The sequence below is a fragment of the Lynx canadensis genome, chromosome X, assembly GCF_007474595.2.
Source record: "Lynx canadensis isolate LIC74 chromosome X, mLynCan4.pri.v2, whole genome shotgun sequence".
Taxonomy (NCBI): Eukaryota; Metazoa; Chordata; class Mammalia; order Carnivora; family Felidae; genus Lynx; species Lynx canadensis.
The window spans coordinates 107324533-107468711 of NC_044321.2; the positions used below are offsets into that span (position 1 = coordinate 107324533).

Sequence of the window (144179 nt, forward strand, 5' to 3'; positions counted from 1 at the left end):
TACACCATCATTACAAAATGTTCTAGCCTCAGTTACTTATTGCTGTATAACAAACAACAAATTTCATGGCTTAAAACAACATCAATTTAGTATTTGTTATGTGGATGGTTTGGATGGTTCTGCTACTTCCTGGGGGGTGTTTTCTGGGTCTCTGGGATGGCTGGAAGGTCCAAAATGGCCTTATTCACAAAGCTGACAATTGGTGCTGGATCCCAGCTAAGAGCTCAGCTGAAGCTATCGGTTGGGGACCTTGATGTTCCTCTGTGCGAGCCTCCCTGTGAGCCTTCTTGGGCTATCTCACAATATGATGGCTGGGTTCCAACAAGAAGAATCCAGAAGCTAAAAGAAGGCACAAGCTAAAGATCTCTTAAGTTTCAGTTGTTACTCTTGCCACATTCTGTTGGTCAAAACAGGTCACGGGGCTTGTCCAAATTTGTCTGTTAAGAGGAGGAACGGTGGGGCACCTGGGTGGCTCAGTCACTTAAGCGTCCAACTTCAGCTCAGGTCATGATCTCACAGTTCATGGGTTCAAGTCCTGCCTTGGGCTGCTTGCTGACACTTCGAAGCCTGGAGATTGCTTTGGATTCTGTGTCTCCCTCTCTCTCTCTGCCCCTCCCCTGCTCACATTCTGTCTCTCTCTCTCTCTCTCTCTCTCTCCCTCTCTCTCTGTCTGTCTCTGTGTGTGTGTGTGTGTCTCTCTCTCAAAAATAAATAAACTTTAAAAAAAAAAAAAAGAGGAGGAATGGTAAGACCACAGTGCAAATGGGCATGTGGGATGGGAAATGATGTTACAGCCAGCTTTGGAAACATACTCTACCACAGTCAAGAAATGTATCATTTTCCCCCCTTTGCTGCTTTCCTTCTCGTTTTCCTCACATATTGGATTTTGAATCAGATCACATAGATGTACCAGACTAGACTGTGCTAAATACACAGGATGTTCTGATCTTAATTTATAAACTATGCCAGTGTAGTTCAATCAAGGGGAACGGGACCAGGCAATAGCCATCTGAGGATTTTAAGGAAATCAAGAGAGAAATTGGAGTGATGTTTGTCACAATGCATAGTCTGTGATTCTGGAAGGTTATTATGCAAAAAGGAGTTCAAGTTTTCTGAAGTGTCTCAGTACCAGGTACCATTCTGAATATTTTCCATTCATTAGCTTCTTTAATTTTCACAACACTCTGAGGTCTGTCTTATTGTCTTCACTCCTCAGTTGGAGAAATATAAGTCCAGAAAGATTAGGTGAACATGCCCGATGATCACAGCTATTCAGTCAGTGGACAGGGGCTTAAAGTCCAGGTATGTCCGACTCCAAAATCCCTATATCCACTATACTCTTGCTATGCAAAGAGTGGCCCCGCAGAACCCTTATCCCATTAGGAGAGATGGCACCTGAGGGTGGTCAGGGAGGGGGTTCCCTGAAGTGCGAGGCCTAGAGTAGGGGTCTTAGTTGCTAAGATTTGGAAGGGAAGTATGGATTCAGAGGTCTACAAGGAAAGGGAGGAATAGCAGCTGGGATTATATAGGTTGCGGAACGCAAAGCCGGCGGGCAAAATTCGGAAAAGCTATAATGAGCTGGTAATGAAATGTAACCTGATTGAGGAGGACAGCGTGGTTTCTCTGAGAAGTCAGGCCAGACACAACTATCCAAATTCATTTAGGGAATGAGAGAAGATACAGTCAATTCATTCATGTGTGCCTACTCTGAGAACTCAGAGCTTTCCAGAAGCGTGCTCCTAAAATGAGAAGTAACAAAACCAGAGAAAACCCATACTTAGCTATGTGGCAGCCAGAGGCCCCTGCGGCCACTGCTCCAGAGGAGCTAGAAAAGCTGGTGTCAGAAGTTCGTTCAAGGTCCACATCTTTCAAGAAGGTGGGCAGCAAAACCTCATGGAGCTACAAAGTGAAAGTTATCCGTGTGTGACAGGAGCCTTCACTTTTCAAAGAGGCACATTTGATTTTGAACCTTGGTCTGAAACATACGACCTGTGTGAAGTCCCGTAACCTGTCTGAGGCTCAATTTCCATATCAATAAATGAAGAATAACGATGCTTACGTTTCAGTGTAGTCAAGTAAAACAAAAGAGAAAAATCTACATCATAAGACCTAGCAGGCAGTGACTAGATAATTATTAGTTTATTCATTTTATACTTACATAATGCTTACTGTGCAGGTACTATTCTAAACACTTTACAAATATTAACTCACTCAATCCTCATAACAATCCCATGGGTATAGACATTACAATTACCTTTGCAGTACAGATGAGAAAACTGAGGCACAGAGAGGTTGAGTAACTTGCCCATGGTCACACAGCCAGTGAATGTGAGCATCCAGACTTGAACCCAGATAGTCTAGCTTGGCCGTCCACATTCCTAAACGTTATGTTACTTAACCACCCTGCTGGGTTGGAATTTCTGAATTGTCTATCATTAAAATCTTCTAATGATTCATCTGAAAAGAAGGACTTTCCATTGCACTTTATTTTAATTTTTTTTCAACGTTTATTTATTTTTGGGACAGAGAGAGACAGAGCATGAACGGGGGAGGGGCAGAGAGAGAGGGAGACACAGAATCGGAAACAGGCTCCAGGCTCTGAGCCGTCAGCCCAGAGCCTGACGCCGGGCTCGGACTCACGGACCGCGAGATCGTGACCTGGCTGAAGTCGGACGCTTAACCGACTGCGCCACCCAGGCGCCCCATTGCACTTTATTTTAAACCTTTGCAAGTTATTTTGATGCGAAAAGAAAATGCAGACGGCATGCTTGTAGACACTGCACCAAGTTACATGGACTCCCAGGAAAAATTTGCCCAGGCGCCATCGCTAACTCAGTGGAAATGGGGCCCCAGAGCCCACTTTCTGCTCCCCCACACCACACCCCAGAGTGTGGTCTGAAAGCACCGTCAGCCTACACGTCCCTTTTTGTGTCTGCAGGCTGGGTCAAGGAGGTTGACAGAGTTTTCATTCTCTCCAAGGTGATCATTAAGGACATAAATTTTTATTTCTCCCCATTAAATTGTTGACTCTGTTCCATAAAAGCTAAAATGTAGTCTCCAAGTGTGGAACAAAGTAGGCAGCTTGCCATGATTCTGACTTTCCATTTAATTTAGATGGAAAGGGGTTGAGAGATCACAATGCGTGATTTAGCCCTGTATCTTTCCCTGCACCAGAAACCACCACTTCACAGGAAGCAACAAAAAATCAGAATATACCTTGCTCTTTGATATAGTATTATACCTGGTAGAGAAATAAAGGAATGACTTATAGAGCAAAGTGGCAGGACTAAGCCAGTCCAGCTCAGGCCTAATAAGGATTTACTTCGACTCGGTCTGTTCTGTCAGGGAGTTGATGATTTAATGAATAAGAAACTGTCACTCTTGGGTATGTTCAGCTCCACTGCCTTTTTCACTCAACTCCCTCCCACCATCCACACCAGCATGACCCCTACCTACTTGTCTTTCTACTTGGGAATTCCAAACATGGAAGGGGCATTGTTCAGCCAAGGCGGATAAAGAAAGGACCTAAGGGAGACGGGTGCCTGCCTGTCACTGCCTGGGGCAGGGAGGGAAGAGGGATTCCACGTTGAGTCTTCTAATTCCCTGTTACAACTTTTCAGTATTCTCTCTCCCAATGCTCCTTGCTGGCTATGCAGAGCTTTGGTTCTGCCAATGTGCCTTTCATGCTCTGGGGAGATGGCGGGTTTCAGAAAGAGCTGCAATTATTGTCTGGTCTCTCCCTTTCCCTCCTTTATTGCTTAAACCTCAAAGGCGAACCTTGAGAGAAAAGGAAATTCTAAATACGACCTGCCATGCCTTGAAAATGCTTCCTCTCCTTCACTCCCTCATCTGCCTGTGTCTTTTAGAAACACAGTACTGTGTGAAAATTGACAGAAGGAAACCCCATTTAAAAATGGAGTCTGGAGGGGCGCCTGGGCGGCGCAGTCAGTTAAGTGTCTGACCTCGGCTCAGGTCATGATCTCACGGTTTGTGAGTTCAAGCCTCGCAATGGGCTCAGTGCTGACAGCTCAGAGCCTGGAGCCTGCTTCGGATTCTGTGTCTCCCTCTCTCTCTGTCCCTCCCCTGCTCACTCACTCGCGTGCTCTCTCGCTCTCTCTTTCTGTCTCTGTCTCTGTCTCTGTCTCTGTCTCTCTCTCTCAAAAATAAACATTAAAATAAAGTCTGGAGACCAGAAGGGGGTACTCTCACACCCTACCACTTGTCATCAATTGCAGACCCAACAGGAAGAGAGGTACCCTGCAAGTCTTACCACTTAGCTACTGCTTTGCTACCACAGCTAGAAGAAGAAAGATTTTCCTCCTTCCCTGGCAACAGTCCAGCCAATGAGAGACAATCACAACTCAGCTGATGAAAAGCCAGTTTATACTTCCAGCTTCCAGTTTACTCGAATGGACTTCTTGCTTATAACAGCCCTCCCACCTCCCACCTTTCCTCTATAAAGAAGCCTTCCTCTGTACTTTGTTCTCCAGTCTTACCTGTGCTTTTTGCAATAACTTGCTTGTCCCAAATTGCAATTCTCTGCTATTCCCAAACACACCCATTTTTGCTGGTGAAATAACTGTACATTTTATTTCTAAGGTTAACAGCTGCCTCATCCATATATAATGGAGAAAATAACAGGACCCACCCCATAATGTTGTTGTGAGAATCTAAAACGTATAAATCATTTAGAACCATATCTGGCACAAGTAAATACTATGCAGGCATTCGCTATTACTATGTCATGAAGAAATTTGGGATGATAAAGGTGGAAAAAATAGGATGATCTAGAATTTCAGACTTGTAAAGATGAAAAGGACCTTAGAGATCAGCTGGCTCATGCCCTCATTTTACAGATACAGAAACTGAGACCCAGGCAAATGAAACTCTGGATTCCCATGTTAAAACTCTTTCTATAATGCTCTACCTCAATTGATTTTGTTACTAAACTGGTCTAGCTCTCATTTATTTGTCCCTTCAGCCAGCAAATAATAAACCGAGCAATTAGTAAAGTGTTTTCCTAGTGTACAACTCGGGGAAGTTGTGCAATATGGTAGCCCGAAATCTAGATGGTGAGATATTGTGCTCCCTATTACCCCCCTTCCTGGTGTTCACACCATTGTGTGATCTCCTCCTCTCAAGTGTTGCCAGGACCTGTGACTACTTCTAACCAATAGAATACAGCAAAGGTGACACAATGTGTGTGATTATGTACCCAGGATTACATTATATAAGCTATTAATGCCCATGTTTTTGTTTTTTATTTTTTATTTTTTTATTTTTTTTTTAACGTTTATTTATTTTTGAGACAGAGAGAGACAGAGCATGAACAGGGGAGGGGCAGAGAGAGAGGGAGACACAGAATCTGAAACAGGTTCCAGGCTCTGAGCTGTCAGCACAGAGCCCAACGCAGGGCTCGAACTCACAGACTGCGAGATCATGACCGGAGCCGAAGTCGGACGCTTAACCGACCAAGCCACCCAGGCGCCCCATAATGCCCATGTTTTTAAAAGGGGTGCTCTCCCTTGCTGGCTTTGAAGAAGAGAGCTGTGGTGTTGTTAGCTGCCCTATGGAGAAGGAGCCGAGGGTCACCTCTGGCTGACAACCAACAACAAACTGAGGCCCTCAGTCTGGCAGCCTACAAGGAACTGAATCCTGTCAACAACCACATGAGCTTAGAGGTAAATCCTTTCTCAGTAAAACCTCAGGTAAAACAGAAGTCCCAGCTAACAACATGATTACAGTCTTGTGAGACGTTAAGCAGAGGACCAAGCTAAGCTGTGGCCAGACTCCTGGCTCACAGAAAGTGTGAGGGAACGTGTGTGTGTTCCTTTAAGCTGCTGTGTTTGTGCTAATGCTGTTATGTGGCAATAGATAACCAGTATAGATTTAAAGATGAATAAAACAATGGTTTCTGATTGCAAAAATGTCACAGTCAAGTGGGAAGACAAAAATCTCATATGACAGTGTGAATAAAGAAATGAAGCATAGGGTATGGGCAAGAACAAGGCAGTTGGTGAAATGAGGGTGGACACAGCCTGAAATGAAGCTGGAGACAAGAAGGATAGATATGGGGGGGTCATGACAATAGGCTTTGGGATTGGGGAGATCTGGGTTCAAATTTCAACTCTGTTACTTCCTAGTGTTGTGACATCGGGCAAGGAGATTAAGGATTCTATGGCTTAGTTTCCCCATCTGCAAAACAGCAGTGATACTCATATTCACTTCTTAGGCTTGTTATGAAGTTAAAACAAAATGCTGCTCATAAAGCAGTTAGTATGCTACTAGCACATAGTACGTGCTCAATACAAATGTGAGCTGTGGGTAGAGGTCAAAACACGGACGTCCTGGTAAGACAGATCAAGGAACTTTATCCTGTAGACAATCGGGATTTAGGGATGGGAGTGACGTCAGCAAGTTTGTGCTATAGCAACATTTATCTGGGGCTACGGTGAGAAAAGATTCAAAGGGTATGAGAGCAATGACAGGAAAAGCAATTCGGAGACTGTTATAGTGGTCCAGGGGAAGGCTGAGAAACCGTTGAGCTGGTAGGATGGGCATCATAAATGGCTAAGTAGGTATGTTATGTTCTTGATTGGAATGGTGACAACTAACCAAGGCACAAACATATCCTTTCTGCTACCTGTACATACCCCCCATCAGGGGACAGGCAGTAGGGCCACTCGATCATTTGGTATTAAAACACATGGTGGTCTCCCAGCCCTCTCTGTAATCCAGTGAGAACTTATCATCTTGGCTATTTTCCTTCTGATGTGCAATTTCAAGAAAGCATATGAAGACACCCATTTGTCCACAAGAGTACTCACATTGCTCTCTTCAGAGTTGTAGGGTGATTATTCATTTACGAAAATACAAACAAACGCAACCCAAGGTAAATGACTCATTATGATGGCATTCGAGTCAGGGACAACGTGCTGTACTTACAACTCACTCAGGTCTTCAGGCCAAGAATCCTAGTACAGAGGGTATGAATCTCCTTGCCACCAGATTGCTCAGTAAACAAAACCTCATCTCCCACAGGGCCCCTGACAGGGCTGCAGATTGGTGTTTCTTCACCCATCAAGGCTAGAGCTTTGTGACAGCCCAGCTCATTAGCACACAGCGCTGATAGAGTCTGACACCGCAACAGAACAAAAAGTTGCCAAGTTTGCCAAGCTTTTCTCGTGTACTTTCTGTCCACCATCTTCTCTATTGCTTCCTCTTTCTTTATCTTCACCTCTACTTTGAGTATCCACTTCCATCGATCTTAAATTCAGCGTTTCCACGTTCTTCAGAATCACGCTACTAGGGAGAGGAATGCTGTAACTAAATTAACTCACATTAAGGGGCTGAAGACTTTGTGTTTTGCTCCTTCCAGTGCAAAAAGCAGCTAAGCGTTCCAAGACTTAAATGATAAGACTAGCAGATCTGCAGGGAAGGTTGAATCTTCATCCCCAGGAGGTCTGGTATGGAGATGTTGGGATCCTGATTAGGAAGGGACCCTAAGACTTGGGCTGGTGAATGTGAGTTGATGCACTCAAAACATCTTGACTCTCCAGAGTCCTCTGACCCTTCTAGGCCTGCAGAAGTACCCCCACTTCTCCCTGTGAAAAGCTCATGCCCCCCAACCCTGGCTTACAGACAATAAAAAGGGCTCTGTCTTGTAAGACAACATGCATTACTGAAGTGCCCCCTCCCCGCCAGAAGCATGGTAAATTACAATTCTCTGGGTGAATGGCAGAGATCACTGCCACCCTTAGACACCCAAATGATGTAGGGGTAGTTGTTGCCATCATGTCCCCATGTAATTCACCAGACTCGACACTACAAAACCCAGGCAGACCCTAAAGAGTGCCAGTAGGCTGCAAACTCAACCAAGTAGTAGTCTTAATTGTAGCCGCGGTGCCAGATATGGTATCTTTTGTAGAGTAAGTTAACACAGCCTCAGGTTCATGATATGTGGGCTCTGAAATCTGGAAAGGGAGCTCTTTTCCATCCTATCAGGAAAGATTACCAGAGACAGTTCCCTTTCACATGGAACTAACAAGACAATAAAATGTGTTTATGATCTTGCCCCCAGGCTCTATTAACTTTCCAGCCCTCGGTCTCATTATAGTCCAAAGAGATCTGAACATTCCTCAGAACATCACACCAGTCTGCTCTAGTGATGACATCATGTTAATTGGACCAGATAAGCAAGAAGTAGCAAGCACATTAGAGGCCCTGGTAAAACACAGGGGAATCCAGAGGGCAAGAGAAAAACACAAGGAAGATTCAGAGAACATGCCACTTCAATTAATTTTTTATATGCCCAGTGGTTTGTGGCATGCCGGAGTATCCCCTCCAAAGTAAAGGACAGTTTTGGGGGGGGTACCTGCTGCCACTAAGAAGGAAGCACAACACCTGGGCAACCCATCTCCCTCCAGCGGGTACAGTGGGACAAGGCGGGAACAGAGGGGAAAAGGGGAAGGAGAGAAGAGAACTGGAGAGGGCAACGAGAGGGCCATGGAAACGACAGAAGGAGAGAGAAAGGAGGGAAAAGGAGAGAGAATCAAGACAAAAAGGAAAGAGAATGAAATGAGACAAACCAAACGACAACAAAAACGACACCACAAAAATGGAGGAAACAATCATATGGGGAGCAAAAAAGGAAAGGGAAAAACAAATTTTAAAAAAGGCATCAGGGGCACCTGGGGGCTCAGTCGGTTAAGTGTCTGACTCTTGGTTTTGGCTCAGGCCATGATCTCACGGTTCGTGGGTTCAAACCCTGTGTCGGGCTCTGTGCTGCCAGTGCGGAGCTTGCTTGGGATTCTCTCTCTCTTCCTCTCTGTCTGCCCCTTGCCTGCTCGTGCTCTATCTCTCTCAAAAGTAAATAAGTAAACATGGGGAAAAAAATTAAAGGCAAAAGGGGGTAAATTGAAGAAAAGGAGAGACAGAAGTGATTGCTGGATTCCCAGGTTGGGGTTCAAGATCCACTGGAGGAAAGGAGTAGTATTTTAAATCATTTTAAAGCCTGGGTGGCTCAGTCAGTTGAGCTTCAGACTCTTGATTTTGGCTCAGGTCATCATCTCACAGTTTCGTGACTCGAAACCCCATGACAGCGCGGAGCCTGTTTGAGATTCTCCCTCTCTCTCTGCCCCTCCCTTGCTGACACTCCCTGTCTCTCTCAAAAATAAATAAACTTAAAAGAACCAATATCATGATGAGAAAAAACACAAAGACTCGACTCGTATTCAACATTATTTACCACATTTTCCCCTAGATGTGTACCTACGCCTCTTTCAGGCAAATAATTGAAAAGCAGAAATAGAAGAAACCTCCATTCCCTCCTCCAGAGCAAAACACATTAAGGAGAAGAGAGCGGTGTGGAGAGACGCTTTAAGTGCACATGAGGAGAGAAGGGGGAAAGGCTATTCATGGTGTCATATGCCACTGTTGGAAATCAGAACACTTTGGCCAGATTTGGGGGAATTTCCATGCACGCCTTTTTCCTGAATTGTCTTTTTTTTTAAATTTTTTTTAACGTTTATTTATTTTTGAGACAGAGAGAGACAGAGAGAGACAGAGCATGAACGGGGGAGGGGCAGAGAGAGAGGGAGACAGAATCTGAAACAGGCCCCGGGCTCTGAGCTGTCAGCACAGAGCCCGACACGGGGCTCGAACTCACAGACTGCGAGATCGTGACCTGAGCCGAAGTCGGACGCTTAACCGACTGAGCCACCCAGGCGCCCCACTTTCCTGAATTTTCTGAAAGCCAGGTCTTCAGAAGGCAGGCGGGGGAGCTGTCTGCCAGGCCACTCCTGACCCAGACACAGAGCTGGACAGAGTGCATATACTTTAAGGAGCTACCCCCATCAACACAATTAGCACATTGGAAGAAGCCCACCTCCTGATGTTCTTACTAACACAATGAGAGCACACTGGAGGAGTCTTTAAAACAAAACTAACCCTAAGGCTCATACAAAAACATAAGCTTTAGAGTACAGCTTTGTTTTTATTTATTTTTAGCACTTTGTAAAATTTAATTGTAGTAAAAACCATATGGCATAGAATTTACCATCTTAACCATTTCAAGTATTCAGCTGAGTAATGTTAAGTATATTCACACTGTTGTGCAACAGATCTCCGGAATTTTTCATCTTCCAACTGAAACTCAATACCCATTTAACATCTCCCTGTTTCCCCTTCCCCTCGGTCTCTGGAAACCACCATTCTCTATGAGTTTGACTACTTTAGATACCTCCTGTAAAAGGAATCATGCAGCATTATCCCACGTAATAGGATTTCTCTCTTTTTTTAACGTTTCTTTATTTATCTTTGAGAGAAACAGAGAGCACAAATAAGGAGGGGCAGAGAGCGAGACAGGGAGACACGGAATCCAAAGCAGGCTGCAGGCTCTGAGCTGTCAGCACCAGACCCTGAGGCGGGTCTCGAACCCGTGAGCTGTGAGATCATGACCTGAGCCAAAGTCGGACGCTCAACCGACTGAGCCACCCAGGCACCCTGGATTTCCCTTTTTTTAAAGCTGAATAATACACTTGGGTTGTTGCTTCACCTCTTGGCTCTTGTGAATAGTGCTACAATGAACATGGGTGTGCAAATGTCTCTGAGACCCTGCTTTCAATTCTATTCGATATATACTCAGAAACGGGATTGCTGGATCATACGGAAATTCTATTTTTAATGTTTTTAAGGAGTCTTCACGTTGTTTTTAATGGTGGCTATACCATTTGATGTGCCCATGACAGTCACCATGTAGCTCTATGAGATGAAAACAAGCACTGGAAGAAAGTGTGCAGGTGGTCAGGGATAAACGTAGTCACAGTGAGCTTGCCGGGGTTCTCCAAAAAGTTTCTTTCTTAACAACTGCTAGCAGGGGAGCACTTAAAAGTTTCTTTTCTTTGTTAACAATTGCTAGCAGGGGAGCACTCAGTCAGCAAACCAAGGACACACAAAATCCCAAGGAGGAGGTCACCTGGTATTTACACAACCGTTAGTGCTTTTGATCCGTTTTCCGTAAGCACAGACCCTGGGAATTAAAGAAACCACATAAAACAAGACGTTTTAATAAAAGCCCATTAAAGGGGGCTTCTGGGGACAAAAGTTCTCATTTTGGCATTGTTCCGTATGCTTCGGAGAACAAGAAGAAATCAAAATCTGCTTTTAAAACCACTGGCATATTCTTTTAATGTTTATGAGAGACAGAGAGAGTGCGGGGGGAGGGGAGGGGCAGAGAGAGAGAGAGGGAGACACAGAATCTGAAGCAGGCTCCAGGCTCTGAGCTGTCAGCACAGAGCCCGATGCGGGGCTCGTCCTCACGAACCACGAGATCATGACCTGAGCCAAAGTCAGACGACCAACTGACTGAGCCACCCAGACGCCCCTGGTATATTCTAATATACATTTCTAAACTCCTTGCCAGCCAGAAAAGTAGTTTACAGTATTTCTCTCCTGTTGATGGCAGAGACAAATTCCAGACAGAATTTGTACTCTAGCTATGTTGCTGCTGTTTCTGCTGTAGCTGCTGCTACTTCAGACCCTTTAGTATTCCCAGGCATGGATTTGGCCTTGCGTGTTGGTATTTTCTCTGCAGGCTTCCAAAGCCCACAGAGAACGGCGAATGGCTCTCTGAAGCCAGCCCTCTGCTGTTTTGCAGGGTGTCACAGCCTGAGGACTCATTGCTTCCAGCAGGCTACTGGAGCCACATGGGCAGTAGCGATAAACTGCAAAGAAAACTTGTCTGAACACTTCTCCCGCCACAACTCACTCCCCTATCCCAAAGGTAAGGAGAGTAAGTAGGTGTGGATAGTATCGCCTGGCTGCCTGCAAGGTAAATACACACTGGAAATCCAGGCCCAGGCAACAATGTCGGCCGGAGGGGAAGAGAAGGAGGGAGAAAAGGAAGGAGGGAACAGTGGCAGGGGAAGACAGACAGACAGGAGTAGAGAGAAACAGCCTCCAATTTGGAGAGTTTTTGAGAAGAAAACCATCCAATTCTCCAAAGACCCTTGGAAGCCGGGGAAAGGGATGCTGGTCCTGTCTGGGGACAGATGTGCAATGCCCCATTGTCCCTCTTTTCTTTGACATCTGTCACAGTCATGACCCTTGCCTGGTTTCTGTGAATAAATGATAGCAGGAAAATTAGCATTTTGCTTCTATTCTGTTTCTATTCCTTCCCCAGCACAGGTATTGCTTAGGTACAATGAATCTCATTAAGGCCTCCTGGGAACCAAGTGACATTATCCCCTGCTAAATTGAAATAATGAGTGCTATGAAAAATTTGAAGGGCAAGCGTGCTCCATATTATCAAGTTATTTGTTTCATGAGTATAGATGTCACTAATTGTTTCCAGCAGCTTTGCTGTTTGTTTCCAATAACCCCAGACAGCGGTGACAAAGGCCACTCTGGTTTTCTCTCCTTTTCCACCTGGTAATTCTCTACTATGGCTGTGGGATTTTCCTGTCTAGAAATCTTGCTTTGAGAATTCCCACCCAGGGAATCTTAAAAGTTCTTTAAAAGGGTGTTTCTCCATATAGTGTTTTGGTTTTTCCTTTATGTGAGGATACTTACAAAGGGCAGGTTTACGTGGCACCTGGGTGGCTCGGTCAGTCAAGCGTCTGCCTCTTGATTTCGGCTCAGATCAGGATCTCACGGTTCATGGATTTGAGCCCCGCATCGGGCTCTGTGCTGATAGTGTGGAGCCTGCCTGGGATTCTCTGTCTCTCCCTCTCTCTCTGCCGGTCACCCCCCTCAAAATAAATAAACGTAAAAAAAAAAAAAAAGGGAAGGAAGGAAGGGCAGGTTTGGGCATTTCAAATAGTTGGCTTCTGCTACTCCTGCTTCTTTCATGAAAGAATAAGACACACATGGAAAGAGAAAAGAGAGAGAGAGAGAAAGAGACAGAGAGGCAAACTGATTGTCAATGTCTGAAGCCTTACTATTGGAGGTAAAGGGAGAAGGGTGAAATGTAAGGTTCAAGAGTGAAAATCACTTCCCTAATTCTTTCCACAGGGAGAAGCCTGGCACTGAGAGTGTCTAGGACACAGAGAAGTATATATTGGTGGGGGTGGGGTGGCAGTGGGATATGGGGGGCGTTTGGGTAAGGACACGAGGAAAGGGACAGTGAGAGAGAAATCTGACAGAGAAACGTTTTGATTCTTTCTACAAAAACAGGCCATGAAGGGCTGTAATTACAGTGGTGGTGCCGGCCATGAACAAGGTGGGCATCTTCGAGAAGGAAGAGCCTGGGGTCGGCAGTTTCGATGTGCCAGGGAGCTTTGAGGGGGATCGACAAGTTGCCTTCATAGACTACTGGGTGCCCTGCCACCACCCAGGTCCTCCAAATAGCCCCCCTGGCCGGCAGAGGGCTGTAGCTACATCATCATGGCTTTGTCTCGCGTGTGGCACAACGTGTGTGCTAACGTATTCCATCCTCGCAACTACTCCATGAGGTAAGTCCTGTTATTACCTCATTAAAAAATGCAGAGGGGCGCCTGAGTGGCTCAGTCGGTTGAGCGTCCAACTTCGGTTCAGGTCATGATCTCGCGGTTCGTGAGTTCGAGCCCTGCGTCGGGCCCTGTGCTGACGGCTCGGACCCCGGAGGCCGCTTCGGATTCTGTGTCTCCCTCTCTCCCTCTGCCCCTCCCCTGCTGGCGCTCTGTCTGTGTCTCTCAAAAATGAATAAACCTTAAACCAGAATTTTTAATGCACAAACAGAAGCTCAGAGGTCAAATAAAGTCTTCTGAGGATGCACAGCTGATACCAGCCGGAGTCAGGAGAAGGCCCTGGCCTGGTTCATTCTGAGACTAGCGGATGTTGGCTACTTCATCCAACTTCAGCCAACTTGAGCTACTGCTGCTCAAACACTCAAATGTAACTTCAGCGATTGTTTCTCCCCCTTTCTCGTTTTTATTAGAAGGTGCCTGAAAGGTTTTAGAAAGCTGTTCAACAGAGCAGAGGCAGCGCAGTATAGATGAGACCTGGGTGGTTGTTCCCACTCGGTGTTATAAACTAAGTGCCCACTCCGTTCTGGACTTTGGTTTCCTTGACTGTCAAATGAGGGGCTGGAGATGATCTCTAGGAAGACCTCTGGCTCTCTGAGGCAGACAATTCACGGTTACTTGAATGGTAGGAAAACAAAAACGACTCGACTGGTCTTAGACCCATCTCCACGATTCACGATTATGGCACAACCTGCCGCATCCATGAGTTCTGGACACAGACACCATCTAACCACTGGCCCCGTCCTCCTCATGTGGCCCAGGGCAGCAGAACAACAGAGCTCCTGTCACCACTTTCCCCTGTTGGGTAACTTCTCTGGAAGATAAAAGGAGCGGAACCAAAGCTAAAGATATGCTGGCATCGAGCCAGAGGAGGCCAAAGCTTGATAACACGAAAGATTGAAACAGAGTGGAGATGAGACTGGGGTGAGTGAGGCACGCCCCCCTCGCCCCCCTCGGGCACAGAATTCGAGGGGACGACAAAACCCCAGGAGTCAAGATAATTGCTCTTTGGATACAATATTGCTGAAATAACAATATTCACGCAAAAGAACATCGTGAACAAAATATCAAAATGCTAACTGAATATAGGATCCGACCTTGCAAGGCTGACCTTCGTTTACATCTTGTTCTGGCCATCTTGAAACCTGGTCCAGCCCACACTGGGATAAGCTGACACACACGTGATTTTGTATTTGGAAGACGTGCTTTCTATGGGTATTTGGACACAAGATGATTTCCTTTCACCTGTGCATTTTGTTTTACTATGCTTACTGCAACTAGATGCAAAGTGTATACATATCCTTTACACATATCTATTACATGTACACACGCACAATCATTGGCTCTTTGAAATAAGATTGTGCAAATCAGCTGTTCACTTGCACTTCTGACATTGAACTTTTTGTCGCTGTTACCTGAACTTTTAAAAAAATTTCGAGGTAAATCTGTCCATTTTTGTTTTCCCCATTCCATAATCTATGCTAGAGTTTGGACCCAAACTCTCAGCGGTGAACTTTCTGTAACAGTGCTGCAGTCTATGTGAAATTGCTTCCCACAGAAAGTGGGAATGTAACGTTATTAACTCTGGATACTGAATTGTACTTTTTTTCTAGTTTTTTTTTTTTTTTTTAACAATATTGCCTGTCACTGATTTATAACAGCTTTATTGAGACCTAGTGGACATGCCATAGAATTCACCCATTTAAAGTCTACTGTGTTTTTTAGCATATTACCAAATTGTGAAACACTCATCACTATTTAATTTTAAGACATTTCCATCACCCTCAAAACAAGCCTTTTACCTATAAGCAGTCATTCCCCATCTCCCTTTCCACCCAGGAACTGGCAAGCACTAGGTTACTTTGTAACTCTAATATTTGCCTGCGCTGGAAATTACATATAAACAGAATCATATAATATGCAGTCTTTTCTGACTAGCTTCTTTTACTTAACATAATGTTTTCAAGGTTCATCCATATTGTAGATGGATCAGTACTCTTCCTTTTTATGGCCAAATAATAATCCACAGTGTACATGTACCACATTTTGATGATCCATTTATCAGCTGATGGGCATTTAGATAGCTTCTATTTTTTTTTTCCTTTTGGCTATTAGGTGTAATGCTGTTGTAAAACCTTTGTGTACAAGCTGTGTGTTTATGTTTGCAGTTCTCTTGTGCATGTACTGAGGGCAGGGGCTGCTAGGTCAAATGGTAGCTACATGTTTCATTTTTGAGGAGCTGCCAGACTACTTTCTAAAGGGGCTGCAGAATTATACAATCCCAGGAGCAAAGTAGAAGGGTTCTTCTTTCTCCACATCCGTGTTGGCATTTGTTTTTGTCTGTTTCTGATGTTAACCATCCTGCTGAGTGTGAAGTGGTATCTCCTTGTGGCTTGGATTTGCATTTCCATAATGATTAATCATGTTGAGTGTCTTTTCATGTGATTTGTTGGTCATTTGTATAGTCGGTTTTTTTGTGTTTGTTATTTATTTTTAAGAGACAGAGAGACAGGGGAGGGGCAGAGAGAGAGGGAGACGCAGAATCTGAAGCAGCCTCCAGGTTCTAAGGTGTCAGCACAGAGCCCGACGTGGGGCTCGAACCCACGAACCTTGAGGTCATGACCTGAGCCAAAGTCGGACGCTTAACCGACTGAGCCACCCAGGTGCCCCATGTTGGTCACTTGTATATCTTCCTTGGAGAAATGTCTATTCAGATACAGTTTTTAAAAACACTTTTAAGTATACAATTCAGTGGCGTTGAGCATATTCACATTGCAACTATCACCACCTTCCTTCTCGAGAACATTTTTTTTTATCCTTCCAAACTGGAACTCTGTGTTCAACAAACAATAACTCATTTCCCATGCCCCCAACTTTTGGCAACTATAATTCCATATAATTTCTGTCTCTATGGATTTGACTACTCTAGGTATCTCATATAAGTGGAGTCATACAGTTTTTGACCTTTTGAGACTGGTTTATTTCATTTAGCAGGATGTCTTCAAGGTTCATCCATATGGCAACAAGTGTCAGATACCCTTCTTCACACCCACTAATGCACCTCACTCCAGGCCTTTTCCTTGACAGCAGGGGTTTCTCAACGTTGGCGCCATTGACATCTGAGGCTGGCTGATTATTTTGTTGTTGTTTTGTTTCCTAGGGGTTTTTTTTTTTTTTTTGTTATATGTATATTTTTATTCTTATTTATTTTATAATATCTTATTGTTTTTTATTTTAATTACAGTATATAGTTAACATACAGTGTTAGTTTCAGGTGTACAATATAGTGATTCAACCCCTCCATACTTCACCCAGTGCTCACCACAACAAGTGCACTCCTTGATCCTCATCAGCTATTTCATCCATCTCCGACTCACCTCCCCTCTGGTAACCATCAGTGTTTTCCCTATAGTTAAAAGTCTGTTTCTTGGTTTGCCTCTCTCTGTTTTTTCCCTATGCTCATTTGCTTTGTTTCTTAAATTCCACGTATGAGTGAAACCATATTGGTATTTGTCTTTCTCTGACTTAATTTGCTTAGCATAATACTTTCTAGCTCCATCCATGTCATTGCAAATGTTAAGATTTCATTATTTTTTATGGCTGAATAGTATGCCATTATATATATCTTACTTCTTCTCTTTAAATTAAAAAAAATTTTAAGTAAGCTCTATACCCAAATGGGACTTGAACTCATGACCCCGTGATTAAGAGTTGCATGCTCTACTGACTGAGCCAGCCAGGCGACCCTATACCACACCTTCTTTTTTTTTTTTTTCAACGTTTATTTATTTTTGGGACAGAGAGAGACAGAGCATGAACGGGGGAGGGGCAGAGAGAGAGGGAGACACACAATCGGAAACAGGCTCCAGGCTCTGAGCCATCAGCCCAGAGCCTGACGCACGGCTCGAACTCACGCGAGATCGTGACCTGGCTGAAGTCGGACGCTTAACCGACTGTGCCACCCAGGCGCCCCCCACACCTTCTTTATCCGTTTATCGATCGATGGACACTTGGGCTGCTTCCACAATTTGGCTATTGTAAATAATGTTCCAATAAAATAGGGGTGCATGTCACCCTTTGAGTTAGTGTTTTTGTATTTTGGGGGTCAACACCCAATAGTGTGATTGCTAGATCATATACTTTTAATTTTTTGAGAAATTCCATACTATTTTGTAGTTTTGATTTGCATTTCCCTGATGAGTGATATTGAGCATCTTTTCTTGTGCCTGTTGGCCATCTGAATGTCTTCTTTGGAAAAATGTCTGTTCATGTCTTCTGCCCATTTTTTATTTGGCTTATTTGATTTTTTGGTATTGAGTTGTATCACTTCTTTATATATTTTTGATACTAACCTTTTATCAGATATGTCATCTGCAAATATCATCTGCAAATATCTTCTCCAATTCAGTAGGTTGCCTTTTAGTTTTGTTGATTGTTTCCTTTGCTGTGCAGAAGGTTTTTCCAGTTTTATTAACATACAATATTGTATAAGTTTAAGGTGGGCAACACAATGACTTGATCTAATACATATTATGAAATAATCACCACAGTAAGTTTGGTTAATATCCATCATCTTGGGGCACCTGGGTGGCTCAGTCAATTAGGCTTCCGACTCTTGATATTGGCTCAGGTTGCCGTCTCCGGTTGTGGGATCAAGCCTTGCATTGAGACCTGTGCCAAGCCCTACACTGGGCTCTGGGAGCCTGCTTGGGATTCTCTCTCCCTCTTTCTCTGCCCCTCCCCCGCTTGCTCTCATGCTGTTTCTCTCTCTCTCAAAATAAATAAACTTAAAAAGAATCCATTGTTTCACACAGTTGCAATTTTTTCCTTGTGATGAGAACTTTTATGATCTACTCTCTTAGCAGCTTTTAAACATACAATATAGTATTATTAATACAATATGGTATTAACCAACATGCCATACATTGCATCCCCAAGAACTTATTAATCTTATTATGTAAAGATTTTATTTTTAAGTAATCTCTACACCCAACATGAGACCCAAACCCACAAACCTGAGATCAAGAGTCACACAATCCACCAACCGAGCCAGCCAACCACCCCTAACTTATTAATCTTATACCTCAAAGTCTGTACCTTTTGACCACTTTCACTCAAGTTCCCCCACCCTCTTATGACTCCCCATACCCACCTCTGGCAATTGCAAATCTGATCTCTGGGTCTATGATTATTATTTTTTTTTTTTAGATTCCACATATAAATAAGATCACATAGCATTTGTCTTTCTCTGTTTGACTTATTTCACTTAGCATAATGCCCTCAAGGTTGATCCATGTTTCTACAAATGGCAAGATTTCCTTCTTTCTTATGGCTGAGTAATATTCCATTGCATATATATACCATGTCTTCTTTGTCTATATGTCAGTGGTCATTTCCATGTCTTGGCTATTGTAAATAATGCTGCAGTGAAGAGGCTGGCTAATTCTTGTTGTGGGTGCTGTCCTATGCATTGTAGGATGTATGGCAGTACCTCTGCCTATACCCTGATATATGCTAGTAGCATTGACCCAACTGTGATAACCAAACATCAGTGAAAATATTGTCAAAATCCCTGAAATGGAAACTCAGCTTAGGTAACAACCATTCCCCGAGAGTCTAGCAAAGTAGGACTGAAAACAGGACTGGTCCTCAAGAAAATTGTAATTTGCAGTGGCTTGAATGCCAAAAGCCTCAAGACTTAAAGGACTGATACTCTGAGCTGAAATTCCAGGTTCCAGGTGGCCTTGAAGCATAGCAACTATATATGCTCCCTTTCCCCTCAAAGTTCTCATTTCTCATCATTTTATTCCTCTGGTGATAATGATGTGTTAAACATATAAAAAATTTCTATTTCTATTGTATGTCTAGTTCTCTTATTTTAACACAGTCACGAGTTAGAAAAATGATCCCTTAATACTGGAGTGCTGATTCGAAGGGGCACATGCACCCCAATGTTTATAGCAGCACTATCAACGATAGCCAAAGTATGGAAAGAGCCCAAATGTCCATCTACTGATGAATGAATAAAGAAAAAAAATATATATATATATATAAAATGGAATATTACTCGGAGATCAAAAACAATGAAATCTGGCCATTTGCAACAACATGGATGGAACTAGAGTGTATTATGCTAAGCAAAATAAGTCAGTCAGAGAAAGACAAATATCATGTGATTTCACTCATATATGGAATCTAAGATACAAAACAGATGAACATAGGGAAGGGAAGCAAAAATAGGATAAAACAGAGAGGGAGACAAACCATAAGACTCTTAAATACAAAGAACAAACTGAGGGTTGAAGGGAGTGGGGGGGTGAGGGAGCGGGGAGGGCTCTCGTTGGGATGAGCACTGGGTGTTATATGTAAATGATGAATCACTAAATTTTATTCCTGAAATCATTATTACACTATATGTTAACTAACTTGGTTTTAAATTTAAAAAATTTAAAAAATTTTAAAAAGAAAAATGATCCCTTGGCAGACCACAGGCCCTGATTCTTGTTTGGAAATAAGTCATCTTAGGTTTCAATATCTTTTCTAAGCCCCAAGATGCTTTAACCTCAGGTATGACAGACCATCTTGGGGAGAGAGCACCTTATCAGGACCCCTTTAAGGACGTCATCCAGGTGGTGAGTGCCCACTGGGACCTTTTTATTGATCTTCTTTGATTCCTTTCTATGCTCAGTTTGTCATGATGCCCAACCAGTCCTTCTACCCTCTTCTGAAATGCTCAATTCTCTTCCTCAATTAGATAGATTATATCACTTCCTTCTTTCATTCAATTCATTCATTAGACATATAGTCACGGAAGGCCTACTGTGTGTCAGGCACTAGGCTAAATGCTATTCATACAATGGTAAAAAAGACAAACTTATTCCCTGACCTTATAAAACTGTTGTTCTATTGATGCAATTGAGAGAAATTGATAAACCCCAATAATACAATTACAAAGTGAGATAAGTACTTGAAAGAAGAAAAGCAGGAATTTTAAATAGAGAATAACAGGACAGGCTGGTAGGAAAACCTCTCAGAAAAGATGATAATTAAGCTGATAACTGAAAGATGAGAAGGCCCAAACATGGGAAGGGTGAAGAAAGGAGAGTTCCAGAAAAAGAGACCAGCATGCTCTCGGGCCTGGGGGTGACTCTTTGCAGTTGGTTGCAAAGATGGCCACAATCTTTCTTTTCTCCCTCTGCCAAGACCCTTTGCGATGTGACTTTAGCTCATCCCACCAAGAGGTAGAATCTGTTTTTCTACCCCTTGAATCCAGGCTGCACTTGTGCCTTGCTTTGGCCAATAGAATACGGCAGAAATGAGAGTGTGTCAGTTCAGAGCCCAGGCCTCAAGGGATACTGCACACCTTCTTTTTCTCTTGGAACCTACCCAGTTGCCATGTGACCATTCCAGATGAAATTGCTGGAGGACGAGAGACCATAGAACAGAAATGACATTCCAACAGAGGTAAGCCATCTTAAAGCAAGCAGCCTGCAGCTGACCCAACAGGTGAGCACAGTTCTAAAGACAAAATCCAGCCAAGACCAGGTGAAGCACTGAGTTCTGCCCAAATGGCCAATCCAGGGAATTTTGAGCTAAAATGTTTTGTCACTTAGTTACGCAGCAAAAGATAATCAGTAAACCCTTTAATGAAAACAGAATCCAGGGGCGCCTGGGTGGCGCAGTCAGTTAAGCGTCCGACTTCAGCCAGGTCACGATCTCGCGGTCCGTGAGTTCGAGCCCCGCATCAGGCTCTGGGCTGATGGCTCAGAGCCTGGAGCCTGTTTCCGGTTCTGTGTCTCCCTCTCTCTCTGCCCCTCCCCCGTTCATGCTCTGTCTCTCTCTGTCCCAAAAATAAATAAAAACGTTGAAAAAAAAAATTAAAAAAAAAAAAAAAGAAAAAGAAAACAGAATCCTTACTAGAGTAAACCTTCACTTACCCTTCTCCAAACCTCAAAACACTCTGTGCTTTTATTTATTTTTTTATTTTTTTTAATTATTAATTTTTTTTTTTACATTTATTTATTTTTGAGAAACAGAGTGAGACAAAGCGTGAGCGGGGGAGGGGCAGAGAGAGGACACACAAGAATCTGAAGCAGGCTCCAGGCTCTGAGCAAGCGGTCAGCACAGAGCCTGATGCGGGGCTCGAACCCACAGACTGTGAGATCATGACCTGAGCCGAAGTCAGACGCTCAACCGACTGAGCCACCCAGGCGCCCCAACACTCTGTGCTTTTAGACTCACCGGACGATCAAGTTTGCCTGTAAGAACACACACCAATCATTTATAAACCTGGCCCTTTCAAAGACCACCTGGCAAAGTTATTCGCCCAGTTTCACACTGAAGGGCTTGGTTAGAATGAACTGGAACAGAGTGGTATCACCATAAGCTTCTAGTACAGTAAGGCAGAAAAGAACTCAGATAAAAGGCTCACTTCAGTAACATGTTGGGAAGGGGATGTGCTCAAGACAATTCAAAACTTTAAAATCTCACTATAGAGAGGTGCTCCCAGAGATGGGCTTGTTTCTGCAAAAAGAGTTATCTTTTCCTCCCAAAGATAAGTTTATTTCTCAGAATTCAGACAACTATAGTAAGAGAAAACCAGGGAAATCCAAAACTACAGACTTAAAAAAAGAGGGGCATTTGACCATGTGGCTTTCAGCAAGGTAATATGTAATAGAGGGCACGTTCACCTGTGATCATCAGTGGATTCAATTTAATAACTCCCTTTGAGAACACTGTATACTTAAAAACCACAACAGAAAGCCAGAGCAGGTCCCATTTGTTGAACAGACCTCAGCAAATCCCAGGCCAACGCATCAAGCCTTTCACATCCCTGGAACACAGCCACTAACAAGCCGGCCTGCCTAGCCCATCGTAGTAAAGCAAGGCCAGGCTAAATACTATGGCTGAAACATCAGCAAATTTCCTGGCAAGAGAGTTCAATTGCAGCCAGACCTTTCTCAACCCTCAGGAGGTTACCCAACCAAAGTTCTCTAGAAGATTTTTACCCGGGGCAGGTGGTTCTGGAAGTGTGGTCCCCAGACCAGCAGTACCAGCATTAACTGGAAAAAGTGTTAGAAATGCAAATTTGGGGACCCTTTCCAAGACATACTAAATTGGAAACTGCAAGTGGGGCCCAGCCATCTGTAGTCTAAGAGGCCCTCCAGGTGATTTTGATGCAGGGTCAAGTTTGAGAACCTCTGTTGTAGGTGGTTGCGATTGTCCCCATCCCTGGAGTAGAGCTCTAAGTCTTAAATGGTCAGTTAGAGCAAGCCTAGGATTCCTTAGAGGGAGCAGGGTTCTCCTCATTTCCCTGAAAAGTCTTCATTTGGTACCTATGTCTGAAAGTTGAACCATAGCCTTAGGAAACATTTTTCCAGCAACATCGACAGTTTCTAGTTAATTATCTCTGAGTAACACAGTTACCAGATGCATCAACAAGAGATCATGGGATCTTAGTTTCTCAGCGTCAGAAGAGATCTCAAAGATCATGTCATGCACTGCTTCTTGAACTTTAACGTGCATCGAATCATCTGGTAATCTTTTTAAAATTCAGATTCTGTTTCAGCAGATAAGAATAAGGCCTGAGATTCTGGGTTCCTTAAAAGCTTCCAGGTGACACCAATGCTGTTGCTGTATAGAACACACTTTGGGTTGTTAGACTACAGTCCAACCCCTATATGATGCTCAAATCCCCCACCCAGTAATCCCCAAATGTGGCTTTGCCTCAGAATCACCTGAAGAACTTTCAAGCCCAGGCTGCTAATTTCTACCCCAAACCTTAATCAGATTCTCTTGTACTGAAGCCTATATGTCTAGAGGTTTTGAAAGTTCTTCAGGTGATGCTGGTACAGCCAGATATTTAACTCTTTGATTTGGCATTTGTGAGTTGCTGGCCTATATTATATGCCCACCATGTCACATGGGCTTGCAGACTCTGCTTAAGCCATTCTAGGGGAAGGGGCAATACTCTTGAGAGGCCTGAACGCATTTGCAGACAAGAACTAATAGCTCTTAAGTATAGGTCTGTGCTCCATTTTGAGTTAATTTTTGTGTATGGTGTAAGGTAGGGGTCCAACTTCATTCATTTGTGTGTCAGTGTTCAGGGTTTTTTAGCACTATTTGTTGAAAACACAATCTTACCCATTGAAAGGTCTTGGCATTGTTGTCAAACAAAATTTGATCATATATCCAATGGCTTATCCAAAGGGCTTATTCCTGGGTGTTGTTTGTTTTAGTAATCTCTACACCACCGATGTGGGGCTCAAACTCATGACTCAAGATCAATAGTCGCATGGTCTACCAACTGAGCCAGCCAACTGTCCCGGGCTGTCTATTCAATTCCATTGATCTATATGCTTGTCGTTATGCCAGCACCACACCATTTTCATTACCATAGTTGTATAGTAAGTTTTCAATTTAGAAAGTGAGTCCTCCAAATTCATTCTTTTTTTTTTTCAAGATTTTTTTTTTTTTTTTTTTTTTTTTGGCTACTCAGGGTTCTTTGAGATTCCATATGAATTTTGGGATGGATTTTTTTCTGTTCCTGCAAAATATGTTGTTGGGATTTTGACAGAGACTGTATTGAATCTGTACATTATTTTAGGTTGTATGAACCTTTTGAAAGCATTAAGCCTTCCAACCCGTGAATAGGATGTCTTCCCATTTACTTGTGTCTTCTATAATTTTTTCAGTAATATTTTTTAGTTTTCAGTGTAGAAGTGTTTTTCCTCTTTGGTTACGTTTATTCCTATTTTATTCTTTTCAATGCTATTGTAAATGGAATTGTTTTCTTAATTTCCTTTTCAGATTGTTCATTGTATATAAATGCAACTGTTTTTCTGTATCCTGCAGCTTTGCTGAATTCATTTATTGGTTCTAAGAGATTTTGTGGTATCTTTAAGGTCTACATATAAGATCATGTCATCTGTAACCAGGTTCCACTGGTTCCACTTCCAGGTTCCTTTACAATTTAGATGCCTTTTATTTATTTTTCTTGTCTAATTCTACCAGTTAGAACTTCTGATACTACATCGAAAGAAGTGGCAAAAGGGAATATTCTTGTCTTGTTCCTGATCTTTGAGGAAAAGCTTTCAGTCTTTGACCATCGACTATGATGTTAGCTGTGTGTTTTTCATATATGGATTTTATTATGTTGAACTATGCATTCATTTTCAGCTCCAGAATTTGTTTGGCTCTTTTTAATAATTTCTCTTTGTTGCTATTCTGTTGTTCATATATCATTTTCCTGATTTACTTTAGTTTTTTGTCCATATTTTCTTCTAGCCCTTTGACCATGTTTAAGTCAGTTGATTTGACTTCTTTCTATTAAGTCTGAGGACTGTTTTTTCAGTGCCAGTTTCTGCCACTTTATTTTCTTCCCTTGAATGGATGGCGTTTTCTTGTTTGTTTGTTTGTTTGTTTGTTTTTTGTATCCTTTATGATTTTTTTTTAATTGGGCATTTGGGGAAACAGCCACCTCCCAGTCTTTGCACATTGGCTCTGTGCTGAAGTCTTTTGCTATTTAGCTGGGTGTGCCCTGAGCCTTGGGATCAGCTCAAGGAGAAAGCTTAAGGTCTTCTCAGGTCTTTTCTATTCTTCTTTTTTTTTAGTTTTTTTTTCTGTGTTTATTATTTTTGACAGAGAAACAGAGAGACAGAGACAGAGCACAGGTGGGGAAGGAGCAGAGTGGGGGACACAGAATCCAAAGCAGGCTCCAGGCTCTGAGCTGTCAGCTCAGAGCCCGATGCAGGGCTCAAACCCACAAACCATGAGATCATGACCTGAGCCAAAGTCAGACACTTAACAGACTGAGCTACCCAGGCGTCCCTTCTCAGATCTTTTCTAAGCATGCATCTTATGTGGGCTTGTGTCCGTTTTTTTTTTTTTTTTATTCTTCTGTATATACAGATGCTTTTTTAATGTTTTATTTCTTTTTGAGAGAAGGGGGGGGGTGAGAAAGGAGCAGGGGAGGGGTGGGGGGGGGTGGATAGAGGATCCAAAGCAGGCTCTGTGCTGACAGCAGCAAGCCCTATGTGGGTCTTGAACTCATGAACTGTAAGATCATGACCTGAGCTGAAGTCAGACACTCAACTGACGCCCCTAGTGCTGCTTTTTTAAATGTGTTAATTTCTTAAATAGTCTCACCCCAGGTTCTTTCTGGATCCTTAGCTGGTCTATTGTATGTCTGCACCCATAATATCTTGTCAAAGGGTCTTAGTCTCCCTGCAGCTTTCCTAAGCCCCACCCACTGCTTCTCCTCACCTGAGATCTGAGTTGAGTGAAGCAGAGACTAGTCCATCAGGTATCCCCCAGACAGGTTTGAATGTTGCAAACAAAGTCTGCTCTGCTCCTTCGGGTTCTGGGGAAGGAATTGGGAACGGGGATGCCATTTTCTCCCCCACAAAACCATGCTGCACCAGGGAGGGGACTGCCAGACGTTTTCCTACTGCTTTGAATGTAGATTTTTCTTGATTGGGCATTTACTTGGTTGCTGTAGACCTTTGACTGTTTCCCACAGCTACTATAAGATTATCTAGCAAGAGTTTTTGGTTTTGGGGTTTCCACAGGGAACAAGACCTTGGAGCTTCCCATTCCATCATTTTGCTGAAGTCGCTCAAGGCCAAATTCTATACTACACAGTGTGTACTTGTTTCTTGGGTGCATGCTAGTGGTTTGTAAAATTTATTTCAATTCCTATGGTAAGTTCCTTGAAGATCATAATCATGTTTTTTGCATCTGGAGCTCTACCTCTTCTAATCAAGCCAGCACTTAACAAAGGGTCAGGCACACAATCAGTGTCTATATAATCTTGGAGAACAAATGGTCCCTGCCTTTTTCAGAATTCATCAAGGTTAAGGACCATTTGTCATCACTCATTCAATAAATATCCATTGACCACTTACTATTTGTATTAATTCAGGGTTCTTCAGAGAAACAGAAACCAATAGAAGATAGATAGATAGATACTTATTTTAGGAATTGACTCATGTGGTTATAGAGGCTGAGAAGTGCCCTGATCTGGTGTCTGCATGTGGAGAACCAGGAAAGTCATTGGTGTAGTTTAGTCCAAGTCCAAAGGCTTGAGAATTAGGGGACCAATGGTCTAAGTCTCAGCCTGAGTTCAAAAGCCTGAGAATCAGGAGTGTTGATGCTTGAGGGCAGGAGAAGATGGATGTTTCTGCTCAAATAGAGTGAATTCACCCTTCCTCAGCCTTTTTATTTTATTCAGGCCCTCAGTGGATTGGATGACGCCCACCCACATTGGTGAGGGTAATCTTTACTTAGTCTACTGACTTAAATACTAATCTCTTCCAGCGGTAGCCTCACAGACACATCCAAAAATATCATTCTACCAGTTATGTGAGCACCCCTTAGCCCAGTCAAGTTGACACATACAATTAACCATCACACTATCTGTCAGGCATTATACTAAGTGCTGAGAGTATGGTAGTGATCTAATAGGCAATATCCTTGCCCTCACAAACCTCAGTCTTTTTTGTCCTATTTGCTTTTAATTACGTACACATTGAAACCTCTCTTCCTTTAATTTCAGTAATTATGAACTTCAGAAAAAGGAATGGTGAACCTATTAATACTGCTTCCTGACATCATCCTTCAGTATTGGATTTAGATTTCACATGGTTTGGAGAGGGCCTTAAAAATCTGAATTCCAAAGGTGCCTGGGTGGCTCAGTCAGTTGAGTGTCTGACTTCGGCTCAGGTCATGATCTTGTTTGTGAGTTCGAGCCCCGCATTGGGCTTGCTGCTGTCAGTGCAGAACCCACTCTGGATCCTCTGTCCCTCCACTCTCTCTGCCCCTCCCCTCCTTGTACTTTCTCTCTCTCTCTCTCTCTCTCAAAAATAAATAAACATTTTTTTAAATTATGAATTCCAGGGGCGCCTGGCGGACTCAGTCAGTAGAGTATGCAACTCTTGATCTCAGGGTTGTGAGTCTGAGTCCCACATTGGGCATGGAGCCTACTTAACCTACAAAAATAAATCTAAATCCCAGGCCAAATATTCCATGAAATTCAGATTTATTTTTTCTCTTTGCCAAATGAAACAAAGTTGAGTTGAATTGAGTTGAATGGAAATATTTCGGTTCAGTTAGGAGTATGATGATCAAATAACCACAGGTTATTAAGAACCAAAGTATTGGGGCACCTGGGTCACTCAGTCAATTAAGTGTCCAAATTCGGCTCAGGTCATGATCTCGTGGTTCGTGTGTTCGAGCCCCACATGGAGCTCTCTGCTGTCAGCGTGGAGCCTGCTTCACATCCTCTGTCCCCCCCTCTCTCTCCCCCTCCCTGCTCATGCACTCTCTCTCAAAAAATCAAAAACTTTTTAAAAAGGAAATAAATGTTTTTTTTTAAAGAATGAAAGTATTTATGATATAACTCAGGAAAAACCACGAGTCAAAGGAGAGTCAAGGACTGCAGCACTGATTTACTATGCTTGTCCACTATCTTTCCCTCCATAGCCTTGGTGACCTAATCTCTTGAATGAGGGTGTTGGACTCGATCAGTATTTTTTTAACTGTGTTTTGTAGTGGCGTAGGTCTCCAGGTTCCAATGCCTACTGCAAACAAACTAACATTCTGTTTCAAGAAAAGTTTCCATGGCTGTAAAAATTGAAAGCACTGAATTACATGATCTCAGTGGTCTCATCAAGCTCTGAAGATCTATGACTCTATAATTCATCATTATGACCTCTCACAAAAAATAATGCAATACCCTCTCCAACTTCATTATTCTTAATTAATCTGTCAACAAGGAAATTTCATGGATACAATTCTATTGGTCTAAGTTCCTCATAGACCCTGTGGCGGATACCAACGCAGCTCAAGATGTGGTCTTGCACTTTGTACAATGCAGATCAACTGATCATTAAAAATCCCCCCAAGGTGGGTCATTTGTAGTTGTCCCTTCAGTGAGTCCTTTAAAATTGTTTCATAAGACCTAGAATCACAGGATCTCAGGGCTGGAAAGGACCTTCGGGACTTCCACAAAGATATCATTAAAATCAACTTAAGTGTCTATTATTTGCCCTCCTTTTTAAAATGTTGTCTCCAGAGAACCCTGAACATTAAACTTGCACTGAAGCATGCTTCCTTGTTCAAGGGTTTTAAAAATATTCTAAATATATGGGGTTCTTGGCTTTGTGCCCAGGATCTTGTCTTTTAGGATAGAAGTTTAGGATAAATGACACTTCCAATTATAATTTCTCCCAGAGGAGTCCTCTCCAACTCACTTCAATAATAGAGTAGTTACCTGGGGCAAGCAGCCTGGGGTTTCATAGAAGGCTTTAGGAGCTGAAAACGTGCACAGCTGATAATTAAAGTCCTCGTCCACTTGATGTAAATCTTTCTCTGGCCTTTGTGAGATTTGCCTTTACAGGTAGAATCCTATTTTAACAAGCTTGATGAGACACCAAGATCACTGGTTTTATCCTAATCTCATAAGAAGGAAACCTACTATTGCACATAGGGAAAGAGCCAACTGGTTGTGGTTTTAATGTTTCTCACACGGGGCAAATGCTTGTTATTTTACTTTATTTGCAAAATGTACAGTGTGTAGGGGTGTTGGTGGGGTGGTATACCCATGAGGGCATGTTTTGTCTATTCCAAAGTGGAAGTATTTGAGAAAGAAGATGCAGACTTGTCTTTCTTCTGTACAACAGTACAGGAGGTCCTTGAAATTCTAAAATATCACTGTGATATGCAATTTCCCTCACCAACTGTGTTCTGCAAAAGAATCATTGCCTTCTTAGATTCCCTTCATTCCTGCTCACTTTCATTGCCGACGCTAGCAGTTGTCTTCCTTTTCAGGGCATTTATTTTACGTGGTGGGGACATCTTGGATTTCCCTTTAAGATAGAGATCTTGGATGTTCGGTCTGTGAGTGCACAAGGCACATTACATTTGAAAATATTTAAATGATTTTAGTAAGTTAGATTGATGCTTTGGGAAATTTTAGAAGAAAAAAAAAACCCTGTTCTGGTGAAGGTAGTTGCTTTGAGAATTAGAGACACGTTAGCCAAGGCTTTGTGTATCAGAGCAATAAAGCCAATAGGTCTCAGCTTTAGTCAAGAGGTGATGTGAAGATGAGGGACGTAACAGATACCGAAAGCAACCTTGTCAGAAATTATAGATGGTTTTGCTTCGTATTGGTTGAGTCTCATCTTTTCCAAAGGGCCCAAACTAGAAATTTCTGATTTAAGTTTTAGCTCTGGGATCACAGCCTCTCTAAAACTTTACGCTACCCATCGTTCTTAGTGGTTTTAATATACACAGAGATGATCCATCCTACACTCTGGCCTCTTGCTCCTTGAACTCCTCTCCATCAATGATCTTGTCTCCATGTTGCCTTGGCCTCTCACCCCATAATCTCACTGCCACTACTGCCCCCACCCCAAACTCACTTTCAAGCCTCCCACTCTGGGAACCACCTCCTAACCAGCCAGCTCCCTTGTCTTAGAACCCTAACTCCATCAACTACACAGTGCGCTTAAGTCTGATGATCTTACCATCTTTTCACTGACCCTCAGCCCCTCAAATCTTTACTTCCTTCCTGGCATTCAATTCTGCAGTCCATCATTATAGTCATTCTCTTCTATACATCTTCAACTTTCTTGCCTCCGTTTTCCTCTTTTATTCTCACCCGGCAGAACCCCAACCTGATCCAATATAACTTTCCAACAGCACTGGCCCTGCATCTGTGTGGCCCTTTATAGCTGGAGAAAAGCACCAACTTCTGCTGACTGCTCCCACTTTACCTCCAAGACCACAAAACCCCAGTGCTGCCTAGCATCGGGCTATCTTTCCCCAGGGCAGTTCTCTCCCACATACCTCAATGATGATTTCATAACTTCTCTGTTCTCAAACCTACTATTCATCCTTACTGTTTTCACTGCCAGGTGATTGATTGACGATCACGCTTCCCCCTCCACTGAGAAAATAACAGCAGTCAGAAGAGAACTTCTACGCTACCACCACCAAATCTGCAACATTGCCTATACCTGTACCGTGGTTCCTACTTTCTCTTCTGTTACTGTAGATGAGCGGTCTGTGTTCTTATGGAAGCCTGCTCCTGTGTGCCAGCATACTGGTATACTAGATCCCTTCCCATTTCCCCTATGCCACGTCAGTACGCCAGAAATTCTACTACCTGACTCATCATCTCTCCTTCTCCACTGCATTATTGCCATCAGTAGACAATCGTGCTATTGTTTCTCCCATCTAAAGTGCCAAATGATGATCGAGTGAAGGGTATATGGAGGAGGGGAGAGATGAGAAGCCAAAATATACTTTAAGAGGCCACTGCACAATTCACATAGAAGATGATGTGGGTTGAATTAAGACAATAGAAGGGAGATCTGAACAGAGAAGATGGATTCAGGAGACATTTCAGTGACTGAATAAATAGAGCTTTGGGCTCTATTATATGGGGATAGCAAGGGATTTGGAGGGGGAGGAAAAAAAGAGGGAGGATACTAAGATGAATCTTCTGGGCCAAGTAAAAATAGTGTCATCAACTAAGAAATAGGGAAATTGAGTTGTGTTTGGGGCTTGTATTTGTTTGCTGGGGGTACATAATAAAGTACCACAGACTGGGGAGTTTAAACAACAAAAACTAATTTCCTCACAGTTCTGGAAACTGGAAGTCTGAGATAGAGATGTCACCAGAGTTGGTTTCTTCTAAGGCCTCTCTCCTTGGCCTGTCAATGGCCACCTTCTCTCTATGTCTTCTCATGGTTTTTCCTCTGTGCATGTCCTAATCTCTTTTTCCTATAAGGACACCAGCCATGTTGGATTAGGGCCCACCCTAATGACCTCAAGTTACCTAATTACCTCTGTAAAGACCCTATCTCCAAATATAGTCACATTATGGGATACTGGGACTTAGGACTTCAACATACGAATTTGGGGAGGACACAAATCCACCTGTAACAGAGCTGGTAGTAGTTGAGGTGTTTGTGGGGCATTTGGTTGAGATATCTTCTAGTGGTCGACTAGGGCTGGAAATGAGTCTTCCTTATAACAGTGAGCAAGAGCTCCCAGAGAAAGATTGTAGAAGAAATGCAAAGAGCCAAGGATTGAACCTCTGGTAATGCTTGCATTTAAGTGACATTCAGAGATAAAGCACTAAGACATAGAACTTTTAATAGGCTCCCAGGGACCAGCTAATGGAACAAGAAGTAGCTTTGACTTCTAGAAGTAAGCAACAGGACATTTCAATAACTTCCATTTTGGCCCCTTCCCCGCCATCTCCCAGCCCCTGCTATTTTCATCTTAACTATTAATGCTGGCAGCACTGTTTCTTTCTTCTCTCCCCCACTACCACCCTAGCAAATTGCTGAACAGGGCTGCATTCCCAAATGGGTTTAGTTCTATTGAAAGAGCACATTCTGCAGCTAAACGAGGAACTCTCTAGGTGCCATTTGAACAGCACTGGCAGATTAATGTTCATGACCTACACGTATATACGTAAACACATACCTGCTTACAGTACCCTCACACCGTCACCAGAGGAGCCATGAAAGATGTGTGGCCTTCACTAATGGCAGGCCACCGACAAATGACCCTGCTTTTGTCTCCAGTGGGTCCACGGCAGGACTCAGAGAGCTGAAAAGTCCAGGGGCAGAAAACATTTCCACCCTCAGTATCATGTTCATTTCCATTTAATAAATATGTATATGTTGCACTTTATAATAATTTTCCCTGGACTGCCACTCAGTGGCCGCTTGGAGAAATACCCAGAAGGGAGCTGCCTGTTCTGGAAATTCTCTAGTGTCTTTAGAGAGGGTCAAATGTGAATGTTTGAACTGCATTTTATTTTGTTTGTTTGTTTGTTTGTTTAAAGAAAAAGCATGCGGAAATCCATGATAGTGGTATTCACTGTTGAACAGTAACAGTCTTCAAGGATAGGATCTTGTCACTGTCCAACTCATTGACCTATGTATTTCAAAGTTTCGTCATGGGTATTTTTCCAGAAGTTCAGAAAGGGCTTCAAGGATTCTTCTGCAAACGTTTTCTCCATCAAAGGCCCCAAGCACCCATTCCCTCTGAAGTCATTCCACTTGTGTCCTCTGTGCCCTTTCCTTGGAGGAATGTTTCCATGTCATGTCTCCCACTCTATCAGCCCATCTGTAATCTTGGTATTTTCTAAATGTGGGGTGAAGGAGGCAGACAGAGCATTAGAATCAGGAGACATAATCAAGAGAAACACTGAATTACAGCTTGAAATATTCTAAAATCATGAATTTAAAGAAAACTTCTTTATTTTTTAACTTCATCTAGAGTTTTTTAAAGTAAGTTTTTAACTCATTGCAAAAAAAAAGGAAATACACTTTATTGTTTACATTGGAAAATATTAATCCTTGTTTTATTGCAGGAGTTTCCTAAAAATCTGAGAGCCAGATTTACAACCAGCATCCATAATTTTATTGCTTCCAATGGCTTCTTGTCTTCGCGTAAAAGCCAGATATGTTACCAGATTTTACAAGGTTCTACGCGCCCTGACCTCCTGTTACCTCTCTGCTCTCATTTCCTGTTACCACCCCTCCCAGTCTGCTCCAGTCACACTGACTGGCCTACCTGGAACATTCTTCCCTCGTAGCCTCATGACTTGCCCCTTTCCTCAAATGTTACCTTCTCAGCAAGGCCTTCCCTTACCACCGTATTCAGGCATGAGTGCCCCACCCCCATATCCCTTTCCTGCATTTTCTCCAGAGAACTTAATACTTAATAATAAGTATTATTATTTATGTTCTTCTTCATATATAATTTTTTGCTCATTTCTCCATTGGCTGTCTCCTTACCTAATAAAAGGTAAGACCTAGGAGGGCAGGAATTTTTGTCCGGTTTGTTAGAGTTGTATCCTCAGTGCCTAGAATAGGGCATAGCACATACTACCTACTCAATAAATATTGAATGAGTGCCCCACGTTCATTGCAGTACCATTCACAATAGCCAAGACGTGGAAACAACCTAAGTGAGCATCACTGGATGAATGGATAAAGAAAATGTAGCATGCATGTATGCACACACACACACATAATGGAATACTATTCAGCCATGGAAATGAAGGAATTCTTCCATTTGTGATCACATAGACTTGAGGGCATTATGCTAAGTAAAATAAGTCAGAGAAAGACAAATACTGTATGATTTCACTTAAATGTGAAATCTGAAAAAAAAAAAACAAACTTGTAGAAACAAAGATCAGATTGATTGCCAAAGGCCGGGGCTGGGGAGTGGAAGGATTAGATGTAGATGGTCAATAGGTACAGACTTCCAATTATAAAATAAATAAGTTCTAGAGATGTAACATACAACATGATGACTGTAGTTAACAAAACCGTGTTATATATTTGGAAGTTGCTAAGAGAGTAGATCTTAAAAGTTCTTGTCGTAAGGGAAAAATTGGTAACTATATAAGGTGATGGATGGTAACTATACTTATTGTGGTAATCATTTTGCAATACATCCAATATATCAAATATATACATGTATACATGTATCAAATTATTATGTTGTACACCTTAAACTAATACCATGTTATAGTCAATTATATCTCAATAAAACTGGAAAAAAATTAAATATATTGAATGAATGAAGGAGTAAATGAACATGGATACAAATGAAGTTAGGAAAAATACGAACCTATTTTCTTTGTATAAGAACAATTTTCCTCTCTGGTTGCATTGACATGAAAAATGATCTGATCTCAGTAACCCAATGAATCCTTGCCATTCTTTGTTTAGTGATCTCCTATACAATCTTCAACACCGAATCTGTGGCATCCTTCCTTACCACCTACTGTTCCAAGATCAGTTATTTTATCTGTGATCCTATAGTACATGTATATGCCTTGCTTTAGCATTCATCACACTGTAATCCAATAAAAACAATAATAATAATACAATTCTAATGTAATCAGTAGTAGTAGTAGTGATTTACATGTGTGACTCTCCAGAATGGAAACTGCCTTATTGGGGCACCTGAGTGGCTCAGTCAGTTGAGCATTTGACTCTTGATTTCGGCTCAGGTCATGATATCACGGTTCGTGGGTTCAAGCCCCGCATTGGGCTCTGGGCTGACAGTGCAGAGCCTGCTTGGGATTCTCTCTCTCCCTCTCTCTCTCTGCCCCTACTCTGCTCATGCCCTCTCTCAATCTCTCTCTCTCTCTCTCTCAATAAATAAATAACCTTAAATTAAAAAAAATTGTCAATGAATTCCTTAAAAAAACAACAAAGAAACTGCCTTATTTATCTCTGTAGCCTCTAGGTCTAGTGCAATGCTTGGCACACATGAGGTGCTTAATAAATATTTGGTAAATGAATGAATGAGTGAATGAATCATTGAATAAATGAACTCATGAATCAGAAAGCAAATAAAAGGTGAAACCTTGTTAGTGCAAGGTTCCTATGCATGCTAAACTGAGCTTCCTAAAAATGCAAAGGACTATATACCACATTCGTTACTGCCTCTTCAGACTTGCAAAGACCAAGTTCCTGGGCCACCCGCTGTATTAGTTTATTACATCCTGTTATCAGTCAGAAGCGTGCATGAATTGTTTCTCCAGTATCAGGGATGGCTTATAAGCAGTAACTGGTAAGTTCAGCTGCTTAGACCATAGTTTAAAAGGAGGCCAAAGTCATGGCTTGGTTTTCACATTAAGCTACTTCACTTAATTCTGTAGTCTGCCCATAGAATGCATTTCTAACTTTAGCTAGGGAACTTGTAAGTGTGAACCAGTTGTTATAAAAGGCCATCATGGGGATCCTGGCTGGCTCAGTAGGTAGAACCTGGGACTCTTGATCTTGGGGTTATGAGTTTGAACCCCATGTTGAGTATAGAGGTTACTTAAAAATAAAATCTTAAAAAAAAAAAAGGCCATCACATACAAACCTGGAAAACTTGGTGAAGCCTGTACATAAAATTATCTGTCCTGCTAACAGTCTGTTGGGACTTTCACCCTGGAACTGGACACCAGACCCTACTCATCAGGTCTCCTGGATCCCTGTAGGTACTAAGTGTTTAAAAAAAAAAGTTGCTTCAGGGTGCCTGGGTGGCTCAGTCGGTGGAGAATGTGACTCTTGATCTTGGAGTCATGAGTTCAAGCCCCACATTAGGCACAGAGCTTACTTAAAAAAAAAAAAAGTTGCTTTGGATGACCGTGGGACCGAGCATCTTTGGAGCCACCCTCAGCACAGGGGGCTCAGTGACTTCCACTGCTCCGAAGTGAAATGCTCAATCGCTGTGGACATCGTGTAGTCCCTGGCCGCTGAGCAGTTTCTTTTGAACAAACCCACCAGTGGCTTCTCCCATTCACTTGACCTGCCATGCAAATGATAGTCTTTCCCCTGGCTATTTCAAGATGGTAGAGATGTTCGTGCCGCACTGGAATCCGTGACAGATATGAAGTGTACTATCTCAAGGTTGAATTTGGCTGAAACAGGTAGATAAGTCAAAAGGCACTGAATAGCCTTAAGTGATCATATCTAGGGGACTAGTCTACCCTCAGCAAGAGAGTATCTACTTACACCTTACTGGGAGGGAAATGAACCCGGTACCCATTCCAACTGGCAAGGGACACAAAACAAATAGATACCAAAAATGAAAAGTGCTCCCTCTTAAAGAGTACCGTGATGCCAGTAGCAGAATATGCCTGATAAACTTTAGACTAACCAGCGGCAGCATGAATAAATAAAACGCGGTGGTAGTTTGCCAGCTTGTAACACGTCCATCTCACGGCACTTGAGGTCAGTGAAGCTTGGTCAGGCCACAAGGGCCAGGAAATTAGAATGACATGAATGCTTGGAGAGGAATACGACATAGATCCAGTTCCCTGTGGTATAAACGAAAAGGATCGAAGCAGAGGCACCCAGCAGAATGTGGGCATCTCAAAGATAAATGAACGTCAAGCTCACTTAGAACCACAGTTCAAAAGAGCTCAGATTTGTTTCAAATCACATCTTCTATACTCGGCTGAGTAAATAATAACTGGAACCTGGAAACATCAGTGCCTAACCCAGGAGAGACTGGGCTACCCTGTAACAATATATACTAATTAAATTCAACTTGCTGAGTTTTATTTCCAGTGTGACTTAATCCATATTGTGTCTTGTTATTGATTTGTGGCCAGAGTTAAGCAAAGCTCTCTTTACAGCTAGCACGTTCTGAAGTGCCACCCACAAATAGAAAAAGATGCAAATCCGATGCCTTCTAAAGTGCTGAGGTTCCGTGGTGGAATTCTCTACGGTCATTAAAGATGACAAGCCTGTGGACTCTTTTGATGTACGGAGATATGTATGCACAATAACGTCAAGTGAAATAGTGTATACACATTGATTACGGCGCTGCAGGAACCCAGTCTGTGCATCAGCCACGATCATAAGTGAGCCTGGAGTGACACAAATAGAATTGAATGTGCCTTAGGTTCTGAGTCTTTTTATTTGTTTGTCTTTTAGTAGAGCTGTTTAAGCTCACAATAAAAATAATGAAAGGGGTAAAAAAAAAAAAAAAACAAAACAAAACAATAATGCCGTGGTTCCAAAGCTGTGCAGTAGTGAGCCACAGATTGAAATCCAAGTCGATCAACTCCAGAAAGGGAGCAAACAGTAGAAGGATGACACAGTGACACGGCAAACAGAGGAACTTGCCTAGAAACACGATACTGACACAGCGATGGCCTCGAGCGGAATGTTAACAATCCTGTAGATTAGCTGGACGCTTTCGAGCCGTGTGCATTCTGTTTGAACACGACTCCCTCCCCTAGAACGAGGGGATACTGTTTACTTTTCATATGCCCGTCCTTCCAATCGCGTGTGGCAGATACCAATTTTTTCAAATAGACCCAAGGAGGAATCGTAATTGTTACCGAAGCGTCAGGCCCAATCCCAAGGCCTTGACTTTTTCTCTGGAGAGGGAAACGGAGGCCCTACCAGAGATCCAGGACTCCGGAGCAACCTGGAGGGCCAGATGCTGCAGCACAAGCAGCAACGATGGGAAGGCAGCCTACCCAGACTCCCTCCCCGGGCTGGGGCAGAGGCAGGGGCTAGGAGGCTGCGGGGTCGCTACTCACACCGCCGCCACGCGTCTGGCCTCTCTGCAGACACCTCAGTCATGTGGCCTTGCTTGTGTGGAAGCCACGCAGCACTTGCTCAACTGTTTTTGCTACTGTTCTTCCCACCTTTGCGCCTTAGTCAGAAGGGGGGAAGGAGAGGAAATGCAGTTCCCTAGCCTGGCTTGCAGCTGTAGCCTCCCCTAATTCCACATTAGTGACAGCACCACATGGAACTCTAGCCTGTTTGTGTAAGTTGGTGTAGCAGTAAGTAAGGTTTGTGCGGTTTCTCCAGGGGCAGGACTCGCCAGGTTCTCTAAGCATTTTGGAGAATTTCAGAGAGATGTACGTTAGTTCGTGTCAAATTTGCATACCCTTCCCCTCGTGTGTGGCTTGGATCACCTGTACCGTCATGTTCTTCCCACGTTTCCTAATATGCCGAGGGTGCCGTGCTCTGCTTTAACAAGAAGCGACTAAAACAGACACACCGATCATAAACAAGGGGTCGCTCAGCATCGATGTGCAGCAGGTGTTCAGCGCAACGCCTCATATGTAACTATAAAATCACCCGCAGGAATTGATGTGCATCATCTCGGAGCAGTGTTCGTAGCTTCGTAAACTTACAGGATCAGAGGGACCAGTCTCCGAATGGTTGTCAGTGATGACACCCACAATGAGGGCGGGGACAGAATTGGGACTTCTGGCAGCTTTCGGGGGGAAAAGGGAAGCCAATGTAACGTCTCTGCCAAGGCTATGCATTATGGCTTTATGCAACACTGTTCTTCAAAATAAAACTCCTCTCCTCTCCTCTGATCAACGCAGCATACAAGTCCGTCCAGGGAGGTCCCCAATGAAGTGCCCCACGGTGCCACACTTGAGATCCCAGTGTTGCCACAATCACAGGTTCAGTGAATGCGAGGGAGGGAGAGGGCCTCAGCCAAGGTCTTTATTTTATAGACTGTGAGTTCAGTGAGGGGTTGACCTGCACTAATCCAAAGACAGAAACAAAAACGGAAACGGAAACATGGCCACTTGTAATGAATGTTGATACACTGCTCATTGAAGCCTCTGAACCAGGTGACAAAGTGATGGACCAAGTCCAAGGGAACAATGGCAGGCGAAATTGCCTGGAAGAATTATCTGGCTGGCATCAGAGAGCCAAGCTGTCAGGGAAGCCAGTCCCGACATTTACCCTGGCACAGCTGCTGACTTCAAATCGAGAATCCTTTGTTCTGTTTTGCTGACACAGAGGCTAGCGCGGGGCCCTGAGGCAAATCTTTGCAAAGGATGGAGAGAGACTTCCAGCAGGAGACATCACACCATCAAAGCGTTCATCTAGGCAGTGTAGTATACGGGTGAATGTTTAATGAGCACTTACTATGTGCCAAGTGCCGGCAGAAAAGAGACGGCACCTTCAAAACAGGTAAATACGGAGAACGGGCTATTTACGAACGTATGAGCAGAGCTAGGGAAACAAACAAAGGACGAGGAAGCACCCCAGTGCTAGCATTAGCCGGGTGTCCTCGCCACCCCAGGCTGGGGGAACGAGTCAGCGGTGCCCAAAGGAAGCTGTGGCTGGCCGTGGGGAGAGGGATGCGGTCAGCCTGCAGCCGTGAAACGAGGAAGCCAGGTAAGAAAATACACCGACCCACCCTCCTGATTTCTAGTCTCCTCCTAATGCCTCCAATGGGCCCAATCCAACCAGAAGCCAGGGGCATAGGAACCCACCGAGCAGTCCATTAAGATCTGCGTCCCGGTAACAGAGCAGGAGAGAGAAGGGGGGAGAATGGATTTGAAGGGGCATGCAGAGAATATCCAGCACACCCACTTCTGACGAGTCAGCAAAATGAGGAAAAATAAGTGCTCAGGGAGGGGATGCCTGGGTGGCTCAGTGGGTTAAGCTTCCTACTCTTGATCTTGACTCAGGTCATGATCTGCCCATCCACCTTATTTGTACTTCTATCAGCCCCATGATCCAACCCAGCGCTGGACAGACAGTAATGAATAAATGCTTGCTGCTTTGCTGGGATGAATTTGTCAAGACAAGGGAAACAGAAAAATCATCTCACCAAATGGAAACTAAAGTAGTTGGAAAACAAAACAAAGAAAAAAACACTGAAAAATTTAGAGGTAGGTAAATCCAAGCTCACAACATTATTTTAGGCTTTAATATTTTATTTGTACCCCAAACAGGATTTATTATAGTTTTACTTTTTTGGATTTTACTTTATTTATCTATTGATCTATTATTTATTCTTTTGAAGTAATCTCTGTGCCCAACATGAGGCTCTAACTTGCGACGCCGAGATCAAGAGGCACATGCTCTACTGAGTAAGCCAGCCAGGCGTCCCTGAATTAACTTTAATTTAACCTTCTGGATTTAAAACAAACACATCAATGATCTTTTCAAAATCTACTTCTGGGGAAAAACATATTTAAAAACACATAAAACCATGTATATAGGGGACACACATTTTTTTTTCTTTTGCCTGAGGCTCCCACTTGGCTTGGAACAGCACTGTCAGAATCTGTCCTTAAATTTATTGATATTTTGTTTACTCTAGATTGTTTTGCATTAGTTTGGATATTTAAAATACTGCATTAAAATGTGAGGGTTTGGGGCACCTGGCTGGCTCAGTCAATGGAGCGTGCGACTCTGCATTTTGGGGTTGTAGGTTCGAGTGCCATGTTGGGTGTAGAGATTACTTAAAAAATAAATCTTAAAAAAATGTGAGTTTGGCATCCCCTTAAATTTTCTAGCAGATGCAAGCACCTCACTGGCCTCATCCTAGCCCAGCCTTGAGGCCAAGGCAGTAGCTGTGGGGCTGGAGGGGAAATAACTCTAAAGGGCGAAGAAAGAGTAGAGTCTAAAAAGTGATATTCTAGGGGCGCCTGGGTGGCTTAATCGGTTAAGCGTCCGACTTCGGCTCAGGTCATGATCTCGCGGTCCGTGAGTTCGAGCCCTGCATCGGGCTCTGTGCTGACAGCTCAGAGCCTGGAGCCTGCTTCTGATTCTGTGTCTCCCTCTCTCTGACCCTCCCCCGTTCATGCTCTGTCTCTCTCTGTCTCAAAAATAAATAAATGTTAAAAAAATTTTTTTTTTAAAAAAATAAAAAGTGATATTCTAGCCTCTTGTTCTTTCACTTCAGAAGCATTCAGTGAGACGTCTTCTAAGTCAATCAGGAGCCTGTTCCACGAGATCCGGAAAATTAAAGTTTCTCCCAAACATGGGAACCAATGATGAGAGCAAGATAATTCCATCCAGGGTCTCTTGCCTTCATTTCAGGCAAATGATTTCCTTGTGGGGAAGCTTAAAACACAGTGTTGAACCAGTGCCAGAAGATCTCTTTCCCGCTTCCTTATCCAACGGGTGCCTTCTAGGCTGAGCACATGGCTGGGACACCAGGGGCCGCAGGCCCCAAAACAAATTGCCCAAAGGAAGGTTTCAGCCCCCGGCCCCACCTGAAAACCCCACAGGTACCAAGTGAGTGATTTTCATTATGGTTACTTTATTTATTTATTTAAAAAATTTTTAATGATTTTATTTATTTTTGAGAGAGTGTGAGTGGGGGAGGGGCAGAGAGTGAGGGAGACACAGAATCTGAAGCAGGCTCTAGGCTCTGAGCTGCCAGCACAGAGCCCGATGCAGGGCTCGAACCCACGGACTGCGAGATCATGACCTAGGCCGCAGGCAGATGCTTAAACAGAATAAGTCACCCGGGAGCCCCTTAAGAGACACTTTTCATTCTGGTTATTTTTAAATGTTCCTGGGGTGCTTGGCTGCTCAGTTGGAAGGCCATGCGACTAATGAACTCAATCTCGGGGTCGTGAGTTCAGGCCCCACGTGTAGAGATTACTTAAATAAAAGTTTAAAAAATTAATAAATAAAATGTTCTTAAGGTGTCTAATTGAAAAAACACCACCAAAATGGAAGTAAAAGAAATCACAGTGTAAAGAATCTATCAGTACCTTATGAAAACATGGCTAATCACAGACACACACACACACACACACACACACACACACACACAGATGTTCATCATAAAATTCCATGATGGGGCACCTGGGTGGCTCAGTCAGTTGAGTGACCGACTTCAGCTCAGGTCATGATCGCACCGTTTGTGAGTTCAAGCCCCGTGTCGGGCTGTGTGCCGACAGCTCGGAGCCTGGAGCCTGCTTCGGATTCTGTGTCTCCCTCTCTCTCTGCCCTTCCCCTGCTCGTGCTCTTTCTCTCTCTCCAAAATAAATAAACGTTATAAAAAATGATGACCGTGAGGACTAAGTAGCACCATGGACACTTGCGTTCAGTGAAGAAACACAGTGGAAGAAATTGCATATATGTTATTATTATAATTATTTAGAATTTGTTTCGGAAAACAGACTGGAAAGAAAGAAACTGACCAAACGAACACTTATTGAGTGCCGATTGTATGCCAGGTGAAGAGATATGCATTTTAAACCTTCTCATTGGATCCTCACACTGACATTATGTGATCCCCATTTTACCGATGGGGAAAACGAAGATGTGATACTGTGATTTATAAGAAGAAATAGATATTTGGTCGTCCTCTGCCCAGTTTCTAGCATAGAGCTCCTGAAACCACTGGAATTTCTGAGGTGATGAAAGGGATAAAGGTGTCCTTTTTCACGTTAATGAGTTGACTCTAAGACCACGCCTGAGTATGGGGCCGGTTGCCAGCGGAACCAACCCCATTTTCACTTCCTGGTTTCCAAGGAGAGAAGGGACTGGAGGCTGAATCAATCACCAATGGCCATTGAGTTAATCAGTGACGCCTATGTAATGAGGCTGCCATAAAACCCCAGAAAGATGGGGTTCAGAGAGTTTCTGGGTTGCTGAACACACGGAGATTCGGGGAGATTGGCACTCAGGGAGGGCATGGAAGCTCTGGTCCCTTTCCCCACACCCTGCTCTACACCTCTCTTCCTTCTAGCTGTTCCTGAGTCATATCCCTTCATGATAAATTGTGACTCTAGTCAAGAAAATGTGTTTTCTGAGTTCTGTGAGCCACTCTAGCAAATTAATGGAACCCGAGGAGGGGGCCTTTGGAACCTCCAGTTTATAGCTGATTGATCAGAAGCACCGGTGACAACCTGGGCTTGCGATTTCCTTCTGAAGTGGGGGGCTGGACGGCAGGCCTGTAGGACTGAGCCCTTAACCTGTGGAATCTGACGGTATTGCTGGGTAAATCATGTCAGAATTCAGGTGAGGTGTAGGACGCTCAGCCGGTGTCGGTGAATTGAGTAGCGTGGGGGAAAACCCTTGCCTCCACGCATCAGAAATTGGGGTCAGAACGCACTGAGAAGGTTCGGAAAGGCTAACAGAGATCATAAAGGTAGACCTGGGGGTCCAAACACATTCAGTCTGACTTTAGAGCCCAGGCTTCAACTCAGTGCTCTTTTGCCCACTGATATCAATTATTGTGCCGGGTGATAGGATTCCCCATGTCTCTTTACTTTTCCGGATTTTCCTCCTCCTACTTATATTTTTGTAATTGGGGGAAAAAATTACTTTATTCATTCAAACCAAAATAAAGATTGCTGGGTAGAACTTCACAACAGGGAAGGAAGAAAAGAGGTCTGCCTGAGGGGCCAAGAGTTTGTGCGCACAGAAACTTAAGTAAGCAGTGGTCACTGAAGCCTGGAGGGGTGGGGTGGAGTCAATGCCAACTACATGGTCTCATTGGAAGGTCATCAATACAGCAGTTTGCTTTCTAAGAACAAGTTTTAAAGTCAGACCTAGGGATGCCTGGGTGGCTCAGTCGGTTGAGCGTCCGATTTCGGCTCAGGTGATGATCTTCGGGCTCCACATCGGGCTCCACGCTGACAGCTCAGAGCCCGAAGCCTGCTTCAGACTCTGTGTCTCCCTCTTTCTCTGCCTCTCCCCCCACCTCTCAAAAATAAATAAACATTAAAATATTTTTAAGTCAGGTCTGGATTTCAACCAGGGTACAACCTCGTACCAGCTGTGTGACTTTAACCGAGTCCCTTGACTTCTCTGGGCCAATCTTCATCTGTGTCTCTCTCACAAAGTTGTCATAAGTATCTTAATAAGGTAATACATGTAAAGATTTTAGAACAGATTCTGGCACAACATAAGTGCTCAGTAAATAGTAACAGTATTATTATTTCCAAGAAGAGTATTTCCTACCTATCTGTGGAAACATAATGTGTTTCCACCATAAGAAATCCATTTCTTGGGTGTCTGGGTGGCTCGGTCGGTTAAGCATCCCACTCTTGATCTCGGCTCAGGTCGTGATCCTGCAGTTCATGAATTCAAGCCCTGAGTTGGGCTCTGTGCTTGAAGCCTGCTTGGGATTCTGTCTCCCCTTCTCTCAGACCCTCCCCTGCTTGTGCACTCTCTCTCTCACAAAAAGAAAAGAGAAGAAATCCATTCCTTTGGGCTAATGTTTGTCCTCTCCAGGTATTCTCTTTATCATCATCATCACCATCAAGCTTCAAAACCGACATGGTTGGTGAGCAATGGCCATGGAATTATAGTCTGGAGCAAGGGGGAACGATGACCCTACTTTTTCATTCCCTGTGAAATAGAAAATGTTAAATGTAAAGAAAAGAGAGGCTTCTTCTACTTGAGGTTAGTGTGGGGCACAGAAAGGCTGAATATAAGAAAAAAAATTAGCACCTTTTAGTTAGAGGAGACAGTAGGAAGATTCCAGACCTTCCCTTTCATCTCAATACTTCCGGGAAAATAAAAGTAGGCCATAATATCCACAGGAGAGGTGCATACCCAACACATGAAATCCTGCAGGGGAGCCTGAGTAATAAACCAGGAGCCTTTGTGCCTTCTCTCAAGTGAGGGCCATCTAACAGCAGAAAGTGATTAGTTACGTTTCATGGTTAAGGATGTGAACTTGGGAACGGATTGCCTACGTTTCAACCTCTCTGCCAGATACAGGCTGAAGGGTCTCGGGCAAGACATTTAATATCTGTGTCTCCATTTCCTCGCCTTTGAAATGAGAATGATAATAACAGTAACTACTTCATCTTGTGAGGATTCAATGAGTTAATAAGGTCTCAAGTGCCTAACATGATGCTCAGCACTTAGTAAGTGCTCAGTTAAAAGTAGCTTGTTAGCACTGTTAGCAAGGCACGCCGATGCCCCAAAAGCATTTTTGTTTAGTCTGAGAAACAGAAGACGTTTCATTCAACGACTTTTATTTTTTTTTAATGTTTTTTTTAAATTTATTTTTGAGACAGAAAGAGACAGAAGATGATGTGGGGAGGGGCAGAGAGAGAGAGGGGGACACAGAATCTGAAGCAGGCTCCAGGCTCTGAGCTGTCAGCACAGAGCCTGACACAGGGCTCGAACTGGTGAACCACGAGATCATGACCTGGGCCGAAGCCAGGTGTTTAACCAACTGGGCCACCCAGATGCCCCTCAACTGCGTTTAGAATTAAGAGTTTAGGGGCCCCTGGGTGACTCAGTCAGTTGAGCGTCCGACTTTGGGTCAGGTTATGATCTCACGGTTCGTGGGTTCGAGCCCCACGTCAGGCTCTGTGCTGACACCTCGGAGCCTGGAGCCCGCTTCGGATCCTCTGCCTCCCTCTCTCTCTGCCCCTCCTCCACTTGAGCTCTCTCTCAAAATTAAATCAACATTAAAAAATATATAAATAAACAAAATTAAGAGTTTATAAGTCATGGAAGTGAAAAGTATAGCATAGGGAATAAAAAATTAAAGTAAAATAAAATGAAGAATCGAAACCATGAATACTATTTACAAATGAGTAAAAGACTTTCTTCCATTTTCTGTTATGGACATATGAGGGGGAGGAGGCCAGGAAAGAGGGAGGTGGGAAGCAGGGGATGACGGGAGAAGACAGATTGAGAGGTAAGGAAGAGAAAGGAGAAGAGGAGAAAGGGACAGAGGCAGAAGTGGAGACAGAGAGGATAAAACCAGTCCAGGGGGAAAGGAGAAGACAGGAGGGGAGCTGCGGGATGTACAGGTGCTGGGGCCTGAGCCGACATTGCCTGCTGTTCTCTCAAATTCCAGCCTTCGGAGGAAGTTGTCATCACTCTTTGCAGTAACGTGGCTTTTTTGACTCTTGGAAGCAGTTTTGCTGCCTTTTTGTCAAACCTCAATGTTTATTTCTGAAATATAAAATTTAATTTTGTTTATGGAAGGATGAGGGTTTTTTACCTGTCCATGGATGGAGGGATGGCTGGGGATTTAGTCATCTGCTTTGGAAGGGAAAGAGGTCAGCAAATTGACCACCTCCATCTGGAAGTCCATTGGCCATTGGGAAGCTTCCAGAATGACTCAGGGATGTTCTTTGAGGGTGCCTGACACAAATGCGTTCAGAAAGTTATGCTTGGAGCAGTGTGGCCCCTTGGTTCTTCTGCCTCTGGGAACAAAGGCAGAGGTGAGCTCCATAGGTCAAAGGTTCCTCCCATCTGCCTATGGGTCCCAAACCAGGACATTTCAAAACAACTGGCCACCCAGGGATATGAAAGAGTTAGAGGCTTAGTGCTTGGTGCCTTGTCCCTGGTCGAGGTTTGGATCTGTGGTAGAGTAGGGGTAGGGTAGAGTGAGGTTGGATGGGTTGGGAGGGAGGGGTTGCTAGTCCCCCTCTAGGCTTGTTCTGGTAGGACAGAGGTGACCAGGACTTTGGGTCTTCATAAACTTCTTCCTAAGTCTGGGACAGTAGAGCTGCTGATCTAGCTCAGGGGCCGATAAACTCTTTCTGGAATAGGCCAGCTGGTAGGTTTGCAGACCCTTTCACGACGAATTGACTCCACTGTTTCAGTGCAAGAGTAGCCAGAGACAACACATAAAGGAAGGAGCAAGGCTGTGTTCCAATAACACTTCAGCTGTGGATACGGAAATGGTAATCGCACACAATTGTCACGTGCCACAAAATAGGATTCTTTTGATTTTCCAACCATTTAGAAAGGTAAAGATCATTCTTAGCTTGCAAAACAGTGTACAGACAAGGGCAGTGGGCCAGATTTGACCTGTGTGCCACAGTTGGCCGGTCGCTATTCTACCTAGAGAATTCTAGTCTATACAGGATTGAATATCTGGGCTTAGAAAGGACTGAGGCACATTGGAGAGTGAGGTTCCTGAAATCCCGGACCCCACTCCTATGTGAGGAAACTTTTCCTCTGGGTCCATTTCACTGTAAAAAGAGGAACCCTAATCTTTCATCAGACAACCTGAATTCCTCATTGCCTGACTCTGTCCGATGACCAAAGGGTTAACACATTACTGTCAAAGAAGTATCAATCTCGCCTTCTAATTCCAATTCCCAGCTCCATTTTTGGAGGTTAATGAATTTGGAGAATGAATAAGGTAAGTTCCATCAGCAGATAAATTAGGGACTCTTACACTAAGAAATAACTCATTGAACAGAACTGATGAAATTTGAACCAATTTAAAGAACTAACCAGAGCTGTAACAACTAACATGTTTGAAGATGCACGTAACTTTCCAAGAAAACATGTGTGCTGTTTCAGCACAGATATCAGATGAACAGGGGTCCACCCCCCATAGCATCCAGGGACCCTGAATTATGAGCCATGAACTAAGTCCAACCCTCTTATCTAATATAGGAAGCCCATTAAACAGAAATGACTTACATAGGGCCGCACACTTTGCCATGGGAGGAGGGAGCACACACTTGGACTAAGCTCCCAAAGAGAAAGGTCAAAGGTTACTATTCCTAGGCCCAGGGGCTGATGAAGGTGGGGAAGAGTATGCTCCAGATGGGCAAGGAGTTCTCCCCAGATGCCAGAATTTCCACAAGGGATTGGGAGTAAGGGCAATATCATGTATAGTATAAAGTGGGCCACTAAAAACTACCAAAAAGTACATGCTATCATTGTGGAAGCCCTATTAAGAGCACCTACTCTGAACCTTGAATAGTATCAAGGGGGTCTTGTACACCCTGCCTGAAGTTCCCACAGTTACTCTACCCTACAAGGTAGGTAAGGCAATTCCCATTTTACAGATGGGGAAATTGAGTGGTACAAGCTGTTAATGCCGGTAGGGAAAGAACCCTTTGCCACTGCAGCAGCAACAGGAAGGGCAAGGTCCATTCAAGGCGTGACAGCCAAGGACACACCCACAAGGCCTGGGAAATAGAAACCTCAGCTTCCTGGTGCCTGTGAATGAGCTCTTAGGGTCTGCTCAGGGATGTGGCTTGGGGAAGGTTTGGACTTCAGGGCTATTTTCATTCTCATTGGGACTATTACCCATGCCTCACCATACTTTACAACTCTACCTTGCCCCCTCCCTTCCTTCCACAAAGACCTAGAGCTGCAAAGGTTCAACTCCTTGTGCGTGATAGCCTCTGAAAGCATGCACGTTTAAACTGTATTCAACTATCAGTAAGTTCCTTGTTCGTTGTTTGGCCGTCTGTGGAGACACACGTGTCTCACGTCTCCTTGCCTCATGGAAGCAGCATCCTGTCGTGACTAACAGCACAGATCTGGACCCAGGTCCTGGAGCCAAACTCTCTGGGACTGAATCCCATTTCCATCACTCAGTGGTTATCTGACCTTGAGCAGGTCACTTAATCTCTCTGTGTTCTATGCCTTCATCTGCAAAATGGGGATACTCATGTACCTCTCAGGACTGTAAGGATTAAATGAGTTGTTATGTATACAGCTCGCAGTGTGGGCTGTGGGAGGGAACTGCTATTGTTAGCAACGTTAAGGTCACATCCTGAGTTGTACTGAACCAGGAAAGCAGCCAAGAGCAGTACAAAGGCTGCTTGTAAGAGAGGGTGCAGAGGAGAAGGGAGGTGGGGGAGAGAACAAGGGCGGGGGGGGGGGGCAGAAAGTTCAGGGAGGAGAGGAAGAAAGACGAAAACAAGGTGGGGAGAAGGATAGACAGGGCCAGGGGAAGACCAGAAGTGAGGCAGAGAACCTGGCAGCAGACTAAACACTGAAAGAACCTTCTAACCACTCACCATGGCAAACAAAGGTGGTTGCTCAATATTAGCCAGGCAAAATACCAACGGTGCCCATATTGCTTGAGTACCATGTCTCAGGCCCTGTGCTAGTGCCTCATTTGTGTTTGCTCTAACTGTATGAGAATTTTACCACAACCCTTTGGGCAAATGAGGAGTTATGCTTAAGGAGATCAGTTCAAAGGCCACTCATCCAGTAAGAGGCACAGAGAGCCCTAGATTCAGACTCAGGTCTGCCTAATTCTAAAGCACATACTCCAGACACACCCTGTACCTGTACCAGCTCTATGTGTTTGGAATCTGCTGGCACCAAATTATACTGAGAGATGCACTTACAATTCACGTAGAATAGTAGTCTAATAAAAATCATTAGTGTTCATAAAATGACTAAGTATACTACTACTTGTTAGGGGATTTCTTAAGAAGACAATCAAGCTAGACTAATTTAAGTCACTGGCTGGCCCAGAATGCAAATCGGTTCAACTTCTTGGTGTCTTCTCAAAGAGCTTACTTGGCAGGTAAACCTACTGCATGCTGGGAATAAAAGAAGACTAGAAGGAAGATTTAAAGAGGGTTAATCTCTCCATTTTCAAGATGAGAAAATGAAGGCCCCAGAGGGCGCAAGGTGATGCAACCTAAATGAGGGGAAGGCTGAGTCCAGAAGCTCAGTTTTCTGTCTGCCAGACAAACACACTTTCTTTTTCTGCCCCAGTGGTTTTCTTTCCTCCACACAGTTGGTCTGAGAGCAATTCCTTTTCCTGATTTGCCCAAATAAAAGACAAATGTTAACATGGAAGGAAACGTGCTTTCCCCCACCCTGATGCAGGTGTGCTTTCTAGCTGATGGGATTTGCCCCTGCATTTTTAATGAAGAAATTATGGAAGGAAAAAAAATACACATACACTTAAAATTCAAGTAGCAGATTTAGGGAAAAGCAGAAATTCTCTGGAGGCCCTTCTCATGCTTTTTTGGAATGTTTAGCCCCTTGTTTTTCTCATGCCTTTCTCCCCTCTCCCCATTTCTCACTGTGAGGGGCCCCAGGTTTTCTCTTGGCTGCAAAGTCCTGGGCGGAGACTACCTTCCTGGAGCCGCTGTGTGTTTGGAAAAGTCTAGAAGGGCCCACTCTAAAACTAGGCTCCTCCCAGATGCAAGCCAGGCCAATAATTCACAGGGCTCAGGCTTCCCCTGGCTCTGGCCAGCTCTGGGGACACCAATCCAAAGTGATTCCCTAAATCCAAGCAAGATAATTGCCCCAACAAGCTTTAACAATGTATTTTAAAGATGCCCTTCAAATTTCTTCCTTTGTTTGGCTGGAAAGTCATATGTGAGCTCTTCCAAGTTAAACACCCATTGGAATAAAGTACTTCCTCACTTTTCTGTTCTGTTCTTGCTGCAGGGCGTCTCTTACACACAGTTTAATCACATTGCTGGGAACTACAATTATTTTGCATCTCCCAGAGGCTCCTGAGAGTCAGCTGTAAATAATGGCTCGCTCTCTTCACCAAACAAGAAGGCAATTGATTCACACGATTGCCTGAAGACGAGGCCTGGGAACCCCTGTTTGGTTCCACGGGGATGCACTTAAGGGGCTGGCGGAGGGGATGGAAAACTCCCTGATGGAAGCTGGAATGGTATTTTCAAGCCATATGGTTTTTCAGGCTGAGTCCTAATTTTAATTTGTCTTTGAATACATTTAGTTCTTGCTTGAAGATTCTCTTCTCACAATGCTTCTTCTTCTTCTTCTTCTTCTTCTTCTTCTTCTTTTCTTATCAATAGGAGGGTGTTTCCAGCTGCCTGGGGTCTCTGAGGGACAGTCTTCATCTCCAAGACCCAACAAATTGACAAATGATCCTGGGAGGCCTGCTAGCTGGGAGTTTACAAAGTAGATTTAAAAAGAATGATCTTGGGTGACTTTTCTAAACACATTAATGTTAAACTTGACATTTGTTTAGCAGCCTCCCGGAGTCCATTAAAAGCTAGCTTCTCCACTCAGCTCTCTCTGGTTCTGGGCCTGGGAAAGGGAGATTAGGAGATTCTCCCCTCCGTTTGGATGCTCTTAATTCTCTGTAACTGCATTTAGAGTGTCGGGCTCTGATTGGTGCAGATTAACCACAAACAGGTGAGGCTTTGAGGGTTTTCCTGCTTGTCTGAATTCTGATCGAAGGCAGGGCAGACTATTTGGATTTCATTCAAACACAGCCTCAGCCCAAAGTATCATTGTGTATACTGAGCAGAGCAGACAGAAAGAAAGGCTAGATGTTGTTGCCAGAATCTAGAGAGGTGCATTCTGGGGGGTAGGAGAAAGCCCAGGAAACACAGTCACGGGCTCAGAGTTCCCTCTTCCCGGAATAGCCCTTCTTGGACTGTTCCTTGGGCTTCTCAAGACCAGGCCCCACCCTTCCAGGGATGCTGAGACCATCCCCACCTTGTCGTGAAATTCCTCCCTGAGAGTCAGGCCTAGTGGTGAGGCAATCTCTTCTGATTCCCCTGTCCTCTGAAAAAAGCCAAATTCCCCTGAAAAAGATGCCACTTGAAAATGTCACCCATAAATTTTGGTTTTGGGTTTTTTTAAGTCGGCTCCACACCCAATGTGGGGCTTGAACTCATGACCCTAAGATCAAGAGTCGCATGCTCTACTGACAGAGCCAGCCAAGTGCCCTTTAACCCCTAAATTTTGAATGAGGCCTTAGGTTTCTTTCCTAAGGTACCAGAGACACCTCAGAAGCATTCAACTCATAATGCTAAAAGGAGAAGGGACAGGAAAGAAGGGAAAGGGTCTTGGATGGGAACTGAAGGCAGAGGTGAAGAGAATAGCAAAGCTCAGCTCTATGTTCTTCATGATTTGGCCTCAGGCCCTTCCTGGCAGCCTAATGGCCCAAGAAGGTCTGAGCCTTAGAAACCAGGAGGGAAGCCACACAGGCCAGCTGCCTATGTTTCTCAGGAGCTAGGACAGAAAAGCGTCCCTCCCCCTAACAGTATCCCCATTTCCTTTCTTTCCTCCACCAGCTGCGAGTCAGGTAACAGTTTTTTCTTCTATACATGAAATAATACACATAAGTCAGTGGTTTCCTTGTGAACTCCACCCTTCCCCTTTGGAATTTGAACATTTGTCTTCCATTTCCTGGCACATTCCCCTCCTCATCAGCCAGCTCCTTCAAGAGGAACCCTTTTTCCCAAGAGCGAGGGGCTCCCTCTGTGCATAAGCAGCAGAGGGGCTGGAAAGGCAGGTCTGGCCTGTGAAGGGGCAGCTCCACTGCCCGGCGCCCAGCTAGACAGCCCCTTCCCACCGACCTCTGCCAGCACCATGACGCACATTCCTGGACACAAGGCCTGCTGGGGGTCTTGAACCAACACTACCACAAAGAGTAACTCTTACAAAGGCTTCCGGGGCTCCTGCTGGGACCCAAGTCTCCAGAAACTGTAGCTTTTGTGGAGCAAGTGACGTGTGGAAGGGCATTCTAACAATGCCAAGGGGACCAGGTCCAAAATGGCTGGGGGAAAATGTGAATCAGGCAGGTAAAAGCTTTCTTTCTCTGCATTCCCAACCCACCCTTCCTCCCAAAGCAACCAAAGCTTGCTTCTGAAAAGAAAGAAAAGGAAACAGGTCTGAGAAACTCATTCGTAGGGCGGAGCCAGTAGCTTAATGGGTAGCGGTACCAGGGCAATTTGTATTTGAATTGTCTTTCTTTTTTCCTACTTTATTTTCTGATTTCAACTCCAGTATAATTAACGTACAGTCTTATATTAGTTTCAGGTGTACAATATAGTAATTCAACACTTCCAGACATCACCAGGTGCTCATCGTAACAGATGTCCTCCTTAAAGATGCCAATGCTTAACCCAAGGATGCTCAGACGAAGTTTCTGGCATCAGTGGAGAGGGGGCAGTATGTAGTGAGGGGGAGACTTTTCTGCTGCCTCTCAGAGCATACCGTGCAAGTGACTACCTTCCGGGACACCCAGGCCCGGCTCTAGCCTTTCATACATCTGCTTTTCAGCTCCCATGGTCATGCCTGAGCCACAGAAAAGGCTGAAATTTCCCTCTGAGATGCCCTTCTTGAACCTCTTCCTTTGGGAACACACAATTATGGATCTCACTGCAAAACCACAACACTGGATACTCATTCTCTGTCCCCAGAAAACGTTCCTCCTAACCCACAATTGGATTCCTCACTGAAAGCTATATTTTCTCTGGGAAGTGAAAGATGTTATGCCAGAGTTACTCTCTCAAAGTTTCTGAGAACAACAAAGCATTGTTTGGTGCCACCAGCATTCAGGCTTAGGACAATTATATAACGAAGCAGCAGCATTAAAAGGTTGTCTCTCATATAACTTATGTTGCATCATTGTTTCCAAATCTCTTAATCATCCAAAAAGCTATTACATCTAGGGATTACCAAGTTAATTGAAGGGGGAAAAATCCCGGATTTCAAACTTCAATAGCACTAAACCACTTACCACACCTTTCATGATTTTTTTTTTGAGTTATGTAAAGGGTCACTGATTTTGCGGCCTTGTTTTAATAGTGGTGGTAGTGAGAGATGAGGAGAAGTTATTGACTCGTCTTCTACCAGCAATCCTAATGCCCAGGAAAGAGCTCTGGATTTAAGACTCAGAAGATCTTGGTTCTAATCTTGCTATCTACAATATCAACTATTTCCACTTTGAGATGAAGGGCCTTATCGAGCTGTCCAAAGAAAATTAAAAAAAAATTAAAGGATACCTGAAAATCTTGCCCCGCATGTTCTGGAGAAGAAAAAAATCATGAGGGAAAAATCCATACAAAACTACATGAGTCGGAACTATCATCAACAAGAATCCAACCAAATTGATGTTTCTTTTGGAAAGGAATATTTTTTAGGTTCTAGAAGAAATTAAGCAAGTTGTCAACACAGTCCAACAGGGTCGTTTCCGATTTTGATTTCATTGAATTCTCAAAGCAATCCTGTAATATATGTTTCCTATTTAATAGATGAGAAAATTGAGGTTGAGAGAGAATAGAGGACGTGGCCAAGGTCACGCACTTAGTGCATCCCTCTGGCAGAGTATTCATAATAGGAACAATATATATGGGTTGAATTCTTTTCTAAAAAGGAGAGTGATAAAGGTGCCTGGCTGGCTCAGTCAGTGGAGTGTGCAAGTCTTCATCTTGGGATCGTGGGTTCAAGTTCCACATTGGGCACAGAGCTTACTTTAAAAAAAAAAAAAAAAGGAGAGTGACAGAATGAGGTAAAAAATACATCTTATCTCCTCCAAGAGGTGTATTTATTTATTTGTTTATTTATGTGTTTGTTTGTTTGTTTGTTTGTTTGTTTTTAAGTAGGCTCCAGGCCCAACTTGGGGCTTGAACTCAGGACCCTGAGATGGAGTCACGTGTTCTACTGCCTGAGCAAGCCAGGTACCCCAAGAAATAGGTTTTAAATAAAAATGCATGAACTGATTCCAAGTTAAGAGCTGCTTTGAGATCTCTTATAGTTGATAAAAATGCCAGTAAAACTGTGATTTCTAATCATTTAAGACAATATAGATATCACAGCAAAAGAATAGGAGATTAAATAAGAAAACCACGATAAAAAGTTAATAAAACCTGGGGCACCTGGCCGGCTCAGTCAGTACAGCATATGACTCTTGATCTCGGGTCATGAGTTTGAGCCTCCGGTTAGGTGTAGGGATTACTTTAGAAAACAAAATTTAAATTTGAAAAATTTAACAAAACCTAATATCCAAATTTTTATGTCCCAAGGTACAAAGCAACAACATATATTGAAAAATAAAACTGACAAAAGTATCAGAAGAGTCTAATTAAATTTAATTAGAGATCTTAATATTTGAGATAGGATGGTTCACAGTATATTAAGGTGATGGTGGTTCCCGTAATAAAAATAAACCCCAACATTTCAGTGACCTAACACATTAGAAGTTTCTCACTGACTTAAGAGTAGTATGTGGATGTTCCTGGTTGGTGGGCAGCTTTCTTGCCTGTAATAATTCAGAAACCAAATTGCTTCCATTCTGTGTTTCTACCATTGTCATAGAATCCCAGAGACCTCTGCTCGCAGCCATCAGAAGAGGAAAGAGAGAGTGGAAAAAACCCCACCGCCTCTCAGAGGCCCCAGCCTAGAAGTGACACAGTCCATATCAGCTCACATTCCATTGGAGAGAATATGACCACGCCTACATGCAATGGTGGCTGGGAAATTTCATCCCTGGTTTTACAGCCACCTCCCAGGAACAATTCCACACTATGCAAGAGGGAACAGGATTGTTTTTGATGGACCAGCTGGCCACCTCTGTCACAGACAGGCAAAGAACAAACAAAGCGAAACATAGAAAATAAGGTGGCACTTGTCCACAAGACCATTGCAAGGCTGAAGGCCAGATGCAACTAGGAGACACATTACCTAACGTGGCCTAAAGTTCAAGTAGACTCATAAGAGCAGCTAAAGTTGTCAGAGGGAAGAAAGAAGCCTTCATTCATAAATTCCTAGGAATCAATGAAGGCACAAAAGAAGAGGACTCACAAAGTCGGTGGCTAGGAGAGTAAAAACAAACAAAAAAGCAACCCCCACCAACCCACTTCGCCACCAAAAAACAAAACAAAACAAACAAAAAAACCCAAAACCAAAAACAGGACAAGGTTTCAAGTTTGAGTTAGATTAGTTCTTTTCCCGGTCTCTCTCTATTTTTTTTTTAAAGGAAGGTATGTTCCAGGGATCTCCCTTAAATGGTGGAACCTGGTGAGGGAAGCAGGGGCTAGTATAACTTTTTGAAGGAGCCTCACAGGGCTGGACAGCACTAGCACATGGAGATCCCTTCGTGATCAAGCAATAGAAAACACTTTCTTTTTAGTTAGTACAGAAATGTCACGAAAACAGTCATATACAGAAAATGCAAGAGTTCCTTTTGGAAATATAAAACAAAATTCTACATAGCACATTTAGCACATTCTCAGGCTACAATGAAATAACATTAAAAATATACTGCAAGAGTGGAACTAAATAATAAACAGCAATGTAGAATTTTTAGGACTCTCTTAGGTTACTTTCCAAGTCAGGGAGGAAATGCAATACAAAATGACAGAATGTTTTTAAATGAAAATATAAATAAAGAATTTCATAATATATGGAATGCTGCCAATTTAGTACTTAAAGGAGAACTCGCCACTATAAATGACTGTATTAATATGTAACATAGGGTGAGAGAAACATGATGGACTGAAGTCCTTTAAAAGGGAATAAAGCAACTACCCAAAATATAAACTAGAAAAGCCAAATAAAAAATAAGCTAAATGGGAAAGATAAAAAAGAAATATCTGGTAAACAAGCTAATAGCAGTTTCTTTGAAAAATTAGCAGAATTTTTGGCCAAATGATTTACAAGAAAGAAAATAACACAACATAATAAATCAGTGATGAGAAAAGCAATTTAACAACAAATAGGAGAGAAATCCAAAACACTTGAAGTTACATGCTTCTCCTTCTCTGTTTCTATAGCATCCCGTGTATATCTCTATCAAAACATGTATTGCACTATACTTTAATTATACAGTTATTTGTCTGTCTCCTTGTATTAGCCAGGCTCCCAGCAGGAAACAGATGGCGTGCTCCAAAAGATTTTACTGGAGATTAATAAAGGAACTATTTGCAATAATGCCACAAAGTTAAGGGAACTAACAAGGGATGCTGAAGCCCTCTAGGGCTAGCAATAGCAACAAGTCATACCACCCTTGCCCTAAGGGGCAAGGAGCAGGAATGATGCTAGGGGATGTGAAAATTAAAAGGGGGGAACCTCACTAAAATGGTGTCAAGAGGTTGGCAGGGGCAGCGCTGCCTCCCTACCGCTCATAGTCAACTGCAGACCCAACAGGAAGGGAAGGACCTTGCACATGGATACTACTTTACTATCCCAGCAGAAGGAAGGCTTCCTCCTCCCCGGCAACAGCTAGCCAATGAGAGACAGTCACAGCTTAGCCAATGAGAAGCTTAGACCTCCCAGTTTACTCCAATGGACTTCTTGTTTACAACCTCCTTCCCAACTGCCCCCCTTCCTCTATAAAAGATCCTTCCTGTACTTTGTTCTCTAGACTTGCCTTTGCCATAGCTTGCTTGTTCCAGGTTGCACTTCTGTGTTATTCCCAAATGAACCTATCTTTTCCTGGCAAAACAAGAGGCCATTTTATTTTTTTAAGGTTAACAGGGTCCATGGCAAGAACTGGAGCTATAACGGTGGGGTTGCCTGACAAGAGCTGTTGGCAATAGATGGAAGAATGAAGCCGCCACCAAAATACAGCCTAGAAGGCAGGAAGCCAGGGGAATAAGCATGTCAAATTCCCATACCTCCCAAAGACGGAATCCTACTTGAAGCCAGAGGGGAGGAGAGCCTTGGTGGTTGAGTCTGTAGAGGTCAGACTCCCGGGGCATAGAGCAGGGCAGAGAATGGACTGGGGTGGGATTAAGGGGGCCACAGAGAGTAACCAGCACATTCTACAATTGAACTCTGGTCCAATTGTATCTTGCTCAATTTGTGCCACCAGAACCTAGGGCAATGATTCAAAAGTATTTGTTGAATGAGCTAATGATTGAATTGGGTGAGTTATTATCATTCTCAGCTACATGCTAATGAAAGTAATAACTGAGCAGCTATGAATGAGGACCTACACAATATATACAATACCAACTATGACACAGGAAAATTAGCATGAATAGAATATTCATAGAGGAAACGACAGAAAAAGGAATATTCAAATAATATAGTCATTATCCTTCAGTAAAGTTGAAATTTAAAAATAAATAAAAATAAAATAAAATAATGTAAAACCAGGCACCTGTATCTGATTGATTCACTGGAGAATTTTTCCAAGAAACAATTCTTCAGTAAATTAAAGAGCAAAAATAACAGGAAAAGGTATACTATCAAACTTGTTTTATGAGACAAATATGGTTTTCACTTAAATACTGAAAAACAACAATATCAAGAAAAATTACAGGTGAATTTTGTGAACATGGATCCTAAAATTCTAAACAATACCATAACACGCACACACACACACACACACACACACACAAAACAACAACACAAAACTGCTGTGAGCTAGGTACAAACATTTTATAACCTTAGAAGTACTTTTAGGGGGGCCTGGGTGGCTCAGTTGGTTAAACATCCCACTCCTGATTTTGGCTCAGGTTGCGATCTCACAGTTCATGAGTTTGAGCCCCAAACTGGGCTCTGTGCTGACAACACGGAGCCTGCTGGGGACTCTCTCTCTCCTTCTCTCTCTGTCCCTCCCCTGCTCTCTCTCTCTGTCTCTTTCAAAATAAATAAACAAATAAAGTGTTCAACATAAAATTTAAAAAGCACTTTTAACATAAAATATTACATTAATGGATAAAGTATAACATTATATCCACTTGTGCCTTTAAAAAAATATGTATCAACTGCCTGGTCTGTATGAGGCACTCTTCTAGGCGCTGGAGATATGACAGTGAAGGGGACAGGCAACAAGCCCAACTCTCGTGGAGCCTCTATTCTCGTGGGAGAAGGAAACCAGTGAGGCAAAAACTAACCAGAAGAGTTTCATACGGTGACAAGTGCTCTGATGAAAAGAATACAAGGTGACATGATAGAGTGTGGCCAGAGGTGAGTGGGCACATTAGATAAGGTTATGAAGGAAGGCCTCTCTGGGGCTGCTTGAGCGGAGGTTTGATATTCAAAAGATGGTGAGGAGACATTTCTCAAAATTCCAAACTTTCTTTGGTTAAACAAAATGAAAATAAATGGAAATTTTTCTTTTCTTTTTTTTATCCTGAAGTAAATTATTTATTCTACAGATGATGCTTGGTATGAAAAGAGAATTGAAGATTCCCTTAAATAATGTGTTTTTTTTTTATTGAAGTGTAGTTGACATACAAAAGATTAGCTTTCTTAACAGGATCATTATACACACCTAAAACCAAGAGCCAGAGGCACTGAAGATGCTCTATTAAAAAACATAAATATGACAAGGATGTCTCTCTCATCAGTCTTAATTAACTTTGTAATAAAATAAGATTGAAGAAGAAAATGAAATGAGTCATAAGTATGTGGAAGTAAGAAATAAAAATATCACTCCTCTCAAATGACAGGATTATATCAAGAAGTCCCAGGCATCAACACAAAATTCATTAAAAATTAAATACATACTTTCAGCAAAGTAGTATAATATAAGATAAATGACAAAAGTCAGCTGCATTCCTAATAAGAATGGCACCAAGCTAGACAATATAATGAAAAAAGGAGATTCACAATGACAGCAACATATTAAATACTTAGTCGTTTGCTTGATTTGAGAGGGAAAAAAAAGATATATTGAAAGAAAATGGTGAAATACCAATGGGAGAAGTAAAGGAAGACATGAATAAATTATGCTATTTACCAAGAAGAAATAATACTTGAGGGACCAAATATTGTAAAGATAGCTATATTTGCATATAAATTTAACGCCATCCAAATGAAAGCCACTGAGAGAAGTTTTATAGACTTTGACAAGTTGTTCGAAGAATTCTTCTGAAAGAGCGTAATTATTGTACACTCATTCTTTACGATTTTAAAACAAATTATCAACACGTATACTTGGATTTTTTTTTTAATTTTTTTTTCAACGTTTATTTATTTTTGGGACAGAGAGAGACAGAGCATGAACAGGGGAGGGGCAGAGAGAGAGGGAGACACAGAATCGGAAACAGGCTCCAGGCTCCGAGCCATCAGCCCAGAGCCTGACGCGGGGCTCGAACTCACGGACCGCGAGATCGTGACCTGGCTGAGGTCGGACGCTTAACCGACTGCGCCACCCAGGCGCCCCACGTATACTTGGATTTTAAATGTTCAAGGAAATATAAATATTCAGAATATAATTGATTATTTAGTAACTCAACATATGGCAAACCAGAAAGAATAATAGAAAAAGTAATCACTACTTAATTAATGGATTTCAGTATCGATAAAAGTAACTTAGATCTATAGCTTGAATCAGAGAGTAAAATAAATCCGAGGTGATTCAAAGACTTAAATATAATAAAATTAAGAAGCAAATGCGCTTTTTTTTACCCAGCTGCAAAAGAGGGAAAATGACTTATCAGATAAACAGAGGCTATCATCACATTTTAATAGATATTTTTGCAACGACATAAAATAGAACATAGTCAATAATACTTCAATTTAAATAAAAAATTTGAGAGCCCCAAGACCGAAACACAAATATGAAAACATCATCAGTAAGATTATACTATTAAAATACATTCAGAATGAAGAAAAAAATATGAAATCGACACCCAGATACTACTAGATAAGTGGCCAAAGGAGATGGGTAGCTCACACATGAGAACTACTTTACCCCATAGATACATTAACAGTCACCCTAGCAATGACAGAGTAGAAATAAAAACAGATGTGAAGTGCTATTGTGCACCTTATAACTAGAGTAGTAAAGATTAAAATGATAAAACCTAATGTTTGTGAAGCTATGGTGAGCTGGGTAGAGTTACACATAGCTAGTGGAACTAGAAATTAATTTGGATTTTCAGAAAAAGCAGTCTACCAGTATTTGACATAGTTTTGATCTATTAATCTTGCTCTGGAGAATATACTTCATAAAAATAACTTGGCTTGGGGCACCTGGGTGGTTCAGTCGGTTAAGCATCCAACTCTTGATTTTGGCTTAGGTCATGATCTCTTTATGGGATCAAGTCCCACATTGGGCTCTGCTCTGACAGAGTAGAGCTGCTTGGGATTCTTTCTCTCACACTCTCTCTCTGCCCCTTCCCTCCTTGCATTTGCCTGCATACTCTCTCTCAAAATAAATAAACACTTTTTAAAAAGAAATAACTAGGGTTATTCTATATATATTGGGCAGTAATATGTATAAAGATGATGATTGTTATTTATGATTTTGAAGAGGTGAAAACAACTCAAAAGATCCCCCCAAATAGGGAAATAGCTAAGCGAAGTGTAATACAGCACCGTGATGAACAGAATTTTTGCTATGCAAAATGACAAGTAGATGGGTGACTCTGGAAACATTCACCAAGCTGTACTTACATAATGTACATTTTTCTATGTATTATATTTGCTACACTTTGATAAAATTTTATTTTAAAATTGACAAACATATAAACTAGGTTAATACAACACATGGGAATATATATATGAGATGATGTTAAGTGAAAAAGCATGGCACATGCTGCTGGGCACTCACTGATTATAAATATACAAATAAATATATGTGTAACACTTACAAGGACTGGAAGTGAATTGGGGTGGTAAGACATTTATATTGGTTTCCTTTTTAAAATAACAGCTTTATTGAGGAATAATTCACATACTGTAAAGTTTACCCTTTTAAAGTCTACAATTCAGTGGCTTTTAGTTCACTCACAAGATTGTAAAACCACAACTACCATCTAATTTTAGAACTTCATCCCCCTAGAAAAAAACCCTTGGGGTGCCTGGGTGGCTCAGTCGTTAAGCGTCCAACTCTTGGTTTCAGCTCAGGTCGTGATCTCATGGTTTGCGGGTTCAAGCTCCACATCGGGGCTCTGTGATAACAGAGCAGAGCCTGCTTGGGCTTCTCTGTCTCTCCTTCTCTCTCTGCCCCTCCCTTGCTCACATGCATGCTTTCTCTCTCCTGTCTCTGAAAGAAAGAAAGAAAGAAAGAAAGAAAGAAAGAAAGAAAGAAAGAAAGAAAAAGAAAGAAAGAACAAAAGAAAGAAAGAAAGAAACCCATCCCCATTAGGCAGTGAGTCCTCAACTTCTAATCTACTTTCTGCATTTGTAGATTTGCCTATTCTGGATATTTCATATAAATGGAATAATACATTATATGATCTTTTTTAAGATTTTATTTTATTTTTGGCCAGATGGCTTTCAACAGGAATTCTACCAAAGATTTAAGGAAGAGTTAACACCTGTTCTCTTGAAACTGTTCCAAAAACTAGAAACAGAAGGAAAACTTCCAAACTCTTTCTATGAAGCCAGCATTACCTTGATTCCAAAATGAGACAAAGACCCCACGAAAAAGGAGAACTGTAGACCAATTTCCCTGATGAACACGGACACAATAATCCTCAACAAGATATTAGCCAACCGGATCCAACAATACATTAAAACAATTATTCACCACGACCAAGTGGGATTCATACCTGGGATGCAGGGCTGGTTCAATATCTACAAAACAATCAGTGTGATTCATCACATCAATAAAAGAAAGGACAAGAACCACACGATCCTCTCAATAGATGCAGATAAAGCATTTGACAAAATACAGCATCCTTTCTTGATAAAAACCCTCAAGAAAGTAGGAATAGAAGGATCATACCTCAAGATGATAGAAACCATATATGAGTGACCCAACACTAATATCATCCTCAATGGGGAAAAACTGAAAGCTTTCCCCCTAAGGTCAGGAACAAGGCAGGGATGTCCACTCTCGCCACTGTTATTCAACATAGTATTGGAAGTCTTAGCCTCAGCAATCAGACAACACAAAGAAGTAAAAGGCATCCAAATTGGCCAGGAGGAGGTCAAATTTTCACTCTTCACAAATGACATGATACTCTATATGGAAAACCCAAAAGATTCCACCAAAAACTGCTAGGACTGATCCACGAATTTAGCAAAGCTGCAGGATGTAAAATCAATGCACAGAAATCGGTTGCATTCTTATACACCAATAATGAAGCAACAGAAAAAGAAATCAAAGAGTAGATCCCATTTACAATTGCACCAAAAATCATAAAACACCTAGGAATAAATCTAACCAAAGAGGTGAAAAATCTATATGCTGAAAACCATAGAAAGCTTATGAAAGAAATTGAAGAAGACACAGAAAAATGGAAAAATATTCTATGCTCCTGGTTAAGAAGAGCAAATATTGTTAAAATGTCAATACTACCCAAAGCAATCTACATGTTCAATGCAATCCCTATCAAAATAACACCAGCAATCTTCACAGAGCTAGAACAAAGAATCCTAAAATTTGTATGGAACCACAAAAGACCCCGAATGGCCAAAGTGATCTCGAAAAAAGAAAACCAAAGCAGGAGACATCACAATCCCGGACTTCAAGCTATACTACAAAGCTGTAATCATCAAGACAGTGTGCTACTGGCACAAGAACAGACACTCAGATCAATGGAACAGAATAGAGAACCCAGAAATGGACCCACAAACGTATGGCCAACTCATCTTTGACAAAGCAGGAAAGAATATCCAATGGAATAGAGACAGTCTCTTCAACAAGTGGTGCTGGGAAAACTGGACAGCAACATGCAGAAAAATGAACCTGGACCACTTTCTCACACCATACACAGAAATAAACTCAAAATGGATGAAAGACCTAAACGTAAGACAGGAAGCCATCAAAATCCTCAAGGAGAAAGCAGGCAAAAACCTCTTTGACCTTGGCCGCAGCAACTTCTTATTCAACACGTCTCCGGAGGCAAGGGAAATAAAAGCAAAAATGAACTGTTGAAACCTCATCAAAATAAAAGGCTTCTGCACAGCGAAGGAAACAATCGGCAAAACTAAAAGGTAACCGACAGAATGGGAGAAGATTTGCAAACGACAAATCAGATAAAGGGTTAGTATCCAAAATCCATAAAGAACTTATCAAACTCAATACCCAAAAAACAAATAATCCAGTGAAGAAATGGGCAAAAGACATAAATAGACACTTCTCCAAAGAAGACATCCAGATGGCCAACCGACACATGAAAAAATGCTCCACATCACTCATCATCAGGGAAATACAAATCAAAACCACAATGAGATACCACCTCACACCTGTCAGAATGGCTAACATTAACAACTCAGGCAACAACAGATGTTGGCGAAGGTGCGGGGAAAGAGGATCTCTTTTGCACTGCTGGTGGGAATGCAAACTGGTGCAGCCACTCTGGAAAACAGTATGGAGGTTTCTCAAAAAATTAAAAATAGAACTACCCTACGACCCAGCCATTGCACCACTAGGCATTTATCCAAGGGATACAGGTGTGCTGTTTCGAAGGGACACATGCACCACCATGTTTATAGCAGCACTATCAACAATAGCCAAGGTATGGAAAGAACCCAAATGTCCATCGATGGATGAATGGATAAAGAAGATGTGGTTTATATATATACAATGGACTATTACTCGGCAATCAAAAAGAATGAAATCTTGCCATTTTCAACTTCGTGGATGGAACTAGAGGGTATTATGCTAAGCGAAACTAGTCAGAGAAAGAAAAATATCATATGACTTCATTCATATGAGGACTTTAAGACACCAAACAGATGAAGGGAAGGGAAGCAAAAATAATATAAAAACAGGGAGAGGGACAAAACAGAAGAGACTCATAAGTATGGAGAACAAACTGAGGGTTACTGGAGGGGTGGTGGGGGGGTGGGCTAAATGGGTGAGGGGCACGAAGGAATCTACTCCTGAAATCATTGTTGCAGTAGATGCTAACTAACTTGGATGTAAACTAAAAAAATAAATTAAACTTAAAAAGATTTTATTTCATTCTTGAAAGAGGGAGAGTGTGAGCAAGGGAGGGTAGAGGGAGAGGGAGAGAGACAGAATCCCAAGTAGGCTTCACAGCCAGTGCAGAGCCAGAGGCAGGTCTGATCCCACGACCGTGATCCCGGGACTGTGATCCCACAACCCGTGAGATCACAGCCTGAGCCAAAATCAAGGGTCAGTCACTCAACCTACTGAGCCACCCAGGTGCCCCACGTGATTTTTTTTTTTTAAGTCTAGTGAAGTGAAGCAGTAGAGCGGAGAAAGAACAAAGAAATCTGTAACTGACTGTGGTCAATGAATTGTAGACACCACTGCACTCGGGCCAGCCTACATTGATCTTTTTTGACATGCTTCTTTACCTTACCATAATGTTTGCAAGGTTCTTCCAGGCTGTAACAGGTATTAATACTTCATTTCTTTTCATGGTTTAATAATATTCCATTATGAGGATATACTGCATTTTGTTTATCCATTTACCAGTTGATGGACAATTGGTTGTTTCCACTTTTTTTGTCGTTTAATTTGTATATATATCTTTACATTTTTCTCAGTTTAATTGTTATAGTTGGCAATTAAACATTGTATATATTTAAGATGTGCAACGTATCTCACATAAATACACTGTGAACTATTCATTATAATGGAACTAATTAACACACCCATCCCATCTCATAGTTATTACTTTTTTGTGTGTGGTGCGAACACTTAAGATGTACCCCCTCAGCAATTTGCAAATACACAGTACATTATTCTTATCTATAGTCACATTGTTGTACATTAGATCTCCAGAACACATTCATTTTGCATAACTGAAACTTTGCACCCCTTAACCAACACCTCTCCAGTTTCTTTCCCCCCCACCCCCTGGTACTCTTTGTACTCTTTGTTTCTATGAATTTGATATTTTTAGATTTCACATATAAGTAAGATCATCCAGTATTTGTTTTTCTGCATCTGGCTTATTTCACTTAGCATAATGTCCTCCAGGCTCGTCCATATTGTCACAAATGACAAGATTTTCCTTGTATAAGACTGAATAATATTCCACTGTATATATATTTTTTTCTTTATCCATTCATCTGTTAATAATGGATATTTAGATTGCTTCCATATCTTGGCTGTTGTGACTAGTGCTGCTGAACACGGGAGTATGGATAACTCTTTGAGATACTGATTTCATTTCCTTTAGAAATATTCCCAGAGGTGGGATTGCTGGATCATAAGGCAGTTCTGTTTTTAATTTTTTGAGGAAACTCCGCAATATTTTCTGTAATGGCTATGTGAATTTACATTCCCACAACAGTGCACAAGGGTTTCTTTTTCTCCACATCATCACCAACACCTGTTATCTTTTGTCTTTCTGATCCTAGTAATTCTAATGGGTATGAAGTGATACCTCATTCTGGTTTTGATTTGTGTTTCCCTGATGATTAGTGATGTTGAGCACCCTTTCACATATCTGTGAGCCATATGTATATCTCCTTTTGAGAAATGTCTGTTCAGGTCCTTGGCCATTTTTTAATTGGGTTATTTGGTGTTTCGCTATTGAGTTACATGAGTTCCTTATATTTTATGGATCACTTCCACTTTATAGCTATTTTAAATAATGTCTCTATGAACATCCACCTATGAGTTTTTGTGTTAATGTTTTCACTTGTCTTGGGTACATACCTAGGGATAGAATTGCTGAGTCACATGATCTCTGTTTAATTGTTTGGGGAACTCATAGCCTATTTTTCAAAATGGCTGCACCATTTTACATTCCCACCAGCAATGTAGGGGGGGTCCAATTTCTCCACGTTTTTGCCAACATTTATTGTTGTTGTTGTTGTCATCCTAGTAGGTATGAAGTGGTGTCTCGTTGTGGTTTTGAGTTGCATTTCCCTAATGGTTAATGGTGTTGAGCATCTTCCCAAGTGCCTGTTGGTTATATGCGGGTCTTCATTGGGAAAAATGTCTATTCAGATCCTTTGCTCATGTATTAATTGGGTGGGTTGTCTTTTTATTTTTGCATTATAAGAGTTCTTTATATACTTTCGATGTTCAATCCTTAAAGGGACTTAACAATATTTTCTCCCATTCTGTGAGTTGTTATCTCACTTCCTTGATGGTGTCCTTTGCAGCATACAAGTTTTTTTTAATGTTTATTTTTGAGAGAGAGGGGGGTGGGGGGAGGGGCAGAGAGAGACAGAGACGGAATCTGAAGCAGGCTCCAGGCTCTGAGCTGTCAGCACAGAGACAGACGCCAGGCTCGAACTCACGAGCCTAGCCGTGAGATCATGACCTGAACAGAAGTTGGACGCTTAACTGACTGACTGAGCCACCCAGGCGCCCCTGAAGCACACAAGTTTTTAATTTCGATGAAGTCCAATTTATCTACGTCCGTTTCTTTTGGTGCAGTTAAGTTCCAATTAAATAAATATGGGCTCTGCAAAACATCTAGAAAGGAATGGCTACTGGTGGGAACGGGGAACAGCAGACTAGACACTGCATCCTGCATATTGCATGAGATGTTGTTTAGTTCTGGCCTAAGCCTGAGCTTCAAATGATTTTTTGCTCTCAAGATGGATCCTTGTGACTGTTGCATCCATTTATTCAACAACTATGCCCTAGACACTACTATGAGTCAAGCATTTGCTAGGAGCTTGGGCTACAAAAATGAAAGTAAACAGTCCCTGCCCTCAAGGAGCTGACAAAGTAGGAGGGCAGTAAGTTGTGTAACTTCATAATTGCAACACTAGGTATCATGATGAGAACCATGTAAGGAGTTTATGGAAGAGTTCAGATTATGGAGAGATCACACGTGGTTGGGAGTTTTCATAAATGTTACTTGGGCTGCAGGTATTTTAAACCACGGGGGAAAAACCAACCACCACTAAATCAAGGAAACCATAGCCACTGAGCAAATAACAGTCAAAGGAAGGCTTAAATACGGGGCTGGGGGGTAGGTTTCCTAGATGTTCTAAGTTCAAACAATGTAGGGTGTTTTGTTTTGGTTTTGTTTTTCCCCACCTGCAACAAACAGTCTTCATTCTGATCTGTACATCTGAATTTGTGCCACTAAGTATATACCATTACACTCACTGCTGATGAAAGGCAGCCAAGTTTTTGAAATGTTTTTTCATTATATAGTTAAATTTACCACTGGTGCCATCTGAATTCGTGTGTATAAAAGCTCTCCTCAGACGAGAACTAATGAATCTCTGCAGCTCGAGTATTCACTCAACAAACAACTACTGGGCTCTTACTATATCAAGCACTGGGGGAAGAGATAGGGCAGGGAAATAACCGTAAATGAGGCTGGCAGGCTTTCTGCCCCCCGAGACCTCCCAGTCTAGTGGAGGAGACAGAGACATAAATGCACAATTGTCATAAAGTATAATAAGGGAAATGCGGGGTGTGTGTCTGTGTGAGCGTCTAGAAGAAGCATTTAGCCTGGACTTGGGGTTGGTTTAGGACACTGGAGAATGGGATGTCCAAGCTGGGACCCGAAAAATGAATAGGAGTTATTCGGTTAAGGACAGGAGCTGGCAGGAAGAACTTTAGGCAGAAAGAAAAGTATGGATAAAAGAGAGACTATAAAGTCTTTGAGGAATGGAAAGATTAGGCAACCTGGGGTAGGGAAGGTGTGGTTGGGGAGCGAGACAAAGCTGGAATAGAAACAGATCACGAAGGCCTGGCAATGGGGTGTGTAACATGACTAATCTTCTATTTTAGATTCCATGGCAGCTGTGAGGAGCATGCACAAGAAGGAAGCAAGACAGGAGGCTGCGAAACCTTTTGAAATTGAATTTCTATGGAATTCGAAGCAAGATGACAATACCTTTTGTTTTTTAGGTAAGCTTCATGCCCCACGCAGGGTTCCAACTCACGACCTCAAGATCAAGAATTGCATGCTGTACTGACTGAGCCAGCCAGGTGTCCCAAGATAACAGTCCCTTAGAGGGGGCAGCGAAGGAAATACAGAGATGGGTAGCTTTGAGAGGTTATTTACGAGGTGGAATCAACAGGACAGGGTGATTAATTGGATATGGTGGGTGAGAAAGTATACTAGACTTCTCCAGAGAAACAGAACCAAGAGTACACATACAGACATTTAAGAGGAGATTCGAGATAGAGATTAGCTGCTGTGATTCTGGAGGGGCCACGTGGAAGCTCTCGAAGCAGGAAATCTGGTGGTATAATTCAGTCCGAGTCCCTACCAGGAGCTCCAATGCACGAGGGCAGGAGAAGATAGATGTCCCAGCTCAAGAAGTGAGCGAGAGAGACTTTGCTCTTCATCTGCCTTTTTGTTCCACTGGAGCCCTCAGTGGAGTAGGTAGTAACTGGCCACATTGTTCAGGGCAGATCTTCTACTCAGTCTACTGATTCAATTGCTAATCTCTTCCAGAAACACCCTGACAGACACACCCAGAAATAAAGTTTTACTAGCTCTCTGGGGGCATCCCTTAGCCCAGTCAAGCTGACACATAAAATTAACCACTTAGGGGGGCGCCTGGGTGGCTCAGTCGGTTAAGCGGCCAACTTCGGCTCCGGTCATGATCTCGAGGTCTGTGAGTTCGAGCCCCACGTCGGGCTCTGTGCTGACAGCTCAGAGCCTGGAGCCTGTTTCAGATTCTGTGTCTCCCTCTCTCTCTGACCCTCCCCCGTTCATGCTCTGTCTCTCTCTGTCTCAAAAATAAATAAACGTTAAACAAATATTTTTAATTAAAAAAGAAAATTAACCACTTAGGGCTGGGGGTTTGGAGGTGGGTGGGGGTTGAGGAGTGGGGAGTCTAGTTCAATGCCCACAAGGAGGCCTCCAGAGAACACCGGTCAAAGTGCTGGGGGCAGCACAAAGATTCTTATGACCTTGTCCCTGTCCTCAAGAAGCTGTCTATCAGAGTGCTTAGGTGGCTCAGTCAGTTAAGCATCTGACTTTTGATTTAGGTCATGATGATCTCACGGTTCCTGACGTCCAAGCCCCGTGCCGGCTCTGCGCTGACATCGCAGAGCCTGCTTGGGATTCTCACTCTCGCCTTCCGTCTGCCCCTCCCCCCTCTGCCTGCCCCTCCCCGGCTTGTGCGGGCGAAGTCGTCTATATATCAGGCAGAACTGCTCTATAAGGTGTCTTTGTGTAAATTAGAAAAGGTGCCTGGCTTCAGCCCCCATTTGTGCTCTCAGCCAGGCACCTTTATTCGGGGCACAACCCGAACAACTGCCTAGTAGCCCTGCTATCGGGGAAGCGCACGAGCCACTGGAGTTCACGACCGGAGACTGACACCGCACGCACAGCACAGAAGGAGCTCAGAAGAGAGGGAAGGAACCGGAAGTGGAGGTGAACTTGAACCTGGCTCTGCCAGCTGGGCGGGATTTTTCACAGGTGGAGATGGGGATGGGTGCACGGGAGTAATTGGAACACCCTAGGTGGAAGAGGGAATGAGAGCCAAAGGGTGGAGGCAAGCGAAACTGAAGCAGTTTGAAGGGATGAGGGTAGTTCCTCTGGCAGCAGCATAGACTACAGAAGTGGCTCTTTCCAGCTGCTCTTCAAAGCAGAAGTCGTAGGGGCAGAGAAGTTTTCCCTTCTGCCCTTCCAGAATCTTTGGCTGGTGTAAGAATTAAATTGGTACGAGACAGGTTGACAGGAGAAAAACAAAAGCTTAATAACGTGTATGTCGCCTGTGTACAAGGCAGAGACCCAGGAGATCTGAGTAAGTCTCCAGAATGGCTGAAGCCATTACCTGAACTAACACCTTCGGCTAAAGCCAAAAGAAGGTGTTGGGGTTGGGAGTCAGCTTTGGGAGGCAACTGGGAAAGGTACAGTAGACAAAGGCTGTTACGCAGAATTAAGTCACTTTCCTCCGAGGATAAGAGTTTCTAGAGATTTAGAGCCATCCCCCTCTCCCTGGTACAGCCAGGGAGACACTCGTACAAATAGAGATTTCCCTTATAAATGTAAATGTCCCATACAAACGGGTAAGTTCGGCTGTGTTTTCTGAACTTCAACTGTGTCTGTTTCTTAAAAACAACCAGCTGAAAACAGTCAATATACCAAGAGGCATATTTTGGAGTGGTATATTTTGCTCCCCGTCAAACTCTTCCTAAAGCAGGAGAACAGTCGGCTGGGTGATCCCTATGCACAGACACACAAACACACACATACCTACATGCACACGTACTGAAATCCCCATAGTAATTCTCCATTTTCTTCTCGGTAGGGGAGGAAACATTCCTCTTTTTTCTTTCTAGGTTCTTTGGCTGGCTCAACAATTAAATTGCCGTAAAACAGATTAAAGGAAAACAACTTAATTATGTGCACACAGGAACCCCACAAAGACGCGAGAGTCTCCCCAGCAGTTATGCAATGGTTTATGCACCACCTTGAGCTCAGGAGAAGGGAGCAGGGACCTGGGATTTCAAAGGGAAGGAAGATAAGTCATAGGAAGATGGAACAGCAAGTGTCTCGTAAACAAATGTTTGCCATGCGAAGCAGAGAACTCTTCCTTAATGTAAAAAAAAAGAAAAATTATCTTTGATAGTAGCTCTCTTCTTGGTACAGGCTCCCTACCTATAAGGGGGGAGTGTAAAAGCTCTTCTTGAGTCTGCTTGACCTTAATCCACATGCCAAAGTGGCAAATTCTGGGGCAGCACGTATCGAACTCTATCTGCTTCTATTTTTTCCCTCTCAGTTTTTTCCCTCTCTGTTTTTTCCAGGAGAGTGCTTCTAGGAAATGACACAAGGTTCACTTTGGCTGTTAGCCATCTAGCAATCCTTTAGGAAAGAGCAGTGTAGGATACAACTCTAAAGGTCCCAGACATAGCCTTGACTGCCGGGCTGGGAAGTTGTGAACTTGGTAGGCAGTGGGGAGCCACTGGACTCCAGTGAGTAGAGAAATGCTACTCTCAGCTTGGTGTTTCAGGACAATTAATCTGCTGATGTTGTTTACAATGGTTCGAAGCGGCAACCTGGGCAGAAGACGGGGAGACCAAAATGTTTTCTTAAATTATTTAAGAACTTAATGTATTTCCACCAAAAAATCTAAGTTAGCTTTGAACGTGGAGGAAAAGTGACTGCCATACAGACCCGAGTCAGACCAAGGAAGTTACTTGTCCTTCCTGTAGTATAGATGTGTTTGTTGATTAACATAAATGAGTCCGAGAGACTACCTGTCTTTCCAGTGATTTTTTTTCTTTTGAAGAGACAACCAAAATTACTTTCCTCACCCATTATTTCTGGAACATCTACTATGTGCCAGTTGCTTTACGTACAGTGTCACATTAAATCCTCACAAAGTCTTCTCTTATTTTTCAGATGAAAACTAGGGCTCAGAGGACACTCAGGTCCTTCCTCAACATCCCGCAGCTAATAAGGAGCAGAGCTGGGATTCAACCCCCAAACTATCTCACCCCAACCTCTGTGTTTGTCTTACTACAGCACCACAGCCACCCGGCGCAATTAATCAAAGGAGGGAGGAAAATTAAAAGTAATCAAGTTGAAAGGGGACAGAATTTGCCACCCCAGTTTATGTCCCTTTAGTGTAAGCATTATTTTGAGCTGATTATTTTTAAGGAACAACAGGCTCTGAAAACCAAATAGAAGTTACCCTTCTATAAGATACATTTACATTTATAACGGAAATCTCCATTTGTAAGGGTGTCCTTCTGGCTGTACCAGGAAGAGGAAGACGACCCTAAATCTCTAGAAACTGTCGTCGATGGAGAAGTCATGAACTTCAATCTGTGTAACAACCTTACCCTTGTTTTCTGTACTTTTTGCGGTCACCTCCCATAGCTGACTTCCCACCCCAGCATCTTCTTTTGTCTTTAGCTGGAGATATATTTTAAGGTGATGGCTTTAGCCATTTCAGAGAATTACTCCAATTTCCTGGGTCTCTCCCACGTGTACAGGACATATATATGTTATTAAAACTTTTTTCTCCTGTCAATCTGTCTTTTATTACAGGGGGGTCTCAGCCAACAACCTAGAAAAGTAGAGGGAAAATGATTTTTCCTGCCCCATAGGATGAAGCAGTTTATGTTGTTATGCTCAAAGCAGAAATTGATCTGCATGTCGCCATTGTATTTTTTTTCTTTTCTGAACATAGCAGAAAAATGGTTTCTGCAACAGCTTAAAATCCCATGGTGCCAGGTACTGCGGAATCATTAGATCCACTCCTCTTGGACCAAACACAAAGCACCAACCTCGTGAGTCATTCCAACAGCAATGGAGATCACCAAGTGGGTTTAAAGATGTGAAGCATTTATTTAAGGAAGAATATACCAGATAGATACACAGATATTGTAGGGGTTCGGGGCAGACCCCTCCCCTGAACGCACCACTGTGCCTTGTGGATTATGTGGGGCGACCAGATCGATCAGGTGGAGGCCAGCAGCAAAAGAATTCACCTAAGGCAGAACGAAGGAGATAGAAGCTTATTGAATACACTGCAAGGGAGTAGCAGGTGGGACAGCAGAGGAGAATCTGTCTGCCAGGAGGCAGGGGTGGGGAGTGGGGGTATTGTTAAGTGGGGGGAGTGACTGGGTGTGAGAACATACGGAATTTCCTTTTTTGGTACCTATGCCTGGTTGTGGGTAGCCCATTGGTCAGCTAGAGCCAATGGATGTTTTGAGGTTGCTCGGCTAAGGAGCCTGTCTGTACTCAGCCCCTTGGCCACTGTGGGCCATTCTACCTTAGGTTTCCATTGCTCAAGCCTGTTGCCTAAAAGAGGCCTCTACAGATTATTTTGAGCTAAAGGCAAGTCGAGAGCCTGCCGGCCCAGAGAAACTTTTGCCCTCCCTTAACCACACAGAAGAATCTAAATTGAGGATCTTTGCCAGAATAAGTGTTCTTAACAGAGATACATTTTATCTGAGTGACCCATCTGTATGGCAGGCAAACATCTAATTACCAACATCTGCTCTTCTTATGGGCCTGTGAAGTGCATTGCTTCCCTCTGAAGTCCCAGACCCCTGCCCCTTCTCGTTAGTTCAGGATCACACGTATACCTCATTTTGCCTGTCTTTGGAATTTCCATGACTATGTGGATTCCCCATACGTCTGCCTCTTAAATTTGATTTTGTTGTTAATCTGTCTCATGTCAATTTGTTTCTTAGTCCAGCTAGAAGGACCTTTGAGGGGACAGGAATTCTTGCTCTGTGACAATATATAGTTTCTTCTCTCTCTCTTTCTCTCTCTCTCTCTCTCTCTCTCTCTCTGTGTGTGTGTGTGTGTGTGTGTTTATATACTTTTCCTTTGCCCAGTAATCAAATCAACATTAGAACCCCTCTGTGCCTATCTATTCATCCACTTTTCCTTCCCATTCTCCAGATAAATCAGTTTGGTATTTCTACCACAGCTCATGGGCTAAAATAATCTGAAGAGTCTTTTGGGAGGATGAGGACAGGGGGAGAGACTTGAAAGTGCAAATAATAAAGAACACTCGAAACTTTCATTTCACTACCACACTTCCAAATTGGCTTTGATATCCTTCATTACTGCAGTAGAAGGAAAATGTGTCAGTCTTGAGAGTTCCCAATCAGTTGTCTCAATCTTAGAAACAATTTAAGCAAAGATTAGATGTGATGAAGTGCAAGTCTTTCCTAGGCCTTATCCTCTATCCCTAAATAATGGACATAATGTTTTAAATGACAAACCAATATAATAATGGTAATCTAAGTAACAGTCTGCGGTCTTTTTCTTTTCAGAGCTGCTATAGCCCTTATAGAGAATCAGGTCCACCTATCTGAAACTTACCATTTCCAGCATAGCATTGCTATTATTTAAAATGGTAACACCTCTTGGGGCTCCTGGGTGGCTCAGTCGGTTCAGTATCTGACTCTTGATTTTCGTTCAGGTTATGATCCCAGGGTCATGGGATCAAGCCCCGAGCCTGCTGAGCATGGAGCCTGCTTAAGATTCTCTCACTTTCTCCCTCTGCCCCTCCCCCCATCTCTCTCTAAAATAAAAAATATATATGCCTAGAATAATAACAATAACACCCCTTTAGTTATATCTACTGTTTCTCAGTTTGCAAAGCACATAAATTCCTAACGCTTTGTGAGGTTTTAAATTCTTCTTCTTCCCATTTTAGGGTTGAGGAAGGAGAGGCTAAGAAAGATTAACTGACATACCAAAGATCACAATAGCTAGTAAGCAGAACTGGTACTCAAGGCACAGTTTTCCAGGGGCACCCGGCTGGCTCAGTTGGTAGAGCATGGATGGGACTCTTGATTTTAGGGTCCTGAGTTCGAGACCCACGCTGGGCCTAGAGATTACTTAAAAAAAAAAAAAAAAAAGGCCTGTTTTTCTGGTTCGAAACTGAGTGCCTATTCCCTCAAAGCCCCAGATGCCTAGGAATATCTGCCTGCCCCATTCCGGCCACCAACCACAATGCCTGTAATCCCCTGAGGGGCATCTCATGCTTCCTGGTATTTGCAAAAAGCACTGCACAGTCATCAAAGTCATTCCACTGTTAAAAATAAAAATATTTTGGGGGTGCCTGTGTGGCTCAGTCAGTTGGGCGTCCGACTTCAGCTCCGGTCATGATCTCACAGTTTGTGGGTTCGAGCCCCACGTCAGGCTCTGTGGTGATGGCTCAGAGCCTGGAGCCTGCTTCCGATTCTGTGTCTCCCTCTCACTGCCCCTCCCCTGCTCGTGCTCTGTCTCTCTCTGTCTCTCAAAAGTGAATGAACATGAAAAAAAAAAATTTTAATACAAATTAATTAAAATATTTTTAATTTTCTGTATATTACAATGTTTTGACATTTTAGAAAACGTTTCTGGCTGGAGAGAGACCGCCCCCTCCTAGAGTAGCCAGTTCTTAGAAATAGCAAAGGACCTAGCCAGGAGCGTGCCTTCTGTATGCAAACTGACCAATCCAAAGCCACGTCTCCTCTGTCAGGCCCCTACACCCCAGGAGACAATATTTTTCTGTCTTGCTCATCCCAGGGCCAGGTGCCAGACATCTATGACCCCACCCCTATAGCCCAAAGCCCACAGACATCATTCAAATGACCTGTAACTTTTCACCCTGCCCCACCTTGTCTTTCCTGCAGAACCCCCAATAAAGGCCATGGCCTACACCTTCCCCCTGCTCCTGTCTTCTGCCTCCTGACCACCTGGTGTCTCCCTTGTGGCCCTTTGGGAGGAATATGTCTGTTATCTCTAGCACCTGTAAGTATAGTAAATTTTGTTTTCCTGAGCCTCTCTCCTGCCTCCTCTTGTGGCTACAGCCAACTACCCATCTCATAAAAGAACACAGAATACCCACAAATATTTCTTAAGCAACTGCTGTGTCCCAAACCATGTGCTAGGGACTGGGGCTACAATGGTGAACAAGTCACATATAGCTCCTGTACTCAAGTAATGTATAATGTAATAGAGAAAAAGGCAAGCAAAAAACCTATTACTTAGCACGGTATCTTATACATGCTAATAATAGCAATTACCATTTTTTAAAAAGATTTTATTGATCGATTGATGTTTATTGATTTCTGAGAGACAGAGCGCGAGCAGGGGAGGGGCAGAGAGAGGGGGAGACGCAGAATCCTAAGCAGGCTCCAGGCTCTGAGCCGTCAGCATGGGGCTCAAACCCACAAACTGTGAGATCATGACCTGAGCCGAAGTCAGATGCCCAACTGACTGAGCCACCCAGGTGCCCCTTACAGATTTTATTTTTCAGTAATCTCTACGCCCAATGTGGCGCTCAAGCTCACAACCCTGAGATCAAAAGTCACATGCTCCACTCACTGAGCCAGCCAGGCACCCCAGCACTTACCATTTGTTAAGCTATTACTGTCAGATACTAGACTAAGCACTATGTACTGCGTCAGTTAATACTGAAAACAAACCTATTAGGTGAGATCTATTATTGTTCCCATTTTACAGATGAGAAGACCGAGGCATAGAAAGGTAAAGTAACTTGCCCAAGGTGCCAGGATTTGAGGCTTGGTCTGTGTGACCCTTGCCCTCTGGTCATGCCGAGTCTAATAGCTGACCTTTTTTGTTGGTGAGAAATAAACCCTGTGTTGCTTATCTCAGGCTTGAGAGAGTCCCACAGTAAACGGGATTGTGCCACCAAAGCCTTACCCCATATTGCACCAAGGAGACAGCATTATTGAGGCTGTATTTGTAGTTACATCATCCCAACAACCTCAGAAAAATAAACACCTCCTTCTGTCTTCCACGTTTGCCTGTCAACAGCAGCCCATCATCAACATTAAGACTTGGATTTATATTAATGTCATCACATAAATTAAAAAGAAATACACTCAGAATCTGACTTTGGCCCCAGGAGAAAGACACTTTGAAAATGGAATGACTGTCACTCCTGAGTTCTCTTGTTCCAAATCCACAGCCTCATAAACACCAGCCAATATTTGACAGCAATGTGATTTCTGTGGCACATCACAATGAAATCGAGACCACTGAAACATGTGCAAAGAAAACAGTTCTCAACTTACTTTCGTTACCCAGAGGCCAATTCTGAGTTGGCTAAGACAAAATGGACCACACAATATTTTCCATATTCGCTCCATTTTAAAAGGAATCTCACATTTTCCAGTGAAAATGGCTATTTGGAACAAGTAAAAGTCATATTAAAGCCAGGGGAAAAGGCTAGATGTCTCTTTTACGATTTCCACTTATTTTCTAGTAAGAGATAAAATAATACTAAACAAAAATTGGAAGCAAGAAATAAACTCTTACCCCTGATGCCACAGCCTGGATGCCCCTCTTTGTGTGTGTGCATGGGTCCCTTGTAACCCCGTCTGTATGTAATCATGTTCTCCATAATTGCATTTGCAGTGAACATACAATGTGGTATTTTGCTTTTATCACTTGACATCATACAATACGTGTTTTGGGTATTGCTGCTTAGTCTTTTTTCTTTTTAATCATCATTTAAAGTTTTTCCATTGGTTGCATTAATATTCTATAGAGTAGTGGGACCATAATTGATTTAACCATTCCCCTGTTGTTAAACCTGCAGGTTGTTTCCAATTGTCCAGTATTCTAAATAATAGACAAATGAACACCCTCGTGCATGTAGGGATTTTTCTCCTCACTTTTGGATCTTTCCTTGAGATAAATTCCCTGAAGTGGAGTTGCTGGGTCAAGTATGTGAAAAAACGTCAAAGCTATAGAAACAAGTGGATCGTTGTTGGGCATATCTCTTGCTCCTCCTTCAAAATCCAGCTCAGTTTCCCTCCTTCAACTCCTACCTGTAGTCTACACTTAGTGAATTACTCCCTCATTTGTGCAAGAAGTGTACCTTTTCTAGACCTCAGTCACAGCATCCACCGTGCGACGTTAGTCAACTTATTTAACTTCCCTAAGCTACAGCCTCCTAGTCTGTAAAGTAGGGATAATTGCACCTAACTGACAGGGCTATTGCAAGGGTGAAATGAAATAATGTATATAAAGCCCTTAGCACTGACATAGTGCTTACAAAATGAAAACCATTATCATCACATCTAACTGCTATTTTGTAGTCACCTGACTACTTGACTGTGCACTTTTGAGGGGCGGGGTCATGTCTTGGTCCTCTCTGTGTCCTCAGCACATAGCACAGTGCCTGGCATATAACAAGCATTCAACTAAAACCTTCATTGAATAATATGAATACATGAACGCAGGCACAAATGAATGCTCATTAAAAAATATACCACCGCCAGCACTGTTTAAAAATACTATTTTTTGCACTACCTTTACCAGCTTCGAGTATTTATGCTTGATATTTACAAAGAAAAGTAAATTTATTTTTCATCACGTCCAAACACATCCATTATGTTTCACTGATGTGAAAAATATACGCTATTTGGGAATAATAGTTTTCAGCTTTTATTCTGCTGAAAACGATTGGGGATGCTGTTTAGAATTACAGTAACCGCTAGCCACATGTGGCTATTTAAATTTTATTTTTAATAAAAAGATAACAAGAATAAAATGAAATTTAAAATTAATTTCTTCAGCCTCACTAGCTATATTTCAAATGCTCAATAGTTACATGTGACTAATGGCTACCATACTGGACAGTGCAAAAAGTTCTAGTAAGTAATGCTGGTGTATAATCCAAAAAGAATTTCCTGTCTAGTTTTGAAAGCATTTAATGATGAATTTTCAGTAAAACTTATTTGAAAAGTTATATTTGACTAATTTTGGACTAAACAGACTAATTTTAAAAGTCAGCTAATATCCCCTGAGCATTTACCAACCATGCAGTGAGAAAATATGGACGAGGAGCTTGAGAAGAGGTCAGGAGAAGTCAGAATGATATTAAAAAGAGCCCAAATGTCCATTGACTGATGAATGGATAAAGAATATGTGAGTTATATATATGTATATAGATATATATGTATATATCTATATACATAGATATATGTATATCTATATACATATATTTACAGACACAATGGAATGTTACTCAGCCATCAAAAAGGATGAAATCTTGCCAATTGCAACGATGTGGCTGGAACTAGAGCGTATTATGCTAAGCAAAATAAGTCAGGCAGAGAAAGACAAATACCATATGATTTCACTCATATGTGGAATTTAAGAAACAAAACAGATGAACACAGAGGAAGGGTAGGAAAATAAAATAAGATAAAAACAGAGAGGGAGGAAAACCATAAGAGACTCTTAAGTATAGAGAACAAAGTGAGGGTTGCTGGAAGGGAGGTGGGTGGGGGGATGGGCTAAATGGGTGATGGGCATTAAGGAGGGCACTTGTTGGGATGAGCACTGCGTATTACACGTAAGTAATGAATCACTGAATTATACTCCGGAAACCAATACTACACTACGCATTAACTAACGTGAATTTAAAATCTTGGGAGGGTGCCTGGGTGGCTCAGTTGTTTAAGTGTCCAACTCTTGATTTCAGCTCAGGTTGTGATCTCATGGCTCTTGAGTTCAAGCCCCACATCAGGCTCCGCACTGATGGTGTGGAGCCTGTCTAGGATTCTCTCTCTCTCTCTCTCTCTCTCTCTGCGCCTTGCTCACCCTCACTTGCATGTTGTCTCTCTCTCTTGCTCCCTCTCAAAATAAATAAATAAACTTTATAAATAAATAAATAAATAAATAAATAAATAAATAAAATCTTGGAGAGAAAAAAAAATTTTGCCATACAGTGCCTCAAAAAGTTAAATCTAGAATTACCATACGACCTAGCAATTCCACTCCTAGATATATACCCCAAAGAATTGAAAACAGCTGCTCAAACAAATACAAGTGCACACATATGCAAAAGCAGCACTACTTACCATAGCGAAAAGGTGGAAATAGCCCAAAGGCCCAGCAATGAGTGACTGAATAAACACATTGTGGAATACCCAGATGATGAAATATTATTTGGCCATGAAAAGGAATGAGAGTATTGATTCATGCGACCACTTGGATGCACTTTGGAGACATGCTGAGTGAAAGAAGCCAGACACCGAAGATTGCATATTGTATGATTCAATTTATATGAAATATCCAGGATGGGTAAATCAATAGAGAAAGAAGGAATATTGGTGGTTTCCGGTAACTGGGAAAGAGGGGAAGGAGTAGTTACTGCTTAATGGGTATAGGATTTTCTTTTGGGGTGATGAAAATGTTTTGTAACTGGATAAAGGTGGTGGCTATGCAACATCACAAATGCACCAAATGCCACTGAATTGTTCCCTTAAAACGGCTAATTTTATACTATGTGAATTTCACCTCAATAAAAATAAAAATTGCAATAGATGTTCCACAAAGTGAATCATTGGCACACAGATAAACTGTGTTATTATTCCAACTACGAAATAGGCGGTGGTTTCTTTAGCTGTGTTTTTTTTTTAATTTTTTTAATCTTTATTTGTTTTTGAGAGAGAGAAAGCAAGGGAGCAACAGAGAGAGAAGGAGACCAAAGCAGGCTCCAGGCTCCGAGCTGTATGCACAGAGCCCGACGCAGGGCTCAAACTCACGATCGGTGAGTTCATGACCTGAGCCGAAGTCAGACGCTCAACTGACTGAGCCACCGGGCGCCCCTCGTTAGCTGTGTTTTTGCAGAGCGAGATAGTTGCAGGCTATGGGAGGTGGTCCTTGGAGGGTATCTGGTCGACATCGGGTCTCTCTGGATGGTGTATTGAAGATGAGCACTCCCCAGAAAATATAGCCCGAGGTGTTACATTTGGTTCGGTTGAGCTTGGCCCATGGATTCAAAGAAACCCATCCTCTCCCTCTCTCTCCTGTCCTTTTCTTTCCCAACCCAATTCACTCCAGGCGTACCTTCTGTGAGTTTTACAGAATGAACACAGTGTCTGGTATAAGTTTAGAGGAGTGGAAGCAATAACTGGAGGAGAAAAGAACAGAAATTTTACACCAGGGACTAGCTTTGGGCTATAAGCAGGGTAGAGTAGGTGATGAGGCTGAAATAAGGGGGATGAAGACATCTCTTCCCACTCAGGATTCCTGTACCAAAAGGGGTCCTTTACAAGCAGAGCGTAGAAAGCAATATTTGGGTGTCCTGGGTCCTGGGTTTGATCTCTGTGCGAGCTGGGTAGCTTAATTTGGTTCCCCAAAGTTCATTAGTTGACGGTGCACTGCCCTGGTGCTCAAGCAGCCGGGAGGCTACTCCTGGCTCTGTTGGTGATTTACTGAGTGACTTTGACAAATTCTTTCCCTTCTATCGGCCTCAGTTTCCACACCCGTAAGAACATGGTTTAAATGACCTAGTTTCTAGGACAAGCTGAAAGCGCACCATATTTTCCATGAATTTGCAGAAGCTAAAACATTTCATCTTTTGCTCCAAGTAACCACCTACAAACATTTGAAAGGACCGAATGGCACATATGGTCATCCCAGACTCCTTCACAGAAGAAAACCTTTTATATGATTGGGATACTCCCCTAAAGCTCCTAGGGTGTCCTCCCTAAAGGACATGAATAAAGTCCTGCAAAATAATTCTACCTCCCTTAAAACCTAAATACATTACTTCATCAGTGGGCGTGAGTCTCCGTTGTTCTCCAAGCAGCGGCTCAATGTATGCTGAGCCCCCCAGACTCTCCTGCTGCCCAGCCTCACCTGTGATCAACATTGTACTCACAGATGAAAGACACGTCTCATCCTGCCAATTGATAGAAAATGAGGAGCATCGTTCAGCTTGAAAACCAGAACCACTAATTTGAGAGAGAAAAAATAGTGCTGTGAAAACGAGTTCCTCTAACTTTTGGACCAGAAAGGAAAAGAATACCAGATGCTCATCTTCTCCCTGTGGGAAACAAGATGGCGACCACCCTGTGGAGACTAACAGGGAGCTGGAAGGGCCAAAAAGCAGCTACGATTCTGGTAAAGTCCCAGCTGTCTGGCACTACAAGTAAATTATGGCAGTGTCAGGAAAATATCTATGCAAGAAACCTGCTTGTACTCTTTGTAAAGTATCCCTTTGGGTTATCTCCTTCATGTAGAGAAAAACAATTTGTGAACATATCTGCCTGTTTCAACTACATCCAGAGGAATTCTTTTAAAAAGTGTTCTGTCCACACTAGGGCCAGACCGTTCAAGGAGGACCTCGTGGGGGTTGAGATGCTCACAGCAGTAACAACTGAAGTGAGAAGCCCTCAAGGCAAAAAACCCAAGGGGGCTGAGTCAACCCACTGGGGCAGCCCGCCTTTTCTTCTTCCTAGCAGATCTGCCTATGGTTTGTTCTGTTTGCCTAAAGCCCTAGAGAGGTCTGTGCTTGGCTTCAGTAAAAGCTCCCCCCCTCTCTTCCAGTGCCTTCTTTCCTCATCTAACTACAAAGTCCTTTTTGAAACCAAGGGAGTCCTGACTTTCCTAGATGGAGTCAGACTTCCACAGGTAAGTTCCATAAGTAACATCTCTCTCTCTCTCTCTTTCTGGGTGCAATCCCCACCTATGAACACAGCTCTATTTCTTGTAAAAACCCATCAGTATTTGCCTGCAAGTAATTCTTCTCTACTAATTCAAGCCTTTCAGCTTTGTCCCCAGTTGAAGTTCTCTCTCCCTGCCCACCAACTCCCAACCCCTTGAACATATTCGCAGGCCTCACCACCATGTAAATCTGTAATCTTTTTATGCCACTATCCATATTGGTTTATAAAACAGAGGTATGCAAGACATTGGAAAGAAAAATGGCACCTGTCAAATACCAAACCCTATGAAATGCCTGCACAATTTCACTTTTCACCTAGTAAATATCCAATTATTTTCCAGAATAGCTCTTTCCAGAATTCAAATCTGTTTCCATTAATATTAAAAGTTTAGAGGTCTGGGAGAACAGGAAGGGGCTGATTAAAAGCAGACCGGGTTCATTATCTGGTTAATCACCATCCAGCATTTCCCACCCCCATTTACCACTCCCCCACCCCACCCCCCAACACAAAGTTCTGCTTCCGAAAAGGTCACACTAAAATTCTGCAAACAAAATCTTATCCTGCAACATATCCAAGAGTGGAGCTCTGTTTTGGAGGGGTTGAGACTGGTATCGTTATAAAAGACATTGATTTCATACCATTCCACCCGGGAAAGAAAATATCTTCCAACGTATTGCCTACCATTGTACCGCACAGGGCGGATACTCAGTGTTTGTTAGAGCCAGGCTCTGTCTGAATGTTAATAATGGAATACGTTGAGTTGGAAGTGCTCCTTGGAGATTCCTTGGTTATTTAGCAGATAGGGAAACTGAGCCCAAGCGAGGGAAGGGATTAAGACGCATATCACTGCAGGCAATGCTGGCTTGTGGGAAAAGGGCCGAAGAGGCCTATATTGAATGAATTGTAGTCATTTCTCCATCCTCCACATTTCCGTGGGCCATATGTTAATGGCTCATCTCTTATTGCTCCCCTGAGAACTGACTCAAAGGCAAAGCCAAAATGGGTATTTTAATGCAAAGCATATTGGGAGGCCAGAAGGCAGGAGGAGGTGTCTGTGCTGCCTGGCTGCTCTTGGCTGCCAAGGCTTTGCTCCAGGCCTTAGGAGACGGCTCATGCAGACGCTCAAGGTGCCAGTGCCAAAGGGAAGCTGGGCAAGAAGGCTGAACACTAGGGCAGCGCCCGCCCTTTCCTTGAGTCCAAGCCTAGCAAGCAGGGCAAGTGGAGTTGTGTGACATGATCCCAGGAGGTGCCAGGCAGCCTTCTCAGTGCCATGAGTTTCCTCAAAGTTCTTTTAGGGATTGAAAGACTTCCAAAGTGGGACTGCCATGGTAAGACCTGGTTTAGCATTTTCTTTTAATGTGTATTTATTTTTGAGGGGGGGGGGGGAGGAGGGGTAGAGTGAGAGGGAGACACAGAATCTGAATAGGCTCCAGGCTCTGAGCTGTCAGCACAGAGCCCGAAGCAGGACTTGAACTCACAAGCCGTGGGATCGTGACCTGAGCCGAAGTATGACGCTTGACCGACTGAGCCACCCAGGTGCCTCTTTTTTCTTTAAAAAAAAAAAATTTTTTTTAACTTACTTTAAAAAGAGGATAGGATTTATTTTTCAGCATGATTTTAAAAAAGGATAAAGACAGGACACGAAGGGAACCGGCTCAAAAATGAGTACCTTCCAGCGGCTTCCCTATGCACAGGTGACCTTGGTAGTGTCTTCCCTCCTCCTAGGACTAACAGAAGCCATCTCTTAGACCCCTCCTACGTTACCGGTGAGAATGTAAAATGGTGGTTCTTCAAAAGGTTTAACATAGAGTTGCTATGTGAGCCAGCAATTTGAATTTCAATTCAAGAGAATTGAAAGCAGAGACCTGAACAGATACTTGTACACCCGTGTTCACACCAATTATTCCCAACAGCCAATAGGCAGAAGCAACCCACGTGCCCATCAATAGATGAATGGATTCACAAAATGTGGTCTATCCATACAGTGGAATACCCATCCATACAGCACTGATATGTGCTACAGTGCGGATGAACCCTGAAAACATTATGCTGAGTGAAATCAGCCAGATACAAAAGGATAGACACGATATCATTCCACGTATATGAAATATCTAGCACAGGCAAATTTGATAAAGACAGAAAGTAGAATGGTGGTTGCCAAAGACTGGGCGGGGGGGGGGGGGAAGGGTGAAAGGGGAGTAACTTCTAATGGGTGTCCGGTCCCCTTCTGAGGTAATGGAAAAGTTCTAGAACTAGAAAGAGGTGATGGCTTCAAACATCATAAATGTACTCTGTGTCACTGAATCGTATTTTAAAATGGTTTAGGGGTGCCTGGGTGGCTCAGTTGGTTAAGCATCTGATTCTTGACTTTGGCTCAGGTCATGACCTCACAGTCTGTAAGTTCGATCCCCACATGGGGCTCTGTGCTGACAGTGCACAGGCCTGCTTGGTAGTCTCTCTCCCTCTCTCTCTCTGCGCCTTCCCTGCTTGAGCTTTCTCCTCTCTCTCTCTCTCTCTCTCTCAAAATAAATAAATAAACGTTAAAAAAAATTAATGGTTTAGAGGCGCCTGGGTGGCTCGGTCGGTTAAACATCCAACTCTTGATTTCGGCTCGGGTCATGATCTCGTGGTTAGTGGGTTTGAGCCCTGCATCAGGGTTCATGCTGACAGTGTGGAGCCGGCTTGGGATTCTCTCTCTACTCTCTCCTGTCCCTCTCCTCGCTTGTGTGCACACGCTCTCTGTCTCTGTCTCAAAATAAATGAGTAGATCTAAAAAAAAAGAATTAAGAGAACTCTTTTTAAAAAACTTAAAAAATAAAATGGTTTAAACAGTGACTTTTATGTCAAATGTATTTTACCACCAAAAAAAAAAAAAAAGTAGAAATTTGAGTCACAGCGGTCTGCAGACACAATCTAAGGCGGAGGTTCCCCACCCTGGCTGCACATGAGAATCGCCTACACAGCCTTTCAAAAGATCCGTGCCCAGGGATCCAACTCCAGAGATTCTGATTTCATAATCATTGTTATTTAAAAATGACAATGCCTTTAAAAATAACAAAGCCTTTAAAAAACGCTCCACAGGTGACTGCAGTCCGGGTCCAACTCAGAGGTTTGGGCAGGTTCTAACATCGAGAGAAACCAGCCGAGGGCTGTCATGGCATGTGAAAAACGCACCTCCCTTTCACATGGGTTCCTCTAGTGTCCTCTCGAGGTTTTAACTGCAGACGGGCCAACCTATGGTTGGGAAGATGTTTCTTGGAGAGATTGTGCCCACAGCTCCTTGTGCTGCCCCCCACTGCCATACTTCTCCTGTCAATGAGCCAAGGTCTCCCCGCCTAGGCTCTGACCCAGTTTCTTCCCACCTCACCATGAATCCGCGTAGGCTCCATCACTGTTCTTTCCTACTACTTTGAAAATAATCAAACACACTCAGCTTGCTTCTAGGCAGCAGCAGATGGTTGCTGGGCAGATATGCCCTGATTGTGAGCCAGGAGCCTCCAGCCACCCAACAGGGACTGGCAAGAAGCAGATACGTTTGCTCCCGTTGGCCCACCTATCATTTCTTCCCAACCATTGTTCCACAAGGAAAAGCCGGATCAGGGCTCCTGCAAGGATTTTCTCTTCATCTTCTGGTCAAACTTGCCACGGAGGAATCCAGTTTTCCTCTCTCTGTCCAAATACCTGCCCTAAGACTTCCTGGAGAGATGGCATGGAGATGAAGAAAAGGAGTCAATAACATACAACATCATTTATTTGTCGGGCTGTCGGACAATCGATAGACTAAGGCCACGATCTACATCTCACTCCGGAGGCTGCGCACATTGCCAATGAGACAGAAAACTAGAGACAGGAGACAAAGCCTAGTAGTCGCGGAGGCTCAGTATCAGCCTACCTCCCACCTCTACACGCGGCTGCCCCCACCCACCAAGCGCGCTAATAACCGGGCCCTGCAGGTTCTCCTTGCTCAGGCTTGCTTCAAACCGGGCTTTGCGCTGACAACGGACAGGCCGACGTGGGGCTTGAACCCATGAACCGCAAGATCATGACCTGAGTTGAAGTCGGACACTTAACTGACCGAGCCATCCAGGTGCAACCCCCCCCACCTTTTCAAATGTTTATTTAAAATTTAAACACATTTTAATCAAAAAGTAAAATGCAGGTAAAAATTCTTTAAAATATTTTCATGTGTTCAAAATAGGCATTTTTCTCAAGTATTCAAAATTTTTAAAAAGGCAAAGTATAAATGGTAAATAATATTGAATTTTTTAATTAAATTAAATAATAATTAATAACAGTTAAATCATAATTAAATTATCTTACTAGAGCTGTCATTTGATTCAATCTTACTACGTATGTTTATAAAAATAAAAGTATCTGCAACTCTAGTATTTAATGTCCATTGGAATCAGAGTGCCTGGGCGGCTCAGTCAGTTGGGCGTCCAGCTTCAGCTCAGGTCATGATCCCACAGTTCGTGGGTTCAAGCCTCACGTCAGGCTCTGTGTTGACAGCCTGGAGCCTAGAGCCTGCTTCGGATTCCATGTCTCCCCCTCTCTCTGTCCCTCCCCTGCTTGCACTCTCTCTCTTTCTCTCTCAAAAATAAATGAACATTAAAAAAATTTAAAAAATAGTCTAATAATGTCCATTGGAATCATCCTATACACGTTGCACCTAGACCTACATGTTCACAAATTTAAGAGTGATGTGAATTATTTAATATTGCAAAATGCCTCTCAGCCACCAAGTGCAAGTGTTGTGAATTCAATGCTAATGTGTGAATCCCTTCAGAACCACAAGGTGAACCCAAGGAAGCAATTTTTTAGGCAAGAATCCATTGTGTTTATGCTATCAGATAATGAGGATTTTAGAAATTTATTAGTATTTTTTTAAGTTTATTTCTTTTGAGAGAGACGGTGTGAGCAAAGGAGGGGCGGGGCGGGCGGGGGGGGAGAGAGAGAGAATCCCAAGCAGGCTCCACACTGTCAGCACAGAGCCTGATGTGGGGCTCAGACTCATGAATGGTGAGATCATGACCTGAGTCAAAATCAAGGGTCAGATGCTTAACTGACTGAGCCACCCAGGTGCCCCAATTCGTCTTTTTCTTTAACCTTAGCACTCAAATCCCTTCTGGACTCCGAAGTAGTAGCCATCTCTGGACAGCTATACAACCCAGAAGTCTTCATGATATCCAGACATGTTTTGTTGTTGCTATTGTTGTTGGATCAGGAAATAGAGCAAGAAATGAAGAAGAGTTTCCCTGGAATATGAATAGAGTTATTCATAAGAATAGTTGTTTAGAATCATGGATACTGAGGTTACAGAAACATCCATGTGTTCTTATATTCATTCACTCATTCATTCACTCATTCATTTGGCGTTTGAGATATGTCACGGCAGCATCCTGGAACTGGCTTGTACCCGCTTGGGGAAACCCGTTGGGGACATCTCTTCCCAAATGTGGGTTTGGTGACATCAGCTGTGGTGGAACTAGTTACACCTCACCAAACACTGCAAACCAAACCTTTCTCTTGCCCACTGCACCCCCCCACCCCCCAGCACAGACATTTATTAAACATTTATCTGCGCACCACTGGATAGATGGCGGCTTTTAAAGTCTAAGGCAGAGGACAGGGGTCCTTCTTGCCCAGGTATTAGTGGAGGAGTGGCCTTATCAGGACCGGTCACATAATTTGTGGGGTTTATGCAAAATAAAAATGTGGAGTCCCTTACTCAAAAAATTTTCAAGAATTGTAAAGTGGTGATAAGCAGAGCATTAAAACTAGTGCTGGGCCTTTCTCAGTGCAAGGACCTATGGGACCCCTGGACCTCGTGAATGGCTTTTAAAGTTTTGGTCGATACTCACACTGTCCCGAGAGATTCTGGACCCTATGAGTTTGTTTTGATTAGGATATAAATAAAGCTTTCCAGCCCTTGCTCACACCTCCTATCTCAACGGAGAGCCATTATTGAGGTGGGTGACACAGGTGCAGGTGACTGGAAAGATCCAGGAGTCTGTCTCAGGGCTCAGGAAAATGCAAGTGCATCCAGTCCTTCTACAGAACAAAGCCACCTCAGATCACCTACAGGAAGAAGGACTGCATTAAGAAAAGATATTTCCTGACCTCCCCCATAAAAGGGGAGGCAGCTTGGCCTAGTGGAACAGATGGGGGTCTTACAAGCAGACGGATGCCAAGTTCTTGCTCTGTGACTTGAGAAAAGTCACTGAATCTCCCCATGCCTTGGTGTCTTCATTTACAAAATGTTGAGCTTTGCAGGTGCTCCACAAATATCCACCCCTTCATTTGTATGAAAGAGATTGGCCATCACTTGCTTATCACTTTCACATCTCTTTTGTTTAATGCCTCCTATTCTATTAACAATTTCTCCTCAGAAGAACTTCAAGACCTCCCAGGAATCCACAGGATTCAAAGAGGATTGTCAAAATAAAACCCTCTTGGCCCTTCAGGGTACAGGAGAAATAGCTGAAGCAGGGTCTGCTGGGAGTCTTACTCTCTGGTCCCCTTGGCTCAGGACTGTATATGCGGCATTGTCTGAATGAGATTTCTGAGCTCCCCTTGGGGGATATCCAGCAGTATGCCCAGGGTCCCTGAGCCTTATCATCATTATCATCTCAGCAAGTTTCTGGGATGGGGGTGAATTTGATGCTAAGGAAAATAACTTTTTTTCTGCAGAAGGAGAGACAGGATGAGAGTAGTCTTCCAATATCTGAAAAGCCGTCCTGTGGAAGGAAGCACAAACTTGAGCTTAGTGAGTCCAGAGGAAAGAATCAGCAGACAGAAGTCTCACAGACATGGCTTCCAGATTAATTTAAGAAAGATAGTGCTAGGGGCGCCTGAGTGGCTCAGTTGGTTAAGCATCCACCTCTTAATTACAGCTCAGGTCATCATCTCATGGTCCGTGAGTTTGAGCCCCACATTGGGCTCTGTACTCACAGTGTAGAGCCTGCTTGGGATTCTCTCTCTCCCTCTCTCTCTCTGCCCTTTCCCTGTTTGCTCTCTCTTTCTCTCTCTCTCTCTCTCTGTCTCTCAAAATAAATAAATAAACATTAAAAAGAAGAAAGTGCTAGGGGCACCTGGGTGGCTTAGTCGGTTTTGTGTTCAACTCTTGATTTTGGCTCAGGTCATGATCTCAAAGTTCATGAGATCAAGCCCTGCATTGGGCTCTGCACTGACAGCATGGAGCCTACATGGAATTCTCTCTCTCCCTCTCTCTTTCTCTCTCTCTCTCCACCCCTCCTGCACATGCACACACACTTTTTCTCTATTTCTCTCAAAAATAAATAAATAAAAACTAAAAAAATAAAAAAAATAAAAAGACCATGCTAATGGCAAAAGTGGTTCAACAAAGAAAAGGGCTGCTCAGGCCATAGTCAACTCTCTGGGCAGGTAGCATTCAAGCAGAGTCTGTTACAATGCTACTGAAAAGTTTATTGGCCAGATGGACGATTGGGATAAATGGTTTCTCTAAAGGTCTCTCCTATGGTTTCCTTCTAATACCATAGGAATCTCTGTGAATGCATGTGACACAATCAGATTTAAGTAGGCTCACTTTAGAAAAAATTAAAAAAAAAATCTAGGGGTACCTGGCTGGCTCAGTTGGTAAAGCTGCAACTCTTGATCTTGGGGTGGTGAGTTTGAGCCCCACTTTGTGTGTAGAGATTACTTAAATAAGTAAATAAATATTTTTTAAAAATCTGTTTACTGTGATAGCATGCCTTTTTGGGGTTACGTGGTTATCTTTCCCTCAGCAGCCCGAAAACATCTTGCACGTCTCTTTTCTATCATCCAACGTTGTAGTCTAGGCGTGATTCTCTACCTGACGGTGGAACAAAGGCCCCCAAAAGTTGTGACTTCCCAGAGGTCATCCTGAACGTGTAGGGGAATTTGAAGCAGAACGTAGGTTTCCTGACTCAGAGCCCGACTCCGGTGATAGCCCACACAATGCAAACACGCTCCACTGCTTTGGGATACAAGAGGCTCGCTTGACCAATTTGCAAATCCTCTCACTGCGTTGAGATGAGTAGAAAACAGAATGTGAACTTTCCAAGTTCAAAGTCTATTTCCTACTGGGAAAATGAGACATCTGGTTTGTAGTTAAATAAGATGGATCCTAAGGGATCTTTGACAATGAGTTGCTTTTCTAAATCTGCCTTTTGGTAATTTAAACATACATGCCTCAGAAACATACGGATAAAATGTACAAAAAGCTGGTGATGCTGTTGGATCGGCAAGCAATGACAGAATCTTAGAATAATGGGGTAGCAAGGATTTCCAGAGGATGGATAGTCTGTTCTGTCTTCTCCTTTGCCTCGATACTTTGCTTCCATCAAGCAAGAAGTCTATAGTGGGGGTCTACAGATTTTCCAGCACCTGTTGCGTTGGGTGGCAGTTCAAAACCAGGCCAGAAATGAGTAGGTTTTCAGTGAGATAGTCCTATGATTCCGAAGAAGAAGAAAATATCCTGTGTTCTGGGGACATGCAACTATGAGGAGCATCACTGGGCCAAAGCATTCACTGTGAATTCCACGGTCTTCTGCGAAATGGAGGAAACTTCCATTGTGCACACTGAGTATTACACCATAGGGGTGGGGTGGGAAGGGCGAGTGTGGGAAATACATAAAACATATGGACAGGAGGAACTTGCCATTAATTGGCTTGCTATTAATCGAATTCTGTGAACTGTCCATTTTTGCATTAGAGTTACCTGAAGCGATCACGTGCCTGCATTGGAGGCCTCAGAAGTTCAGGTTCAGTCTTAGTATCTACCCATCCATGTACGGGTGTGTGTCTGTGTGTCTGAGTGCATGTGTGTGTTCTTTGATCAGCTGGCAATGGATGTTTATAAACACAGCCCTTTACCAACCACGAGTTGTGGGTTTTGTAGCCACACTGTCAGACTTACCATTCGCTCACTTGGAAAGAGCCGCGTGAAGACCCGAATCCGGAATGCCTCTGATGGCCCTGGCTGAGCAGAAGCAGGCTTGGGAAAAATCAGGTACTTTCTCCTACATTTCAAAGGGGCAGAAAGCAGACTGGCTTTGAGAACCCAGGAGGAATGAAAGGAATTTCAATAAGAAAATTTGATTAGAAATGTAAGGAGCTACAGTTTTTTCTGAAAAACAGAAAAGCAGTTGGAAATTAAGAACCCCAGATTTTAAAAGGCACTAGATATAAATGCAAATCTAAGGCATGTCTGTATCTTGTGATTCAAAGAATAAATACAGATCACTGGCTGAGTATATATTTTGCTTACGTCTCTATAAGAGAAAACAAAAAAGAAATTAAAGAGCCTTAAGTGCTTGGAGGAAATTACAGTCTGTCTTTTAAGTCTAAAATTATTTCAAAATAAAAGAAATTTAAAGAATGATATAAATGTTCACCAAAATACATGAATAGGAAAAGCTCATAGCAGCACTATTCATAACAGTCCCAAATTGAAAACAACCCAAATGTCTACCAAAGGCAAAACGGATAACTAAAATGTCATATTTTAAGAACATAAAATGCTACACAACAGTGAAAAGGAAAAAAAAAAAAAAAAACGACAGCTACACGACACAGCATGAATGGATCTCATAGACATAGTGTGGATTGGAAGAAACCAGACAAAGATACATATTGTATGATTGCATTTATATGAGCTTCAAAAAGAGGCAGAACTAATTTACTGCCACAGAGGTCAGAAGGGTGGTTACCTTTGGGCAGGGGATGTAGACTGGTGAGGGCCTGTGATTCGCCGGAATTGTAACAATTCACGGAGCTGTAAAGTGAAATTTGAGCACTTGACTGCATGTTAATTGTACCTCGATGAACACAAAGTCAAACATTAAAACAAGAAAAGGAATGAAAGGCATGGCATTTGAAATCTCACTCTCTGGCTCTTCCTCTACCTGCCATTCCTCAGATCCATCATCTCTCACTGTATCCTTGTCTGTGTTCTGGGCTTCAGCCAGGAGAGCATTTATAATCCCACGACATTAGAGCGGGTTACCTACCTGTACGTCTGTTTCATCGAGTTGTAAGTTTCTGGAGGAGAGGGAGCACATTTGAATCATCTTATCCCCGGCACACGGCCCTCCTTTGGCTGCGCTCCTCCCAGAAGCAGGAATCCTCTGGACCAAAGGAACATGCCCAATGAGAGTTCATGCCCTTCCTTCTAGTCCATACCATAGATACCCAGGGCCCAGGAATTTCCTGCCTAGATGGCCTTGCGCCTGCTTTTAGGGCCTGTGCAGGCCTCTTTCCCCGGCCCGTCCTTGTAAGGGTGGAACACAACACCAATGTGCCAAAACCTTGCACGGGGAGGGCCAGAGATGAGAAGGAAGAGAAGGAGGTCAGCAGGTCAGGCTGGGGACTGGGGGCCGACCACTGACCCATGGGCGCTGTCATGTTCAGCATGGAATGCTACTGAATCCGAGGATGTTAAACTTGAACCTGAGCTTCCAGATCGCTATGAAGTTACTCTATATTTATTTGCTGGAGGTAGGAAGACCGAACACTTTCCATTAAACAGTGTTAGCTTAATCTGTAAGTTGTAAGTCTTTAGACATATGGTAGGCGGGACTCCCTTTGTACATTTGTCCTGGGCCCCACATATGTCAGGGGCAGGCTTGGCCAACTTCTAGTAGCGACTCAGTACATAATTAGCTGAATGACTATCACGGGCTGTGCTATTTTCATTTCAGATTTACATTTCTATCACTGAGTCTAGCTGTGATTGCATTAGTAAGTCCTAGCCGCTTGCTCCAGAGCAATCCGTGTCACTAATATGGCATACCAAGGATGGCTAAAGTTTGGGTTAATCAATGCGACCTGCATAGTCTCATCGCCACCCCAAGACGCGTACAAAATCCATGGTAACAAAAGCTCTACTGTATTCTCTGTCTGTCACCTTCAGGGATTGTTCTAGCCCGGAACTGCATTTCCCCGTCCCTACTTAATGAGCCTTAATGAAATGAATTAGCACATGTAAAGTCTTTGGGAGTTGTTTTTTTTTTCCTTTACTTGCATACAAAGGCTTTAGACAGATGGTTTCTGACTACAGATCTTCCAGCCTTCTGCGCAAGGCAGGCCCTCCTGGGCTCCTGCTTGCTACTTCTAGGTGTGGGGCCTGTGGGGGAGGCTTACATGTTAATAGAGGTTTTAGACATGGTGAAAAGCATACACCCGCAGAAAGGAGAAGGGAAGCCATTTCCATAGAAGACCAACAGTGTGTGCAGACGCACCAGCAGAAGGCGCAGGTACGGGGTGAAGGGTGAGAACCAGAAGAGTTTGATTAAAGCAGCAGCAGGTCTGTGAGGGCATCTGACTGGTTCACAGACATGTCCCCAGTACCTAGCCCAGTGCCGGGGACACAGGAGGTGCACGACAAATATGTACAGGATGAAAAAAAAAAGACACTGAATGAGTTGGTAAAGCGGGGAGTGCAGGTGTGGAAAAGAGACAGGCTGAGGTGTTTGCACTTGGTGCCGGAGGCAATAGGGAGCCACTGAAAGCTCTTGAAGAGAAGAGTGACTTGGTCCATAAAGTGTCTCAGAAAGGAGTACCTAACATAAAGGAAAGACTGGTGAAGAGGAGAAAGTGAGGAGGAGGAGGAGGAGGAGGAGGAGGCCAGCGTGGCGGGTTTTAAGGGTTCGCTCCGCTTTGCGCAGCGTGACGCGTCACTCCCGTGATTTTCATCACGTGCAATCTCCATGCCGGAGGAAAACGTGTGACCGTGAGTCTTTGTTCAGTTTTCCACGTACTCGATTTTGCATTAGCTCCCCATTGATGCGTGTGGATCTGGAGCCACGTGCCATATGCCACATAACAGGTTTTTCCTGACGGAGTGAGACATAAGCCTTAATGCTAGGGGCAGCCAGGAGCGGCCCATCAAAGTAACCAAACTTGTTACGCAGAAAGACAGTTATGTCTCATTGCAAGGGACACAGTCTCCCCTGCGATCTGAATCACCCAATGCACTGAAGAGCCCAGTGTCTTTTGTATCAACCGCTGGATTTCTGAAGAAACCACGTTCCCATAGGACCAATTTGCAAACGCACAACAAATTCCAATAGGAATATTACATGAATGCCTTCGATTGCCAAGAGCTCCCTGCCCAATTTACCCAAGCTAATAGAATTGGCACACGCGCCAGTGTTTGCACTGGAGCGTGCGCACTGCTCGATCAGATGAAGGAGATACAAACAGATGTGCACTCTGGCCGCTCGGTGAAACCCGCATACGGTCTAGCACGGACACAGTCACAGCACGATGGTCCCCAGACCTGGGGATCAGGTTGTTACTAAGAGCAGCTACCTTTTACTAATGCACTTACTATATATGCCAGGCCCCAGGAGGTTTGTCAAACCTTCAAACCTTCTCTAATTCCATCTTCGTAGACACTTTATGAGGCAGGGGCTGCAGCACACAATGTTACAGAAAAGGGGGAAAAGCTGTTACATAAATTAGAAAGATGGAGCTAAGACTCAGACCCCCCCAGTCTGACCAGCCACCAGAAGGACTGCTGCTTATTAGAACTTTAGCTAGAAGTTAGCTATAAGAACTTGGGCAATGGGGCCCCTGGCTGGCTCACTTGGAAGAGGATGCAACTAGGGGCGCCTGGGTGGCGCAGTCGGTTGAGCGTCCGACTTCAGCCAGGTCACGATCTCGCGGTCCGGGAGTTCGAGCCCCGCGTCAGGCTCTGGGCTGATGGCTCAGAGCCTGGAGCCTGTTTCCGATTCTGTGTCTCCCTCTCTCTCTGCCCCTCCCCCGTTCATGCTCTGTCTCTCTCTGTCCCCCCAAAAAATAAATAAACGTTGGAAGAGGATGCAACCCTTGATCTTGGGGTCGTGAGTTCGAGCTCCACGTTGGGTGTAGAGATTACTAAAATAAGTAAAGAAGTAAGTAAGTAGTAAATAAATACATAAATAAATAAAGTTTTAAAAAACAACTTAGGGGTGTCCGGGTGGCTCAGGTCATGATCTCCCGGTTCACAGGTTCCTCATCAGGCTCTGTGCTGTCACCGAGGAGCCCGCTTCAGATCCTCTTTCCGCCTCATTCTCTGCCCTTCCCCCACTCGCGCTGTCTCTCTCAAAAATAAACACTAAAAAAAGAGACATCTTGGTTTAAAAAAAAAAAAAAAAGACTTGGGAAGTCACGTAGCCTCCCTGACCTTCAGTTTTCCCATCTACAAAAAGGGGATACAAAGGGTGCCTGCTTTCCAGAGTTTCTGGAAAGATGAGATTAGCAGATAGCCTGGTGCCATGTAAGGAATTCAATAAATGGTATCTATTATATTAATATGTTATTAATATGACCAAACTCTCCACCACCAGGCTTTATGACTTCTATCTTCAGTAGTCATTGATAGATTCTGGCTTCCTTGTCCAGCTTTGAGTAGCTAAAATCCAATGCGCACAAATACTAACAGTACTAATACGGATGAGGTACACACACACACACACACACACCCGCCACTCTTTGGACTTCATTATCCTGGGCGCCATCTTGAGAACTTGGATTTCCAAAAGTATCTTCTAGGGAAAAGAACTAGGATGGAAACTAAAGGAATGGTATGAGTTAATAAGAACAAAAGTAAGATTCCTATCCATTCTCAGTATGCTGTTGTAATTAAAAGCAAAGATCCAGCCTAGTCCAACAGACTGGAATGCAGTGTTCTTTGCGGAAAAGTGGCCAAAGCTGAGCTAACCAGACACAGCCACTGTACCCACTCAGCTTGGAGGCCTGCGAGAGAAACAACTTCATCAAGCCACCCAAAACCATTTGGCCTAGGTATTTCTGGGTCTTTCTAGATATTTTTCTGCTCAAACGTGAAAAAGATGCCTTAGTCACCTCTGCATTCAAAGCCTATTCAAGCTGGAAAAGGCCATCCATCTTCTTATGGCAATTTGGAGTCATTTATAGAAACTGGAAGCAAATTAGGATTGAGGTCAATTGTTACCTTAGGCCCGGGTTCTTGGGAAACTGGGGATACTATTTTCTTGCAGGTTAGAGTTCACGTATTACATGGGGTGCATAAACCCTTAAGATTTTAAAGGATGGAAGTGTTAGAAAGGTTATGACAGCTCGAGACCATGGGTCATAATGGCAGAGAGGGCGGGGCTGGCTAGCACGACTGATTTAGCATCCATTTTTCTCAGGAGTGATCATCTCAAAGGGTTGCCATTTTGTACCCTTGTTCCTTCTCCCTCCCTCTCTACCTTTACATGTACTTCAAGGCCCGACCTTCTACTTCCAGGAAGCCTCTCTGGACGAACTGTTATAGTCTTCATTATCTGAACAACGTATCTAAGATTTATCATCATTTGCTGCATTGTGCTGTTTCTGCTGCAATTGTCTAGGGCTGATATCATCGCCAATCACTATTTCATTAGCTGTTCACGTATGTATGGCTTCTCACCCCATTTAGCCCTTAAAGACTGGGATTTCATAGTTCTAAAATATTATAATTTATTGCAAATGTTTCCAAAAAGGCTTCAAGATCGATGGACTTATTGTCTTAGAATTATTTGTGTCTTTCACAGAAATTAGCATAGTTATACCTAAAGAAAGTAAGTCGTAAATGCTTGTTGAGTGGAGGAATAAATAAAAGGATGAGTCATTGACCCATAAAAACCCAATACATTAATTTGGGTCCTTAGCCTTCTAGTGAGAACCAAAGTAAGTCTTCCCTCACTTCCCTGGGTACTCTAGGCCAACTGCATACACGCAAAGGCAGGTGTCACCCAAAGGTCCATGGCACAGGAAAGGAGCAGCGTGCCAGGGACTAGAGAATCCACAAGAATCATCAGGCTTCACAATTGGCTCTCTCTAGGGCTTCTAGTATTCAGGACTTTGAAATAAACATAAAGATATTGACAGTTGTGTGTCCCTTTAAGCAAACACTGCGTTTATCCAACTAATAGGCCTCCTTGCTGTTCCTCAGACACATGAAACCTTAGGGGCTTTGAACTTGTTCCTCCCTGTTTCCAGAAAGCCCTTTCATTTAATATCCCTGTGACTCATCCTCTCGTGCTTTCAGGTCTCTGCTCAGATGAACTTCTTGGTGACAGTCCTTCCCTGACCACTCAACGCCCTTCACCGAAAAGTCACCCACTCTGCTTGAGTTTTGCCTTAGCCCTTGCTGCCACTTGACTTAATTGTACATTTATCCATTTGTTTATGGACTTTCTCTCTCTCTCTTAGAAGGTAAGCTCCATGTGGGCAGAGGGTGGCACTTTGTCTTGTTTGCCATGCTTCCAGCAATTAGCACGATCCCTGGCATGCTATAGGTGCTCAGTAAATATTTGTAGAATGGATGAATGGAGTGAGAACTTAGTTATAAGACGTGTGGACCCTTGGAGTCCTCAAAACTGCTCTCTAAGTGCATTTAAAGGATTCAAAATTCGTTTTGTAATTCTTATTCACAGAGTAATGCCAACTTTTATTCTTCTATTATAAAAATTCAATAGCAGAAGCTATAATACAGTGAGTTAATATGTTAAGACTTTGTCCTAAGCCTGATGCAAAGAATTTTAGACATGGCATTTTATTGAATCCCTACAACAACCCTATAAGGGAGTACTTTTCATATCCATGCACTCTAAGCAGAATGGGGGAAGGAGGTTGTGCAGCCACTGAAGACCAGATACACAGAATGGGCAACTACGTAACTGTGCATCGCCCATTAGGAGAGCATTTGGGTGTAGGGGGAGAGAGGCCTGAAGGATGGGATCATAAAAAGAACCAGGATGGAGCACTTGGGTGGCTCAGTTAGATAAGCATTTGACTCTTGATTTCGGCTCAGGTCATGACCTCACAGTCATGGGATCAAAACCTGTGTCAGGCTCCGAGCTCAGCTTAGCATTCTATCTCCCCCTTAACCTGTGCCCCTCCCCTGCTCACGCACCTGCGCTTTCTCTGTCTCTATCTCAAAAATCCAAACCAAAACAAAGCAAAACCCCAAAAAACAAACAAACAAAAAACCCAAGAATAACTAGGAAATGGCCAGACTGGACTTTGAATTCTTAGCCCTCTAGCGCCGATGTCCACAGTTTAGGAGACTATTTGTAGGAGACTAATCACACCTTTTGTGTGGTTGCCTCTTCCTGGAATGTCCTTTCCGTCCAATGCCCACCCCTCAGGGCCCAGCTCAAATGCAGCCTCCTGCATGAAGCCTCCCCTTCCTACTCCCACAGGCAATAGGTTCTCTCTCGTTGCTCTGGTAGGGAATACGAGAAAACAGCAGAGCCGGGGTGCAGGAGAGTGTTGGGGGCTCGGGCATCAGGGAGCACTGGGCTGGACCTGGTGGGAAGACCACAAGGCTTGTACTTGGAAGTCTGCACTTGTGTTGAGGTTGCAGAAATTCTGGAAAGTTCAAGGTAAACAGTAAAGTAACCCATTCCTGTCTCCTGATTGGTCGGAGGAAACCAAATGCAAACTACAAGTGGAAAACAAACTTGATAAGCAAAGTAACACAGTAGCCAACAGGTTGGATCCCAGCAGCAGCTTCAAACAATACAGGACTACCCTTGCCAGTTTTTTGCATATCATTGCCTCCTTCTAGAAAATTCTTTCCTTCCATCTCTGCCTGTGGAAATCCTGTCCCACCCATCAAGGCCCAAACATATGCTCTCTGAAGCCTTCCCTAATTTCATGCTCCCCCACCCCCAGCAGGGTGACCAGTAGAAGCATAACTATAGAATGGGGGATGAGGGGAGGGCACACTGTCCTTAAGTGGCAGAGGTGGGATTGAGAACCCTAGTTTAATGGCAGAATCCATGCTCTTTCCCATGTAACAATTTGCTTATTAACCTGGCATGAGAGCCTATACACTCCAATTCCAAATGAGCTGAGTGTGTGGAAGGAGCAGTAAAGTACGCGGAACGGCCACCTACTCGTTCACTTAATCAGAGGAGCATCCTCGGCCTTGATAAACATCAGCCCCACCATAGCCCTGATTACCTTCATTACTGTCATCCTACTGACTATCCTTGAATTTGCTGTAGCCTTAATTCAAGCCTCTGTGTTCACCTGACTAGTGAGTGAGCCTTTTATCTACGTGATAACACCTAATGACCCACCAAACCCACACACAGCACACACTAACCTCTCGCTCCCGCCACTCATGTGTGCCCTCTCAGCCCTCCTTGTAATATCCTGTTTAGTAATATGATTCCCCTTTAATTCAACGCGTCTTCTATCCTCAGGGGTAACAACTAATGTTTTAACTACAGTTATGATGGGACATGATATGAGAAAGTACATTCCAAGTCCATCATATTGTTGTGTGTTGCCCAAAAGGGGCTCTGATATGGAAAAACCCTCTTTATCATTTCAGAAATCTTCATTTGTACCAGCTTTTTCTGGGCTACTGTTCATGTCGAGCCCCAACACCTGAACTAGGTGGTTGCTGACCGACCACCGGCATTAATCCTCTAAATCCTAACACCTATCTAACTGAGCACAGGCAACTAGGAGATCCCCTTGGGATCTCTTTCTCGTGGCTACACTTCTCTCCACTCCATCCCTTTGCCCTTACCTTATAGTAACTCAGTGGCAGCAACACTCAGATTTTTCTCCTGGAGGCCAGCAAAACATAAGGTTGGGCAAGAAAACAATGCTGTAGGGGCTGTACGGGAAAGAGGTGCTTGGGACAGACCTGGATACAGCTCAGGAGGCTTATTTAGGAATCCTCGGTCTATCCTACCATTTAAGGGGTGTGCTGTAGGCGGATCCTCTGTTAACCTTCGAAATAAAAGAGCCAGTTATTTTACCAGCAAAAGGAGTTCATTGGGTGAAGAGAGGGGTTGCAATTTGGGACGTGCAAGCTATGGCAACCATAGGCAAGTCCAGAGAACAAAGGAGAGGAACACTGCTTCATAGAGAAGAAAGAAAGTTGGGAGGGGCTGCTTTGAGTGAAAGTCTATGGGAGAAAAGCAAGAGTTCAGGATGATGATGGTTTCTCATTGGCTGAGTGAGTTGCCTCTCATTGGTTCGGCTCTTGCTGAGCTAGAAGAAAATCTTCGTTTCTCCTGCCAGGGAAGTAAAGGGAACTTCTTCCTGTCCAGGAATGTGAAGTAAGCTGTGACGGAAAGTTCCTATAGGAGAGCTTCCCTTCAGGGCTTCCCAAATCTATTCTAAATAAGGTTTCCCTTTATTAACTTTCACATTTCGTACTCTGGCTTTCTAAGAGACTGACTTCTTAACTCTAAATCTGGGTTCCCTTTCCAGCACCTACTAGACTAAAGCCAACCCTCTTCCCCAGTTTGTGTTCTATCCACCTCCACCCTCCACTCTGTCACTCAGCCCCCCTTCGATCTATTGTCTCAGTTCTTCTGGAGATGACAAGGTGAAGTGTCTGAATTTACCAGCCTGATTATCCCCATATACAATAATCTCCCACATAGGCACTGGTAGAAGAGGGAGGTGTATGAGAGGAGAGGACTATTATGAAATTAAACAATTAAAAGAGCATGGGAAACATGCAAACTCCAGGATGGAATTCTTGTGTGTGTGTGTGTGTGTGTGTGTTTGTGTTTCCTAAGTAAACTCTACACACAGCGTGGGGCTCGAACTCAGGACCCTGAGATCAAGAGTTGCATACTCTTCTGAGTAAGCCAGCCAGGAGCCCCCAGAGTGGAATTCTTTAGCCAGGGTTCCCAACATGTGGTCCATGGATCACCAGCGTGTGAATCACCTAGGGAATCTTTTTTTTTTTTTTAATGTTTATTTATTTTTGAGAGAGAGAACACCCGCACGACTGGGGGATGAGAAAAGAAAGAGGGGGAGAGAGGATCCAAAGCAGGCTCTGCACTGAGATCAGGGAGCCTGATGTGGGGCTCGAACTCACCAACCATGAGGTCATGGCCTGAGGCAAAGTCTCTTGCACAACCGACTCAGTCACCCAGGTGTCCCTGGGAACTTTTTAAGAATGTAGAATCTCAGGCCCCAAAGCCAAACCTACTGAATCTGCATTTTAACAATTTCCCAGGTGATTGCAGTATGCATCAAAGTTAGCGACCCAGGGGCGCCTGGGTGGCGCAGTCGGTTGAGCGTCCGACTTCAGCCAGGTCACGATCTCGCGGTCCGTGAGTTCGAGCCCCGCGTCGGGCTCTGGGCTGACGGCTCGGAGCCTGGAGCCTGCTTCCGATTCTGTGTCTCCCTCTCTCTCTGCCCCTCCCCCGTTCATGCTCTGTCTCTCTCTGTCCCCAAAATAAATAAAAAACGTTGAAAAAAAATTTTCAAAAAAAAAAAAAAGTTAGCGACCCAGTGCCTTTGTCAGCCTTAACTGGTTAAAGCAGCGGTTCTCAGCCTGAGATACGTATCAGAATCGCCTAGGGAGCTCAGAAAAATACTAGCTCCTGGGTCTCACCCAGCAACTGTAATTCAGTTGGTCTGGGGTAGGGCTGGACATTCAGGAGTTTCAAAAGCTTCCCGGCTGTACAGCCGTAGTTGTGAACCATTGGCTTAGAACAAACCCACGCCGTCCCCCTAGAAAACAGCTACTCTACTCAAGATTGTACGTGTGTATTGAAATATTTATGTGCACGTATTATTTATATATACACATTATAGAAATCATATTTAATATATAACATTAATGACACTTAACATATGTAATCAGCTACTTAAAAATACGTTAAATATGATTAATTGCAAATATAAATATGTTTCGTAAATGTCCAGCTCCCTACTGGGCCTGACGTGCAGAGCAACATCTCTGAGTAGAGCCGGAATTCTGTTGGGCGTGGCACAGGCTCCCTCTGGAGCATGGCAGTGCCCCCCCTTAGCGCCGTGGCATTTGTCGTTGGTACCATCCAAGCTCCGTCCCCTCTGCTGGGCTCATTTCAGGCTCCCTTAAGATCTGGGGATCCTTGTAAGGGTGAAGATCCAAAGAGCTGACTTTTTTTCCTATTCCCTGCCCCCCTCCAAAGAAAGAAGATTTGCCTGAAGTAGCTCAAGTTCACGGCTTCAAGCTTCACAAAAGGCTCCAGGCCCATTTATGTGTCTTAGCTGTGACTGATGAATAGCCATCCATCCTCCTGTGACTCGAGTTGCTGCTTGTTGTCATAGTAGGTAAGCAATTGTATAAATTACCTTTCATCCAAGTCACCAAATGCGTTTGCCAAAATGATTTCTTCCAGAATTGTAAAAGTGGAAATAGAGTGCACAGAGAGAAATTGAGTTTGCTCCAAGGGGCTGTGAATGCACCATTAAGGAAGCCTTGAAAAGAGATTAGCAATCCATCTGGTGTGTTTGCACATGATTTAGTGCCATTTTGGGGCATCTCTGAAGCAATGACAGTCACGGTGGGGAAGAAGAGGAGGAGGTTCCACTAGCTATTAAGACCATATACTAAGAGGCTGTGGTTATTAGGGCATGAAGCTGGGCCGCAGTCCGCCAGCTCTGACCTCAGCTCAGTGAGAATTATAAAACCTCCAAAGTTTAATAAAAATCGATGCTTGGATTCCAATGCCAAGAGATTCGTTAAGACATTGTTATAAGCTTCAGGCCAAGTTCTCTGAACAAGATGACTCTCCATATCCTCTGATCTCTCTCTTTCCCCCACCCATACACGGACACGCACGCGTGCGCGTGCGCGTACACACGTATACACACACACACACACACACACACACACACACACCCTCACCGAAGAAAACTGACCAATACATGAACCTGTACCTTTTGATACGTCATTTTCCAAGCCAGACTGTGAATGGCCTTGGTTAAATATGGGCATCTTAGTTGAATCACCACCAAAACTACCACACTCTTTAGTGGTCTTTAAAAGCTAACGTATGTTGGGGCGCCTGGGTGGCGCAGTCGGTTAAGCGTCCGACTTCAGCCAGGTCACGATCTCGCGGTCCGTGAGTTCGAGCCCCGTGTCGGGCTCTGTGCTGACAGCTCAGCGCCTGGAGCCTGTTTCCGATTCTGTGTCTCCCTCTCTCTCTGCCCCTCCCCCATTCATGCTCTGTCCCTCTCTGTCCCAAAAATAAATAAACGTTGAAAAAAAAATAAATAAAAAAAATAAAAACTAATGTCTAAATATAATCAGAACATTGTGTAAGAATCATGTTGTAACATAGTCACTTAAATTTTCTATCAGATATTTCTTCCTTAGTAGGCAATATATCTTCTTCTGTGGCACCCGGCTTTACTGTTATTAGAAAAATTGTACTCCTGCAGTATACCTGTAAATAAGATGGCTTACAGGTTCATCTACCTGGCAGGGAAGTCAGAAAGTTTGTTTATCTCTACCTCCAGTGCTCACCCTTATTCCAAAAGCTGAAATCTTGGCCTCTGGAGCTATTTTCTGAAGTGATTATGCACAGTAGATGAAAGCAAGTGTTCATAATGAAAATGTTGATTTCCTGGCAGGAACACAACCTGAATGAAACAAGAAGCTAAGGCCACAGAGATCTGCCACTCCGCTAAGGAACGTGGAGCGTAGTCAGTTGGGTCTTGATCCAGAGTTCATCTGCCTTATCTTCTTTTTAAAAAAATTATTTTGAGAGAGAGAAAGAGCATGGGTGAGAGAGAGAGAGAGAGAGAGAGAGAGAATCCCAAGCAGGCTCCCCACTGTCAGCACAGAGCCCTACCGCAGGGCTTGATCTCACGACCATGAGATCATGACTTAAGCCAAAATCAAGAGTCAGTCACTTAACCGACTGAGCCACCCAGGTGCCCCTAATTTTCTTCTTTGATCGGAATTGGAAAAACATCATCGGGTTTGAGTATGTAAAGTCCATGAGGGAAGGAAGTTTGTTCACTCGTTAGCTCCATTATATAAGTAAGTGTCTTACACAGAGTAAGCACTCAATAAATACTTCATGTTATTTTTGTTTTCCTTTTTTACTAAAATAGAATTGCAACACAACATTCTGTCACTTTAAGGTATACGGTGCAATGATTTCACCATCTGTCACCATGCACGTTTACAACATTATTTTTTCTTACAATGAGAACTTCTAAGATTTACTTTGTTAGCAACTTCTGAATTTCCAATACAATATTATTGACTAAATTTCTCATGTTGTACGTCGCATCCCCATGACTTCTTATTTTATAACTGGAAGTTCATACCTCTTGATCCCCCTCACCTATATTACCCGCCCCCTAACCCACCTCCCATCTGGCAACCACCAATCTGTTCCCTGTATCTGTGAGTTTTGTTTTGTCGGTTCACTTGCTTTATTGTTTAGATTCCGGATATAAGTAAAATCATATGGTATTTGTCTTTCTCTGTCTGACTTACTTCACTTAGCATAATACTTTCCAGGACCATCCATGTTGTTACAAATGGCAATATTTCATTTTTTATAGCTGAGTAGTATTCCACTGAGTGTGTGTGTGTGTGTGTGTGTGTGTGTGTATCACATCTTCTTTATCCACTCATCCATCTATGGACATTTAGGTTGTTTCCTTATCTTGACTATTACAAATATGACTGCAATGAACATAGGGGTGCAGATATCTTTTTGAATTAGTGATTTTGTTTTCTTTGGATCAATACCCAGAAGCGGAATTGCTAGATTAATTTTAAATTGTTTAAGGAACCTCCATTCTGTTTTCCATAGTAGCTGTGGCAATTTACATTCGCACAAAAAGTGTAGGAGTATATGAGGATTCCCTTTTCTCTACATCCTCACACTTCTTTCTTCTCTTTTTGATACTAGCCGTCCGACAGGTGTGAGGTGATATCTCACTGTTGTTTCGATTTGCCTTTCCCTGATGATGAGTGATGTTGAGCATCTTTTCATGTGTCTGTTGGCCTTCTAGATGTCTTCTTCGGGAAAATATCTATTTCGATCCTCTGCCCATTTTTTAATTAAATTGTTTGGTGTTGAGTTGTATGAATTCTTTAGATATTTCGCATAGCAACCCCTTGTTGGATATATGATTTACACGGGGGGGGGGGGGCGGATAGCACACCCACTGGCACTAGCAGGGTAGAGAGAGAATGCAAAAAATTGCACCTGCTAGTGTCTCCTTCTTGGAAAGAGTCCCAACAGGCTCTTCCCCTTCCTGCAGATGCTTAAAAATAACAAATGCGGGCGCCTGGGTGACTCAGTCGGTTAAATGTCCAACTCTTGATTTCGGTTCAGGTCATGATCTCACATTTCATGAGATCAAGCCCCGCATTGGGCTCTGCGCTGACAGTGCAGAGCCTGTTTTTGGATTCTCTTTCTCTCCCTCTCTCTGCCCCTCCCTGCTCCCTCATGTATGCGCATATGAGCTCTCTCTCTCTCTCTCTCTCTCAATAAATCCATAAACATAAAAAAGGAAAAATAGAGGCACCTGGGTGGCTCAGTCAGTGGGCATCGGACTTCAGCTCGGGTCATGATCTCGCAGTTCCTGGGTTCGAGCCCCGCATCGGGCTCTGTGCTGACAGCTCAGAGCCTGGAGCCTGCTTCAGATTCCGTGTCTCCCTCTCTCTCTGCTCCTCCCCCACTCACACTCTGTCTCTCTCTCAAAAATAAATAAACATTTTTAAAAACGGAAAAATAATAACAAATGAATTGCCTCCACTTGTGGTCTAGGTGCTTTCAAACCGCAGCTTCTGTGCTGGGTCCCAGGGCAAGTGAGTCTGTGCGCAAGCTCTTGGAGAGGGGAGCCTCAATTCTCTGCAGCCCTCTTAAATGGCCTCTTCCTTGTTATCAGTTGGAAAGCAATTATGAATGTCAAATCCAGGTGATGGCTGTAAGCATATGCTCAGCTCTTCCTAAAGCCAGTGGAGAAAGAAATAAGACTCCTCCAACCCTACCCTGTGTTTCCTGGTCTTGGCCTCACTTACTTCTCTACCTCTGCTACAAATCCAGGTTGTATGACCACAGGGGATTTTAGTTAAAGTCCCCACATGCCTGTCCTGAGCTGACCCACACGATGAGGCACTGTCTAGTACAGGAAATTTGCCGGGAGAGCAGACGATGGAGAAAAAGGACGGTCTGTATCCTAAGGGCACTTGCAGCCTTGGAGGGTACTGTGCATCTAGCCTTACAGAAGGGCAACGTTCTGTATATTTAAGTAATTCTAGAAGCTGAAAAAGATTCCCTTCTCAGAACACTGCCTGGCAAGAACAACCTAATCATTAATTGACCAGAAATGAATGACCAGCACAAAAGCCTGGGAATCGTTTAGAACATGAGTTCTAGAAACTAAAAACTCTATGGTAAAGGTAGCGAGGCAGTAAGAGAAGAACAAATTTCGTGTCCCGTGATCCCAAATTTTTTTCATTTTTGCGTTTTTCCCACCAACCACCCTGATCTGCATTCATACTGTAAAGACATCCATGTATGATGTTTTAAAATAATTATGCCTTTTTAGTATATATTCATAATAGCAACATTACTGTAGATAAGCAAAATGAAAATTTAAATTGTTTATAATCCTACCGGTCAGACATAACCACTCTTAACATTTTGGTGCATACTTCTTAATTAAAACAACTACAGACACACACACACACACACACACACACACATCCATACAGACCCTAAACATCCTATTTAAGAAACTGCCTTTTTGCCTTGCAATAGATAGTGAACATATTTCCATATCAATAAATACATCATAGTAAGATGACTTCTTATGACCTTACCCAGTCTTATAACCCTAGAATTATTATTTTATTGTCCCTTTCTCGGGAACACTGCATTAAAAATGTGTCCAATAATCAAGGCACGATCCATTAGTCAAGTGAGTGACCCACATGGAGTAGATACTGGGGAGAAGTACATACATATCTACCATCGATTACCTGCTTATTATATGCCAGGCTTTGCACTGTTGGCACATTGCAAATGTTCTCTCATTACCCTTTGAAAGAGATACCATTGTTCCTGTGAGGTGAAGAAACTGAGGGAAGCTCTCAGAGGCCTTTAAACTGTTCTAGAAAGCAGACGGGCCCCAAATTGAAGATACGACCATCTGGCTTTCCAGCCCACTCTTGTTCTCTGACAGACTAGTTTGGGAATTGAGCTGTGGCGGTTGTGATGTAATTAGAAATGGGCTGGAGCAGGGTGGGTGGGGACGGCGAGACCAAGAAAGAGTCTCAACTTGTGTGATGTAATGAATCCCATGAGCTAAAGGGCATTGGAGACATCCCTATTGTCTGGAGTAGACAAGGAAAGTTTCATAGGAAGCTGGGATCTGAGTTGGATCTTGAAAGACAAGCAAGGAAGGCATTATCGGGTGGGGAGGTGGGGAGCAACAAGGGCAAAGGTTTGGTGATAGAAATTTAACATTCAATGAACTTGGCCTAGTAAGGACACCAGTCTTAAGGGAGGAAAGAGTTAGCTCCGGCAAGGAGTGAGGCTGCCCGTATGACTGCCTGCGTGCGCGATCCTGCACCGTGTCAACGAGCGTCACTCATTCTCTGACAATATTCGGGAAGCCAAGATATGTAGAACATTCTGTTTCCATATGGTTAGTTAGTTATGAATTCCAGAACTTGGAAACCTTGCAACCTTTGGAAAGAACCAGACTACATATTAAGGGATTAAAGTTTGAAATGTCATTTTCCATTTCTGTCCAAATGAGGTTGAGAAATTTTTGGATGAAAAAGAATTAAGCTTTCCATGACTGGTTTCTTGCACGGTATCTGAATGATTTGGCTCACAGGTTGACTTGGTGGCCACCACTAAATGCTGAGACACAGATCGGCTCTGATCATGTAAGACTTTCAGCATCAAAGACAGATCCTGATGCAGAGTGGCTGGAGTTGGGTTTCAGGGTTGAGCATGATACCTAAATCTCTTCCTTTGATTATCTCTGATAATTCCATTTCTTTAGAAGGAAGTCTTCCTCCAGTTTCATCTATCACTTGTGTCCGACCCACCCCTGAAAAGTGACTTCCTTTTAACTATCCTATTTGATGGACGAGGCATGTAAAACTGGGCTGCATCTTTGGATACAAACCAGTTTCCCAATTCTGTGTGTAAGTACAGACTGCTTCAGTGCATTTTTGGCTAGTTCACACACACACACACACACACACACACACACACACCACACACACACACAAAACTGCTTTAGTTACGCTTTTTACTTTTCAACCAATTATTTTGATGACAAGTAGATCCAGCCTACAGATAAACAATAATACTTGTATTTGTTCCACTTCCATTACCCAACAGTAGAGAATGGTTCAAAGGTCATCAACAAGAGATTGGGTCTGGTTTTAAAGTTCTCTTTGAAATCACAGCAAACACAGTGTTGCAATAGGCCCCCAATCTATAATGTTTGGCTTGAACGTCAGTGAGAAGCTCTTGGGAAAACAGGATGCAATAGAGTCTTCAGAGAAGACTCTGGAAATTGGCACTTCCCCAGTTTCTTCTCAGCATCCGACTTCTGTCGCTGATCAGAGTTGGCACTTATTTGTAGAGAAGATAGAAAGGATGTGGACCTGGGAGCACTCAGGCCTGCTAAGGAGCACAGAGTGATCAGTCTGAGAGGTTCGCAAGGTGTCCCAAGTTGAGGATTACTCTGGCCAAGTGGCTTGGATCGCTGTTAATCCACGCTGTCTTAGGATGTGTGGTAACGAGTCATCTGCTGGAATGTGATTAATCCTGTTTTGTAGGAGTGGACAGCACAAAGATTCCACCCAGGCCTCATATAACACGCTGGCCCTGCAGCTCAACATACTCTTTCTGTAGTAATTCTTAGCTAAAGTATTCTACCGAGTTCAAATAATTATTAAGCCCAGTTCTTGAAGAAGACTGGACATGCCACCTTCCAAGCTCAATCTTAGAGACCATATACCAACTGCCTCCGACTGAAATCTTTGTTTTATATGAGCAATACTCTCAGACTTGGCTTTCCTTATCAAATCAATTAGTGTGGTCCTATAATACAGGAGTTAGAAGATCTGAAATTGAATTCTGATACTCAGTAGCTATGTGACCCTGAGCAAGTCATTTCTCTCTTTTTTCAATGTTTATTTTTGAGAGACAGCGTGAGTGGGGGAGAAGTAGAGAGAGGGGGAGACAGAGGATCCAAAGTGGGCTCCCCACTGACAGCGGTGAGCCCTATGCGGGGCCGGAACCCATGAACTGCGAGACCATGACCTGAGCTGAAGTTGGACGCTCAACCGACTGAGCCACCCAAGTGCCCCTACCCTGAGCAAGTCATTTCAATTCTAGGGTCCTCCATTTTCTCATCCACAAAGTAGATATCTGTATATCTGCTCTGCATATCCAGCAACACTGCTCTGAGTATCAAATAATATACATAGAAGTACTCTGAAAATCATATATTATAACAAGTGCAAGAGATTATTGTAATTATTTTGGTTTTGTGGGGTGTGTTGTGGTTCTGTTGGTGATGAAAGCTGAATAAAACTTTCTAATACAGAAATAACATTTTTAAAAAGAAAAGCAAGCATTTGGTGTACTGTGAAGATTTGGAAATTTGCACAGGAAGTTTGAGCACTACATTGGGATCTATACCCCCAAAATTTGATTTGAGATAAGCCATTAACAGAGAGACATTTTAACTTTAGGAGCTTCCAAATGCCCATCCTGGCAGATGGGCCCCATCTGTCAGTGACAGTGGGACCCTTGAAGCATTGCCAAGAGCCTATCATCCAGATGTTCTGTGCATCTGTTCCATGTTTAGAAAACTCCTAAACTTTCCAGAAACCACCTAAGACACTTTAAGATGTTATTTACTGAAGGCAGTGGCCCAGGAAGCAAACCCAAATCAAAGGGAGAAGTATGCCTTTTGTGCTGACGCTCTAGAGCAAGGATTGGCAAATCCTCTGAAGAGAGTCAGACATAACACATTCTTGTTCTGTGCACACAGGGGTGACAGGAACTGAGGGAGCACAGGTCTGGAGGTAGGCAAGGGTCACTGGAAGGAGCCGCATCACGACATCCCACATACACGACCACTTCAAGATCCCTTTGAGCTGGATAAGTACCTCTCCTTTAAGATGCAATTAATCTCTGGGAAGGTAAGAGTCTATCAGCCACTCACATCTTAGTATAAATGTCTTTAGTTAATCCTCACTCCTGCTCTCCTATCTGAGATCTATTACAATGTGACAATGAAAATTTTTATGAAGATGAGAAGTACCTTTAGAGCTTTTGAGAATCCTTTTAGAGTGCTTTGGGGAAGGGTAGCTCTGAACAGATAGAGGGGGCATAATACATTTTCTGTGGGTAAGATAAAGAAGGGACACTAAAAACCCAGATCAGAGTATAAACGTAGAGAATGAAAGGCAAAAACCCAGGATAGGTAGGATGTCAGCTGTCCTTGTAGGCCAGTGGAAATAACACAAGCCTGACGTTTGGGGCGTGCAAGCTGTGGGTGGCCATGGCAACCCCGGAGAAATGATGTTGAAACTGAGGATGAATCTGGCTTCAAGGAGAACGGAGTGGCGGGGGAGCCGGGAACATTCCGCACACGCTGGCACCCAGTCACTCACGGGGTTACCTGGGTGGTAATCTCAGCCACTAGAGCCCTGGAAGGCTCTTCATTTAGTCCGAGCCACAGACACAGCACACAGAGTTGGGACAGTCAGACCTCGCGCTCACGGGGCCATGGCTGACCGTCCATCCGCACAGGCTCGCTTTATCCTGTGATCGGGCCGGCATGAGGGCCCTGGATTTGTCCGTATGCAGAGCAAGGTCATCGCGGGAAATGAAGTCTTCGTGTGAACGTCAATGTTTCTTTTTAAGTAAGTAGGAAAAGAGTGAACGCTAAGCAAGAGTCCCCACGGATGGCTATCATTTTGAGCAAATTCAGCTGGTCCTAGTCCACATTTGTGCAAGAAAATAAGATGAATTAGTGGATGGCAGAGGGGTGGTTGGATCCATCGATAGGTGACAAAACGTACTCTTGCGTTTGCAAACCTGATCCTTTAGGAGGTGGTAGTTTTTATAGAAAAAGATTTACCTGATTAATTTCTTAAACAAGGCCATCCCTTGGGGCACCTGGGTGGCTCAGTTGGTTGAGCGTCCGACTTCGGCTCAGGCCATGATCTCCCTGTCCGTGAGTTCAAGCCCCGCGCTGGGCTCTGTGCTGGCGGCTCCGAGCCTGGAGCCCGCTTCGGATTCTGTGTCTCCCTCTCTCTCTGCCCCTCCCCCACTCATGCTCTGTCTCTCTCTGTCTCAGAAATAAATAAACATTAAAAAAAATTTTTTTAAACAAGTCCATCCCTTCTGAGGAGGGCAGTACACTAATGAAGTGGGTATAATCCTTGCTGAAAGTGTTAGCCGACTCTTCATTCCCAGGGAGAGAGGAAACATGAAAAACAGACATGTCCAAAGTTGCATACAAAATACAACCAGATTATAATGCTTTTGTAAAGAAATGTTTTAATGCTTATTTATTTTTGAGAGAGAGAGACAGACAGAGGGTGAACGGGGGAGGGGCAGAGAGAGGGAGACACAGAATCCGAAGCAGGCTCCAGGCTCTGAGCGCAGAGCGTGATGCGGGACTCGAACTCACGAACCGCAAGATCATGACCTGAGCTGAAGAAGGACGCTTAATCGACTGAGCCACCCACAGATGCCCAGATTATAATGCTTTTTAATACAATGTCCCAAAAACCCTCAAGAAGGAAAATATTCCTTCAGTTTGAAATGCCTGTTAAATTCTGCGTGTGTGTGTGTGTTTAGTTCACTTATGTAGAAATTAACAAGATGTATTTAACAAAAAGTGGACAGATACAAATCTGCACTTTAAAGTGGGCTGGGGGGGGCGCCTGGGTAGCTCAGTCGGTGGAGCACCTAATTCTTGATTTCAGCTCAGGTCATGATCCCGGGGTCGTGGGATCAAGCCCGGTGTCGGGCTCCTGCACTGAGCGCGAAGCCTGCTTAGCATTCTCTCTCTCCCTCTGCCTATCTCCCCCCATTCACATTCTCTCTCTCTAAAATAAATAAAGTGAAAAAAAATTAGCGGGTTGAAAAGAGATTTTGCGTGCAGAATTTCCTTTATGAGAGAACGAGAGGGAGAGACTTCCAAAATGCAGAAATTTAGGGAGACACCTTCTAAACGTAGGACGGTCGTTTTGGTTCACGCTACTGGAATCAGGCCGCATCATTGGACCATCAGGCTTTGCTGCTTCTGCTCAGACTCAGAAGACATGAGACGTGCCATCTGGACTCTCCCTCTGCTGCTTGGAAAAATGATACTGTGGTATGGCCCGGCCTGCAAAGTGCCTTCACATCTGATCTTCTCCATACGACCCTTTTATAATTCCCGTTGCACAGATGGGGACTCAGAGGTTCAGTGAGCATGCGAGAGGTCACCGAGCTGGTCGAGGGTGGAGCTGAGCCACAGACTCCCACTGGCGGGCGCCTGACTGCTGTCTCTATGAAGACCAGACCTGACAGTCTTGGTTGTCCACCCCAGGTCCTCTGACTCCAGCCTGCCGTCTGGCTGGCAAGGGCGAGCCCGTGGTGTGGCTACGCGGCTGTGAACAGTGTGTGTTTTAGGACTTTCAAGTGCCAGAAGGCCAGAAGCAAAGGAGAAGAGATGGTAGTCGGGAGTGATACAGCTGTTGAACTATATAGTTAGGACACCTGCCCCATGTGTTCGCACTCGGCATTGTGGGGAAGAGACGCCCCTTTCAGCCCTGAGCACAAGGAAATGAACATGGCGGGAATGTCAAAATGGCCGGGAAAATTCTGCCTTTTCATCCAAAGGGATGTGTGGAGGAGAGTGATCAGAGTCTGCTTTGTCCCCCCACCCCCACCCCACCCCCACCCCCTGCTCCCCACCCCCTGCTCCCTTGGCTGATTTCATAAAGGAAAAGAGGGAGGAGAAAAGTCTGTCCGGATTGCTCAAATGAAAAACACGTCCACATTGACAGAAATAGACTGTTTTCTATTAAGGAATCTGGTCATGGTAACAATTATATTTTTGAATTTATCATCATGTTTATAAAACGATACTCAAGAAAAGATTATACGAGGAGATTTTGTGAACAAATTCCTTCAGCCCAGTTCTCCTTGGGAATGTGTCAGTAAGCAGCAGCCACCCTCTTGCTGATGGGTTTTTTTTTTTTTTTCTGTTGAACTTCGACAGGGAGATTTTTACGATTGCTGCAAACTGAAGGAGAGGCTCAGCCTCTGTTTTCCAATTTGTGATATTAGTGTTTTCTATTTATCAAGTTCTCCATGCCACCTAGTGTTTATCTGAAGAAATACCAGATTCTTAGGAAGTACCCCCAGTCCTGTGCAAGATTTCACATGCATGTTGCAGCTCAGTTACACATACGTCCAGAGACGTGCTATGTGTGACATCCCAACTGGATGAAGAGTTTCCAATAATCTTCATAACTTCACAATTCGACATTAATAAAATGACTACTTTCTTCTCCCTAAAGAAAACATTGTTTTGTTTTGTTTTGTTTTTCTTCTGTAGGAGACACTGACATCAAAGAATCCTAGGATGGTCACAGTGGAAGAGACTTTCTAGACCTTTAGTCTATGCCCAACCCACTGTTGTACCCGAAAACCCTTGTCCACAATACAGTGTCGAACAATAACTTCTCTGGAAGTTCAGCTTTGCTCTTGATTTTTTTTTCTTTTGAAGTATCTAAGCTGCATGGCAAGAAACCCAGGAGGGGCCCCAAAACCATTCAGAATCTCTCTGCTTGCCTCTGTATGTGCAGAGAAAACGAGCACCAGGAAACAGTGGGCAGAGAAAGGCCAAGAAACAGAGGGCCTGCTTTAGATCTGGCAGATGCTGGCCCAGCAGAATCCAGGTCTTGCAGCTCACAGAGTTCTAGCTGGAAGGGCTTGATCAAATTCCTCCTCCTTCCTCCTATCCCCGTCCAAAACCAATAAACGCTAACAAACAATGCCCATGATGTTGGCAACAGCAAAGCCGTCCTTTTCAAAATCTGTGTTCTATCATTTGCCTTCAATGATTACCAAGGCCTTCTAAATGCTACCAAAAGCTGAGTGACGACTGGAGGGGTGTGGGGGCGGGACACAGAACTATAGGAATAAGACCAGGTTTCCGAAGGGGCCCTGGCGATTCTGCAGAGGCCCTTCTCTGGGTTTACAGAAAGTAGTGGTTGTCATAATTCTGGCAAACACATGTCCTGTATTTTATACAACAGCCCCGATTTAAAATATTTCCCCTTGCCGTTCACGTAAGCGCACTCAGCCTGGTCACGTTGCGGGTCCTGATTTTTTCTTGGACGGGTTTGCTCGGAAATACGCTCACCATCTCTTTAGGGCTGAAGTCTCATAAAGTACCGTACTGTTCCTACCATCCTTTGGCAAACTTACTCATAATTGTCACTTCCCGCAGGGGCCCGACGGGCCACGGGTTGCTGATGGGGTCAGGGCTTGGGAAGTCGGCTGGAGGCATAAAGACTTGGCGACTTTGATTTACACATTTGGAGTCTGTAAAGCACATTCACTCTGGGCTAGTAAACATGACGTGGATCTTAATTTGGTTTGGGGGTTTTTCCCCCTGGGTTGGCCGACTTGGGCAGTCTACAAATCTTACCGCAGCACGCAAAATACCATTAGCACGACCTTCTTAAAATCCATCCTTCTTAAGAAGCATTAAGAAGCATCCATCCTTCTTAAAATCCGGTGAGACAGGGAGCCAATGGTCAGAAGTGTCTCCATGCAAGTCGCCGGAGGATATCACCAGGAAGTGAGAGCTACGTTGGGCGAACTCCACAGGCTCTGGATTGCTTGTCGGTTCTGCAGAGGAAAACCAACATTCCTGTTGACCACACAACATATTCAGTGTCCTTAATTGGAAGTTTGTCACCGTAACTTGGAGCCCTTGGTCGCTGCCTAATCTTCAGTTTTGCTGGAGGTGCTAAAAATGGGAGGTTTTAGGCCAGCTCAAGGGGAAGAGGTGCTCGCAAAGTTTTGGGGAAAGCCAAAGAAAGAGAGAGGGGAAAAGGATGAATGGCAGGAGGCACCAGAAGTGGAGGGGCGGGGGGCAGAGGAAGGACACACAGGCCACCAGAGCAATAGGTCAGAAATGAGAGACACTCTCCGACTAAAGCCTCAGGGGCAGGATGGGCCCGGGCAAGATGGGGAAGGAGGCCAGCGCAGCCAGGCCTTCAAGCCACACCCCCATCAAATCTCCCCAGCCCAATCTGAGGAAGAAGATGAACGAGTCTGCTTTTACTTTAAATATTTTCATTTCTTGGAGCCACATCCCCACCACCTGTGTCTCTCTTTCTCTCCTTGTGAATCTTTTTCTTGCCCTTTCTCCCCCGCTGTCGTATCATTCGCGTACCTCCCCACGCACCTTCTGATCCATGCGGGTTCCAGTCGCCACTCTTTTATCGCCCTGGGGTGGGGTGGGCCCGGGCCCTTGACCCCCTCAGCTGCTTCTTGAGACTACAGGCATGCCTCGTTCTATTGCACTTCACTTCATTGGCCTTCACAGAACTGTGTTTTTTACACACTGAAGGTTGGTGGTGCCCCAGCGTCGAGCAAGTCTATAGATGCCATTTTTCCAACAGCATCCGCTCACTTCGTGTTTCTGTGTCGCATTTCGGTAATTCTTGCAGTATTTCAAACGTTTTCATTGTTGTTGTTATATTTGTAACGGCCATCGGTAACCGGCGGCCTTTGATGTTACTATGGTGATTATTTTGGGGTGCCATGAACCATGCCCATATAAGATGGCAACCTTTATTGACAAATGTTGTATGTGTTCTCACTGCTCCAATGAGCAGCCATTCACCGGTCTCTCTCCCGGGCTCTCTCCCTCTCCTCGGGCCTCCCTGTTCCCTGACACGAGGATGTTGACAGTAAGCCAATTAATAACCCTACAATGGCCTCTAAGTGTTCAAGTGAAAGGGAGAGTCACGTGTCTCACACTTTAAATCAAAAGCTGGAAATGACTAAACTCAGTGAGGAAGAGAAGGCCAAGGCTGCGACAGGCCTGAAGATAGACCTCTTGTACCAGACAGCCAGAGAGTGAATGCAAAGGAAAAGTTCTCGAAGGAAATTTAAAGTGTTGCTTCAGTAAACCCACGAATGATAAGAAAGCCAAACAGCCTGATTGGTGATATGGAGAAGGTTTTAGTGGTCTGGGTTGAAGATCACACCAGCCACCACATTCCCTTAAGCCACAGCCTAATCCAGGACAAAGTCCAAACTGCCTTCAACTCCTTGAGAGCTGAGAGAGGTGAGGAAGCTGTAGAAGAAAAGTTGGAAGCTGGCAGGGGTTGGTTCATGACATTTAAGGAAAGTAGCCATTTCCCTAACATAGACGTGTAAGGTAAAGCAGCAAGTTATCCAAAAGATCTAACTACAGTCATGAATGAAGGAGGCTACGCTGGCCAACAGATTTTCTATGTAGACAAAGTAGCCTTATTTGGGGAGAAGATGCCATCTAGGACTTTTATGGCTACACGGGAGAAGTCAATGCTTGGCTTCAGAGCTTCCAAGGACGGGCTGGTTCTCTTGTTAGGGGCTCATACAGCGGATGACTTTCAGTTGAAGCCAATGCTCATTTACCATTTCAAACATCCTAGGGCCCTTAAGAGTTATGCTAAATCTACTCTGTGCTCTATAAACGGAACAACAAAGCCTGGATAACATCACATCTGTTTACAAGCAGCATGGTTTACCGAACATTTTAAGCCCACTGTTGAGAACTATTACTACTCAATTTCTTTCAAAATGTTACTGCTCACCGACAATGTACCTGGTCACCCAAGAGCTCTGATGGAGATAGACAGTGAGATTCATATTGTTTTCCTGCTTGCTAACACAATATCCACTCTGCAGCCCATGGGTCAAGGAGTAATTTCAACTCTTAAGTCTTATTTAAGAAATACATTTTGGGGACACCTGTGTAGCTCAATCGGTTGAGCATCCAACTCTTGATTTTGGCTCAGATCATGATCCCAGGGTTATGGGATCAAGCCCCACATTAGACTCTGCGCTGAGTGTGGAGCTTGCTTGAGATTCTCTCTCCCTCTCTCTCTGCCCCCTCCCCTGCTTGTGTGTGTGTGCGCACTCTCTCTCTCTCTTAAAAAAAAAAAACACAGGGGCGCCTGGGTGGCGCAGTCGGTTAAGCGTCCGACTTCAGCCAGGTCACGATCTCGCGGTCCGTGAGTTCGAGCCCCGCGTCAGGCTCTGGGCTGATGGCTCGGAGCCTGGAGCCTGTTTCCGATTCTGTGTCTCCCTCTCTCTCTGCCCCTCCCCCGTTCATGCTCTGTCTCTCTCTGTCCCAAAAATAAATAAACGTTGAAAAAAAAAAAAACACATTTTGTAAAGCTATAGTTGCCATAGATAGTGATTCCTCTGATGGATGTGGGCAAAGTAAATGGAAAACCTCTGGAAAGGATTCGCCACTCTAGATGCCATTAAGAACATTCGTGATTCATGGGAAGTGGTCAAAATATCAACATTAAAAGTTCGGAAGAAACAGATTCCAACCCTCATGGACCACTTTGAGGGGTTCAAAACTTCAGTGGAGGAAGTCCCTACAGATGTGGTCGAAACGGCAAGGGAACCAGAATTAGAAATGGAACCGGAAGATGGGACTGAACTGCACCGATTCCAGATAAAACTTGAACAGATGAGAAGTTGCTTCTGATGGATGAACAAAGAAAGTGGTTTCTTGAGCTGGAAACTACCGGTGGCGATGCTGTGACGATTGTTGAAATGACAACAAAGGATTTAAAATATTATATAAACTTAGTTGATAAGACAGCAGCAGGGTTTGAGAGAGTGGACTCCAATTTTGAAAGTTCTACTGCGGGTAAGATGCTACCAGCCAGCACTGCTGTCTTATTCTGAGAAACTGCCAGATACCCCAACCTTCAGCAACCACCACCCCGATCAGGCAGCAGCCCTCCACCTTGAGGCAAGACCCTCTGCCAGCAAAAAGATTACGACCCGCTAGAAGCTCAGATGACGGTTAGCATTGCTTAGCAACAGATTATTTTTAAATCAAGGTGGGTACATTGTTATTTTAGACATAATGCTATTCGCACACTTAATAGACTACAGAATGGTGTAAGCATAATTTTTCTATGCACTTGGGAAACTGAAAAATTCATTCGACTCACTTTATTGTGATGGTCTGGAACTGAACTCGCGTTATATCCAAGGTATGCCTGGACCCACATCCCTCCCCTTGGCCTCACCTTTCCTGTGGCCACCGTGCCTCAGACTGCAAGCCCTCCCCTAAAGAAAGCTTACTCTGGTGAGTGCAGGTGACTGTGGCAGGACCCAGTCTTTTCAGCCACAGTGTTGTCGGTGGGGGGCTTGGGGTCCGGGCCTCCCACTTCCGCAGGCACAAGGTTTGCAGCTCCACACCCCAGGGTTTTTGGCACCCCCTCCTCCACTTCACAGTGGAGACTCGGTGGCCTGTTTGGAATGCAGGTCCCCCTGAGGGCCCCCACCATTGGCTGCCTACTCTAGACTAAGTGACATCAAAATAAAAAGCAGAATATTCCAAACTGTTATTCTTAAAAAAAAAAATACTGTGGAGTGCCTGGGTGGCTCAGTCAGTTCAGCGTCTGACTCTTGATTTCAATTCAGGTCATGATCCCAGCGTCCCGGAATCGAGCCCCACATCGGGGTCCATGCCAAGCATAGAGCCTGCTTAAGATTCTGTCTCTCCCTCTGCCCCTCTCCTGGCTCGCTCTCTCTCTCTCTCTCTCTCTCTCTCTCTCTCCAACAGAAAAAAGTTTTTAATTACCACAATAAATAAATAAATAAATAAATAATTACTGCAAAGAGGGGCACCAGGGTGGCTCAGTTGGTTAAGCGTCTGACTTCCACTCAGGTCATGATCTCACAGTTCGTGAGTTCGAGCCCCGTATAGGACTCTGTGCAGACAGCTCAGACCCTGGAGCCTGCTTCGGATTCTGTGTCTCCCTCTCTCTCTGCCCCTCCCCTATTTGCGCTCTGTCTCTCAAAAATAAATAAATGTAAACAAAATTAAAAATAAAAAGTAAACATTAAAAAAAACAGTAATTGCTGCAAAGATTAAAAACCAGCTTCCCAAACTTCCCCTCCCTGCACTTAACTTCTTTGGCCGGGGTGAGAGACGTAGGCCCCTTTAATTTCTCTCCTCCCTTGCGTTAACAACAGTTTAATGTTACCAGAGATTCTGCTGGAGTGCAGAGAACGAGATCCAACTCCACAGCCATCTCTTATGACTACCAAACATTTGGGAAAACTTCCTTGAAAGTAGATTTTCACACCATTGGGAGCAAGCTAGTCCCGAACTGGAAAAACGTAAGCTGTCCCAAAGGTTTGCCACCAGCGTCACTGACCTATCCTGTGGGGTTCTGCCTAGAACCACGCCTGGTTCTCCAGAGTCAGAAACAAAGGAAAGGGGGCAATAAGATGAGAGGCTCTCTTGGCTCCCGCGTCCAACTGACCGCTAGCACAGTCCCTAAAGGGTAGAGAAATGCCATCGAATAGGGCACCGGCTCTACGGCCTGTATTCACAATGGCGTCCAAGTACTGTCTCCTGCTGGAGGGGAGTGGGGGCAGGGCGGGGCAGAGCGTTGGGGGCAAGTCCCCAACAGCTGCACTTTGCAACTGGGGAATAAAGCACCAAGTCTTTGATCTTTTCTTCTTGTCCCTTCGTGTTTCATCTTGGGTTTCTAATTTCCTTTTTCGCCGTATATTTGACCAAGCCAACTACTCCAGGATCTAGCAAATGTTGTAAATAATGTACTACATTTCCTCCTCCAAACCCAAGAGGCTTGGACCTATTCGGCCTCTGGTTTTCATGAAATTACCACGGGCCCCGGGGGACTATCTATGTTTTCAAAAGTCATCTGATCACGGAATCTCAGGCTGAAAAGAGCAGTTCAAATCAGCTAGCCCAGCGTCATCATGTTATCGGTGAGGAAGCTGCCGTCCAGAGAGGTTGGGAGGTGTACGAAACGTCACGGGCTGACAGCCAGGACTCCCAGCTCCCATATCATGGTTTTGTTTTGGTTTGTTTTTTTTTTTTAAATTTTTTTTTCCAACGTTTATTTTTGGGACAGAGAGAGACAGCGCATGAACGGGGGAGGGGCAGAGAGAGAGGGAGACACAGAATCGGAAACAGGCTCCAGGCTCCGAGCCGTCAGCCCAGAGCCCGACGCGGGGCTCGAACTCACGGACCGCGAGATCGTGACCTGGCCGAAGTCGGACGCTTAACCGACTGCGCCACCCAGGCGCCCCTGTTTTGGTTTGTTTTTAAGTAAGCCTTACCCCAACGTGGGGCTCAAACTCATGACTCTGAGATCAAGAGTCAGGTGCTCCACTGACTCAGCCAGCCAGGCGCCCCTATTCCAGGCTTTTGAGTGACACCGTACTTCAAGTACGGTTTGGATCCATGCCTGATTATGGGGGAATATGTTTAACAGGCCACAGTCATGCAATGAGCTTTCAGAGAAAATATATATCTTCCATTTGGGATCCAAAGAGAAACATCAGAACTCCCCGTCAGGTTAGTGATTCGTGAAAACCCAGCCAAATCCCCACGGGCCCTGTTCCACAAGACCTCAGCAAGTGAGAGGTTTCATCTCTGGCCAAAAGTTGCTAGTGGCACACTCCCAGGGGTAAAACCCCAGGATATTCTCCGGGCTGGCCACTCAGTCCACAGCCACTTCTGTCTACACAGAGCCAAAATGGCGACAGTGTCGCTAAGAATGGTGTCTCTGGCTCTGCCATCAGCTGTCTCCATGGCTCCCGTAGCTTTCCTGCTTCCTGCCAGAGCTGCTCCTATCTGTGTCCCTCTTAGTGAGGGAGGAAATGGAGGCTTAATAGGGGCTTTCTCACTCTTTGTCAGCCTTGGATAAAAAGAGGGAGCTGACATCGTGATCTCCGGTGGTGGCCCTGTTCTGGGAAGGTCTGATGCCACCCAGCTACTCCTCATTTTTTCCTGTACTCTTCAACTCATCCCTTTTTCTCAAGTTTAACCTTCCCTGCAGGTACACATCCTATAATTGTCTCTGGCAGGTGGTGGGGTGCAGGTGACTTTATCTACACTAAGCTGGTGGAACCAAATCTCTTAAACCTTCCCCTTAGGAGAAGGCCATCTGCTTGTGAACTTCAAAGCTGAAAATTACCCGGTAGCAAAAATCTTGGTCTCCAAAATTGACTCATATAGCTCCTTCTTGAGTTAGAACAGCATCTAACCTTGGGAGATCTGGTCTTACCCATCCCATGACCTATCCTTGGCAGACTGTTAACTCTCTATAGAGAGCTATAAGCTACACAGGGCTATATACATTATGGAATGATAAACATATGTTCCTACAATACAAACCAACTCACTGCTATTTATTCATTCTGTCAGTATTTTCTTTATGTATTCATTCATTCATTCATTCATTCAGCAAACATTTACATGTCACAGGGATGGCTCCTTGAAGCCTTCCCTGACCAACTCAAGAACCCTTCAACATCCAGGCCTGTCATCACATGACCCTTTTCTTTTCAATCATAGCATTTACCATAATAAGAAATTAACTTACAAAAAAAAAAAAAAAAAAAAAGAAATTAACTTACAAACTGGGTTTCTGTCTTTCTCTTGCAACTACACTGTAGGCTCTTTGAGAGCAGAGGTATTGCTCGTCTTGTTCACAGGTATATCCGAGCACCTATGTTTCTCCCACTGATACCTAGTGGTTGGCACAGTGCCTGAGATGTAGGAGACAATTAAACACCAATTGAAGGCCATGTAGCCACTTGAAAGAATGGGGAGGACTCAATATGCACCACCATGAAAAGCTCTCCGAGCCAGACCGTCACATGAAAAACAAAACAAAACAAAACAAAACAAAACAAAATAAAACAAAACAAATCTGCCTGGTCTGATAGCATTTAAATTTTAAGAAAACATTCTTTTTCTAATATATAATTTATTGTCAAGTTAGCTAATATACAGTGTGTACAGTGTGCTCTTGGTTTTGGGGGTAGATTCCCGTGATTCATCGCTTCCATACAACACCCAGTGCTCATCCCCACAAGTGCCCTCCTCAATGCCCATCGTCCATTTCCTCCCCCTCCCCCATGCCCCCATCAACTCTAAGTTTGTTCTCTGTATTTAAGAGTCTCTTATGGTTTGTCTCCCTCTCCACTTGAAACTATTTTTTCCCCTTCCCTTCCCCCATGGTCTTCTGTTAAGTTGCTCAAGTTCCACATATGAGTGAAAACATATGATATCTGTCTTTCTCTGACAGACTTATTTCACTTAGCATAATACCCTCCAGTTCCATCCACATTGTTTCAAATGCCAGGATTTCATTCCTTCTCATTGCCAAGTAGTATTCCATTGTATATATAAGCCACATCTTCTTTATCCATTCATCAGTCGATGGACATTTGGGCTCTTTCTGTAATTTGGCTATTGTTGAAAGTGGTGCTATAAACATTGGGGTACATGTGCCCCTATGAATCAGCACTCCTCTATCCTTTGGATAAATTCCTAGTAGCGCTATTGCTGGGTCATAGGGTAGTTCTATTTTTAACTTTTTGAGGACCCTCCACACTGTTTTCCAGAGTGGCTGCACCAGTTTGCATTCCCCCCAACAGTGCAAGAGGGTTCCCATTTCTCCATATCCTTACCAACATCTGTTGTTTCCTGAGTTGTTAATTTTAGCTGCTCTGACCCGTGTGAGATGGTATCTCAATGTGGTTTTGATTTGTATTTCCCTGATGATGAGTGACGTTGAGCATCTTTTCATGTGTCTGTTGGCCATCTGGATATCTTCTTTGGAAAAGTGCCTATTCATGTCTTCTGCCCATTTCTTCGCTGGATTATTTGTTTTTTGGGTGTTCAGTTTGGTAAGTTCTTTATAGATTTTGGATACTAACCCTTTATCTGATAGGTCATTTGCAAGTATCTTTTCCCATTCTGTCAGTTACCTTTTAGTTTTGTTGATTGTTTCCTTTGCAGTGCAGAAGCTTTTTATCTTGATGAGGTCCCAATAGTTCATTTTTGCTTTTATTTCCCTTGCTTCAGAGACATGTTGAGCATGAAATTGCTGTGGCTGAGCTCAAAGAGGTTGTTGCCTGTGTTCTCCTCTGGAGTTTTGATGGTTTCCTGTGTCACGTTTAGGTCTTTCATCCATTTTGAGTTTATTTTTGTGTATGGTGTAAGAAAGTGGTCCACTTTCATTCTTCTGCATGTTGCTGTCCAGTTCTCCCAGCGCCATTTGCTAAAGAGACTGTCTTTATTCCATTGGATACTCTTTCCTGCTTTGTCAAAGATTAGTTGGCCATACATTTGTAGGTCCAATTCTGGGTTCTCTATTCTATTCCATTGGTCTATGTGTCTGTTCTTGTGCCAGTACCATACTGTCTTGATGATTACAGCTTTGTAGTAGAGGCTAAAGTCCAGGATTGTGATGCCTCCCGCTTTTTTTTTTTTTAACATAACTTTGGCTATTCAGGGTCTTTTGTGGTTCCATACAAATTTTAGGATTGTATGTTCTAGCTTTCAGAAGAATGTCAGTGCAATTTTGATTGGGATTGCATTGAATGTGTAGATTGCTTTGGGTAATAATGAGATTTTAACAATATTTGTTTTTCCAATCAATGAGCATGGAATGTTTTTCCGTTTATTTGTGTCTTCTGTGATTTCCTTCATAAGTTTTCTATAGTTTTCAGCATACAGATCTTTTACATCTTTGGTTAGGTTTATTGTTAGGTATTTTATGGTACTTGGTGCAATTGTAAATGGGATCAAGATCTTGATTTCTCTTTCTGTTGCTTCATTATTGATGTATAGAAATGCAACTGATTTGTGTACATTGATTTTGTATCCTGTGAGTTGCTGAATTCATGTATCACTTCTAACAGCTTTTTGGTGGAGTCTTCAGGTTTTCCATGTGGAGAATCATGTCATCTGCGAAAAGTGAAAGTTTGACTTCTTCCTTAGCAATTTGGATGCCTTTTATTTCATTTTGTTGCCAGATTGCTGAGGCTATGACTTCCAACACCATGGTAAACAACAGTAGTGAGAGTGGGCATCTTTGCCATGTTTTTGATCTCAGGGGGAAAGCTCTCAGCTTTCCCCCATTGAAGATGATATTAGCTGTGGGCTTTTCATATATGGCTTTTATGATGCTGAGGTATGTTCCTTCTATCCTGACTTTCTTGAAGGTTTTTATTCAGAAAGGATGCTGTATTTTGTCAAATGTTTTTTCTGCATCTATTGACAGGATCATATTGTTCTTAGCCTTTCTTCTATTAATGTGATTGATTTGCAAGCATTGAACCAGCCCTGCAGCCCAGGAAAGGCACCCACCTGATTGTGAATAATTCTTTTCATATACTGTTGGATTTGATTTGCTAGTATCTTGTTGAGAATTTTTGCATCCATGTTCATCAAGGATATTGGCCTGTAATTCTCCTATTTAGTGGGGTCTCTGTCTGGTTTGGGAATCAAGGTAATGCTGGCTTCATAAAATGAATCCAGAAGCTTTCCTTTCATTTGTATTTTTTGGAACAGGTTGAGAGGAATAGGTATTAACTCTCCTTTTTAAAAAAAATTTTTTTAATGTTTTATTTATTTTTGAGACAGAGAGAGACAGAGCATAAATGGGGGAGAGTCAGAGAGAGAGGGAGACACAGAATCTGAAGCAGGCTCCAGGCTCTGAGCTGTCAGCACAGAGCCTGATGCGGGGCTCGAAATCACAGACCGTGAGATCATGACCTGAGCCGAAGTCGGGTGCTCAACCGACTGAGCCACCCAGGCGCCCCAAGTATTAACTCTGCTTTAAATGTCTGGTAGAATTCCCTTGGGAAGCCATCTGGCCCAGGACTCTTTATTGTTGGGAGGTTTCTGATAACTGATTCAATTTCTTCACTGGTTATAGGTCTGTTCAAATTTTCTATTTCTTCCCGTTTGAGTTTTGATAGTGTGTGAGTGTCTAGGAATTTGTCCATTTCCTCCAGGTTGTCCAGTTTGTTGGCATACAATTTTTCATAATATTCTCTGCTAATTCTTTGTATATCTGTAGTGTTGGCTGTGATCTGTCCTCTTTCATTTGTGATTTTATCTGTTTGGGTCCTCTCTCCCTTTTCTTTTTGAGAAGTCTAGCTAGGGGGTTATCAATTTTGTTTTTTCTTTCAAAAAACCAGCTTTTAGATTCATTGATCTGTTGTACTGTTTTTTTTTTTTTTTTTTTGGATTCTGTATTGTTTATTTCTCCTCTTATCTTTATTATTTCTCTTATTCTGCTGGCTTTGTTTTTTGTTTTGTTTTGTTTTTTGGGTTTTTTGGGTTTTGTTGTGTTTTTTTATTTTATTATTATTATTTTTTTTTTTTTTTTTTTTTTTTTTTTTTTTTTTTTTGCTGTTCTGCTTCTAGTTCCTTTAGGTGTGCTGTTAGATTTTGTATTTGGGATTTTTCTTGTTTCTTGAGATGATAGGCCTGGATTGCAATGTATTTTCCTCTTATGACTGCCTTTGCTGTATCCCAAAGGGTTTGGACTGTCATGTTTTCATTTTCATTTGATTCCGTATATTTTTTAATTTCTTCTTTAGCTGCCTGGTTCACCCAGTCATTCTTCAGTAGGATGTTCTTTAGCATCAATGTATTTGGAGGCTTTCCAAACTTTTTCTTGTGGTTGATTTCAAGTTTCATAACGTTGTGATCAGAAAATATGCATGGAATGATCCCAATTCATTTATATTTATTGAGGGCTGTTTTGTGACCCAGTATGTGATCTATCTTGGAGAATGTTCCACGTGAACTTGAAAAGAATGTGTATTCTGCTGCTTTTGGATAAGAAGTTCTGAATATGTCTGTCAAGTCCATCTGGGCCAGTGTATCATTCAAGGTCATTGTTTCTTTACTGATTTTCTGCCTAGATGATTTATCTGTCCATTGTTGTAAGTGGAGTATTAAAGTCCCCTGCAATTACAGTATTCTTATCAATAAGATTGCTTATGTTTGAAATTAATTGATCTTTGTATTTGTGTGCTTGCAAGTTGGGAGCATAAGTATCTATAATTGTTAGCTCCTCTTGATGGATACACCCTGTAATTATAATATAATGCCCTTCTTCATCTCTTGTTACAGCCTTTAATTTAAAGTCTAGTTTGTCTGATATAAGTATGGCTACTCCAGCTTTCTTTTGACTTCCAGTACCATGATAGATGGTTCTCCATCCCCTCACTTCCAATCTGAAGGTGTCCTGAGGTCTAAAATGAGTCTCTAGTAGATAGCATATAGATGGATCTTGTTTTTTTTTTATTTTATCCATTTTGATACCCTATGTCTTTTGATTGGTGCGTTTTAGTCCATTTACATTCAGAGTGATTATTGAAAGACATGGATTTAGTGTCATTGTGTTATCTGTGGGTTTCATGTTTGTGGTGAGGTCTCTGGTCCTTTGTAGTCTTTGCAGCATTCCTTTCACAGAGTCCCCCTTAGGATCTCTTGCAGGGTGGGTTTAGTGGTCATGTACTGCTTCAGCTTTTGTTTGTCTGGGAAAGCCTTTATGTCTCCTTCCATCCTAAATGACAGCCTTGCTGGATAAAAGATTCTTGGCTGCATATTTTTCCTATTCAGCACATTGAATATTTCCTGCCACTCCCTTCTGGCCTGCCAAGTTTCAGTGGGTAAGTCTGCCACTACCCTTGTGTGTCTACCCTTGTAGGTTAAGGCCCATGGGTCCCTAGCTGCTTTCAGAATTCTCTCTTTACCTTTGTATTTTGCCGGTTTCACTGTGATATACCATGGAGAAGATATATTCTTATTAAATCTGAAGGGAGTTCTCTGTGTCTCCTGGATTTGGATGTCCGTTTCCTTCCCCAGATTAGGGAAGTTCTCAGCTATAATTTGTTCAAGTAAACCTTCCTTTCTCTCTTCTTCTTCTGGAATTCCTATGATACGGATATTATTCCATTTCATTGAAGCACTTAGTTCTCTAATTCTCCCCTCATGGTCTAGTATTTTCTTACCTCTCTTTTTCTTGGCTTTATCCTTTCTATTTCACTTATTCTCCCCTCTGTCTCCTCCATCCTTGCTGTCACTGCATCTAGTTTATTTTTCACCTCTTTTACAACATTTCTGAATTCATCGTGACTATTTCTTATTGTTGATCTCTGCAACAATAGATTCTCTCCTGTCTTCTATGCTTTTTTCAAGCCCAGCAATTAATCTTATGACTATTATTCTCAGTTATATTGTTTATATCTGTTTTGAGCAATTCTCACTGTCATTTCTTCCTGGAATTTCTTTTGAGGAGAATGCTTCCATTTTATCATATTGGCTAGTTTGCTGACCCTTATGTGTTTTAACGGCTTGTTATGAGTCCTGCACCTATGAGCACTACTATATTAAAAAGGGGTCATACACTGTCCAGGGCCTGGCTCTTCAGGGGATGTTTTCAGAGTGTGTTTCATGCTCTCTGTTGTGACTCTGGTTGCTTTATCTCCCTACTCATAGTGGTGGTTTGGACCTTCCACCAGGTGTGCTTTGATTTGTTCATTGAAGTATCCCCATGGCCCACCACGTTGTCCCCGTAGGCCCCCGAAGATGTTTCTGTTACTCTGTAGCCCGGATTCCTGGAATTCCAAGACTTCTGGCCTCCATACTGCTGTGTTTGAGGGATGAGGGAACTTCGGGTCCCCCTACTTCTCCGTCATGTTGACTCTCATTCTTAAGACAACATTCTAAGGGTGCCTCTGTGGCTCAGTCAGTTCGGTGTCTGGCTCTTGGTCTCGGCTCAGGTCATGGTCTTGCAGTTCATGGGGCCCAGCCCCGCGTCAGGCTCTGTGCTGACAGTGCAGAGCCTGCTTGGGATTCTCTTTCTCTCTCTCTCTGCCCCTCCCACACTCTTTTCCTCTTAAAATAAATAAGTAAATATTTTTTAAAAAGAAAAAATTCTAAACAAAACTATAGATTTCTGTACATGTATACACCTCTGTAAGTGCATGAAGAAGATCTGGGTAGAGAGGAGGGAACACTTGTAAACTCATTCTATGAGGTCAGCATTACCCTGATACTAAAGTCAGACAAAGATGCTACAAAAACCCTGCAAACCAATAACCCTGATGTATTTTGATGCAAAATTCCTTGACAAAATACTAGCAAACTGAATTCAACAGCACGTGAAAAAGATTATACACTATGGCCAGACCGGGTTGATACTTAGAATGCAAGAATAGTTCAGCATATGAAAAACAATCGACATAATACACCACATTCACAGAATGAGGGACCAAAAATCTGCAAGATCATCTGAGTTGAAGCAGAAAAAGCATTTGACAAAATTCAACACCCTTTCATGATAAAAACAATCAATAATCTAGAAACAGAAGGAAATGACCTCAGTATAATAAAGGCTATAGCTAACATCACATTCAGCAGTGAAAGACTGAACACTTTTCCTCTAAGATATGGTTAAAGGCAAAGATGCCTACTCTTTCCACTTCTGTTCAACGTAGTACTGGAAGTCTTAGCTAGAGCAATTAGGCAAGAAAAAGAAATAAAAGGCCTCCAAATTAGAAAGAGGTAAAATCGTCTGTTCACAAATCACATGATCTTATATGTAAAAAAAAGTCCTAAAGATTCCACATTAAATAATTGTTAAAACTAATAAGCAATTTCTGCAAAGTCGCAAGAAACAAACTTAACACATAAAAGTCAATTGCATTTCGATAAACTAAACATGACCAATCTGAAAATGAAATTAAGAAGACAATCTCATTTGCATCAAAAAGAATAAAATGCTTAGGAATAAACTTAATCAAAGAGGCAAGAGACTTGTACACTAAAAACTAAAAAAAAAAAAAAGAATTCTAGAAGAAATCAAAGAAAATGGATTTATTTATTACAAATAAATGGATGACATCCTATGTATATGGATTGGAAGACACAATGTTAAAATGTCCACACTACCCAAAGGGATCTACAGATCCAGTACAATCCTTACCAAAATGCCAATGGCATTTTTTATAGAAATAGAAAAAAAAAAAAAAAAAGGTAAAATTCATATGGAATCTCAAGGGACCTCAAATAACCAAAATAGTCTTGAAAAAATAAAGAAAGGGGGTGCCTGGGTGGCTCAGTCGGTTGAGCTTCCGGCTTCAGCTCAGGTCATGATCTCGTGGTTCGTGAGTTCGAGCCCCACGTTGGGCTCTGTGCTGACGGCTCGGAGCTTGGAGCTACTTTGGATTCTGTGTCTCCCTCTCTCTCTGCCCCCTCCCGCTTGTGATCTGTCTCTGTCTCTGTCTCTCAAAAATGAATAAACGTTAAAAAAAATTTTAAAGAACGAAAACTCTAAAAGCCCAGAAGAAAGCATAGAGGAAATGGTTCAGCACATTGGATTGGGTAATGATTGTTTGGATATGATGCCAAAAGCACAGGCAACAAAAGCAAAAATAGATAAATGGGACACCAAATTTAAAAACCTTTGTGCATCCAAGGAAATAATCAACAGAATGGAAAACAGCCTATGCCGTGGGAGAAAATATTTGCAAATCATATTTCTGATACAACTCAACAACAAAATAAGCAAATTAAAAATAAGCAAAGGACTTCAACACGCAATTCTCTAAAGAAGATACGGAAATAGCCAACAAGCATATGGAAAGATGCTCAACATCAGTAATCATTACGAAACACAAATCAAAACTGCAATGAGACATCACCTCGCACTCATTAGGATGGGCACTACCAAAAAAAAAACAGAAAACAAGTGTTGGCAAGGATGCAGAGAAATCAGAACCGTCGTGCGTTGTCGGTGGGAATGCAAAATGGTACAGCTGCTATGGAAAACAGTACACAGTTCCTCAAAAAATTAAAAATAGAATTATCATAGGATCCAATAACCCCACTTCTGGGTAGATACACAAAAGAATTTATATGCAGGATTTCAAAGAGATATTTGTACACCCGTGTTCATTGCTGCATTATTCACAATAGCCAAGAAATGGAAACAGCTCAGAAGTCCACTGATGGATGAACGGATAAGCCAATGTGGTATATCCATATAATGGAATATTATTCAATTTTAAAAAGGAATGAAATTTTCACGCGTGCTACAACAGGGATTACCTTGAAGTCATTATGCTAAGTGAACTAAGCCAATCACAAAAGGGTAAATATTGTATGACCAGATTTATGAGATACATAGAGTAGTGAAAGTCAGAGACAGAAAGTAGAAAGGTGGTTGCCAAGGGTGGGAGAGGTGGGAGATAGTGCTTGATGGGCATAGAGTTTCAGTTTTGCAAGAACAACATGTTCTAGGGATCCACTGTGCAACAATGTAAATATACTTACTGAACTATATACAGTTGACCCTTGAACATCACAGGTTTGAACTGTAAACGATAAACACAAGTTTGAACTCTAAAGGTCTGCTTGTATGCGAATATTTTCCCGTAAATATGGTACAGTACTGTAAATGTAGTTTTCTCTTCCTTATGATTTTCTTAACATTTTCTTTTCTCTAGCTTACTTTATTGTCATACAGTATATAATATACACAGCATACGAAATACGTGTTAATCGACTGCTTATGCTATCTGTAAGGCTTCCAGTGAACAGTAGGCTATTAGTAAAGTTTTGGGAGATTCAAAAATTATATGCAGATTTTTGACTGCACGGAAGGTCAATGCTCCTAACCCCTGTATTGTTCAAATCAATTGTACTTAAAGTGATTAAGATGGTAAATTTTATGTCATGTCCTTATAACCACAATTAAAAATAAAATTTAAATTTAAAACAAAACAGAAGGATTTGGATGGATATGGAGGAAAAAAGGAATACTGGAATGAAGAAGAAATACCGTTTTATCTCTATTTTTGTTATAATGAAACTGTTTTCAGGTATTATATAATTAAAATATTTGTTAAAAGCTAAGTGCCCATCGACAGATGAATGGATAAAGAAGATGTGGTATATATGCACAATGAAATATTACTCGCCATAAAAATAATGAAGTCTTGCCATTTGCAGCAACATGGATGGACCTGGAAGGTATTATGCTAAGTGGAATATGTCAGACAGAGAAAGACAAAATGTGGTTTCACGTATATGTGGAATCTTAAAAACAAAACGAAACAGGGGCGCCTGGGTGGCTCAGTTGGTTAAACGTCCGACTCTGGCTCAGGTCATGATCTCGCGGTTTGTGAGTTCGAGCCCCACGTCAGGCTCCGTGCTGACAGCTCAGAGCCTGGAGCCTGTTTCGGATTCTGTGTTTCCCTCTCTCTCTGCCCCTCCCCCGCTCACGCCCTGTCTTTCTCTCAAAAATAAAATCATTAAAAATTTTAAAAGGAAAAGGAAACAGAAACAGACTCATAGATACAGAGAACAAACTGGTGGTTACTGGGGGTGGGGAGGGTAACATAGATGAAGGGAATTAAGAGGTCCAGATTTCCAGTTATAAAATGAATGAGGCACAGGGATGAAAAGTACAGCATAGACAATACAGTCAGAAATATTGTCACTACTTTGTATGGTGACGGGTGGTAACTAGACTTATCGTGGGGATCATTTTGTAATGTATAAAAATATCAAATCACTATGATGTACCCTGGAAACTCGTAAGATATGGTATGTCAATACAAGCCAAAGCTTTGGGGCACCTGGGTGGTTCAGTCATCCAACTTTGGCTCATGTTCAAAACCTTCTACTGCCTTTCTACAGGCTCAGCTGCAATATATTCGAAACAATATATTCAAACGCACTGAGCTCAAATAAAGCCACGAAATAGGAGGCGGGAAGAAGTCTTTGAAAGACCCCTCTGAAGATAGTTGATGAGATAACTGAACTAAATGTCAAGGAATGCTAAAGCCCTAAGGCTTATTATACGTACACAAAGTGATCTAAAGCAGAGGTGGGCTGGGCCAGACCCCAAGAGCTTGTTCCAAGGTTATTTTCATACAGTCATCAGGTTCAGCCTAACAAAACGATTACATATAAGTCCTTGGAGGGGCCGCTGAATGAGGAAGAATGATTTTTAACCAGCATGTTATTTTTTTATGTCAAGTATACATCAGCCGTGCCGGGGAGGGGGTGGTGTTGAGACTTTTGTTCTCTTTAATTCGCCCAGGCATTTGGGTATACACCATTAATGTGCTCCACCAACCATTCATTCATAGCTAGAGCAAAAGGAGCTTTAAACCAACCCCTGTCTCAAAGCCAAAAGGACGGGGTTTAAATTCAAGAGTCCAGCGTCCCGTCAAGATATTTATCTAGTCAACTCTTTGTTACTCTCGCTAAGGAGAGGAGAAGCATTCACACGGAATACTGAAAGTGCTTTCGGGGGTATGGCCAAGGAATTTTTCTTTTCGGCATTACATTTGCCTTTCTTGTTCTGTTTTCTTTAGGTGGAACAAGAAAACCATATTGCACTCCCAGAGCCCCTCAGGGGCTAGTGTCACAGATGAGAATAGCTGGGGTCCGAGGTCAGCATCGCCGGGGGGCCGGTCATAACGATGATGGCTCACAGGCACCCCGTGCGCTCCTGGCAGTCTCCCACGTCTCTGAAGCTGGCAAAGGAACAACAGCGCAAAGTTGTTTCCAAGAACAAAGTTGTCAGAGACTCTGAAGTCACGGTAGCTCTACTTTGGAGATCTACCCCAGTCGTTGCAGACCCCCGGGAGCCAACCCAGGCAGAACATCTTCATTCAGGAAGCATACAACATTGTTGTTAAAAACACGGTCCTGGAAGCCAGTCGGCCTGGGTCGCAGCTCTGCGAACTCGTGGCCTTGGACAAGTCACTTAAGTTCTCTGTGCCACATCTGTAAAATGGGCATAATGATCGTTGTGAGGAGTAAGTGAGCTCACATATACAAAGTGCTTAGGTTAATCTTAAAGCTCTCAACGTACGTTAGTTCTTTATTAGTTCCTCCTTCCATCTGGTCAGCTTAGCCCATCCAGACCTCCCCAAGGGCCTCGTGGAGGCTTCAAGTTTCCGGAGGCTTTGCAGCCATGGGCACACTTGTCACATGGTGTTGTGTTGTTTATCGGCCTTCCGCGTTGGATTGGGAGCATCTTGAGAACGGGGCCAGGTCTTATTCATGGTTATATCTCTAGCAGTTGGCAAAGTCCCTGGCCAGAAAGAAAGAAAGAAAGAAAGAAAGAAAAACAATAGTACCTCAGTTAATGTCTTTGAATTAAGCTCTTTTGAGGCTCCCTTAATTCTCAAATTCCTAATTCAGATCTCAGCAGTAGCCCAGTCAGGTGCCCCACGTGGCTTATTTCTGAGGTCAGTGACAACATGTCTCACTGTCAGAAACTTCCATAAGTGGCAGGGGACAGTCATGGAGAGTACCACTATTGTCCCATATGATGTCTCCAGCAGAGTTTCACCAAGTGCCAGAGAGAAAACCTAAATAATTACAGCCAATGGACACCCATTCTTCTGTCGGTTACTTGAGAAATATGTGTTTTCAGGGAGCCTAGGCATGGCGGGTAAGCAATGCCCCCCAAAGATGCCCACATCCTAGTCCCCAGAATCTCTTATCTTCTATGGCAAAAAGGCCTCTTCAGAAGTGATTAAATTAAGGCTCTTGAGTTGGGGAGATTATCCCAGATTATCGTGGTGGATCTGATGTCATCACCAGGTCCCAATAAGTGGTAGGCGGGGGAGGGTGGCGGCTGATGGCTCAGTTGGTTAAGCATCTGACTCTTGATTTCAGCTCAGGTCATGATCTCCCGGTTTGTGAGTTCGAGTCCCACATCCGGCTGCACAGAGCCTGCTTGGGATTCTTTCTCTCCCTCTCTGTCTCTCTCAGTCTCTCTCAAAATAAGTGGATAAACCTTGGGGGGAAGAAAGGAAAATTCTGAAAAAAAAGAGGGAGGCAGGAGGGTCAGAGTCAGAGAAGCAGATATGGCCTGGGAAGCAGAGGTCAGAGAGAGATTTGAAAGTGCTGTGCTTGTGGCTTTGAAGGTGGAGGGAAGGACCGTTTACTAAGAAGACCTGCGGGCAGCCTCTAGAAGCTGGAAAAGGGAAGGAAACAGATTCTCTGGTGAAGCTTCCGGAAAGAATGCAGCCCTGTCTCTCCTATCCTCTTCCACAAACTCATTCAATGCTTCCTTATCACCTACAGGATAAAAGTTCAATTCCTTGGCATTGCACTCAAACCTCTGGCCCTAACTTGCCTTTCTGGACTCGCCTTTCACTGTTTCGAGCTTCCACACATGGAGCTTCCTCCTGCGCCCTTGTCTTGTTCTGTGTGGTCCTGCGCCCACCACCTTGTCACTGAGGCTGATTCCGGGGAGGGGAGGGCTTCTTCCCTCCTTCCCTTCGTGCATCGAGCTGAGGCACTGGCTCCCCCAGTAGGTTACCAGTAACTCCCTGGAGCCCTTCCTCATTCCACCTCATTAGGTGTTCACGCATTTTGTCTATCACCCTAGAGCATCAACACAGTGAGGACAGGAGCAAAAAATAAATACACTTATAATAAGGAAATAAGTACATTTTTTTTTTCAGGATGCAGTGGGGGGTTTGTTTTACTTATTTTGAATTGAGAGAGAGAGAGAGAGAGAGAGAGAGCAGGAGCTGGGGAGGGGCAGACAGAGAGGAGGACAGAGGATCTGAAGCGGGCTCCGCGCTGACAGCAGTGAGCTCGAATTCATGCACCATGAGCTCATGGCTTGAGTCAAAATCAGAGGCTCAACCGACTGAGCCGCCCAGGTGCCCCAGGAAATAAGTACATTTCTTGAAGATCTTGAAGACTCTTTCACTTCTCACCACCACCACCACCTCCCCTACACACACACACACAGCCATACATATAGTAGTCACTCAATAAACGCTGCAAGAAGGAATACGTATTGGGGTCAAACAGCACAGTGAGAGCACTGCAGGGGAACAGTCTGCATAGCTCTCAGACGCTCCTTCCATTCTGCTGAGGAGAAAAGGTGACAGGAACCAAAATTAGGAGTTGCAGAGGGCCGAGGGTTCCAATCCACGTCCTGACACATATTCACTATGTGACTTCAGGCAAGGTACCCAACATCCCTGTGCTGCCTCTTCCTCATTTATAAAATGGGAAGGGTATTGACACCTTCCCTTGTAGGACTGTGGTTAGTCCGATGAGAAAAGTCGTTCAAAGCCCTTAGAACGCTCTCTGGCAGGAAGGAGGCATGTGATGGTGATGAGTGTGCCATTAACAGTATCTTTCCTCCCTAAGCCTTGTCAGCACGGGCCTGTCCCCTTCACCTCCTAGTGGCCTCAGTTTCCCATGTCACCAAAATGATAGCCCATACCACTCTGCTCATTTCCAGGGTTACACCTTATTTAAATGTACGGAAAAGCCATTTTATTGAAAAATGTTCAGAAACGCTGGAAAGCGTTAAGCAAATGTCACGCATTTTCAGTCCTAGTTATGATTTGATTCCACCAGGTGCCTCTCCCCGGCACCCACCCTCCCCCGCCACCAAAACGGGAATGCCTCAAGGTGATGAAAATTAATAATATCTCAACAGAAATAAAACTTCGGTACATTATAGTAATTTCTAAATCTTTTCCTGACACTGTATATTACAGGGGACTGATTCGTAGAAGAATACCCCTTTTGTGAACAGCCCGAGGGTTTTCGCTGTTATTTTTTAACATGAGATGTGACATCAGGCTCAACATTGAGACCGGGTGGGAACTTTGTCAAGTTCAACTCATCGCTGCAGCTACTTTGCTCTGTGTTTAATGAGCAGGCGTCCTCCTTTTGAGACAGGCCGAAGTGAACTTGGATCAGACCCTTAGTCCTGGAACAATGCATCCCACCTTTGTTGGAGCCCAAAGAGCTTTTCTGTGCAAAGGCCAGTGTGTCTTAACAAATGGCATTCCGCACATTTTCTCGGCCACGGCTCCAGCCTCAGCGGGATTCCACTGCATTCTTGGCAGTCGGGCTCCTCTCCTCTGGCAGGGGGTCAGCGCGGGGCCACTGAGGTCAAGGAACCTCCACAGGCCGCCCCTGCCTGGAGGAGGCGGACAATGCAAGCCCCCGCCACAGCGCTTCCTGCTTCAGCAGCTTGGGCTCGAATGTGCACAGCTGCCCCCGCGAGAGGGGCTCCCGGCCTGCCGAGGACCCGGCGGCCTCAGCCAGCGCTGGAGCCTGCGAGGAAGCCGAGGGGGAGAGTCTCAATCTTAGTTCAGGATTTGAAGGAGGGGAGCCCTGTGGGAAGGGGCCGGGAGGGTTACACTTCCTTAGGAAGCCCTTGCCGGCAGCCCGTGCTGTGGGAAATGCACGAGGGCGCGTGACTGCCACCACGGTCCCGGTCACCGGTCACCGCCGGGCCTCCGTGTGAGTGGATGAGGTCCATCAAAAGGCCTCCTGCAGGAAGGAAATGCTACGAGCTGTGATTATGTTTGGGGAGAGGGATTGTGGGTGAGTTTCCTTTTCTTCCTTATATTCACTCTACTTTCTCATTTAACAATGACGTGCCTGCTAGCGTAAGAGCGCTTAACAACTCCACCCTTAAAGGCCACACTGCGGTCCTCGTGCGGAAGAGTTCCCACGGTCGAGGGTTGGGATAAGGGTCTGACTTCCGGATGGCCCCTTTTAAAACGCATGAGCATGTGTGGAGTGAGTTGGGGTAGGGGAGTGGGTTTCAGGCGCGAGCCCATTGATTTCAGAGCAGGGAGTGCGGAAAGCAGAAGGCAGAGCATACGAGCAAACACGATTGTGTGGCACGCATGTGTGTCTCTCGGTCCGCCTGGGAACCGTCACACCGTCAAGGAAGAGAGAAGGGCTGGGAGAAGAATTCCGAGTTTTGTAGGGAAAGTTCAGGAAGGCAGCCCGGATACTGTAACCTCAGGGCCTGGCCTTATTTCCTCCTTTGGAAAATGAACAGGTGAGGCCAGCAGTGTCCAGTCGGGTCGTGGAGCACCGGAAATGTGGCTGGTCTGGAGTGAGCTGTACGGTAAGTGTAACATACCCACTGGGTTTCAGACACTTAGTATGAAAAAAAAAAAAAAGAGCGGGAGCTATCTCATTAATAAGTCCAAAAATACTGATTACGTGTTGAAATGATAATGTGTTGGTTATAGCAGGTTAAAGCACATATACCACTGAAACTAAGTTCCCCTGTCGTTGTTTTTTTTCTTTTTACCGTGGCTACTAGAAAATTTAAATTGTGCATCTGGCACGCATTGCATTTCTACTGGACGGCGCTGGGTTGCACAATCGTCTTGGAGCTTCTTAAGTTTTCCCATTGAAATATCACCAAAAGCTCATACAAGTACCACTGAATGCGGGTGGGGGAGGCAGGCTGTGAGCATAATACGAAGCAGTCTGCTAAAAGCAGGGGGTGTCTTTGAAATCTCCTCTTTTCTGTTTTAAGATGGATATGTGCGTGTTTTAATATAAAAACGACAGGTCTAAAAGAAAGAAAAAGAGTTCGCTCCCTGCCTCCACTCACCAATCAATATCTTTCAGTAAGAAGACATAAAGTTTCGCCTGTCTTTCAAGCCCCACCGCACCCCAGCACACTGTGTTCGAGTCCTGGGGGTCCACCGACCTCAGTTTGGGAAACACAGGTGGTGAGCTCTAAAAGGGCCCCTCCGTCTTTCAGTTTCTATAGGAAACTCCTGAGTTCCTAATTGCCACATGTCCCCTTTTGTTCTCAGGTTCTCACCTTTGCTCCCCACCCCTTAAAGTTCCCGAGGCCCCCGGGCGTAGATTGGGCCAAGTAGAAAGGACAGAGGCGGCCTTTCTCTATCTTTTGTAGCCCCCCAGAGCTATGCACACAGGTGCCCCACAAATACTACTCGTCATGTTGAATAGTTCAGTAACCAGAAAGGGGGCCCGGCTCCTGCTGCTGCCAGCAGTGTGAAAAGGTCTTTCAAACTGGTTCTGCTTTGAAAATTAACTAGGGAAGAAAGCCGCCTCCAATCCTCTGGGGGACGCGGATGGGGTCGAAACCAGATGACAAATAAGCAGACGAAGTAAGAAATCAATTAGGAACCAGCGCGATTCAGACCATCATGTGACGTTCCCTCACCAAACTGGAAGGTAACCCTTCCGAAAGGTGCACCCCAATGGGTGGGGTGAGTCAGGACTGATCACTTGCTGGGCAAATTCCTCATTTTCTCTCTCCTAACCCTGTATGAGCTTTCCAGTGACCCTGGACGCTTCGTGTTGACGCCTTTTTTCCATTTTAACCTTCCCTTTTAGACTATCGATTCTGACTGCCCTTGACTCTCAAAGATGCCAACGGTGCCCGGTTCTGGGCCACTCGTCATGCTGCAGCCTCTGTAACATTTGGTGTAGAGGGATCCATCCCACAACGCATTCTCGAACAGAACCCTTGGAAGTTATAAATATATATTTTTTCTGGGTGACCTGATGACTGGCCTTGTTCCCTCAAGGGGTCTACTGAGAAATCCCCGTGCCTCATCCCATTCCCAGCCCACGAACAAACAGGAGCTGGGAGCTGGTGCCCGGCTGGGGAGCAGGGTGGGAGGCTTGCCGTTGTTTCCAGAAAGGGGAAAACCGGGGCTGCTTGCCCTGTCTACGTCACAGGGCTTTGTGATCCTCCCTCTTCCTTGGGAATGCCTCTGATCTGAGACCCAGAGAGCTGCTTCTGGGTACAGAGTCGGACCTACCTTGAAGCTCCGATAAGGAAACCCCTGTAAGCATGCTCCATGAGTCAGAACAAACTCACTCAGCTGTTGAGCAGTTCTGGAAACTCTAAAGGTTCACCCCCTGGTTTAATGAGCTCCTGCCAGCTTACGGTGCCCCAGCAGGTAGGAGTTCCACATTCGCTCAGCTGGCTCCCTGGGGGGAAACAAACTGAAATGCCTCTGGGTCAGTGTGGTCCCTTTCCTGTTAACAGAAAGCAAACTTGAAATTGACAAGAAGACCCAAGTCCCATCAGTGCACAATAATTGGACAAAGGCAGTTGTCTTTCTTCTGCAGTCAAGCAGGACGTTTAATGGTGTAAGACAAGAAGCATCACAGTGTTCGTTGTCACTTGAATAATTCCCGTGGATCGATCTGTGCGTAAGCTTGGTCAGATTTCTTGAAAATGGAGTGCCTCCTCTCTAATCACAAGCCTAGGTGAACTGGAAAGAGTTTCTGCCAGCTACAGGACCGGCCCCTTCATGGCTTCTGTGAAGAAATGAAGCTCACAGAAAGAGCAATAATTTGCCTATCTCACAGCAAATTAGTGGCATGGGCGGGGCGGGAATCCAGTTCTCCTGGCTCAGCAAACCTTTTAGGTCACTTACTATGCGCCTCGTGTTTTTCCTAGGCACTGGAAGACAGCAGCAAATAAGGTAGATGTGGTCTCTGCTCTCACTCGAAGCTTCCCATCTATTGGGTTTTTTTGTTTGTTTTTTTTGTTTGTTTGTTTGTTTTTTGCAGCATTGAAATGGAGCAGATACTAATTCCAATCAAGCCTGGCAGAGTATTTGGAGCCCTGGTTCCACCAGCAGGTGAAAACTAAAATTAGGGCAGCTTCCCTGTGGCTCGGGCCAGTCCCCGAGCACAGGCCCGCTTGGCAAGCTATGGGTCTCCCCCTTCACCTTCCCACCATTCATTTGTCAACAAATATTTATCTTTTTTTTTTTTTTTTTTTTTACATTTTAAAATAATGTAGGGGCGCCGATTTCAGCTCAGGTTATGATCCGGTGGTTTGTGAGTTCGAGCCCCACTTCGGGCTCTGTGCTGACAGTTCAGAGCCTGGAGCCTGCTTTGGATTCTGTGTCTCCCTCGCTCTGTGCCCTTCCCCTGCTCACACTCTGTCTCTCTGCCTCTCAAAAAATCTTAAAATATATATATTAAAAGAATGTACCTGTTCCAATCGGGATCAAACTCAAATTCATTAATTGTAATTAGTCAGTACGTTTCTTAAGACTGAAAATCCGTAAGGTCCCCGTTTCCTCTCTCTCCCCTCTTCCCTCTTGTGTGTGTCTGGTCTGCTTTCCCAGGTTGGATTTTACCAACTGCCAGATACTCCTTTGCTCCTAGATTTCCTGTCAATTGCAAGTTAGAATTAGAAGCTTGATCAGGTTCAGGTGTGATTATTTGAGCCGAGCTACTTCATAGACAGTGTTGTGCGGGTCACCAGGAAGCACACATTGTCTGCTTGTCACTCTTCCTATGAGGCTATCATGCAATTGGCAATCAATGCCTAAGACCCGCTGATGGATTAGTGGATGCAAACTGTTGACATCCCAACCCTGTCACTCTCTCTGCCTTTATTAGCTGCAATGCTTTCTATAAAATGAATCTTCCCCTCATGAAAATTTGGTTCCCCTCTGGGGTAGGGTTTATGCCGGGAGGGAAGATAAAGGCTTGATTCTTTCTCTTCACTTACCACTTTTGAAATGAGTTAGTTGCCTACCATCTTCACAAGGGATCAATGAGTTTATTGTCTTTTTCTTGTTTTGTTCTTTTTTTTAAAAATTTTTTTTCAACGTTTATTTATTTTTGGGACAGAGAGAGACAGAGCATGAACGGGGGAGGGTCAGAGAGAGAGGGAGACACAGCATCGGAAACAGGCTCCAGGCTCTGAGCCATCAGCCCAGAGCCCGACGCGGGGCTCGAACTCACGGACCGCGAGATCGTGACCTGGCTGAAGTCAGACGCTTAACCGACTGCGCCACCCAGGCGCCCCTCTTGTTTTGTTCTTTAAGCAACCTCCTATTTCTCGGCATGGTCTCCCTTTTGGTCTCCTCCTGTGTGCCAGGCGTTGTTCTAGACCCTGGGACTACAATCGCGAGTGAGAGATGTGGGCTCTGCCCTGGTGCAGTTCACAGTCTAGGGCCGTCCATACACAGAGCTCACTAAATAATCCAGGAATTCCATGGCCATGGGGTTATCCTCAGGTCCTTCTCACCATGCTCCCCTGCCCCTAACGCCTCACCTTTTGGAACATCCTCTCTCCCTGCTAATGTGCCCTTGATATTCATTTTAAGCAGATGCTATGGAAGAAATTATTAAACAAGAGGAATCTATACAGTGTCATTTCCTTCCCCTTCTGGATCTCCCAGGAATAACCCCTGTCACCGATCTGTCCCACTCAAGCAGCTAAAGTGTCGGGCTTTTCTAGAATGCTCCGGCCCTGGCGTCTGTGACAGTCCCCATCCCCGCAGCCTGTACCCCACCTATTGAGAATAGGGTGCTTCTGTGCATCTGTAGGGGAGCAGTTCTGCTGGGGGCCAAGGACCTAAAGTGCAGGTATAAGACCCTCAGCCACCCGAAAGCCACTGGCTTACCGGCTGCCCATTGGACATTTGGGGAAGGAGCTATTTCTCTCTCTAGTATGCCCTGCTTGGGTCCCAACACCATAGCTGACATGAAATAGGTTGGAGAGGTTGCTGACTGCCGTGAACAGGTGATCTTTTAATTATTTATTTTGGGCCCCATGCATGCTTAGAGCCTCACTGCAAGGTCAAAGCAACAGCCCACACAAAAGTTGGCTAAACATGTAAGAGATGGAAAATGTTGATGGTGGCAACTAAATATAGACGCACATAAGGGTGGATTCCAGAAACTGCAAGGCGGTGAACCTGACACTGAGCCCCAGCAAGATTCTGAACCACATTATCAAACAGGTGGCTTTTGCATATTTAGAAAAGAATGTGGAGCCCACACACGATCGGGCTTGAAAAGGTTAAAGAGGAAACCTCGGAGCAGCTCCAGGCAAAGGAGCGATGTTTGATGATGGGAAGGAGCAGAAAGGGCCACGCCAGGCCAGCGGGGCTGTTTCTGTGACAACGTTGACCTGGAGGAGGTTTTAAATACAGGACGTCACGAAGAAAATGGGGAGGATGGAGCATGACTGAACCTATGGCATGGATTATGTTTTGCAACAAATATATGTAAAAAATACAAACAACAACCTAGAATAGTTTACGGTATAAACCATAGTCTATAGTATAAACAGATAGTGGGTTTCTGAAACTGACTATAACTCCTTCCTCCCTTACAAAACAGTGAAGTCCCCTCTCCAGATTTTCTGGTCCAATAGGTACCCCTTTTTAACTTGCATACATTTTTAAAGTAAGCTGTATGCCCAACATGGGGCTTGAACTCTTGACCCTGAGATCAAGAGTCCCACGTTCCACAGACTGAGCCAGCCAGGTGCCCCTAACTTGTATATTCTAAGTTCTGTGGATCTTCTGTGTGTTGTCTTCCACGATAGTCTCATCGGTAAAATGGTGAAGTGTGGGCTGGCTGATAACGTTTATCGACCTGGGAGTTGATTGATGGCCGTGTCAGGCTGGAGGGAAGAGTGGATACTCCAGAATCCCAGCCCTGTGTTGGTGAACATACTTTGTCAAGGAAAGATGCAAACAAAAAGAGTCTCTTGATCAAATTTGTTCGTGACTCCAAGCTGAGACTTGCCCAATTCTCTACGCGTACATACGCGCAAACTCCTACCCCAAACCCTTAACCTGAGACATTGGGATATCAAGAGCTGGAAGAATTAATTGACCCTACTCACATTCCTGCTCTGAGGTGCAGTCCCTGCTGGTTGCAGATCCCTCGCTCTTATCTGCTCGATCTCTCCTCCAAAGAAAGAGCACACACTTCTATAGAGCCTCTGTTCTCCCTCCAGGTAAGCCCTGGGAGAAAACAAAAGCGGACAGGTATCCGTTTCATTCAAAGAGCCTGGGAAAATGAAATTCTGCGTAGGGATCATTTCATGTTAAAGCTGTACGCACCGTTGTGCCTTTCGGTCTGAAGGAAGTCGGTGTAACCAAATACAATGTGGGCACAAATCTTAACATTCTTAACTATAATTATTTGTCCAATCACAAGGCACTGCTCTCAGGAGATTCTTTAGGTCAGTCCTGTCATTGCCAAATCTATTACCGAGAAGGTAGGAGAAGGAGGACAAAGGGCACCTGAATGCAAAATGCTGGCTTCTCTGGAACGGCCTCAATTCCAGCCCAAGTGCCTTAGGTTTATACAATTTAGAAATTACGTCCCCCCTCCTTTGTTTTAGAAGCGACTTTGATGACTTTGATAAATCTCCTCGAAGCTTTGGCTGACTCAGCCCTCTTCAAAGAACATTCAAGCAGCGCCTTCACTTTACTTCCTTCACTTTACGAATACATGAACAATGCCCACCCAGGCCAAGGAGAATTGCCCACTGTTTGCTTGCAACCTCTTGCGAGGAAAGCAACAAAGTTTACGAATATACTGGATGGGACTCGCCAACTTTCCTTTTGTAACTTAGGTCATTTGGACTGGGAAAGCCCTTGGGTTGAGGATGCAGAAACACACATAGTCTCCTCCTCTGTATCTTCCCTCTGGAACTCCTTATTGAGCAGGTGGTTATATTTTTATTCCTGTATCTTATCAGCACCTTATTTGCCATGGAATGAAGAAGGCGTTTGTTCCAACATTTTTGTAGATACTGATCAGTTACAAGGAAAGTTGTGCTTTAAAATACTCTGCCCAGAAAATACTTTCTAAGTCCAGGAAGATGAGGTTGGCCTCAAGTTAAATTCTAGCTTACAGTTGGGAAGGAAAAACCCAGTTTATCTTGTTCCGAAATCAGAAAACCTAATAAACTTGGTAGATGCAAAACTTTATTTCCCTTTTCAGAGTCTCAGGAAAACGAAATGGAAATCCATGTACTGTGCCTGTACCTGATTTTAGTCTACCTTTTCTCTTTACTCTTTGTTTTTACACATATGACGAATTTCTCCTGGGTCCAGAAATGAGTGGCGAATGATATGGGGATTTCAACAAAGCATAAAGAAACCAGAAAAGGTCTCAAATGGTCTCTATTTAGTTCATTTCTTAGGTGACTTTGGTGAATTCATGCTAGAGAAGGCTAATCCACAATGTGGTTTGTTTTTTTTTTTTTTAGGTTTTGAGAGAGTGAGAGCAGGGGAGGGGCAGAGAGAGAGAGAGAGAGAGGGCGGGAGAAAATCCCAAGCAGGCTCCCTGCTGTCAGCAGAGCTTGAACTCACAAACCATGAGATCCTGACCTGAGCCGAAATAGAAAACCAGACACTCAACCAACTGAGCCACCCAGATGCCCCCACAATGTGTATTTTTTTTTAATTTTTTAATGCTTTTTTATTCTTGAGAGAGAGAGACAGAATGTGAGTGGGGGAGGGGCAGAGATAGAAGGAGACACAGAAGCCGAAGCAGGCCCCAGGCTCTGAGCTGTCAGCGCAGAGCCTGACGTGGGGCTCGAACCCACAGACCGCGAGATCGTGACCTGAGCAGAAGTCGGACGCTTGACCGACTGAGCCACCCAGGCGCCCCAGCAATGTGTAGTTTTACACACACATATGTGCAGAGAGAAATCTTCCCAAAAGTTATACGAAGCACCTCTCACCCATTTTTCCTCCCTCTGCTCACATACAGCATGGCTACCTTCAGAGCTTCGGTCCTCCCTTAACAAGGAGGTGTCCTCCAGAAACCAGTTTGGGCAGGCTTCACAGGAGAGTC

General features: G+C 43.6%; 1 pseudogene; it reads left to right on the forward strand.

Annotated features, from left to right (window-relative positions):
• Positions 1-115655: 115655 nt before the first annotated feature.
• On the forward strand, positions 115656-117759 carry LOC115506899 (annotated as a pseudogene).
• The last annotated feature ends 26420 nt before the right edge of the window (positions 117760-144179 follow it).